Raw genomic sequence first — 144,179 nt, 5'->3', positions numbered from 1 at the left:
ACAGAGATTTTCTTGAGTCCCGGGAGCTACCAAAACCAAACAAACCAATGCAAGAAATACTTTTCACAGTCTTTTCAAATTGCCTTTACTTTGGCCACTGCTCTCTGCCAGCATTCTGGTCCCCTTTCAAGAAGCTAGCCTAAGAGTGCAGTGTTGTCTCTGTCTTTTCTGAGTCTGTGTCTTGTTATGGCTTGTGCTTGTTAGTGGCTGTTCTAGTTTGTAAGCTGCTGCAAGGCAATATACCAGAACTGGAAAAGCTTTTAAAAAGGGGTCTATCTGATGGACATTGGTGCAGAGCTGTGGCGGTGCCCCATGGATGCCAACACACTGATTGGTGAACACAACACAACTATTGTGTGGCTGAAGCCCATAGAGCACTGGAAAAAAGGGGGGGGGGATTTATTAAGTTGTAAGTTTGCAGTTCTAAGGCTATGAAAATGTCCAAATTAAGGCAAGCATATAAAAATGTCCAAATTAACGCATCCAGGGAGAGATACCTTGGTTCAAGAAGGTTGATGATGTTCGGGATATCTCTCTCAGCTGGAAAGGCACATGTACGCTAGCTTTCTCTCCAGGCTTCTTCAACAGCTTCCCTGGGGCTCTATCTGTTCTGTTGGCTCTGTCAGTTCTGGTAGGTCTTGTGGCTCTAAAGCTTTTTCCAAAATGGTTCCCTCTTAAAGAACTCCAGTAAGCAACCCCACCTTGAATGGGTGGAGATACATCTCCATGGAAACCATCTAATCAAAAGTTACCACCCACAGTTGGGTGGGTTATATCTCCATGGAAACAATAAAAAAAAAAAATAGATCCTGCCCAGTACTAGTGAATGAGGATTAAAGGATATGGCTTTTCTGGTATACATAATAGCTTCAAACTGGCACAGTAGCCTCAGGATTCCCCTGTTCCCAGGAATTTGAATATTCTTACTATTCCCTCTGAAATAGACTTTTTTCTTCTCCTGGGTGCTGTATTGTAGGGCTTAATGCTACTAAGCCTTTGTTCCAGACTGTTTGACTTTGTTTCTTACAATGCTTCAGTTGTCCCAAGCTTTTTAATAGTGGGAAAATTCTAGTTGGGGGTAAGATGAGGGCAAGAGGCATTTCCTAGATCAGTCTTTTCCAGCTCATACAAGGTCAGGGACTTTCAATGTAAGGCTGACTCCACATTGCACTGGGAAGAGAGTGAGAAGGTGTCAACAGGGGTTCCAGGAGCTTCTCATATGGCTTTCTATAGCATTTTATTTTTGTCCATCATGTGCCCAATGAACACGTTTTGAGGAAGGGTACTCTCTCAAAGAATGCTCTGCTGCTTTTATCCAATCTAGACTGAAATAGTGGCAGTTCTCAGACCTGGTCCCCCAGGGATCTGATGTAGCTGAGAAAAGCAGTGAGCAGTGATCAGACCACAACACCTCCAGATCTTGGGAAACTAAGTCTTTATATCCCACCCTGGTACCAGCAAATTGCATTGGAAGCTGGGGTTGAAGACCTCACTGCTGTCTGCTACACAACTGAGGAATGGGAGATGCTGACCACTGTACAGAAAGTGAAATTCACTTCTACGTACTGCAGTTTAACAGCATTTTCCTCAGGCTCCTTCCCTGAATTCTGTACAGTTTTCTCCTAGACACCAGAATTTCATATAGCTTCTGCCAGTTCATAGTTCTTCTGGTGGAGATACCAATTCCTGGAGCTTTCTACTCCACCATCTTCACGAATTCCTGTTCTGAGCAACTGCTTTTTATTAGTTTGTTAATTTAATATCATATATCTATATTCATTCCAGAACACCGAAACTGCCATATATTAAATTCTTTCTACACAACTTAACAACATTTATTGATTTGGCTAGTAAATTTTAAAGCTACATGCTGAGTACAATGATTAAGCATCTAAGCCAAGTTGTAACTTACCCTTTCCAGGAAAAAAAAAATCTCTTTTCCTCTAAAATGCTTATACAACAGCTGTTATAATCATACAGCCTGAGTCTTTCATAACCCTTCTTTTTTATGGCATCACATGTTACAATAAGAGAGTCATATTTCCATTTAGGAGGCTACCTAATAATAGTACTTTCCAACAGTAACTCAGTGCAATTCTAGAACCTCGGCTGTATACGCTGAAATTGGGATATTAAAAATGGCTTACAGTGATTTCAACAAAGTGTTTGCTTTTGAAAGATAAAAACCTTATGCAGAGTACTTGAATTATAGAATCAATAGCTTTAGAAGGAAGCTATAAATTTCTACATCCTCATTCAGATTAGAAAGTTGAGGTGCAGAAGAGAGGTTACTTACCTGAAACGCTACAGCTTAAATGCTTATTCGGAATCTAGCCTTAAGTTTATAACTCCAATTCTCTGTTCCCATTGCATTTCTGTGCATTAGCTGATAAATGTTCATTCCAGTGAAAATCAGTGAAGTAAGGATCCATAACATCCTCTTTGAACTTTATTGAGCAGATATTTCACCATGTCTTATTCAAACATTCAGTGCATATTTCCATAGACCTGCAAAAGATAAGAACTTTTGCCTGGAAATTAAAACTAACTGTCAGAAGAGTGTTGGAATTCTGCTCCCAAGACTGGAAGGGCTCATTAGGAGACCACACACCATGAGGAATAGTGACATATTCTCTCTGAAACAGTGGGGCTCAGGCTCGCAGCATTTCAAAACTTGTTTGAGAAAATACTGTAACAAGATCAATCTAGGCTCGACACAAGTAGTTCCAAAAATAGTGGCACAGACATTCATAAGTGATAATCACAGTACTGAAAAGACTAAACATGTTTCCACAAACACTTCATTTTAATACTTTTTAAAAATAGAATTAATAGGTGAATTGTGGTAAAAGAGATATGGCCTAAAGGGATTTGTCAACTTTCACTCCACTACTTGCAAAATTTTGTAAAAACATTCTATACATAATATAGGAATTGCTTTGATATACAAAGCAAATCTGGGGAAGATATTTTCAGAAACACTCTCTGCTCTGTGTATGTACAGATTGGTAAGACAGAAACAGGTGCACACACACCAAAATGGTTCTTAGCATAATAGCATTCATTTTCTTAAGTTTTATTTGTATTGTAGTAGGATTAAAACTCCACTTTATCATAATGACCCTGAGAAACAAAGAAAGTACTATTTTCCATTACAGGGATGGGAAAAATCTGGGTCTTAATGCAAATGACTAGTTCAAGATACTATAGCTAGAAATTGGTGGACATAGGAGCAGAATTCAACCTTTTGGCCTTAATCCGGTACTATTTCCACTAAAGTGTTTTCCTTCTCACAATAGCCAATTTTCACCCAGGTAATTATACTTCAAATTAGAATACATTTTCCTAGCTCGGTTTAGAGAAAAATACTGGACTGAGTTCTCTGTGTGAATTTTTATTTCACCTGTTACTGCACTTGTGTAATTATACATTAGGAGTGATTAAAAATTAAAAGACAAATTTAGTGACATTACGGTCAACAAATGATAAGTGTGAAACTAATCCATAAGACCACTTTCCAAGTGATGGTTTACATTTTGCCTTCTGATATATGTTTTAAGTTCATCCAAACTCATTTTGCACTTTAGTTCTCACTTTTTCAGAAAGAGTATTTAAAATCTACTGTGTAAGTTGTGGCAGTTTTTTTTTTCTCTCTCATTAGTAATTTCCAATGTTCCTAACATAAAATTTTCTATTTAGTCCAAGAATAATAAAGATGAAAAGTTCTGCCTGCTCAAAAGCAGAAAGTGAAAGAAATCAATCCAGAAATCTTGTGCTTCCATATAAATAAGAAATTTAACTTACAGTATTTTTAAATTAGAATTTATTTAATTTTTAATGGCCTGGACCCACATTGTTTGTAGTGCTGTGTAAACACTTACATATTTCTTAAGTCAATATATATTTGAAGTAGAGTTAAGTCTGGATTTGTGCTTCATTTTGTTTCCAAGGCATCAAAGTTCAAGTATGCTGAATGCACATCACATTTCTAGATAGGCTTAAAATAGTGCAAACAGATTAACAAGTTTAAGATAAAAACATGTCTAGAATGAGTTTAACAGAATTTTAGCATGAATCTTTAAAAATTATAAAGATCTCCAAATATAATTATATATGTTAATGAATCTAAATATTTTCCCTTTTTCTAGCATTAGTTCTAGTTCGTGGAATCTTTTCTACAAAGTTAAAAGTGGTATTACTTGTTGGGAAAGACATCAAAATGAAATCTCTATACAAATTTAATTTGATATAAATATTATTAGTGAAATTTTATGAATCAAAAGAAAATATTTGTTAGATATAAATTCTGGTTTAATTTCATTTTTTATGTTCTATATTTAAAGAAAATCATTAAAAATGTTTAAATGAAGCACACTTGCTTTGTTGTGATTCAGATAAAATTGTATCTTACATTTTTGTTTAAGAGAGCCGAAAACCAAATTTGAAAAACCTGGAGTCTAGTGCCTAATAGAAAAAGTTTGACTGAAAGCAAATTTTCCTACTAGGAAAATATCCATATCCCATAAATGTAGGGAAAATATTGTAACATTAGATGGGATCTGCTATCTGTAACTCTCTTTCAATTTCAAGGTAGACAAAACTTTATGAGGAAAGTGTATATTTGGCTCAACAAGACAGAGAAATACTACTGAAAAAATTCCATTGAAGAAGAACTGATCATTTTTCTGATGCTCTTATTGTTGAGAAAATAAAAAATGTTTGTTTTAAGATGAGTATCCTTTCTTTAAAATCCTCTAAGTTTCTTTAGAATAGGAAATGCAAAGAATCTTAGAGTATGACAGTTTCTCAAAGGTCAATGAGTCCAAATTTTTCATAAGGCAGGAAGTTCTACAATCTATCAAACAATAATGTAATTTTTTTTCTTATATTTTACAGTGTTATCATTTTCTCCTACGCATCCCGATTCTCCAGGCCCATTATCTTCATTTCCCTCAGAGGTTTGGAGGTCTTAGCTTTTTCTATGTTATGTTTATCTAATTCCCCAAATGATCTTTATCTAACACCCCACATCACAAGACAGTATCACCGCCTTAAATAAGAATACCATTTTTTTAGAGGGAATCATAGTTGGATTCATTTTTAGCAAATATGTTTTTGGCATCACAATGAGGTTATCTTTGCTTAATTATCTTCATCCTATAACTGGGTTATTAAATTTAAATAGAAGTACAGGATTTTCTATTCATTCTAATTCAAGTTCATGTTTTTGTATATCTGATAAAAATTGTATAAACATATTGTCCTTTTCTGATGCAGATTATGCCACATAAGATAAAAAAAAGGGTACAAAACTAGAGATTTTGCTCAAAATTGACCTTAATCTCATAGACAACAGTTTTGGTATAAATTAACTTCTATGATTGTCTAACTCACATATTTTCTCTTTGATCACAAGGATATTCATTAATTCATTTAAAATATTTACTTTGGATTTCTATTCTGCCAAGAACAGTCACAGTTGTTTATCACAGCAATGTCAAACACAGACTAATCACTTGTGGATTTTACATTCTATTGAAGTTAGCAAATGAATATCTCATTAGCTAAACAAACATACTTCTATAGCACTACCAAATTATTTATCTTACTGAAGGAGAAGGAGATAGTTTAATATGGCTTAATTCTTACTCAATGTTTAGCCAGGTTCATTTCTTTAACTTCCACAAAATTCCCTACTTGATATCATTTTCTGGACTCAAAAAAAAAAAAAAAACACTACAAATTAATACAAATTTCACCAATCTATACATTCTTGGTTGAAATATTAGGTATCTCTTATCATCTCCCATGTATAGCAACTACCGCTAGTCTATTTCTTGGTACTGCTAGATAAAAATTAATAAATTACCACTACAGATCAATATTGCAATATCACTACATAGTCAGTCTGCAACTTCTATTGAACACTCAATGTTGCAATTATCTTAATTTTCGTTAGCCAGCTCTCTCTTATTTTCCATAGCTGCTATTTCAAGCTTTCTCTTTTCATCTTAAGCAGCATATATTCACCACCTACTTGTTCTCTCTCAGCTCCTATTTTATGGGGAAAGTAGAAGCTATGACTTGAGAAAGCCTTGCAACCAAACTTATAAACTTTCTTGTATCTGCAGTCATCCTTTCTTCATTCTCTCTTGTTAAAATGAAAAAGGAGTTTCTTCTGCTATCTTAGGCCAGTTTCCTCACTAAACTCTGGATTTTCTCATCTCTTCCTAAAAGACGTTTTAGTTTACTCTTTGTTTCAACTGTATTTTCAGTCTTCTCCTGTACATTCTTTTTTCAATCAAGCTCAACTATTTCCATGCTGCTTTTTTTTTTCTTAAAAAAAACTACTGACATAGCAGTCTTCTTATCCTTACATTAAATTTGCTTTAACTATTTATTCTTCACCAATGGAAATGTGCCTTCACCCCATGGATGAAGGATGCTGAGCTATGGCCATTTATGACTTCTTGTCATAAAACTAGTAAAGCAATTTCATTCTGTTTTCTACTAAGATGAATTCCATCAGACAATGTTAACACATTTTGAGAACTTTTCCCTTAACATCCAAGCTACTGTGCTTTTTTAAATTTTGCTCTGAAAATCCTGCTCCCTTCTTTCCAGTCTGCTTTGTGGCTGCCTCTTCTTGGCGCCAGTCTTTAAATAATGCTACCTTTAGGGTTTACTTCTCACTTTACATTCTCTCTGGGCTAACTCATTTTCTTGATCTTTTATCCTCTATAGGTTAATGATAAAACATTTAAATCGCTAGCCTAGATATCTTCCCTGTACTTTCAATCGTAGTGCTAATTGTCTGGTTGGAGATTTCCATCTGGATGCCACATAGAAGCCTCAAATTCAACATATTCAATACCAAGCTCATAATCTCATTTCTTCACCCAACACACAGGTACAATTGTTCTACCTCCTATGTTCTATTTTAGTGAAAAAATATTGTCAGTTAATTAGAAATACTGGCATCATTTTTGACTCCTGCGTCATTTCTCATATTCAAACAAGCACTAAATTCCATCAGTTCTACCTCATAGATAGCTTTTGAATTTTGATATTTGGCACTTGTAGGCCATCGAATTTAGTCTATATTGTGACAACCTTTTAATTAGCCTCAGATCCTACAATTTTTTGTCTTCCTTCATTCTCTACAATGATGTCTGGATTTTTGTAAACTGTGAATCTGATTTTGTCACTTCCCTGACTAAACTCCCCATGAATTTCCATTATAAGTAGGACTAAATTCAAATTCTTTACTATGATTTATAAAGAAAAGGTTGGAGAGGAATATGAGACAAGGTAATGGAAACTTTCAGAGTAATCCAAAGTCTAATGAGAATTTCTCTTGCTCTTTTCCTAGTTTTGATACCCTTATACCATCTGATTCCAGTATTGAAATATTCTCAGAAAACAATCTTATAGCAATTATACTATAATTATACTGCAAAGAGGATTTAAATCACTCATATTTTTTCATAAGGATGATTTTCTCCAAGCCATCTCTTTTTATTAACCTGAAGGTAAGTATTTTCTCCTGCACAGAGACCTTCCAACGTTTATAGAATCACATAACTGACTCTGAGTTGCTTTAGGAATAGAAAATGGAGAATATGTGGCCCCCTAAATTATTACTTTATTACGGATCTTTAATCTCAATATCCAAAATCTCTGTATATCATAAAAATCTTAATAAATTTGTGGCAGATTATGGCAGCAAAGCCTGCTTTTGAAAGTGAGGTGTTGCCTCAGGTCATGAAGTATTACTTAATAAATGATATGTGAAAAGTATCACTTTTGTAAAATATGAAAACTTCTGAATTGTAAAGGATATTGGCCTCAAGGGTATTGGATAAAGAATTCTGAGTTTGTCCTTACTTTATTTAGGGAAATAAGATCTGTCAATTTTCAGATTTGCAAGACTTCTTTCTGGAAAAAAAAAAAAAGGAGGGTTCTTCTTGGTTTTATTAATCAAGGAATGCGTTCAAAAGCAATTTGACTTCTAGAGAATATACACATTTTCAAATATCTACTTTACAAACTTAGTGCCTTCCAGAGTCTAACTCTCTCCCAGTTTGTCTTAGCCTCATATTTGTAACTCAGGCAGTAATGTTATAATCATTCTTAGTCAACAAAATTCTTACAGGTCCTTACACACTTTTAAGACCGAATCAGGTAATTGAATAGATTTCTTGACAATGATCTGTCATAGCTGCTGGATTACTAAGGATCAACTTTTCATAGCTTAGGAATTTCAAACTCAATGAGGTAAATTGATAAATGTGAGGGTTAATGCACTGTTCTGGGTTAGCCAGCTGGAATAACAGAGCTTTCTGTGGCGTTCATCAACTCTCCACATGTGTGGCCGTTCGGGTGTCAACAGATTTGCCTTCACGGTGGCTGCACTTCACTCACTACAGGTAAAATTATGTGCCTTAGCTAACTTTACCCAACAAACACCTTATTCTTCCCTAATGCTTATGCAGAAATCAGAAGTCCTCAGAATACATCCTATTCCCTGACCACCACTAACCTCCCTTAATTCCACTTCATACTGGCTTTTATTCAAGGGCACCAAGATGCCCTGGAGAGATTGGCAGCATGTTCTGTTATAAATAAAATAATCTTCAGTAGCTCAGGATCCTCAGAGTTTATGAATATTGATGAAAAAAATCTATGTATATATTCCTGAGAAGTCTTTAAAATCTCCCAATAAAGGCGTTTTTAGGCTTCCATGCTTTAGGGGGTTTCTTTTAAACCTGGAAAGTAGCTGAAGTTATAAAATTAAAGCATGCATAACTTGTTGGATGTTACGAATATGATTTAAAGAGAGAAGTTTTTATGCTGCATATGATCAACCATTTCCCCATAAATGTAAACTAATACTTTAAAGGAAACAGGGAACTGAATTGTATAACTGTTTTATTCCTTAAGTTGAAAAAGTAAAACATTTTCAGCCTGAGAAGAAAATCCACACACAAAAAGTTATACTTTCACACACAGATTCTAGACTTGATTTTAATGACATCTGCATAATTCATTGTCCCCTAAGGGCTTATTAATGGTTAATCATTCATAACATATAAAAATGAATGCCCTTTGTTATTGTTGGAACAATTTGATTGGTGCTGGAGGTTGTGTTTATTTGTGTGGTTTTGTTTTACAAAAGGATCCAAATCCTAAAGAAAGCTGTATTGCTTAATTAACTGCCAGCCCTATGTTTCATGAAATCAGTTTTAAAAACATTACAGAAATATGTCACAAATATCAGAAACTAGAGTTTCTGTTGTTACTAAAACCAAATGCCTTGGCCCAAAGCTACTCTTTCTCTTGCACATATGAATTTTTCCCTTAAAACTTTTAAGAGACCTAAGCACAAACAAACTTTAACAATAAAACACATTCAGTTTTGTTCCACCAAATGAAGTGAGATAGCAGCAGATATTCAGTATACCCGTGCACTGCTCCAAAGACATTGAGTCAATTGTATTGAGGCTCATGTATTTCTACATTTGGAATCAGTTCTTATTCACAATAGAGTACTAATAGTAATTTTTAAACAAAAGAGTAATCATGCAAAGAAACAACAGATTATCTTTTCAGCTTGAAACAGATATAAAAATGTAAATTTAATCACAAGGTAATCTTGTAAATATTGCTAGTAGAAGCAATTTTACAAATTAATGTCAATTAAACATTAACAATAACTAAATGTAAGAAATTAACCCAGTGAAATAGGTAATAAAGATGATACAGGGCACATGTTTGTGGTTATTTTGAAACCAGATTTCACTTTTCTATGACAAGGATTTACCATTAATTGAGGAAACACTAATCAAAGGAACTAAATGTCACAATTAAATTAACATAAAATCTTCAAAAAGTTTGTTCATAATCAGTAAACATCATTCTCAAGGCACTCAGGGCCTACAATACGGAAATTGTAGAATCATTTGTAAAAAGGCCCAAAAATATCTAAATGACATTTAGATCATTTTATTATGAAAAATTTATATTCATTAATTAAGAAAAGCTCGCATTTATTCTTCTCCTATAGAATAGGTTAGCAACACAGATAAAAAAGTGAAAGATAGCTTCTTTTCAAGGAATTATGCCCTTATCTAAAATAGTTGCAGTGGTTATAATAAATCAAGGAAAGATGTTTTGGCATGTTCTTCAATTTAAGATAATGCTTTGGTTTCTTTGAGTAACAGTGGGTGAAAAGCAGTTTAACCTTAAAGCTTGGAAGTGAGTAAATTGTTTACTGTTTATGCATAAAAGATCATAGAAGGAATAAGCACGGATTACATATGTAGTCTTTGCTAAATGAAGTTGAGTAGGAAAAATAATAACAGACAACAATGTTTTATGAAAAATCCTGGATTATGTAAAACGTAGGTGCTTTGTCCTTTAAGGCTTCTGGCTTTCAGAATGCTAGTTTATTGGGTACAGTGTTAAGAGAAGCCATAAAGAGAAATGGTATTCACTGAGAGATTTTTTGGAAAAAATAAATATATGATTTACTAAGCGCACCATTCACCAAGCATTGAAAGCCAATTTCAATGAGAAACAGTTTAAAAAATATATAAGTTATGGGTCACAAAAGAGAAATAGAAGATAAAAAGGCTGGGTTTCCTCCTCCAATTTAGGTAGATTATTTAATCTCTCTGGGCAGCAATTGCCACATCGTAAAATGCAAATAGCCATGAATATTTACTGTACAGAGATTTCTTGAGAAGATGCCTTGATGTCCTCGTCAGCTTTGAGCAATGTAACTTATTTTAGATTTTGTTTTCCTAAACATTCTAACCATGGATGTCGATTCCAAGATGAAATGAGAGTTTGATTAGTGGTGTATAACTGAGTGGTTATTTCTGGCAAAGAAGCAATTAGGATTGTACAGAAGAATTCAGAAAAGGAGCATCTTCAATTAGCTAAACTGAAAGAAAGTTTATTTCTATCAGGCTATTAAAAGAGCTTGTATCCACGATAAAAATTAGGTTTGTCAAAATTGATACTGCTGAGTCCATCATGCGTGACTATTGAAATCTGAGTCATAAACACAAAACTGAACCACAAATAAGAAAAGGAAAAAAAAAGAAAAAGAAAAGGACAGCAGAGATGAATGTATCTTTGGCTGTTAAAATTAATTCAAATGAAATTTTGAATTTTGTTATTACTGAAAAAGGTATACTAAAAATGTGTTTATTAGTACATGCAATAGAAACAGTAGAAATGCTCAGCAACAGGACAATCATTCCATCTATATTCACAGGACTCTGGGCATATATTGGGTGTTATTCTAGGTAATACCTTACAGTCCAATCAGGGACCTTATCGTCCACTCAGGGAGACATACATTTTCTTCGACAATTCAAAAATACACATACTTATAAACTATAACAATTACTTGAAGAAGTATTAAAAAATCAAATGAAAGAGAATATGGCTTAGTTTTAGTCCATTCAAGGTGTATCCTTTATTCTGAAATATAGATTCAGACATGATGGTTGGGATTAGTTTCATGACCAAGAACTACCAGGCAGGCCAGACATGGAGGAGAGCATGGGTTTTGGAAGAATCTAGGAGACTATATAGAGTGAAGGAAGAGTGCCAATAAATGTTAAGAATATTATAGGATAATTATATGCAAAATAGTCCGGAAATTACATTTCAAAAATTGTATACATTTTATATTTACAAAATATGCAAATTAGGCTTTTTACACACAAAGAATAGAAGACTTTATGTAGAAATGAAGAGTTATGTTAGGATCGGAGATTATAAAATTCATGCCCTAGGGTGGGCCGTGGTGGCTCAGCAAGCAGAGTTCTCGCCTGCCATGACAGAGACCCAGGTTGGATTCCTGGTGCCTGCCCACGCAAAAAAACAAACAAACAAAAACCCGTGCCCCTTTTCCCCTATAAAAATGTGTCTCTTGGTGAATATGCTTTGGTGCACATACACTAAAACTGGAACAACACAGAAAAAATTAGCATGAGCCATGCACAGGAATAAAATGCAAATCCCTGATGTTGTTCACAATTTGAATGGATGGTATTCAGCAATTAGATGTGACAACCATCACAGTAAAAACTTTTTCAAGCAAGGATCATCAAAACATGCTGAAAATAGTGAGTGAAGGCTTGAGGGATAAAGATATTTAATCTCTGAGTATCTTCTTATAAGATATTTTTAATAACAAAAGAGAAAAACAGTAAGTTTATAGAGGAGAGATTGACAGAGGTCTACACCTCAGCCAACCAATCAGTTAACATCACAAGTAATGAGACAAATCAACGCCATGTGCCTTTTTGATATGATAACACTGAAAAGAACACAATTTCACCCAGTGATATTCCTGCCCCAAATGCATACCCTAAGTCTAATCATGTGGAAATAGCAAACAAACCCAAATTGAAGGCTGTTCTACAAAATATCTCGACTGTACTTTTAAAATGTCAATGTCATGAAGCACAAAGAAAGTCTGAGGAAGTGTTCTGAATTAAAGCAGATTATAGACAAAAGGCAACATATGACATTTGATTTCATTTCGCCATAAAGGGCATTTTGGGGAACAACTGGAGAAACCAGAATAAGGTCTATAGATTAGATAACACTATTGGATCAATGCTCATTGCTTATTTTGATGATTGTACTATATTATGAAGAGAAAGTCCTTGTTCATAGGAAATACTGAAACATTTCAAGGGTAAGAAAATGCTTCCTTTAACAAATTTTAGTGGATATATGTCAATTTCAACTACATACTTGTTTGAATAATGAAGACAATTCCATTCCAGCTCTCTAGGATTGGTTGTGATGAAAAATAATAAGACAGATGTACTCTCAGGTCTTTTCATTAGAGGCCACTTATAACATTCAATGGAAGAAGAGCCAAAATAGAGTTTGTTAGTATATACCTAGAATAGTTTCTGTCCTGGCACTTGATTACTCTAAAACTCCAAAGTCTGACGTCCAGAAAAACTGGAAAAAAATTTTAACATTATGTTCTTTCTATTATAAAAATCCAGTTAAAGACTATTAAACAGTAGTGAATTTATTGTACAATTGTGGATTTATTATGGGATAAAATAAACGCTTCAAATCTGTTCTAGTGGGCGGGCCATGGTGGCTCAGCAGGCAAGAACGTTTGCCTGGAATGCCAGAGGACCTGGGTTCGGTTCCCGGTGCCTGCCCATGTATAAAAAAAAAAAAGAAAAAAAAAAATCTGTTCTAGTTTGCTATCTCCCAGAACGCAATATACCAGAAATGGAATTGCTTTTAAAAAGGGGAATTTAATAAGCTGCTACTTTACAGTTCTAAGGCCGAGAAAATGTCCCAATTAAAGCAAGTCTATAAAAATGTCCAAAGTAAAACCAACAAGAGATTACCTTCTCTCAAGAAAAGCCAACAAAGCTCAGATTTTCTCTCTCAACTAGAAAGGCATATGGTGAACATAGCAATGTCTGCCAGCTTCCTATCCAGGCCTCTTACATCATGAAACTCCCCCAGAGGTGTTTCCTTCTTCATCTCCAAAGGTCTCTGGCTGCATGTGCTCTCCTTCCTCATCGCTCTTCTCATTTTAAAGGGACTCTCTTCAAAATGCTTCCTCTTTTTAAAAGAAGTCCCACCTGGAATGGGTGGCGTTACCTCTCCCTCTAATCAAAAGTTAATACCCACAATTGGGTGAGCCACATCTTCGTGGAGATCACCTAATCAAGTTTCCAACACACAGTACTGAAAAGGGATTAAAAGTTTAAGCTGCCTCCACAAATGGATCAGGATTAAAACATGGCTTTTGTAGGGTACATGATCCCTTCAAACCAGCACAAAATTCAAACTTCTATATCAGATCCAATTAAACATCAGTACATACTTCTCTGCCATAAAAGTGCCACAAAAGCAGCTGAGAAAAATTATTTTTTTAAATTTTTCTATGTGCCTGCTAAGAATGTGCACATATGTTAATAGCTTAATACTTACTTTTCCCAGTATAGGTACCGGGAATATGGGAGTATATGCGTGTACTTAAGTGTGTGTATGTGGGCATTTTGCAGTGTATGTGTGTGGGGAAGGCTTATTGGTGGGTATTTATCTACAGTTTTCCTCTTTCTGGCATAAATAGTGATTCTTACTATTTTAGGAAAAAAACATTTTGCACAATTAATGGACATAAAAATATTTTTCAATCATTTGTCAAAGTCAACTTTCATGGTGATTTCAACTTTAACGTGTATTTGTATATCGATGCTCAAGTGTTTTAAGGATAGTACTATATTTAGACACTGTGAGAGTTGTGAACTATAGTCTAAAACACAGATTACTCATTTGAAATGTTTAATAAAAATCTTGTTCTTTTCCACCTAAGGTTAACTAACCCACTCACATGCACACACACACTTGAAGCCATCAGAGTGTTGCTGAGGCAACCAGATCATGAGTCCCCCGAGACTTCCAAATATGGTACCTGGAGAACTGCTCCAATACATGGCCAGTCATTTTCCCCTGGAGTATTTGCCAATTCTTGGCATAGAGCATGAATCTGAGAAGCCAGGCAGAGATTTTGACAATCCTATAGGATTGGAAAACAAAAATTTACATTCAGTATTGGAAAATCAGCCAGGACTTGAAGGACTGAGATCCCAGAAAAGGGAAACTCAAAGATGTGAACCTGACTCAGAAGAAGCACCACTATGAGGTACTTACAGGGTTTTTAAGCTCCACAGTGGAAGAGAATCAAAGCAGAAAACCTCGGGAAAGCAGTTTGGGGTTTTATAAGTCTCATGGTGAAGAACATAGCCACAAAAAAGGAGTTCAGTACTGTCAAGGAAGAGGGTCCCTTGTATTCAATGCACATACTCATTTGGGATCCCAGTAGGAGTGCATGCAATGAACAAAGCAAATTAGTAGTAAACAGAAGCATGAAAATGACTGTAATCTATTTTCAGGTTAAGACAGTCTCTGTTTAGACTTACATGATCTCCTCTGACCTAGGTTCCTATCAGAGGATAGAGTAATTCCTCTCTGGAGGAATCTATCTTCATCCAGTGTCTATAATTTTTTTCATACACAGTGTCGAGTATTAAATTATCAGATAGAGGCTTTGAAATGACTGTGGTTAATATGTTCAAAGGAATAAATTATAAGATGACTATATCACTAGAGTACAGGAACCTGTAAAAAAGAATACAATGAAAAATTTATAACAAAAATATAATTATTGACAGTAAGACCTCAGTATGTAAGTTGAATAGCAGAAAAAGAACAGAAAGAAAGAGGATTTATAAACTGAAGGATAAGCCAATTGAAAACATTCAGTATATACTGTGAAGAGCAAAAAGAACGGACAATAATGAAAAAAGCCCAAGATATATAGGGGTATGGTGAAAAGTTTTAGCATACATATGTAATTTGATTCTTAGTAAGACAGGACGTATGGGAAAAGTAAAGGAGAGAAGTGAAGAGCAGAATGAAAATTATATAAACTCAGTGCAAGGCATTAAGCCATAGACTCAAGAAAGGAAAACAAAACTTAGCAGAGCATAGAACTTCTGATAAAAGTGAAAAACAAAGGTAACATTTTTGAAGATCCAGAAAAAAATACTTTCTCTTAGAAAGAGCAGCGAGGGAGATTCAGTGGTAGAAGGCTCGCTTTTCATGCAGGAGAGCCGGGTTCAATTTCCGGACCACACCCCCCCCAAAACAAAACAAAACAAAACAAAACAAAAAATGGTGCGGTTATCTTCTCAACTTAAGGGACAAAAGTGAAAAGACAATTAAATGACATTTTTATAATACTGAATAAAATTACAGAAAACCTAGGATAATATTCACAGCAAAAATATCTTTTGAAGAGAAGAAAAACTAAGGATAATTTTAGTAAATAAATGTTGAAAGAATTCTTTGGCATCAGACCAGTACTAAAATAAATATTAGAGGGAGGGCTTTAGACGCAAGAAAAATAACTACAGATGGAAATAGTAAATTTAGTAAGAAATGGAGAATGTTGGAAAAGGTAAATATGTAGATAAACACAAATTAATAGTTACTTTTCAAAACAATAAAACTAAGGTCTTGTGTGGTCAAAAACATCTGTGGAATAAAATGCAAGGCAACATAAACATAAGACTTTGTAGAAAGATAAACGATCATAAAGATTTATTAGACTGCAATATGCCAATAACATGCTACAATCTTTCTGAGAAACACTAACAATAATAAAATGATGAACTAATAAATGAGCTTATGAGCTAACAGATGTCACAAATAATATTAATAATAAAAACTTGGTTATACAAAATAAGGTGAGAAAAAACAAAAATGCAATTGGGATAAACAGATAAATATTTCAGGATGGTAGATATAAACTACATTTTATAGTAATTATATTAAATTTAATTTGGTTGGGAACTTCCAATTATAGCCTCGATGTAATAACTGAGAAACTATAACTGGACTTGCCTAGTAAACAACTAGAAAATTGGACAAATATGTTTAAAAGCTGTTTCAAACATTGGAAAGCACCTGACTGTGATTCCTGGGAGACAGGAAACAGACGAGCTCTTTCATTGCCCCAGCTTTCTGCACAATCATCTTTGGACCCTAGCACAAGGAGGAGGAGTACACCAAGCAGAAAATAGTGGTCTTCCTGAGTTAGAGAGACAGAAGTGAGAGTTCAGGGAAGGCAAAGCACTTGAAATTAGAGGAGCACAGCACCAGAAAAAAAAGTTGCTACAAAGATTCTTAAGTTTTTGGTTGAATAACAAGTTGCACATGAACAGGATATAAAAAAAGAACCTACTAAAGAATTTTAAACTGAACCATCCACTAGTCCACCCATACAATGCTTAGCAACATTCAAATTTTTACTAACCAGATTGTAGAGACCTCAATGAATAGCCAGAACATTCAATAATGACCTAGAAGTGTTATGTCCTAGAAGGAAGGTCAGACTGTCTCTATATCTCAAAAAACTTAAAAAAAATTTTCTTGAAAAGGATTGACTGATCCACAAATAATTACTGGCTGATACAAACTCAGTAGTCATTAAAGAAAGACGATAAAAACTCAACACCTAAATATGTCACATTACAATTGTCACACCCATTCAAAAATTACTAGATAGCAAGAGAAGAAGAAAAATATGCTCCAAGTATGTAGATGTGTGGGTAGAGGCTGGGGTTGGAGAATCAATCAGTAGTAATAGATTCTGAAATAACAAAGAAGATGAAAACAGCAGGCAAGGGCTTTAAAAAAGCTTGTTTATATTGTCTCAAAACTTCTCCAAATAGTTTCTCAGAAAGAGCTAGTTCAAGTGTTTTTATGGCATGACAACCCCAGGGCAATTAGATAGTTTGCATCATAGGAAAGAGCTAGATAAAAATAAGCTCTTTTTTTTATGAGCTAGCACTTGCAGTTGTGAGATCCCACATCCAACTACTTTATTGGTTGAAAAAAAAATCACAAAACACATTAGCTTCATGGGAAGGAATATAAATTTCACCTCTCCATAGTAGGAGTACCAAGGAATTTGCAAGCATATTTTAATATATTGTCAAAGATACAAAGGAAAACATGAACATACTGAGGAAAAAGAAGACAAAAAATCTAAATATAATTTACAGAGAAAAATGCAGTGTCTCAAATATATTGCATGGGATTAGTAGATCAAACACTGCAGAAAACAAAATCAGGGAAGGAAATCTGAAGCAGTATAATATGCATATAATAGAATCCCTAAAAGTAGAGAGTGAGACAGAAAACATATTGAAAGAATTATTGTTGGAAAAAAATTCATATAAAAAGCTAGTAAACCTTCATTACAAGATAGGAAAACCTAAATAGAATGTTACACCAAGCCACATCATAATGAAATTGCTGCAAATTTAAGATAGAGTAGTACCTTTAAATACCCTGAGGGAAAAAAGTTACATTACATACAGGTGAACAATGATGAAAATAATTGCTGGTTTCTCATTAGAAGCAATGCAAACCGGAAGACAATAAAGCAAACACTTCACAAAACAGAGGTAATCTTGGCCATTAATCACAAGAAAATATCATTATTCATCAGGAACAGGTAAATCAGTGAAATACTACATACTCAAACGATAGTGGCTAACATTTAAAAAGATGAACAATATCATCTGTTTTCAAAATTGAGGAGGAACTAGAATTCTTGTACATTACCTATGTTAGTGTAAAAAATGCATAACCACTTTGGAGAGCTGCTTGGCAGTTTCTTAGAAAGTTATACATAAATTCACCGTATGGGCAACAATTTCCTTCCTAGATATTTATTCAAGGAAAATGAAAGAATACATTTAACAAAAGATTTGTACATAGATATTTTGTGGCAGCTTTATAAATAATAGCCCTAAATTGGAAGCAACACAAATATCCATACCCATAAAAAGGAACACTCTCAGTCAAACAATAAATAAACACTTATTCATACCCACAGCAACACAAGTGAAACATGTAAACCATAAGTGGCTCTTTGAAATGACTAGTAAAATTAATAACTGCTTGGAAAGGTTAATCAAGTAAACAGTAGAGAAAACACAATTTCCTAATATGAGAAATGAAAATGTGCACATATTTATAAGCTTCATGGATATTTAGATAAAAAGATGCTAGGAATATTTTTATGTTCTGAATCTTAAAGTGTAAATGAAATGTCAGTCTTTAAAAAATAAAATCACCAAAACTAATAGAAGAAATAGAAAATATAAATATTCATATATTTATTAAAGAAAATGAAGCTATAGCTAAAAAGTTTCCAACAAATATACTTCCATGACCGCATGATGTTGTACCAATTCTTCAGTGTCTATTCTTTTATAAATACTATTATCTACTAAAAGAAACTTGAGCTTCCTGAAGAAAGGGTTCATTTCAGGGCTAGGGCAAAAAAAGTGAAGTATAAGCTAGGGACATCAAATGTTAGAAGTGCTCAAAAAAGTGAATAGATTAATCTGTTAAAACATGGCCAACCTGGTCAAATCTGGGAAAATCTGAGTATGAAAGCAAATAATAGTTATAGTGGAGTGTAATCAAAATATGAGTCCATAAGTCCACATTGATAGAAAGAAATGAATACAGGACAGAGAAGGGACAACTTTTTCTTACAGAAGAATGCAGACCAACTAATATAGATGAAATTTAGAAAATCACCAACGTATGTGAAAGTAGTAGATGAATATTTGTTGAAAAACAGGACATTTACATGGCATTAGCCCATAATTTAGTTTTTGACTACAAAGCAAAAAACCAGATGTTTTAGTAGAGAAACTGAGAGACAATGTTTTCATCTGTGATCAAAGTTAACATTATCAATGTTAGGGCAAATTGCATGATGTGTCTCCTACATGATGTTCTGAGCACAAAACATTAACTTGTCTGGTTTTCCCAGCCTTCTTACTCTATCCTCTTCCCCCCAAAAGCATAAACTAAAGATGATAATGGGGAAACAAAAAGCAAACAAAAATTGAAAGGCATTCTACCAACAACTGAAATCACTAATCATTATTTTTCAAAAATGTCAAAGTTATGAAAGGCAAAGAAAGGCTGAAGAACTGTGTCAGGTTAAACGAGAAATTAAAATAAAATATGGTACCTGATTCTATTAGATTTTGGACTTGGGAAAAAACAACTATGAAGGACAGTTTTGGAACAATCAACATAATTTGAATATGGATTGCAAAAAGTTTACAGAAAATAAGAGAAAGAGCTTGCAAGAGTGCCAGGTAGTACAAATGTAGTATAAAATAGAGACATCGTGGAAATCTGAGTTGCAGGCATATGGGAGTTTATTTGTACTATTAGCAACTTTTCTGCAAGTTTAAAATGAACAAAATATAACTATACAAAGTATGCTTTAAAATATAAATTTGATGAAGCATCTTAGAGTAAATAGTTAAAAGTCCAAGGTCTCTACACATTATTGAGACACATTCTTAAAAACTTAACTAAAGGGATATACATGGTTCATAGATTAGAAAGTGAAATTGTATGAAGATGTCAACCCACTCAATAGTTTTATAGATTCAATGAATTTCAAATCAAAATAGAAATTTTGTGGAAATGAAACTACTGATTCAAAAATTATATGAAGTAAAAGCTCAGGAAGAGCTAAAAATAATCTTGAAAATAAGAACAAACTTGGAGAAATTATGCATACTTAATAAAATGCTACAGTATTGACCACAGCATAGCATTGATGAAAGAAAAGACAAATAGACTAATGGAACAAAAAGTTGTAGAAATAGACACATATATAGGCTCATCTGATTGATGACATACATACCACTATAACGTAATGAGTACATATGGTCTTTAAAAAATTCCCCTGGACCAATTATATATTCCAATAGGGTAAAAATGAACTTCAACCTCTATTTCACATGATACTGAAAAAACAATTCCACCTGGGTTGTAGATCTAAATGATAGAGGTAAAAAGATAAAACTTTTAGAAGACAGCATAGAAGAATACTTTTATGACTTTGGGGTAGCAAAATGCAATAAACATCTCACAAAATGTATGATCCATCGAAGAAAATTTGTTAAATTGGACTTTGTTAAAATTAAGAGCATAATTATTTTTATCACATGATGTCATTAAGAGATGAAAGACAAGCTACAAAGTGAGAGAAGATATTTGAGGTCCACATTTCTGACAAGAGACTCACATCATGATATAAAAAAAGAACTCCTACAAATTGATTTAAAACAAGACAGTCCAACAGTTAGAATTAGAAAAAGAATTAAATGGGTGTGTTGCAAAAGAACATTCCCTAAAGTCCAGTAAAGTATGAAAAAGTGCTCTACAATATCAATACTCGGTTATATTTAAATTAAATCCTAAACTGAGATATGACTATCTACAGTCAGAAAAGGGAGAAAAATAAATCTTATAATACTAGGAAGTCTTCTCAACCGGAGTTGGAACAGACTCATGGCCAGCACTCCAGAGAGTGCAATGGCGAGCTGAGGTACCCCGTAGGTGGGCCTCATAAGCCAATCAGATTACACTCCCCTGTCTTTAAAAACAAAACAAAACAATAATGCTAGAAAGTATGGGATAAGAAATCTCATTTGCTATTGGTAGAAACTGAAATCAGTAAAAAACAAAAACAAAAACACTTTGGCCCTTTGGATTATTGTCAGTATTATAAAAATTAAAATACACATAGCTTCTAATCACATTGTTTTTAATCCTATGTATCTATTCAACAGAAGTGCATACATATGCATGCAAAAAGATAAATATAAGAATGTCAGTAGTATCATTATTTATGATAGCTCATAAAAAAACTAACAAATATCAAATATCATTAAACATGGGATGGATAAAAAATGGTAGTATATTCATAGAATGAAATATTCTATGTCAATAAAAAGAATGGTTTCCTGATATTCACAGCCACATAGATCAATCTTACAAATATAATTCTGAGCAAACAAATCTAGTCACAAAAACACACTGCATGAATTCATTTATAGGAACTTCAAAACTAGGCAGAATTCCTACTGTGATAGAAGTTAGAGTTGTGGTTACATGTTAGTGGTTATTACTAGAGGTAGCTTTAGGGAAAATTATGAATGTAATTATTAATGTTTAAATCCTGATCTTAGTGATTTTTATGTGCATGTATTCATGTTGTGAACATTAGCTATGTTATACACTTATGATTTGTTCATGTTTCTTTTCTCTCTCTCTCTCTATATATATATACACATATACACATATACACATATATAATATCTTAATAAAACATTGTCCACAAAAAGTGCATCTTGTTTATATACCATGATCTGACTGGGAAGAGACTTTACCTACACAAACATATTTAATTTTATGCCTTCTTTCTACTAGATCATTAGTGCTGTAGGTAGAGGAGACATACTTTTGTTTTTTGACATTAAACCATCTCCTGCTCATAGCAAAATGCCTACCACATAATAAATCAATAACTAAAGTGGCATTTTAAGTCAATAAATCTTTGCTGAAAGAACCAGTAACATCATGATTTAAGTTTATGGGCTCAGGAATTTGACTCCCTGAGTTCAAAGCCCTGTTATACTACTGACTATCTATAGATTTGGGATAATTTTAAAAAATTTTCTAAGTCTTATTTGCATATCATTAAAATGGGTATAGTTATAATAGTAACTATCATAGTGTTTGTTTCAGTTTTTTTTTAATGTTGCCAAAATGATATATACCAGAGATGGGACAACTTTTAAAAAGGGAATTTAAATTACAAGTTTACAGTTCTAAAGCATAAAAATGTCCAAATGAAGGCATCCAGATAAAGACACCTCACGTCAAGAAAAGCCAATACCTGTCACATGGGAAGGCAAGTAGCTGACATCTGCTGGTTCTTGTTTCTGGTTCCATTGCTTCCAGCTTCTAATGCCAGTGGTTTCTTCTCTAAGTATCTGTGAGCCCTCACTTAGCTCCTCTAGGACATAAAACTCTGGGTTCTGGCTTAATGAACATCTGATGGAAAGGCACATGATGATGTCTGTGGGCTCTGAACCTCCAAAGATCCTTGTTTAGACATCTACACTCCATATGTCTGCATCTCTACAAGCTCTGAACCAAATGAATTGTCTCCAAAATGTCTCCCCTTTTAAAGGATTCCAGATTAATAAAGATTAATAAAGATTAATAAAGACCCACCTTGAATGGCGGAGTCAAATCTCCATCTAATCAAAAGGCTACAGCCATAATTGGGTGTGCCACATCTCAATGGAAGTAATCTAATCAAAAGATCACAACCACAATTGAGTGGGTCAATCTCCATGGAAACAATCTAATCAAAGGTTTCCATCCTACAATATTGGATCAGTATTGAAAGAACCATGGCTGCCTTCTCAAGATTGGATCAGGATTAAAACATGGCTTTTCTGGGGTGCATAATAGTTTGAAACTGGCACAGTGCTGTTTTAACAATTAAAAGAAATAATATATGTAAGAACTTGAAATGTGGTGAACATGATAATAAATATTAATTACAATAATTGACAGTATTATAGTTAATATTTTTTTCTGTATTCCAGTACTTAGTAAACAAACTGAAAGATAGATGGTGCAGAATATAAGATTATACATTGCCATTGAACTGAAAACAGCTGGTCACTGATGTCTGATAAGGCAAAAGGAACAAGTATGAAAAATGGAGCCCTGTAGGATAAAATCCCAAGTTGGATAAGAGAGAAGAATCAGTGATCACAGAGAATGAAAAATTATAGAAATAGCAATAACCATGGTATCTGAGATTTTTCAGAAGGGACAGGTGTATAAAATCAAGAAAAATAATATTATAAATGTATGAAACTCTGCTAGTTCTTTATTTGTAGTTATTTGGTAATAAAATTTGATTTTACATTTTAAAAACATATTTTGCTAAAATATTTTATTTCCACACACAATTCTATGATTGGAATGTTCAACTCAGAAATTAACAAGCCTACTCTAATCTTAGGGATGAGATATTAAAAGTAAATTTAAATTACGCAGGAAAAACAATGACCAAAATATTTCTTCTAAAAGAAGTCACCACTTACTATCATATAAGGAATGTAACTCAAATCATGATTTTTAATAGTTTTGGTAGTAAAATTAAAACTGAAGAATTCTTAAACCACTTGCACATCTTAACGTAGTTAATGTTCAACTTTGAGATTCAGGTGGTGAATGTCATGTGGACTGTGGTATTAGATCTGATTAGTTCTACAGACTAAAGCAATGGCAAAGAAATCAACCTGGAATATTTCCCAGTCTGGAACAAAGGGGATTTTAATTCATTCTGTATACTGTTGGCACTTCCCTCAACACTTTATCTACTACATGCTGTTCTCAGAAAACCCCAGTGTTCGAAATTTTGTAACACTCATCCTTTACCTAACCAGCCTCTAGCTGGCCCTCCCATAATTTAGTCTATCAACTTGGAAATATTTTAGTTCACATCGTAATCATGTTTCCTTAAGTTGATTTCTTATGGTTTACTCCTTTACATTGATTTTCATTAGTGATTCTAATACATTAGAGCTCCTAGATTTTCCAGTCTGATTTACTCTACCCAAATTTCTCTCAATCATAGTTAGAATGAATCCACTCTTTTGTTGCCCAATAACAATTCCAAATTTGGAGGGAATGATGAGAAAAATTTTATTGGGAATAAAAAGAACAATTAGCATTTGGGAAGTAAATAAAAAATATAGTTTATTGTTTTGCTAAGTTCAATAGCATGCTTTGGATATTCTGTTTAATGCTGACAGCCATTACTTATATGATGGAATTTATAACACAGTAATGTTGTCTGAATTAAAATTTATTCTACTATTTGTTTATTGGTGGTGGGAGTTATTCTGTTAGTGCATCTAACATGAGATTCATTCGTTTTCCTTATACCTGCAAACAATTACTGCCTTACACTTTTCCAAAAACTAATCTAGGTATTGGGAATATAATGAAAAACAAGACAAACATGATTTCTCTCCTCTTGGAATTTAAAAACTGAGTTGTCTGACAATACATGAAGCAATAATGCTATTTGAGCTGAAACTAAAATGACGAGGCATCCTCTGTGTACATAGCTAGGAAGAAGCAGAAAATCAAGTGAGTGTAAGGCTGTACTTGCTAGTATTATTTAGGGAAACAGAACCAATAATGTAAATATTATGAGATTTTTCGAAAGGAATTGCCTCACACGCCTGTGGCGATGGGCAAGTCCAAATTCCATAGGGCACTATGTAAGGGAATATTGATGAAGGTTTTGATGAATTCCCACAGGAGAAGCAGGTTGGCTGACATAGGAATCGAAACACTTCCTTTTGACTGCTGAAATCATCACTTCTCCCTTTAAAGACTTCAATTGATTGTATAAGACTTCTCTTATTATTGAAGGCAATTTCTTTAGTCCATTATAGATGCAATCAGCCATAGATGCAATCAACTTACTGATGACTTAAATCTATGAAATATCTTCACATTAGCAATCAGGGCAGCATTTGCTTGACCTGACAACTGGGCCTCACAACTAGGTCAAGTTGACACATGGACTTATGACCACAAAGGCCAAAGTGCAAAAAGACAGTAGCATGTTTGAGATAAAAGAAAGAGTAGATGAAAAGTCGAGAGCAAGGATGGCATGATATAAAAAGATATTAGGCAGAAAGCAGGGAAAGCTCATTCTAGCCATTGTGAGGCAAAATAAAGGTTTGGATTTTATTTTAAATGTGATAGAAATTCATTTGAAAGTTTTAGTCAAGGAAGTGACAAGGTTTTATTTATATGTTAAAAACAAGATTACTATGAAGATGAACTGTAAAGGTGCAACGTTTGAAGCAGGAAGGCCAATGGTGGAAACTGTAGAAATCCAGACAAGAAAAGATAGTGTCCTGAATTAGTTTGGTGGCCACCGGGATGGAGAGATATGGAAGGATAAGTTTTGGGGAGAGAATTGACAGGGATGTTTTCGGATTTTTTTTTTTTTTTATGGATGGGAAAAGTATAGAATTAATCAGGATGACTTCGTGAATTTTTGACTTAAGCAAGTGAGTAATGTACTGCTATTGAATAAGATGTGTGGGATGGAAGTATGAATCAAGTTAGGTGTAAATTAGTGCCATATTTGAATTGTTTCATTCGTGATGCCACCTAAACTTCAAGTGAAATGTCAAATAGTTTGATACATGAATTCAGATGTCGTGGGAGAGGCCTTGGTTGAAGGTGTACATTTAAAGCCATAGACATGATGAAATTTCCTGATTGGAGCAGGAGAAAAGAGGAAGGCCTGGGACTAAGCACCTTTAAGAGATGAGAAACAGAGATGTCATTGAAGGAGTAGGAGCTGCCAGTGGCATAGGGAAATGCAGTAGCTCTTAGCTTTGGAGAAGCCAGCAAGATAAGAGTATCTAAAGAAGGAGATGGTTGCATACTGTTGAAGGAAAGATGAAGTAAAATTAGAACAGTAACAGAGGATTCACATAACAAAGAAAGCAATGATGAGTGGTGGAAGCAGATGCCAAACTAAAATAGGTCAAAAAGCAAAAGGGAGGGGAAAAAGCAAAAACGGGAAATACGGATCACATTTTAAGAATTGTAGTTTGGAAAACTATAGAAAAATGGAAGCAGAATCTGTATGGTGAGTTTAGGTACAGGAATATGTATATAGTGGTGATATTCCGGGTTCATAGCAAAGGCAAATTGCTTTACCTGTTTATTAGATAGTGTCCCAGCTTACCTACTCAAAAATATCTAATCATTCTTTCTAAATCTTTCTTCTATTGTCAATTTTCCCCTCTCAATTTCATTTTTCCCACCACCTTTCAATCATATTTCTTTTCTCCCATTTTAAAACCCAAACCCCAAAAAAAGACCTCTTGACCAGGATTTAGTTTTCCCCTCTACTTTGAATATCTTTCCCTAAAATTACCTAAACCAACCCTCCACAATTTCTATACTCCAATTACCTCTGGAATCCACTACATTCTGATTTTTTCCCTCCTACAATTCCAATGAAACTGGCTTTATCAAGGTTGATTCAATAGGCCTTTCTCAGTCTGCAAACTAGGTGGATTGTTAATAACAGTATTTATATAAATTAATCATTTCCTCTTCCTAGAAAGAAATTATTTACTTGATCTAGGTTATGGCACTTGTGTAATTTTCCATCTGTCTCTCTGACTTCTTATTTTCAATCTCTTGTGGTTTTTCCATCTCTCTAAATATTGTAAAGTCACAGAGACTTCATTATGAATTGTTCTTTCTCTAGCGACACTCAATATCTTGCTGATTTCATCCAGTCCGATAGTTGTAAATATTATCTATGTGTGACAGTTATGGATTTATATCTTTATCCCATTCCTCTGTGCATCCTCACTTCCCAGCCACAATGTCCAGGTCTGCACTGAAGGACGAACTGGAAAGGTCCATTTGCATGTCTAAAAGACATCCCAAGGGTGCCAAGTCCACTCAGGGGAAAAGAGAATAGTCTCTCCAACACAAGGTGCTAAGAAAACTGGATCTCGATATGCAAAAGAATTAAGGTGGACCCTTACCTCACACCATATACAAAAATTAACTCAAAATGGATCAAAGACCTAAGTATAAGAATTACAACTATAAAACTCCTAGAAGAAAACATAGGGAAACATCTTCAGGAACTTGTGTTAGGCAATGTTTTCTTAGACTTTTTACCCTAAGCACAAGTGAAAAAGAAAAAGAAAAAAAATTAAAAAAAAAAAAAGACATCCCAAACTGAACCCAAACTCCTACCATCTCCCTGTTCCCCAATCTTCCTTTTGCCACAGACCTCTGCAGCTCAGTTTATATCCATTCAAATTCCTCAGGCTAAAATATCAGAGTCTTTCTTTATTGCACATCTCCCACACAATGCTGCAACAAATCTAGCATCTGGAAATGTCTTTCCTCCTGAATTGGTATTACCATAATCCAAGCAACCACCATCAATCACCTAAATTGTGGCTTTCCAAGAGAAGCTTCATATTTCTACCCTTTATTGTCTTCAATTTCTACTCAGTGGAACAACCAGGACGAGCCTGTTAAAATGTCATTGAGTCACATCACTTCTCTGTTTAAAACCCTTCTAAGATTTTCCATGGTACTCAGAGTTGGAGTTAAAGTCATTACATTCTAACTCATGACCCTATCTGTCCTAGCCCTTGCTATTTCTCCAATTGTATCTAATACATCTCTCTTCCTAATTAATTGTGTGCCAACCAAACCTGGCTTCTTTCTTTTTCTCAAAAAGAGACAATGATTCTTGGCACTTGCTGTTTCCTCTACCTGGTATGTTCTTTCTTTGTATCTCACAGGATTTTCCATAAATAATACCTTGTCAGTGAAGGATTTTCTTTTATCACAGTATTTAAATAATCTTCCCTATCCCAACACTCACTCTCGCTATTGTCTGCTTTAGTTTTTCTTGGTAGCGTGCAATATCATCCAACACAATATATATAATTCTTTTTGTTTGCTCACTGTTGATTTATTTGCTCATTATCTGCATCAACTAACTAGAATGGGAATTTATTTGGGAGAAGGAACTTTCTGTTTAATTTTGAATTGTATTTCAATGCTTTAAGGAGTGTCTGGAAATTGGAAATTATGATAACATGTTTGTTGAAAGAATGGTTGGGAATAAGAATTGCACAGCAAGATGAAAGAGGAATCAATTATTTTTCTCTAATCATTACACTGATGTCCCTTAGAAGAAGATAGGATGGGCAAGAAATTGGAGAGAATGGTTTCTCAGATTAGTACTCTTTTATTTAATAAAAAGAAAGGCAGAAGATATGATTCTAAATGTAGGTAGGATGGTGAATTTATATTTCTTAGAGAAGTACATAGCAAGGATGTCAGCTGAGAGAAATTATTTATAAAGCTAAGAAATTATATATCTGCTATTTTAGAATCAAAAGGCATGAACTAAGAAATTTGAGAAATTAAGATCAACAGGGGAAGTAAGTATTTCCAAGTGATGAGGTAAAATCATGTAATAGCAGCATTAAGGAGAGAAAACTAATACTTCCAAGAAGAATGCAGAATAGAATAAGCAGAGCAAATTCTCCACCATGGAATAATTAGAGAAAAGGCAGAAAATGACTGGGACAGTGGCTCCTGGGTACGAGTGGCCAGAGAAGGACTTCCATATTACGTAGGGAAGACTTGGATGAAAAAAAGAGAAATTACAACTGAAAGGATGGGGTGAATATATTTAAGGGAAACTTCCTTTGGGGCTGGGGGCTACCTGCCAGTCACTGGGAGTGAGTGAGGAACTGTGCCCTCCCATCTCTGCAACCAGCGGAGGAGAACACCCTTCTCATCCCACAATCAGGAGCACCCCTGTGGGGACTCAGGAACAACAGACTTCTTTGAACCACACACAGAGACCTTGTAGTGGGTTGCAGTGCCTACCCCCCAACCCTGAGGAGGACTACTATGAGAACATGGCTTTGGGAAAGAGTGGGGAGGCTTCCCTTGAGAGGAGACGGAATGCAGAGCACAGCTGATTTGACAAGTAGCTGGTGGGAGAGACACTCTCTGTTCTGCAGCTTGCATCCTTTACCCACAGCAGCCTGTGACATTCATGGCATGCACAGGCAGACAGATGGGGACAAGGAAGCCACAGGGGAGCACAAAGAGTTCCTCCTCAACCCCAGAGGCCTGTCTGGGTCTTGAAGGCTGATAAAATCGGGGCATATCTGAGCTCACTGAAGGTTGTGGAAGAAGAATCCTTTGACTCACAGCCCATGGATATTCCCCTGGGAAGTCTGAAAATCACCAGATCCATCAGGCCCTAAAGCACATTCTCCACTGAGTGGTACAATGCTCAATCCCCATTCCCAGGGCTGGTGGTCTCCTGCTCCCTTGTCTGGATTTTCATCTGGTTTGTGTCCCACACAGTGGGTTGTGATAGTCAGGAAAAAAGCAGATTTGAGGGGAAGAGGTGTCCCAAGAGTGTCATCTGCTGGGAAGACACGGAAAGTGTACTCTGGAAAATTGTTTTGCTGCCAAATTCTATGCAGATGTCCAAATAGATGTGCTTCTCCCACAGAGGGCTTTGGCCTTTGTCTGGAAGGGAATTACTGATAAAGCAAGTGCCAAAGGAGACTTTCAGTGCAAACCCAAGAAACTATAAAATCTTAGCTGAGTGAGGGAAATCAACTCACAAAATAATCCTGTCAAGTTAATCAATAGCTGAGAAATCAGCAGAAAGTCATAAAGCAAATGAGGATGCAAGAAGATATGGCCACGCCAAATGATCAAGTGAAAAAGATAGAGGAGACACATAATTTGGCACAACTGGTCAAAGAAGTACACACAAATCTCCAAGATAACTTCAATGGGTTGGTTAAGAACATAAAGGATTTCAAAAACATGAAAGAAGAGCATAATGAATTTGAAAGAAAAAATATAAAAACGGCAGATCTTGCAGAAATAAAAGATAACATAGATCAAATTAAAAATATACTAGAGATACACAACAGCAGATTTGAAGAGGAGAATGAAAGAATAAGTGAACTAGAAGATGGGACAATTGAATGCTAACTCACAAAAGAACAAATGGTGAAAAAGATGGTAAAATCTTAACTGTATCTCAGGGAAACAAAGCACACAAATGTAAGAGTCATTGGTGTCCCAGAAAGAGGAGAGAAGAGCAAAGGGCTAGGAAGAGAATTTCAGGAGATAACTGGGGAAATTTTTCCAATCCTTATAAAAGATACAAATATGCACATAAAAGAAGCCTAAAAGGAACTCTAAGTAGAAAAACTCCGAATAGACCCACTCCAAGACACATACTAAACAGATTGCCAAATGTTGAAGAGGAAAAAGTCCTGAGAGCAGCAGGAGAAAAGCAATAAACCTATAAAAGGGAAACCACATAAGACTACGTACAGACTACATAATGAGCACCATGGAGATGAGGAAGCAGTGGTATGACATATTTGAGATTCTGAAAGAGAAAATTTGCTGACCAAGAATTCTTTGTTCAGCAAAACTGTCCTTCAAAAGTAAGGGACAGTTTTAAATTTTCACATACAAATGCTGAGAGAATTTAATAAGAGACTGTCCTTCAAGAAACAGTAAAGGGAGTTCTGTTGCCTGACAAAAAAGAACAAGAGAGAGAAGTTTGGAGAAGGGCACAGGGTTAAAGAGTATCAGTAAGGGTAACTTAAAGGATAAAAAGAAAGAGAGGGAAAAAATAAATCAGACAAATAAAACTCAAAGGATAAAATTGTTGGTTCATGGACTGCCTTTAAAGTAATACATTTGAATGCAAACAGACTAAACTCACCAATTAAAAGATAAAGATTGGAAGAATGGATTGAAAAGTATGATCCATCTGTATGCTGTTTATAAGAGATTCATGTTAGACCCAAGGATACAAATAGACCAAAGATGAAAGGATGAAAAAAATATCCCATGCAAGCTGTAACCAAAAGAAAGTGGAGGTAGCTCTACTAATATCACAGAAAATGGGTTTTAAATGCAAAAATGTCATCAGAGACAAAGAAGGAGATTATATATTAATAAAAGGGACAATTCACCAAGAAATAATAATCATAAAATCTCATGCACCCAACCAAGGAGCTCCCAAGTTATTGAGGCAAACATTGGCAAAACTGAAGGGAGCAATAGATGTTACTACAATAATAGTGAGGGACTTCAATACACCACTCTCTTCTGAAGATAGAACAACCAGACAGAGGATCAATAAGGAAACAGAGGACCTAATCAAATTTATTTGATAAATAAATGAATTACACCTAACAGACATATGTAGATCATCACATCCCAAAATATAAGGACATACATTCTTCTCTACTGTTCATGGAAAATTCTCTAGGATAGATAACATACTGGGGCACAAAACAGGGCTGAATAAAGTCTAAAAGATTGAAATTATTCCAAGTATTTTCTATGAAGTTAAGGAATGAAGCTATAAATCAATAACCATCAAAGAACCCCAATTTTCAGAAATATATGGAGCTTAAACAACATACTTTTTGTATGCTGTATGGTGGGTGACACATTTCATTCTTTTTCCATGTGACTATTCCATTATTGCAGCACCATTTGTTGAAGATTTTTTTTTGTAGGGAGGAAGTGCATGGGCCTGGAATCAAACACAACACGCTTTTATACAATCAGAGGATCAAAGAAGAAATCGCAAGGGAAATTGGTAAATATTTGGAGATGAATAAAGACAAGGATACAACATATCAAAATATACAGAATGCAGCAAGGTGGTGCTGAGAGAGAAATGTATAGGTCTAAATGCATACATTAAAAAGGAAGAAAGAGCTAAAACCAAAGACCTAACTGAACAACTAAGCTAGAGAAAGAAATTAGAGAAAGAACATCAAATTGACCCTAAAGCAACTAGAAGAAAATAAGTAACAAAGTTTAAAGCAGAAATAAATGTATAAGAGAAAAAAAAATCGATAGAAAGAGCTGATAAGACCAGAAGCTGGTTCTTTGAGAAGATCAATAAGACTGACAAATCCTTAGCTAGACTGACAAAGTCAAGAAAGAAGATGCAAATTAAAAAAAAAATCATAAAGAGAGGGGGCCATTATCATGGATACAATAATAATAATAAAACATAACAGGGTAATATGAACAACTGCATACCAATAAACTAGAAAATTTAGAGGATATGGATAGTTTCCTTGAAACACATGAACGACCCATACTGACTCAAGAAAATATAGAAGACTTTAACAAACCAATCACAAGTAAAGAGATTCAATCAGTCATCAAAAACTTTCCTACAAAGAAAAGCCCAGGGACAGATGGCTTCACAGAAGAACTTTATCAAACATTCCAAAAGCAACTAATACAATTCCTGCTCAAACTCTTTAAAAAAAAATGAAGAAAAGGGAGCACTACCTAACTCATTTTATGAAGATAACATCACCCTAATACCAAAACCAGATAAAGATACTTCAAGAAAGGAAAACTACAGGTCAATCTCCCTAATGAATATAGATGCAAAAACTCTCAACAAAATAATTGCAAATCGAATGCAAAGGCACATTAAAAGAATTATACAACAAGACCAAGTGCAGCTAATTCCAGGCATGCAAGGGTGGTTCAACATAAGAAAATCAATCAATGTGATGCAACACATTAACAAATCAAAAGGGGAAAATCACGCGATCATCACGATTGACACTTAAAAAGCATTTGACAAAATTCAGCATCTTTTACTGATAAAGACAATTCAACAGTAGTAGGAATCAAAGGAAACCTCTTCATACGGTAAAGGACATGTGTAAAAAACTGACAGCCGGCATCATACTTAATAGTGAGAGACCAAAAACCCTCCCCCTAAGATTGGAAATGAGACAAAAACAAATAAAGCACATCCAAATGGAATTGAAAGAAGTAAAACTTTCATTATTTGCAGATGACATGATCTTATATTTGGAAAAACCTGAGAAATCTACAACAAAGCAACTTGAGCCAATAAACAAATTTAGCAAAGTGTCAGGATATAAGACTAATGCACAAAAATCTATAATGTTTATATATGCAGTAATGACCCAACTGAGGAGGAAATTAAGAAAAATATTCCACTCACTATAGCAACTAAAAGAATCATGTATCTAGGAAAAAACTGAACCAAGGATCTAAATGACCTCCACACAGAAAATGACAAAACTTTGCTAAAAGCAATCAAAGAAGACTTCAATAGATGGAAAGATATTCCATGTTTATGGAAAGAAAGGTCGAATGCCATTAAGATGTCAATTCTACCCAAATTGATCTACAGATTCAACAAAATGCCAATCAAAATTCCAACAACCTACTTTACAGACTTGGAAAAGCTAGTTATCAAATTTATTTGGAAGGGAAAAGGGCTTCAAATTGCCAAAAACATCCTAAAAAGAACAAAGTGGGAAGATGTACACTTCCTGACTTTAAAGCATATTATAAAGCCACAGTGGTCAAAGCAGCATTGTATTTGCACAGAGACAGATACATTTATCAATGGAATCAAACTGAGAGTTCAGAAACAGACCTCCAGCTCTATGGTCAATTGTTTTTTTACAACACTCCCAAATCCACAGAACTGGGACAGAACAGTCTCTTTAACAAATGGGGCTGGGAGAACTGAATATCCATATTCAAAAGAATGAAAGAGGACCCCCTACCTCACATGCTACAAAAATTAACTCAGAGTGCATCAAAAACCTAAGTATAAAAGCCAGTATCATAAAACTTCTAGAAGAAAATATAGGGAAACATCTTCAAGACCAAGTAATAGGAGGAAGTATCTTAGACTACATCCAAAGCACACACACCAAAAGAAAAACATAGTTAAATGGCAACTCCTCAAAAACAAATGTTCTGTGCCTCAAAAGACTGTCAAAAAGTGAAGAGGCAGCCAACTCAATGGGAGAAAATATTTGGAAACCGTATTTGTGATAAGGGTCTAATATCCAGCATATATAAAGAAATCCTACAACTGCAACAAGAAAAGAACAAACAATCTAATTATAAAATGGGCAAAAGCTATGACTAGACATTTTCCTGAGGGGGAAATACAAATGCCTAAGAAGTACATGAAAAAATGCTCAACTTCATTAGCTATTTGGGAAATGAAAATTTAAACAACAGTGAAATATCTCACACCTTTAAGAATAGCTCCCAGTAAACAAACAGGAAACTACAAATGTTGGAGAGGATGTGGGGAATTTGGAACACTTATCACTGCTGGTGGGAATGCACAGCTAATGTGGAAGACAGTTTGGCAACTCCTCAGAAACCCAAATAGCGAAATGCCCCATGAACCAGCAATTCACTACTCAGTATATGCCCAGAAGACCTGAAAGCTGTGACACGAACAAACATTTGCATGCTGATGTTCATAGAGGCATTATTCACAATTGTCAAGTGTCCATCAAGAGACCAGCGGACAAACAAAATGTGGTATATCCATAAATAGAATATTATGCAGCAGTAAGAAGTAATGAGGCTCTGTAGCATGTGACAACATGGATGAGCCTTGAGGACATAATGCTGACTGAAATAAGCCAGACATAAAAGGATAGGTATTGTACAATTTCATCAATATGAACACCCTAAAAAATGTAAACCCAGAGTCTTAAAATGTAGAATATAGGAGACCTAGACATAGAAGCAAAAGAAGGGTTGTCATTACATAATATGTACATACTTGTTAATAAAGTTTATCTTAAATGTGTGGGAATGGATAGAGGTGATGGTAATTCATGGGATTATAAGTTATAGTGTCATATTGAAGATGAATTTGACTGAAAGGGGTTGTTTAAAGACATGCAGCTCTGATTAGCACTATACATATAAATAAGTTCTTGCATGAACTACTTCAAAGGTATGAAACTTGTACAAAGAGTTGATAATAGAGATATGGGAAAACTACCTATTGCATGCTATAGATTATATTTAACAGGAATACCTCACTAGTACCACACCAATACTAGGGATAAATAATTGGGCATATAAGAGTTACAGGGTGTTTTAGGTTTTCTTTTAGTAAGTGGCTGTGCTTATCTGTTATTTTTCTCTTTGGAGCAATGAAAATTGTCTAAAGTAGAGAGTAATGATGATTGTATAACTAAGTGAGGATCCTGTAAGATACTGTTTATTTTGGATAGAATATATGCTATGTGAGTGTATCTCAATAAAATCTGCAGATTCAAACTACATAAATATTTAAGTAAAAAACAAGGAGAAAAAAGTAACGCAGATTGCAGTGAGGAAAATTCGTAACAATATGACAGAGAACTTTGCCTTGTGCTACCTCTGTAGAAGTTACAGAAAAGGAAGGACATATAAATTTTCTAGAGTTGGATTATGTAGAAAGAACTTATTAACAATAAATTTATAATGCATGATATGCTACATATTTCTTTTAAAAGCTTGGGGGCAATTTCTACATACAAATATGCTGAAAAACAGAATGATTAGGAAAGCAAAATAGGGGAAAGCGCAGAAAAATTACTGTTACCAGGAACCCTGCATTGAACTGATGACTTCCGGTACAGATGTGGTTCTCATTTTCCTGGAACTTATAACACAGAAAGAAGGAATAGGAGTAGGGAGGTGACAAAGAGGATGAGAAGAAGGAGAAAGAGTTTGAGGAGAGAAGAAGACCAGGGTGAGGAGGATAGCAGAGTTAGAGGTGGGTGTGGAGGAGAAAGAGAAACAATTTCATTCTGAGGAAAGTTTTTTAAACTGCCATTATTGTAAAGGTGCTTACACTTGGGTATCAGGAAAAAATAAGCAATCTTATTTTTTTTCAAAATCTTACAGTACATTTGAGTACAAGCCTTTGTGTGAACCCATTATCTTCATTTCAGTTGGTTAAGGACCTAGGAGAGGATTTCCTGGGTCATACGTAAGACTACAAAATAAATTGTTCAAATAGACCTATCTTATGGCTCCTCTCACTAATACCTGTGTGCTGGTCTCACTCTTAATTCAGAGGAGTAATGCTTTCTGAGCAGCTAAGAGAATATGGTCCAAACAATTTTGTTCTTGACGATTTAACTTAATACAAGCATGTATCTCAGATTCTCAAATATCACGTTTTAAATGGCCTTTGACAGAACTTCTCACATTGTGAAAATTTAAGATCTAGACTTACAGTACTGCCAGAATCAGTCCACTTCTTACTATACATGGCCAAGAAATCAAACCAAAATTTATCATTGAAAGAAAATAGAAAAACAGGGTCAAACCACTGAGGCAAATATTTGCTGTAAAATTCTGGAAAACCTTACCATTTAACATAAAATTGACAGATTTAGTGTAAAACGTTTTTATATGCAATTTTAAGAATGAGCCAAGTGGCTCCTGCAGAACGTTTATTTCTCTATTTTTGAGATGGTGTTTTAATAAGATGCCAGCTACGAAATAAACGTAAAAAGCAACTATTTACTGAATACCTCCCACATGTCAAAATCTGTCTACATATCATTTCATTCTATCATCATGGTCACTTAAGGAAGTCATACTTTTGCCACTCACACTTTACAGATGGGAAAACTAAGTCTTATAAAGGGAAATAGCTTGACTATAGTCATATAATTAATGATGAGGCCAGATTTGGAGCAGTCTTGACTTTTAACACAATAATTTTCTCTCAGATAAATAAAGAAACTTTGAAACAGAGTTATTTAGGATTATTCATATTTCTGTGAAAACAGATTTCCATAAAAACATTTTTATTTCAGTTCAATTGACAAATTATACTTTTGATAGTAGCTAATCAAGTGTTTCATAGATTTTTTATTCTGCTCCCATTTAAAATGTTGACAACATGGAAAAAGATGGTTTTCCTCTTATTTGGTCATACATTGATTACTAGCTGCACTAAGTTGTTTCAAATGAACTTTTTAAAAACTGATCTAGAATATAGTCATTTTCAGTATAACTTTTAGGGTAAGTTTTATTAAAAGTTTTGTCAAATTGGATTCCGGTGTACCTTTATAACACGGGTTTGAAGAACTATTTTAATAAATTTGGGGCTGTACCAAGAATCTAAACTCTACCCTTAAATAACTGATAAAAAGAAATGAATGCTGTGAAAATTCTTCTTTTGATCTTCAGAGAGGATGGTCTTATGACAGTATTTACTTGAAAAGTAAATAATCACATTTTAATTTCTCTCAAAGAAAGTCTTCCTGGAAAAGGCAATTAGTGTAAGAAAAATCCCTATCTCATAAAGATTTAATACACCTTTCACAACGTAGTTGAAAGTATCCAAATGCTTGAAGAGCTACAGAAATTCAGTCGTAATAGGACTGATAATCTTTGAAGGAATAAAATTACTAGATCATATTCAAAGGATCCAGGAATTAAAAACTTCAGAAACTTTTGTAAATCTGTAACATAGCGTGAAATTCTCCATCTAGCTTTTAAAGAAATACCAATTGCGAAAAGATTCCTCTTTCAGAGATAATATTATAGCAACAAGTGCAAGTATTTGATATTTGAACACACACTCTCCCCCTGAGAACTATTAAAATCACACTCATGGTTTTGCTTTTGGTTTTCTGACCTCAGTGTGGTAGATCAAAGACAAGTGCAGGTTCCAATAGCTGGCACTATGGGTCTGAATTTATTTGTAAATGGAATGGATGTTCAAAGATCCTATTAAGTTGAATCAAACCGAAGCAAGGCCCAACTGAACCCAATATGACTGGAGTCATTATAAGCACAGGTATTTTGGACAAAGAAGTAGAAGCAACAGGAGGAGACAAAAGGAGAACCACATGAGAGAGAGACTGATGGTCAACGTGCCACCATCAGAATTCAACAGACTTCAGAGAAAACATGACCTGGTCATAACTTGATTTTGGACTTCAAGCCTCCAAAAGTGTGAAACAACACATTTTTATTAAGAAAACCAGTTTGTGGGTATTTTGCTATACTACCCCTGGCAAACTAAGACACAAAGTATCAATTATTTGAGTTTATTAAGTTGTCAGATGACTGTAAAGGAGTTTTATTTGAAGTGTTGTATCAATAACCTTGCCTTGAAAAGTTTACATTGAAGGCAATATTTATCAGACCATGCCATAGAAAGCCAAATCTTCTGGGAATAGTCAAGCTTGTTTTTAGATTGTCTAAATATTTTCATAGAAAGTTAAAGTAAAAATATCTTCCAGAAAAGACAATGAACAGTGTTGTACATTTTCTAGTCCACAGGAAGTACTATTGGAATTGGTAAATTATTTCCTTTATATAGAAATTATTTTCCCTGTAACTCAATGATTATTTTTAAATATTTTCTGTAGAAAATAGTATGTTGGCTATCAGAATGAAATTTATATGCTTAGTACTGTTTTTTTTAATGAGATATTTTAAACAGAGAAAAGTAGTGACAAGAATAAGACACATGAGGGATGAAGTTTTAACAAATATGAACAGTGCCATATTTACTTCAGGTATTTTTTGTCTCAAAATTTCATATACATTTGGTGTATATTATTTTTTAGAGAAATTATAGGTTCATAGAATAATCATACATAAAATACAGAATTCTTGTAAGTCACCCTACTATTAATACCTTGTATTGCTTGTGGTGTATTTGTTACAACTGATGAAAACATATTTTTACAATTGTACTGTTAACTGTATTCCCTGGTTTTAATTCAGGGTTCATAGTGTTATGGAATTTCATCTTAATTTAAAAATTTTAACTCTACCACCATAACACAACCTAATACTTTTCGTTTTAAGAAATTTCAAATATATAATTCAGTGCTGTTAATTACATTCACAGTATTGTGCTATCATCACCACATTCATTATCAAAATGTTTTCATCATCCCAAATAGAACCTGTACATTTTAAGCCTTAAAACCCTATTCTATACCCCTGCCCTATCCCCTATATATTAACAAGGGTTCTCTACAGAAACAGAATCAGTAGGAGATATCTATAAATATAAAATTTATAATGGTGTCTCACACAACCATAGGATGTAGAGTCTAAGGTCTGTAGGGCAGGCTGCGAGCTGGCAGCTCCAATGAAGCTCCTCAGTGAACTCTCAGGAGAGGTGGCTGGACAACTGTGGGGATGTAAGAATCCAAGGTCTGTAGGGACAAATGCAATCAACTGTGGATGCTGCCAATGTGGTCATGATTTAAGTCCATGAAATATCCTCATAGCAGCAGACAGGTCAGCGCTTGCCGGAACAGCCTGCCAGGTACCACCACCTGGCCAAGTTGACATATGAACTTGACCATGATACCTGAAAAACTATATTCTAAATTCTAACTCTATCAGTTTTCTTATTTTAATTATTTCATATCAATGAGATCATACAATAAATGTTCTTTTGTGTCTGGTTTATTTTTCACTCAAAATGATGTCCTCAAAGTTCATCTATGTTTTTGCATGTATAAAAACTTCATCCCTTTTTACATCTGAATAATCCACAAATGTGTCTATATGCCACATTTTGTTTATCCATTCATTGGGTGATGGATTGCTTCCATCTTCTGGCAACTGGAAATAATGCTGCTATGAACATCAATGTGCAAGTATCTATTTGAGCACCTGCTTTCAATACTTTTGGGTATATACCTAGCAGTGGGACTGTCAGGTTATATGGTAATTCAATACTTAACTTTCTAAGGAACTGCCAAACTGTTTTCCACAGTGGGTTCACCATTTTACACTCCTATCAACAAAGAATGAGTGTTTCTATTTCTCCACATGTCTCCACTAGTAATTTCCCATTTTTAAAAATAGTAGCAGTTCTAGTCGTACAGAATGGTATCTCATTGTGGTTTTGATTTGCATTTCCCTAATAGCTAATAATGCTGAGCATCTTTTCATGTGCTTTTTGACCATTTTAATATTTTTTTGCGAGAAATGTGTATTGAAATCTTTTGTTCATTTTTCAACTGTGTTTTTGTCTTTTAATGTTGCATTGAAGGATTTCTTTATATATTCTGGATATTAACCCCTATCAGATATGCAGTTTACAAACATTTTCTTCCATTGTGTAGGTTGTCATTTTACTTTCTTGAGGTACAAGTTTTAAATTTTGATGAGGCAGCATTTACCTAATTTTCTTCTGTTGCTTGTACTTTGGGTATAAAGTCTAAGAAACCATTGCCTAACACAAAGTCCAAGGTGCTCACTTACATTTTCCTCTATGAGTTTTCTAGCTCTAGCTTATATATGTAGTGCTTAGATACATTTTGAGTTGATTTTTATACATGGTGTCAGGTAGTGGTCCACCTTCATTCTTTTGCATATGGAAATCCAGCTTTTTCAGCATTGTTTGCTAAAGATATTATTCTTTCCCAATTGAATGGTCTTTGCCCTGTTGTCAAAAATCAGTTGGCTCCGTGGATGTGAGGGTTGACTTTTGAGCCCTCAGTTTGATTGTATTAATCTATATGTAGTATTTTGACAGCAACATGCTGTTTTGTTTACTTTGGCTTTGTAACAAGTTTTAAGCTTCAGAAGGGTGAGTCTTTCAATTTTAATCTTCTTTTTCAAGGTAACTTTGACTATCTGGGGACACATACCCTTCTATATATAATTTGATTATTGACTTTTCCAATTCTACAAAGAAAATTGTTGGAATCTTGATTGGGATTACATTGAATCTGTAAATTGCTTGGGTAGAATTGACATTTTAACAATATTGAATCTCCCAAACCACAAGCATGGAATGCTAAACCATTTAATTAGATCTTGACTTCTTTTAGCAATATTTTATAGATTTCTTTATACAAGTCCTTTATATTCTTAGTTAAACTTATTCCTAGATATTTGCTTCTTTTAGTTGCTATTTTCAAATGGAATTTATTTCTCAAAAACTTATTCCAACTGTTCATTGCTAGTGTATAGAAACACTATTGATTTTGGGGTGTTTGCTGAATTCACTGTTTAACTCTTGGAGAGTTGTTAATTTTTCAGGATGTTTTGTATATAGGGTCATGCTATCTGCAAATAGGAAAGCTTGTATGTCTTCTTTTCCAATTTGGATGCTTTTTATTTCTTTTTCTTATCTAATTTCTCTGGCTAGAACTTCCAATTCAATGTTTAAAGAGACAGTTGAACATACTTTTATGCTCCTAAGCTGTATAGGGAAAGCTTCCAGTCTTTCACTATTAAGAATGATATGAGTTGTGGCTTTTTAATATATGTACTTTATCATTTTGCAGAAGTTTCCTTATATTCCTGGTTTTCTAAGTTTTCTCTCTTTTTGTTTTTTTGCATGGGCAGGCTCCAGGAACTGAACCTGGGTCTCTGGCATGGCAGGCGAGAATTCTGCCACTGAGCCACCATTGCCCAGTTTTTTTTTTTCTTTTTTAAGAAGGCATGCTGTCCCTATTGTTGGGTGGGATCCTTTGAGTAGGTTGTTTACATGGATGTGTGTGACCCTGTCCAGGGTGAGTCTTAATCTGCTTGCTGGAGTCCAATAAGAGCGAGACCTTTTGGAAAAAGCACAGATGCTTGGAGACAGAAAATGCCCTGGGAGGTGCTAAGAGATGCAATCTAGAGTTTACCCTGGAAAAGAAAAGAGAGGCCCCAAAGATTCTTAGAGGAGCAGCCCCAGGAGCAGCCAGAAGGAAAGAAGGGCCAGCAGACATCGCCATGTGCCTTCCCACATGACAAGAAAAACTCTGGATGCAATCAATCTTTCTTGATTGAAGGTATCCTCTTGTTCATGCTTTAATTTGGACATTTTCATGGTCTTAGACCTTCAAATTTCTAAACTAATAAATCCCCTTTGTAAAAGCCAATCCATTTCTGGTATATTGCATTCTGGCAGCATTAGCAAACCAAAACACATGCCAAATAATAAAATGCAATAATACCAGTAATTATAACCTCCCAAGTGATTACCTTTACCAGAGCTCTTTATTTCTTTATGCCACTTTGAACCATTGTCTAGTGTCCCTTCCTTTCAATATGAAGAACTCATTTGGAAATGCTCGTAGGGCAGATCTAAGTGTTGATAAACTCCCTTAGCTTTTGTTTTTCTGAGAATACCTTAATTTCTTGCCCGTTTTTGAAAAAACACTTTCACCAACTAAAAAATTCTTCATTGGTAATTGTTTTCCTTCAGAAACTTAAATATTTCATATCATTAAATATTTGTTGCCTCCATGGTTTCTGATGAAAAATCAGCACTTAATCTAATAGAGACTCCCTTGTACAAAAGACTTTTTTTTTGTTCTCTTGCAGCTTTCAGAGCTCTCTCCTTATCCTTTGTATTCAAAATTTGATAAATTTGTGATAGGGTATATTTATTTTCAAGTTTACCCTGTTTGGTGTTCTCTGGGCTTCTTGGACCTGTATATTCAAGGCTTTTTCTGTGTTTGGGAAGTTTACTTTCCTTATTTCTTTTACTATTTCTTCTGCCTTCATCTCTCTTTCCTCCCTCTTAGACTCCCACAATGTATATATTCGTATGCTTGATGGTGTCTGAGACCAACAGTCTTAGGCTGTTTTTCACATTTAATAATTCTTTTTTCTTTCTGCTTCTGAGCTTGACTCATTTCAATTGCCTGTCTTCAAGTTCTCTGGTTCTTTCTTCTTCCAGCAGCAATTTACTGCTGAAATCCTCCCAGGAATTTTTCATGTCAGTTATTGTAGTTTTCAAGCTCATTAAAGGTGCTTGCTTTTTGTAAAATTTCTCTCTTTATTATGAGTATCATATTGATCATTCGTTTTGTTTCTGGTATCTTTTAATTCTTTCTCTATATTTTCCTTTATCTCCTTGAGCAAACTGAAAATAAGTTTTTTAAGTCTTTGTCCAGTGTATCCACAGTCTGGTCTTCTTTGGTGTTTTCTGGATTGCTATCCTCTTCCTTTGGATGGCCTGAGATTCTGCCTTTTGCTTGTTTGTTTTGTTTTGTTTATCTTGTGTGCTTTTGTTATATGCTACCTATTTTAATATTTTAAAATGTTGAATTAGAATTTACTCCCTGGTGTATTAGTAGGGTTCTCTAGAGAAACAGAATCAACAGGGAACACTAGCAAATATAAAGTTTATAAAAGTGTCTCACATGACCACAGGAACACAGAGTCCAAAATCAACAGAGTAGGCTGTGATGCCGAGAATTCCAATGGAGCGTCTGGACAAACTCTACAGGAGAGGCTCACCAGCCAAAACAGGAAGTGCCTGTCTTTTCTGAATTCTCCTTATAAGGCATTCAGTGATTAGATGAAGCACCACTCATTGCAGAAAACACGCCCTTTTTTTGTTTGGTAGCATAACCTGGATAAGGTTTTAGTTGAAAGTGTGTATGAAGATTTTCAGTTGATGCACTGTGAATTTGGCACACCTCCACCTTTGATGTGTAGCAATGATCATTTTTGTAGGGTTTTTCTCGACCATGTTGACAGAGATTCCTGGTACTTCAAACATGTGACTAGAAGTGCCTCGGGTCAGCTAAGGGCCCTCAGAGGGTCAGAGCAATCTCTACTCCAAATCAATCTCTACAGAAATCATGATTCCAAAAAGTACACTGCAAAGGGGCTCAATTTATTTCAGACTGCAGAATAATTTATATCCAGGTCATTATCAAAAACAATAGTGCAATCACACAGAAATTCATGGCCCTTACAGCTGGGTATAATAGCAACAAAAGCTCTTAGCTTAGCAGAGTTAGAGAAAACTATAGTCAAAACAATTCTGTTAAGACTACTATCATCCTAAAGTTTACCTTTAAAGTAAAATAGTTTTTAATGTGGTTCAGTGAAGAATCACTTGAATATATCATTGTGTTAAAATATATCTTCTAAAAGACATCTTGCTTTTCACTACCCCATGAAGGTGTGAGGATCAAATGAATTTAAAAAAAAAATTTAGTCTATGAACAGCTGAGTGGATTCATGAGGGTGCGCTCTTACCAGTGGGGTTCCTCTCTGCTTTTAAGAGTATGTGAAGTCACCCAGTAGATTGTGGATTTTTTGAGGGTGGTAATTTAGAACTTATCATCATTGTATTGGTATCACCAGATATTAGAAAACAATATGTTGTGTTCAGGTGCTGAACTTTTGTGGATTTATTGAAGGTGGTAATTCAGAACTTATCATCATTGTATTGGTATCACCAGATATTAGAAAACAAATGTGTTCAGGTGCTGAACTTGGGTACCCTCATAGCATGTGATCATTCTGGCCCACCTATGCCATGTATACTTACAACATACAATGCATAATTGGGCACCAATATCTCTGAAGGCGCATACAAGGATTTTAAGCAAAAATTTTAAAAATGAATTAGATAACTTTGTTCCAAGGATGTAGAAAATTAATTTTTCCATTTAGTGAACAGTTTTTCTTTTTAGCAATAAATGTATGTCTACAAATTATGAGACAAGTTATTTGTCATATATTGTCACTTTGCATTCTCATTCTTTGATCCTTGGTAGTAAATTATTTCTTTGGAAGATATTATGTTCTCCCTACACATCTAAATTATGACTATTTAAACAGAATTGATTTGAAGTTCTTTTAAATGCCAGCCTTGTGTAGAATCAATTTAATCAAGCTGAGTGAATAGGGCTACTATGCAGGATGTAAATTAAAACCGCGAGACAAAGTGCTCTGCAATTGAGAATGCTCTGTCAGTTTCCCCAAATAATATAGCAAGAAAATTACAAAAGAAAGCAGACTTTTTAAAAAATATCAGGTTGCACATTCATCCTATAAATTAAATATATTCCAAAAGATTTCATGCAATTTTCTAAATTTAATTTTGGATGGCAGACATCTAGTTGCATTGATATATCACTCTAATTATGAGTCCATTCAAGCTACATTTTAAAGAACATGCAATAAATTTCGAAAAACAAGTAAAATATTACATTATGGGAAGAGAACTAGTTAGGAGAATCAGTGTTGACATGTTAATCACTAAGGTACACTCATTTTAGTATCTTTGAGGCTGGTGCAAGAATGACAGTAGTACACAGAAAAAAACATGTTTACTTACTTAAATATTCATTATATTAAGTGATAAAATTTAATTGCCTGTTTTTCCTTGAAATATAAATATTTATGAATAATGAGCTGTAAACAAATTTTATTTTAAGGAACACTAAAAATGAATTATTTACACAAGTAATTTTCTTAGTCTTTAAATATAACTTAAACATTTAAAATAGCTGAAAAGCAACATGTAAATCTCTATATACAGATTATTTTATGTGGACACAGGTAGTTAATATATACTCAGAAATTATCATAAGCTGGATAACTATGATTCAATAAAGTGATCATAATGATGGCTGAAAAACAACAATTTTGGAAAATAGTATCTTATATTAAAAATTTATTAATATTTTAATCTAAAATTTCTTTCCTTTTTTCTCCTCAGGCTCTACTTTCTTTTTAAACTCCATTAAGTGCTAAATTCCTGAAAATGCAAAGGACAGAATGAATTTCCAAAACAGGCTATTTGTCTCTCTCTCTCTCTCTAGAGTAGTGAAAAAAAATCCAAGTAAATGAGCAAGTAAGATTAGATATAGTTTCCTTCTAAAAACACAGATGTTGTTTTAAATGACTTCTAACTATGTAGCTCCAAACTTTACAGTTTTTTGTATATTCATCTACCAAAAGTATAATTATAGAAATTAAACAAACTTCTACTAATGATAAGTGATTTGAATTTTGATGAGGAAAAAAAGTGCTTGATTTGTGGATTTCACATTGAACTAAACTGAAATACACATATAAATGTTATTTTCAATCTTTTTCTTTCTTTTTTTTTTGGTATGGGCAGTCTTTAGGAATCGAACCTGGATCTCTGGCATGGCAGGTAAGAATTCTGTCTGCTGAGCCATCACTGCACCACCCAGATAAATGTCATTTTAACTAAATTAAAAAGCTGCTAAATAAATGTACACTAAATACTACATTGTTATATTCATAGAAAAAATAATATATTGACAAACACTATAAATGATATAGAAAGTGGGTACATTTAACTATAGCAGTTTTGTAATCATGTAAGAAATAGCTCACCCATAATGTTTATGTTGTTGAATGATCTCCCAAGTATAACAGTAGAAGAATATATGACTTGCTATCAAGTATTATTAATAAGTGAAATGGTCATATGATGTCTAAATGAAAGTCAAATTGAAAATTTATTAAAAATTTCAAGATGCTAAAATACAAGGGAATAGCATTTAATATAATGGAAATCTTCTCAGAAAATTTTAAATTATTTAAAATAAAATGGAGTAGGCCACAGTGGTTCAGTGGCAGAGTTTTTGCCTGCCATGCTGGAGACCCGGCTTCGATTTCCGGTGCCTGCTCATGCAAAACAAAAAAACAAAAAACAAAAAAAAAATGATGTTTGATCTAAATGTAGCAGCTTAATACTGAAATGTATTTTAACTTTGAGAAAATAAGTTTTATACTCAGGAAGGTTTCGATTATTAGCCACTACTCTTCCGATTCCTTAAACAGTGGCTGGTACATAACAGACATACTATAAATATTCACTGAATGAAAGAATACATGAGTAGTCAAAATATAATTGAGATATGATGGTACCTGTTTCATTGATTTTTTCAAATGGCTTAAGAATACTTCTTCGATGAAAAATATCATCTTCAAAAGCTATTTTAATTGATGATTTTCTAAAACACGTTACACGTCTTCTTTAACAGAGGGTGTCATGTGGTGTGTGAGTATATGAGAGAGAGAGAGGGAGTAAGAGAAATGTCTTCTTGCATTGGAACATAAGTATTTTACATTTTACTTGTAAAAGAGAGTACATTTGTTTTCATCTCAATTATATTCTTATCTTAAAAATAACTGCAAACAAGCACAGTAAAAATGTTGCCCAGCAAATGAGAAATTTAAAGGCCCATTCAGAAGAAAAGAGAGAGAGCTATGTATACACAAAGCGAGAAATGACAGTGTTCCGAAAGCAAATATTTATGAATGCAGTCACAAGACCTTAAAAAAATAGATGTTTGAATCCATCGAGTATCAAGTCAATAATAACAACAGTAATCATGCACTATACAAACTTGGTGTTAATAAAATATGTATTTGTTTAATGGATTTTGATAACCAAGAGAGACTTCCTACATTCTGAATATCACATTCTTGGCTCTTCCAGATATTAAGGATTTTTGAAAAAGTGAAGATTTCTTGTTGACTGTGAAATTAGGTTAACCTTGTGAAAATAATCTAGATTTAAAAAGGACCTCAAGGGTTATGAAATGACTCTTGATTTTACCCCCTGTAATTTTTTTGTTTGGTGCAGGTAGTGGCTTTGTCAATTGCCAGCATGTGGCACCCTCAACGAGCTGTACAATCATAACAGGAGAAAATAAACTTCAATCTGGGAGGTCAGGGAAGGATTTTATGAGAAGATGACACTTTCTTAAGGCCCTTTAAATTTTCCTGTTAATAAAGAATGTATATTTATTTTTGTGTTTAGTTTAATGATTTAGGGACAGTACAACAACTGAAAGAATTTTGAAAACCGCAATACATAGTTGCTCAATTGGTTACGTTTTCAGCATCATGTCATAAATTATGACTGAAGAGTTTGATCCTACCTCTCTGAGCCTCGGCAGGAAACATTTTAAGAGTTTTCTTTGCTGTTCGTTTTGAATGGATTTATCATTTTTCTCTATTAATGTCAATATGTTTTAAAGCTCCATTTTTGCTGGGAGTAGAGTCTTACTTTGCTTGAGGCTTATTTGATCATTTTTTATTAGCAATAGTTGCTGTATTATCTGTTATTATATTTCTCTGGCACCAATTCATTTCTCTCACCATACACAGTTCAGAATAAGTAAATAAACTTAAAACTAGCCCAAGAGTCAAACCAAGAACATAGAAGATAAAATAAATCCTGCATCTAACTAAGTAATAACCAGCAGCAGATAAAATACTATTTTTATTTCATGGTATTAAATATAAAACACAAGAAAATATGCAAACATATATTTTGGAAAGAATTTTCAGGTTATAAAATTTATAGAAAAAACAGCAAACATGGGCTGCTTATGGAGTAATTAGTATTTTGCAAAGAGGCAATACAACATTGAGAAAAGATTGTAGACTTAGGGTCTTCACTACTTCTTTGTAAATCGAATCTTTCTGAATTTAGATTAGTCATGGTTTTCCTGTAGAAACATAATCACTCATGATAGCTAAATCTATATATCAACACAGAGACATTAATTTAATTCATACTATGACTTTGGGAAAATAGTACTTGAACATCAGTGTTTGCGAAAAAAAATGTCCATTTAAGATAGTTCATTAAAAATAAAAATATAAGAATAACACATGAACAAACAATATACCAAGACAGAGTCAGACCAAAAAAAAAAAAAAAAAAAACAAATAAAAAGCAACCCCTCCCAAACAGAACAAAACAACCTAAAGCAAGAAAGCAAACAAATAGAGGGAATAGCATCTACAAGAACAAGACATAATAAATTAACAATCTGAATAAACTATAACAAAAATGTTTACTTTCAGTCACCTCTTCAAAGCTTTCCTTTCCCTGTCTGAAAATAAATCAGACTCCTCTAGATTGTATTAGTCTCCTATCACCTGGAAGTGGCACATAATCCCATCATCAAATTGATATATGTGCCTTGTGTGTTTCCCCCATTATATTATGAACTAATTGAGAAAAGGGACTATTCTTTCCAATTTCTATTCTAGCATATAGAGAATGCCCAAAATACCCAGAGTAAATGAGTCTTTACTATGTTACAAAATAACAGTCTTACAAGTATTTACAATTCATATATTTCTGATATTATATTTTGGATATATCTGAAGTCTTGCTGAATTTATTTCACGACCAAATTTATTACCATGAGTGGAATTACCTAAATCTTTTCTCTTATCCCCTCACTCCCAACACACACATATACACAAACATACTCACAATTCTTAATTTGGTTCCATATCCTGAGAAAGTCAATGTACATTGGAAAGGATGGAGAAGGTGTGAAGAGTTGGAATGTTCAGGATGTGAGAGAATAGAGAAAAGAATAAAATACTTTTGAGAATACTGCTGTTAGTCATGGTTTTCTAGGAAAAAAGAACCAACAGAATGTGTGTGTGTATGTTTGTGTGTGTAAATACCAAGAGATGTAATACAGGAATCGGCTCATGCAACCATGTGGTTCGGCAAGTCAAATTCCAAAGGCAGCCTACAAGTTAGGAACTTAGGAACTTAGAGGAAGGTTTTGATTAATTCCCCAGAAGAAGCTAACTGGTAGAAATATCAATAAAAATTCTTTTTTGACTGCTGAAATGGTCAGCTCTCCCTGTAAGGTCTTTAATTGATTGGATAAACTTCTCTCAGTGCTGAAGGCAATCTCATTAGTTGATTGTAGACGTATCAGACAGAGATGTGATCAATTGACTAATGATTTAAATCTATGAAGTAACTTCCTAGTAACAATCAGACCAGTGCTTGCTTGACTAAACAACTGGACACCAAAACCTGGCCAGGTCCACACATGACCTTAGCCATCATTGCTGCTGTGGGATTTGACTTAGAACCATTTTTGTTTTTGCACAAGCATGATTACACAAAGGACTTTTTACACCAAGTCCTTTGACTTAGTGATGCTAGCTCCAATTCACAGTTAAGGAGGCTACCGCACAGAGAGGTTAAATAATTGGTCCTTGACCAAACAGCTATCAAGTTTTGGAGCAAGAATTCAAACCTGGCCAGTCTGGCTTCATAGCCCTTAATCTCACTCATTATACCATAATACAATACTTTCTAAGAGATTAGCACCTTTTTGGTAACTAGAAAGGTCCATGTCAGACATGATGAAATTAGTTGATTGTCATTTTCCTGAATGTTTTGAAATATCTTTTAAAACTAGTGTTTGTTTTCTTGATTCTGTTGCTTTACAAACTATTTGCCAGGTCTGGGCCATGGTAAGACCCTGATTTTATTAAGGTTACATTTGGGAGGGAGAGATTTGTGACTTAAGATGCAACATTCAGCTACACACATTAAAAGTTTTGCCTTAAATTGAGCCAAGAACATAATCATGGAATATGCTATCAAAGATAAAAGTTGAATAATTAAAGGCCCTTCTAGACTTTAACATATAACCTCAAAATCAGTGTTAAAATCAGAACTGCAAATTCTGTTGTGAATGCATGGTTTAGAACTGAGCACACACTCAACTGAAGATGTGTAAATGAAACTGCATGGATTTGTAAAACAAAAATCCTTTTAGCTTGGATAGTACTTATTAAATAGCAACTAATACTTATTGAGCATTTTCTTTATTTCAAGCACTACTTTAAGCATTTTATGTACATCAATTCATTTAATCCTCTCATCAATCCTTTGACTTAGTGATACTAGCTCCAATTCACAGTTAAGGAGGCTACCACACAGAGAGGTTAAATAATTGGACCTTGACCAAACAGCTATCAAGTTTTGGAGCAAGAATTCAAACCTGGCCAGTCTGGCTTCACAGCCCTTAATCTTACTCATTATACCATAATATAATACTTTCTAAGAGATTAGCATCTTTTTTTGGTAACTAGAAAGGTCCATGTCAGACCTGATGGAATTAGTTGATTGTCATTTTCCTGAACCTTTATAAAATACAGATTCTTCAAGGGCAATGAATGTTATAGTGGGGCTTGTAAATAAATCATCTTTGGAGCCACTGGTAAAGTTTACTTCTAACTCAAAAATAAAGACATATAAAAGTAGCATGTTCCATGGAGAGGAGTGGTGTTTTTAACTTGTGTTTGGCATGTCAGAGGCTGAGATATTCTGGGGTGCAAATCTTCAGGGTACAGAATTGTATATCATCTATGGACCTTCATCTATTTTGACATTTTTGTAGAGAACTGCTTCATTACTCCTGACTGGGTCAATAGCAGCTGTGCATAGTGTTTGAAACTTATGTCAAGTGTTATTATAGCATGTCAGCAAAAATGGTCATGGGCCCCACTTTTATGTTCTAGTGGGCATTTACACAAGAGTGGGCTTTTTGCCAAAGGACAGAGCAGAGTTTTGGGGAAGTAGAAACGGTTCAACCAGGTTCATTCAGTAGAGAATTATGGCCAAATTCTATTAATGCTGGATTCCTCAAATTCTATTGGTGAAGTTAGTCAGAAAACAGAACTTCGTATCCCATGCTGTGACTAAACCCCTGCTAGGACTGAAATCTGAGCAGTACTTTTTAAATTGATTAAAAATCCACATGTATAAAGAAAAAAAATAACTTGAATATTATCCTAATTTTTTTTTTACAAAATCAGTCAAGTAGCATCTTATTTGCCTTACCATGAGTTTTCCATATAAAGAAACATAGATTTCCAATATTGCATCATTGTGGAAGCCTTTTTTTTTCCAGTTTAGGTTGAAATTTATGTAATTTAGCTGAAACAAATTTTTAGAGTTGGAGTACACAGTGCATGTCTCTGAGGAAATCTAAGCAGCCAGCCTGCCAGTGTTCATATACAGAGATATTCACTCTTCAGTGCAAGACCTTGTCTGATAATGTTATTTTGGTGACGGGTAGCTCTGTAAGGAAATAATGAAAAATGAAAGCTAAAATATATAATAATACAAGCCAGTACTAAAGAAAGTAAACAGCAAAATTTTAAAGAAATGTTATTTAGAAAGTCAGAAACAATCTTATTGTGTCTTTAATATGACAAGTTGATAATGAATAGTATTTCCCCACTGTTCCCAATGACACACAGGCTAAGTAAGGGAGTATGTTGCCACACCAGGAATCTACTAGAGGGAGAACAACTCTTCCGTCTTGTGAGAATGTTCTAAGGACCTACATATTTTGGAAAACTGACACAAATAATATCTCATTCCAGTTATATATGTGTCAGAAAAGCAAAGCTAAAGTAAGATGAAAATTAATGAATAAATGTTGGAAATACAAGTTCTGCAATGCCTATGACACTCATACCACTACCAGTTTAATTTATTAGAACTTGCAACCACTGACAAGTGTAAAGAAAAAGAGTACATTATCTGTACATTATTCTGTACTTCTTGCCCTCAGGAGCAAAATTTTTACTTATTTAGAGATCAGACTAGCATTTTTTATTGCAGACCACAAATTGCTTTACAAACTTGCATGTTGATTTTAACTGGATTGCCAGATTTGCCTCACTAACTGAAGGAAACCACATTCTATAATATCTGATAAACAGATGTTCTTTTAAAATTGTGCATGTTCCATTTAGGCAAAGCAAGTACTTGCCATAGAAACTATATAGACTGGCTGTTAATTAATTGCTTGTCTGAATTTATGAGAAATTCACCTATGGATCACTGTACTTAGAATGCAACACTGCAAACAAATTGTTTGGAGAAAATAGTTCTTCAGCAATGAGCACGTTAGTCTAAGTCATCAAGCTTTACTAAGAAAGAAGCTGAATATGTTTTGAAAAGCTAATCTTACATTTTAGGCCTACTGTTTGCACATTTTCATTTAAAAAATCCTACTTTTTCTTGACAAAAATGAGCGTCTCTTGTCATCTAAATCTAGGGTGCTTTTACCCCTAAAGTAGTAAAATAAAAATAAACTCCATAGTGTTTATTTCTGTAACTTGTAAAATCACACATGTTCTCATGCACACCCAACTTTTTCTGAACATGTTTTTAAAGAAAATGTTTGCATCTGATTTACAGCTCCCTAAAAATAAACTTATTAAGAACAAATGTGTTTACTCTGCCAAATATCCAGAATTAACTGTCCCTGTGAGGGCACAGTGTTGTGGTTATCCAATAAGATCCAGGGCAAAACTGACTCCAACTAGCTTCCTTATATTAGAAAATGGAGAGCCGTTAATTTTTAATTTGTTGCTTACTCAATAAAATAATACTGAAAATTTCTTACGATAAGTTGATATTACACTATCAGAAGAAAAAAGTCCCTAAATGATTTCCATTTTAGGAGAATTTAAAAAGTGGTATGAAATAAAGCACTGAATTTGTTCCGTTCTTAGCTCACTATTTGAAAGAAAACTCACTCTAATTCTTAAGCATTTTTAAATAGATAACAACGTGGGTTTGTGAAAGCACCAAACACTCTATTGAAAGGCCTATTGAGAAATTAGATCTGAGTACATGTTAAGTGTTAAACACCATTCTGGGCACTTTATCTGCAATCATTCTGAGATGTTTCAACATTTTATGGCGAATAAAGCAATAAGTGGCATTTAAATTTAAAAACAAAAAAAGAAAAGAAAAAATAGCCCAATGTGCTTCTTGTCTGACACACAATATAGCTATTATTAATTCTTTTGAATGAAAATGTTATCATCCAACAGTCCTAAAGTAGATTGTACTCTTTTGTGTGTGCTCTGGTTTTCTACTAGAAAAGTACATGTGTTATAAATGTCTGCATTTGGTTAAAGTATACTTCATGAGAGATAGTTTTTATTAGAACCTATTTGGAAATATCACAAACATATTATTGATCCCTTTACCTTCTCATTTTCCCACAAGTCCAGGAAAGACACATGCTGAAACCATAGGATGTGCTCACTGTTTCCAAGAATGGTCCATCACCACATACCCACGTCCTCTCCTGACTTCTGCAGTATCTACTTCCTGGAAGGGAGAGATCCCAAGGCAGGATCTGTGACTCACTCATCTTTGTAGTTCCCACAACGTCAATCCTGGACTGTGTCTGGACTTAAATTTTTCTTGGTTGTTTAGTCTCGTATATATGTTGCGAATTTCCCATTTCCTGTGGGGCTCACTGAGAACTGCATTGTTATAATGAAACCTATGTTTTAAAACTAAGTTTCCGAGTCTGTTTTGGGAAAACTGAGAAAACTTCTAATGTTTCAAGACCCTTTGTTCTAAAGAGAGGTAGAGAAAGACTCAAACAAATCAGCATCACTTTTTCCTTCTTAAACGGTATTTCTTAAAAATGAACACCAAGTCATTTCTTTTAAAACATTGTCTTGATGGAAAATGGACTGGATTTTTCTATTCACATTGAAGGTCAAAACGGGTTATAGTAATTTTAGTATTGATTTCCTTTTGTGCTTTACTGAAGGTAGTTTTTGAGATTTAAGTGTCACAGGACTTAGAACTAAAATCATGCCTGAGCATGGGGTACATGCTGGGACTATGCCTGATAAAACCATCCAAACATCTCTTTTTCAAATTTTGTGTTGGACTCTTCTGAAAGTAAAAGGTCATGTAAATTAGATACCATAATTTTAAAATCTAGAATGCCTTTCCAATTGGTACATTCAGGATATGAAGAAGTAATATAATTCCAAATTGCTCCTGAACAAAATTAAAGCTAAGTTAGTTACATCATAAGTTCAGTTTTAGTTTCATACCCCACAGTATTTTCAGGACCTATGTTTTCAATAGTTAGCATCTCTGCAATCAGTCCCTTCCATTTAGATTCTCAAATAGTGGATGTTTTCAATAGCCAGACTGAAAACTCTTAGTTCCTTCCATTAGATTCTCAAGGTAATTCTTCTTAGGGATTCTAGGAAGGTGCCTGAACACCAGACAAAGTTAAAAGTTGATAGCTCTCCTATGAGTTGACAATTTCCCATCATAATCAGAAAGATTCAAAATCTAACTTCAAAAAAAGGTTCGAGTGGTGCCCAGTTTATGCCCCAGATTTTAGGGCACCTGGTGGTGCTAAAATGAGATTTCCCAACAATCTCCAAGGGCAGGAGATTTTGAATAAATTGCTATTCTACAAAGGGTTTAGTTCAAACTGGAATCTGCTGAGCTGCAAAGCACAGTCACTACATCCAGAGATTCTTGTCTTCATTTTTAAATTGTTTATCTGAATAAAGATGGAGCATTCAACCACTGTTGATAGTCAAGTCTCCTCACATGCAACTGACCAGCAATCGCTCTTCTTTCCCTGAAATCCCACCAATAGGACCTGAGAAAGCATCATTCTCTTATACCCTTCTATAAAAATGAAATAGAAATCTTTCTACCTCATGGTGCAGAAATAAAACAACCACAAATATATTTTCATTTTGTTTAGAAACTATACAGTTTTGAAAACAACATTAACATCGTTAACATCAAATTTCTCTGATAAATTAATGGTTTTTATATGTCTAGTTTACATGAGCTCAATTACCCGTGTGATAGAACTGGGGTCAAATAAATGGCACAGGTTCAGATCTGGTTTTGATTACCAAGGTTTGTAGAATATGTTTTCGTGCTTAACTCTTCCTGTAACTTTGCCAATGAGTGTTTGTCTAACCTGTGCCTCATGAACATCAAGTTTCAATTCCCTAACTTGCTTATATGCTTTTAATTTGTGTCTACCAGTTCCTTGCCAAAGTCCTGCTGTTCTTTAACACACTCCCTAAGGCAGCATGCCTGCACCTCTAGCTTCCATATGGATATTGTGGCCATATACAGGCAAGAATCTTTTTAGATCTTCTCAATTAGAGCAAAGTTTCCAGGATTTAACTTCGAATTTTACAAGTCATAGGGTCTTGTAGATAGTAAAAGACTTCAAGATGACCTTGCGACCAGTATTAAAAATATTATTCATTTATTCCAATTTATAATTAATTTACAAAATTTATTTAGATGCTAATTACAGGGCATTTTTATATTTTAGAGCCAGAATTAGTACCTTTACGAACACATTCTTTCCTCTGAAAGAGAACTCTCACTGTTTTCACCAGAAATGCATTTGCAAGTTGGTACTTTGTACTTATGGAACTAGATTAAATAATCTCCTGTTGAGTGAACGATATTTGGAGATTACAATCCTAATTGCTTACTACTGCTTTCTATATGTGCACCTATTCTACAGCATGATATTTAAAAATATAAGTATTGAAAGTAGTCTAAGTATAAACAATGAAAATTTATACTCGTTGACTCTGAATGATATAAAAGCACAAATTTCAACTAAGTGACATATTCATAAAATTGCCTTTTGGGGTGATTTTCAAGTATTATAAAATGCTTTTAAAAACATAACACTGATATTAGCATCTGTGAAAAAAACGAGACAATCACTTATGTAAGAAATGCAGAGCTAATTATTTCCTGTCCTAAGGGATGATAATGCAAGCAGGCAACCTATGAAAAAATGGTGCTCTTGTTACTCAAGTTGGTACTTTGAAAAAGGTAACAGCATTTTATCCTTGTGAGCAAATAATTTATTCTCTTCTTCAAACTCAAAGGTATGGTTTTGACATATAAGAATCTTAAATATGAGTTTAAAGGGCTGAGTTTTTTTGTACTCAGTATGGCGAGGGTCACATTTCGTTCTTTTTTCCATGTGAGTATCCCATCATTGCAGCACCATTTGTTGAATTTTTGTTTGTTTGTCTTGGGAAATGCACGGCTTGGGGATCAAACTAAGGTCTCTCGCATGGCAGGCGAGAACTCTACCACAGAACTGCCCTTGCACCCTGAAGGATTTGTTTTTGTAGTGGTTGTACAAATACCTAGATCGTAAGCAGCAAAAATGAGAAAGCCAGTTTTTTCTGCCCTACCTTTTGAAGGTCCATAGGCAATTTCTCTTAAGTGCCTGGATGGTCAGCCTTGGAAGGACTAACTTTCAGGCACAGTGAGACGTAAGGCCGATTCATTAATACAGTGAGAACAGTCATTCTGAAACAAAGCATTGTCAACGAGTATCTTCATCAATCTTAGCCTTTTCTTTGACAATGAAGATATCTCAAATCCCAGTAACCAAAACATCTACTCAGAATTATACCTGGATGCTCATTACCTGTGTTTGTGTCTGTTTTTCCCAGCATGTGTGGAAACACACACCTGCTTTTACTGAAGACGGTTTATTCTGTTCACTATCAGGCACAGAGGATGAGAGGAAGAAGCTTGGAAAGGTTAGATAAAGATGACCTACACCTACCAGTAAAATCTCTACACTTTGGTAGAAGTCAAAGGTTTCTTACAACAACCCCTTCAAAAACTGTTAGGGTGGAAAGAATTGCAGAATATATTTGGCAAAATGGACAAAACTCTTAGACTAACTAAAATCTGGTCGCTTGCACATCTACCCACAATTTATGGATGTTTTCGTACCTTTCTCTTCCTTGTTCATTTCTGTCACCTTCACTACATTTTGGGTTGTACTGGGGAGAGACTTTTTTATTGAGAGGGGAAAAAGAAGATTGTTTGCAGTTATTGCATGGAAATCTTGAATTTCTGGATGCCTAAATATATTTTGTGTGTGGAATGGGAGAGGGAGAAATGGATAAAATGAGAGAGGAAGATATGAATCTGTAAAAATTTACAAATAAATAGTGCTTGAACATCTGTTTTACTTAAAATAGTAACCATATGATTTAAAGATTTATGAAATAATGAGGGACTCAAATAGAACTCGTGGTTATGTATTGCTGTATTCTAAAAAAATTATCTTCTTTAAAACTAGATGAAAATATTTTCATAATAGTGAAAAGATGCTGAAGAGATGCAATAAGAAATTCACAGATCTACAGGAACAAAAGAAGGGTTTGTAGTTCATAGTCACATAAAACAGTAAAGGGTGTTAAAAAGAAAAAAATAAACCATCAAAGTAAGTCAGGAAGCAAAAACCTCCCGAGATGAGAAGCTATTTGTAGCTCCGAGGGAGTTATAACACATAATCAGCAGAAAGCAATTTATGTTACAAACTCCTTAGACATAACTTATTTGGTAGTGCTTTACTGATGTATTTTTTGGGGGGTCATTTGTTCTGTTTTTTATATCTTCTTAATAAATAGTAACCTCACTATTTTAAAGTGATATAATTTATAGTGATAAATGTCATCTAATAGTTTCTTTTCCAAATATCCTGTTAAAACATCTATTTTCCTTTAAGGTGTACCAACAACTAATAACCATTTTATCTGTACACTGCTATAAAAAGTCAAGCTGAAAGGAATCTCAATTTTTTTTCTTGAGACATAGTTCTCAATATTTGATCCATTTGAATTATAATTTTAGAATTTTACCTCTAGACTAAAAAAGGAAAAAAAAATCTCATATTATTTCCATAGCGCAACACTTTATACAATAAAGTGATTTATTTTTTAATTAAGTTATCCATTTTCAAAGTTCATCAAGTACCATATTATTTCTCTTCTATAAAAGCCTATAAATTATTCTCTACCAATACCTATGCATCTTCCCTCCTCTATAGATGGATGGCAACTGTAAAATTCTTAAAAATTGTCTGCAATGCTGAATTAGCTTTCTATTACTACTACAACAAATCATCACACACTTAGTGGCTCAAAACAGCACAAATTGTATTCTCTTACATTTCTGGATGTCAGCTGTCTAAAAATGGGTCTGTTGAGCCAAGTCCTTCAGGAGCTATAAGGGAAAATCCATTTCTGGTCCTTCCAGCTTCTAGAGGTTGCCACAGTCCTCGGTTAATAGCCCAGCACCACTCCGACCTCTGACATCCCTTCCTCCTTTTCCTTACAAGGACCCTTATGAAAACATTGAGCCCACTCAGATAAATCCAGAAGAATCTCTCTATCTCTAGATCCTAAACTAAATCACATCTAAAAGCCCATTTTGCCACATAATTCTGGGGAATGGGACTGGGCACCACTGGGGGTGGGCGTTATTCTACCTACCACAACAGTAGGCTTAGTCCTCACTGTCCACTTTAAGGAAAGAGAAAGAGAGAGAGAGAGAGAGAGAGAGAGAGAGAGAGAGAGAGAGAGAGAGAGAGAGAGAGAGATTCAGAGCAAAATGGGGAATACTTATAAATTACTTTTAAGAGGTCTGTTCCAAAAAAATCCGAAGAAACCATCTTGAATACAGAACATCATTTTCATACTCTCTGGATAGCAATTGCCTATTTTTTCCACATCTTAATTAATATGCCTCAATTAATGCGGTGCATAAAGAGACATTCACAGAGCACAATAGGACTTAATGTGCCACCAAGAGGCTATTCCTGCATGATGATAAAAGTTGTTCAATTTTTCTTAATTGAAAAATTAATGATCAGAATTCCCCAGAAATGTGTGTTTCTCACCCCAGATGGTGATCACATTTATGACCCTCAAATCCTTGAACATCTCTAGTAGGCACCTAGTAACCACTCAAGCATTAGTTGAATAAATTTATTTCTGACTCTTCTTCACCCCCCACCCCTCACCAATTAGTTTATCCTCGTAAAACTATATTAACAAAGAGGCATGAACTTCCAACTTGATTAAGGCTCTCATCCTTTTGCAATTATAGTCATTATAGTCAGCTGATTTAACTTTCACTATTTTTAAGATTAATTTACCATAAATTAGCTTCATTTACATATAATGCACCCTGCCACACACACACACACTCACTCAAAATAAGTCCCAACGTTGTGTACATAAACGGAAAGACTTTACGCTACCATCTTCAGAAATAAAGAATGGGAACACAGAGATAAATTTTCTTTTCCTGCAGATTCTTTCAAAGCAGTCATGTGCCCTTATTTTTTTTTATTTCTGATCTGGCTCCTGAAGTTCCTTTAAAAATAGAATGTATAATATAAAAGATTATTGGCTACATATGTATTATGTCTCTCCTTTTGGAAGCCTAGAGTGCCAGAGGAATTTAAAAACTATCTTTAATCTGCTAGATAAAATTGAGTTTTATTTCCCTAAAGCCAAAATAACTTTACTGGCTTCCCAGTAAAGTCACTTCATCATCAGAACATTTCACCAATCTCTGTAGATCCTAACTATTATCACTTTTATTAAGAATATTCTCTTTTAGTCTCCCTTTGTGTAACTTCCTTGTCACTTCTCCTTTAAGAATATGAGGTTTTCTGCATCTACTCATATCAATGGGCTGTTTTGGATATAGGATTAAATGCAACATTTTCTATTTTTCCGGTTGAAAAAGTGTTACTTATCACTGCATTAAGTCTGTGCTAAATTTTTGAAACCCGAGAGTATCCTGTGTCAATATTTTATAAGATTGACGATATTCACCCCCAATTCAGAGTTCAGGTAAAATTATAGCTCCACATTATTAAATGATATAAAAACAGAATGTTGGGGTGCACGTGTGGTTCAGTAGTAGAATGCTCGCCTTCCATGCGGGAGACCCGGGTTCGAGTCCCAGACCATACACCTAAAAAAAAAAAAAAAATCATTCAAGCATAGGGCCAGTTTCATTTAAAAATAAAGTATGTATTAAAGAAGCTGATGCAGATTTATTATTAATCTTGTTGTATTTATTGACGTTGACTACAATCAGTGGTTGTGGTATGTGGGTGGCTTACAGCCTGCATGAGTGGTTGTTTCCTTAGGCCACTGACAGCACGGGGATAGGGTAGGGCGTGGGGAGTAGAGAAACAAGCTTTAACCCTGTGCCTTGCTTTATTGTGCAATAAGGTCTTCCCTAGTGTTGTTCTGTGACCTGATGTGATAATGAAGTAATAATTCATATTATCTAAATTAAATTATGTATTAAAACATTTTAAGGAATTGATGAGCCTAACATTATGTCCAATGTGCTGAAGTTTACCACCATTTCAATAATCATCTTCCTTTCCATTACACTCTAAATAGTTTGTAGAGACATGAGGGGGTTTCTAGAAAAAGAGGTAACATCTTTTAAATCCTATCTTGAAAATACCATTTAAGAAATTTTACTCAAATATTTCTTAGCCTGTTCTGACTTAATGACACATTTTTTCCCAGAAATATCACTGATATTTCATCATAAATTTTCCAGTAATTCGCACAATGGCAAATCTTTTTTTTTTTTTTTGGTGGGGGGTTACCTGCTTTAGAAGATTTCTCACTGGCACAAATAGCTTAAAATAAAGAAACAAAATCATGCAAAAAGTTTTCAGCTTAAGCATTTTGAAATTTTTATTGATCCTAAATCACTAAAAAAAAATTTGCTTGTTTTCTCTTTACACAACATGTTTAACATTAACATCTTCTGTATATTTCATTTATGCTATTTAATACAATATTACAAATATTTATTGCGTTTGTCACCCACATGCGTTGGTGAGTTCCATGAAGGCAAAGACCATGTCTTATTCATTCATTTCCTGACAAATCACCTAGTATTTGATGTAAAATAGATGTTCAATAAGAACCTCTTGAAAAGTAAGTAAAATATCCTTACTAGACAAAAGATTCTATACGAGAAATAGCACAATAATTTCAATATAAATTAACAAGCTATTTAAGCCATAAATGCCCACTTCATTATTTTATAAAATACTCAAACATTTGCATACGCTGGTATGTAAATACATAGATAAGTGAAAATAAAAATAGAAGAAAGTTTATGGTTAAAGCTATAATTTATGAAGTTACATGGTATGCATTCAGTAGGATGCCATGAAATTTTAAAGACAAGACTGACAACTGTAAAATTTTGCAAGGGTTAGAAATGAGACAGTTAAATCAGGCAGGGGATAGAGGATATAGATAGTTATATCTATTCTTTGGAGGTAGCTGGAGCTAATTGAATACAAATATTCAAGGAAATCTTTGAGAACTTAAAAATAAGAGTTGTTTTAAACCAAGGAGATTTTGTCCCTGAGGGGACATTATAAATATCTGGAGATATTTTTTCTTCTTACAGAGGGGAAGGGTTACTACTGGAATCTAGTGGCCAGGGATAATGCTAAATATCCTACAATGCACAGGAAATTCCCCAAAATAAATAATTATGTGGTTCAAAATTTCAATAGTGCACTCTTTGGCTCATAATCCCTCACTACTCAGAGATTAAGAAACCTTGAACTAGAGGTTAGCAATCCATAGTAAATACAGTTCTTCTCTTTGTGCCCTCTCTATAAAAATAAAAGACTATTCTAGAGGAACAGAATACATGGGTATAAATGCAATTTTAACAGTGGATCAATGCATTCTTCTAAATAAGTTACTAATGGCTATTAATATTATTGGACTGTTTATTAAATTATTTCTGAATGTTAGAATCTAGTGGTTTTGCAGATATTAAAGTGAATATTCATTGTTTTTCAATCTGGTATGCTTTATACATATTCTTTTACATAACTACTATATATTTGAATTGGATGCTTGCTAATGGAATGAAGGGGCTCTATATTAACTGATTTTGTATATTATCTAGTAGAAAAAGGAAATCACAAAGTAGAATACATCAGATTTTCCAAATGCAAGAGGAATTTCATACTAGTTTCCTCTATCAAATATTAAAAATTTTGGTACAGTTTCTGGCATAGACCTGCTGTAGAATATTTTGTGAAAAAGAATCTGAGAATAGGATGGTGTCTTTATATTATGCTTATGAATAAATCTAAAACTGAAATTTTCCCACTGAGTTAGGTATATTGTCGCTTAGCAGTCAGTATAGTAAAAAAGGCAGTCAAGAAATAGATATGCCAGAACTAAGCTGCAAGCCTGCAAAGAAGCTCCAAATTATATTTAAAAAGAAAGAAAGATAAGAGGAATCTGCAAGAACCAGATGAAACCTGTAGAAATGAAAGTGGTCTAAAACGCAGAAACAAACAAAGGAAGAACCCAGAAGCTGCTCCTTGTCAAGAGTGGCCTAATATGATTTCATGAAAGTTTAGATCTGTCTTCTCCAAATATATAGAGGCAAATTCTGTCCACTTTTAGTAAGACTCCAGTTCCTTTGGCAGGAGTTTGGTAGACTAACATAAGCTGGTCTACCAAACTCATGAAGAAATTGTTACATCTTTAGGAAAGAGGGTCTGACTGCCCCAAAGGTTGGTGGTGGGAAACACCTGGGAAACATGGGAGTCATTTTCGATCCAGAGGTACTAGCACAAATTGCAAAACAGCTGGTCAACTCAAATAAACACGTTGTACTCATTTATTGGTCTTAAATGGAGAAGAGTATTTCCCCTAGGTTATATCATAGTCTGCTTTTGAAAAATGCAGAATAGGCTACTAATCATAGAATATATTTTCCAAAGAACATTGATGTCATATGGGAAAGTATCAGTAATTAGAGAAAAGTGACACCTCCCATTAATACCTAATGAGGATCTAGGAAACTCCTTCTCATGGAATAAATGAAGAACAGAGCTAAAGATTATATATTGGAGATTTGCCATACATTTATTTTTTTAATTAAACTGCAGCATCTATTGGTCCTTTCTTGATTTTCCCTAGACCTATTTGTTCCTTATAACATTTTTTTTTTTGGAAAAAAATATTTTTATGAAATTCTCTTATGAGAACTGACCATGTAGAATTCTCACAGGGTGAATGGTTTCTCCAAAGATAGGTTTTATTTCACTTTAAATTTCTGGCTTCTGGTTCAAAATACAAGCTGATTTTAGCACATTTTTAGTGAATTTTGCTTTGCTTAAAACTATTAATTGAAATTATATATGAACAAATATTTATGCATTAGATTTTAACCTGTAGAGAGAAGTGAACACTATTGTGAAATAATAATAAGTTACAAACTGAAATACCCCCCCAGAGCACTCTAACATCCAATTCAAACTTCATTAAATCTATTAACAATTACTTAGAATTCATTGGATGAAACATTTGCTACAAATCATCGCTAATGTAGCATCTTAAGTAACTTCAAGAATGAGTTGGTACATTTCTATTAAACAGCTTAATGAACAATTTCAGAAAGTAAACACACCAGCACTTCATATTGCCTATTTTTGCCTTTCTCAGCTCTTCTTTCCATGGCTTATTATTGTTAAATTACTAATTTTCCCAAGGGAGGGGGAATTGGTGCTAATAGAATAATTTCTCAAAGGAATTTTGTTCACCCAGAGGTCCCCCTGGTCATTTCTTGGGGAAAGTAGCCTTTGCAATGCAGGCTTTTATCAACGTTTCCTATAGTGAACGTTCCTTTCCCACGCCAAATCTCCTCAGCAACTTTGGGGAGATTGCAGGGGGGTGGGCAGGGTGTGCTGATTACTGTTTACTCAAATATAGTACAGATGTTGATTCCATTCACAATATCCAGTCACCTAAAGAAAGGTGAAAAAAAAACCAAACACCTTTTAACCGCAAATTATATTTCTACTTTTCAGAACGCCAAATTTATTGCATTTTGTGTACAAATAAAAACCATGTGCCACATAGGTATTCTGAAGACCAACTCACCACCATCTATACAGAACAAATGAAGTTTCATTAATTCACTTTCACTGATTTAGTTTTCAAATATTCCAATGTCTGAACAGGAGCAAAAAAGCTTGATGGTATTATGGGGTTCCGTTGGTTTGTTTTCAACATTATGTGCCCTTTAATGATCTTCAAACACTTTGGAGAAAGAGTAATAACAGGCTTCTTGCTTGGGTTTAGCAGAAGCTTATCTAGGTATTTATGCATAGTTCCTGGGCAGAGGAAGCCCATTGGTGTAAGGAACCAAATAGCTTTCTAGGAAACCCTGTTAGTATGGGGTAGAATGAGAAAATCTTACTGGAAACTGAACAAGATAGTTCTGTCTAGGCATTATGGACGATAAAGGCAAAGGAGACCCTCAAACAGAACTGCAATGAAAGTTGAAAGACACAAGGGGAATGGGCCAATGAGGAGATGAATCATTGTACAAGAGTGCAAAGGGTCACCCGTCATGGGTGGAGGTGGTAGAGGGGAAATGAAGAAGAAATGGAGTGGCTCAGGATTAGGGCAGCTGCTTATGCCACAAACTAATGTGGATGAACCCTCCTGGGTGTACAATTGTACTCAGAAAGTAGCTATTTCAGTGAACCAAAAGAAATTGAACCTCAATTGTCTTCCCAAGTTGATGTGGAATTTTCTTGGTTCCAATAATTCCCTTAATGTTGCAATTTGATGTCTATGAAGACCTGTTCTAGTTTGCTAGCTGCCAGAATGCAACACATCAGAGACGGATTGGGTTTTAATAAAAGGGGATTTATTTTGTTAGTTCTTCAGAGGAAAGGCAGCTAACTTTCATCTGAGGTTCTTTCTTATGTGGGAAGGCACCAGATGGTCTCTGCTGGCCTTCTCTCCAGGCCTCTGGGTTCCAATAACTTTCCCCAGGGTGACTTCTTTCTGCATCTCCAAGGGCCTGGGCTGAGCTGCGAGTGCTGAGATGAGGAATGCTGAGTTGCTTGGGCTGTGCTATGTTGCACTCTCTCATTTAAGCACCAGCCAATTCAGTCAAACATCATTCACTGCAGCAGGCCCACCTCCTAGCCGACTGCAGATGTAAATCAGCAACAGATGATGTTAACGTACCATTGGTTCATGTCCACAGCAACAGAACTAGGTGCCTTCACCTGGCCAAGTTGACAACTGAATCCAACTACCACAAGACCCTAGCAGGAACTTCATTGAGGATGCCATTTGTGGAGAGCCAAATTGATTCTAAATGAAGCTGGGTGCGAAAACAACTTAGCTTATGCCCAGAGTCTTACAAAATCTCTCATGAAAAGAGTTACATGCAAAATTGGTTCTCAAATAAAACTCCAGTGAAAGTTTAAAAAGATGAGACTAGATGAGTGGGTCAACCTGGGAGATGAGTCATTCTGTGGGTGTGGAGAGGAGCATTGTCGGGATGCTCCAAAAAGAGTTCCATTAATCTTGTCCTCATCTAGGAAACAATGATGCCCAAATCAAGGGGCCAGTCAGCCTTTGCCTACCCTGCAGGACATATCTCATCTTCCCCTCCAAACCCAAAATGCAACTTTTATTTTAGTTATTAAGAGCAATAAATTTCTAGTATCTTATTTTGAGAAAAGTCTTTGCTTAATGCTGTGTATCAAAAAATTCCAGTTAAATTGTTTTTCTTTGAAAAGAACCTATTACATATTTGAATTTAGGTTCCACACTCTAGAATAAATTTTAAAAATCACCTTAGATGTTTTAATGCTAGGGTGTACTTTGTGGAATTATTTTTGTTATATTCTTTGCTTATCATGTCCATTATATGGAGAATGGTTTGTTTATTTATAAATTTGAAGTGAGTAAAAGCACTCTGGTTGGATCTCCATTTGAGGAGTAATTTGGAAAGCCATTTCAAGCCTGTTCTAGTGAACATGATAACAATTTGAGTTTGAATGGATCTGATGTGTAGAAATTAGAATCTGGCATAGTCTTCATTTCCATGAGGAAAGAAATAAACCTCACAATTGTGAGTGCATTTGGGCTTAGAACAAGTAAGTCTTAAATTGTGGTTGGGATTCTGCAAAATCAAAACAAGAAGCTTATCCAAATCAACCAAGACAGAATGTGAGCTTAGTATCATATTTTTCCCAGAGCAGATGTTTTTATATTGTATAATTTGCTTCAATTTCTTTATTTCAACAGGTTATACTTTGCTTTCAACCACTGGTGGGCAGTGATAAAGTCTCTATAGACTTCATACAAATTCATATTGCACATCTGGGAGCAAGAATTGGTTGAATATTATTTTTAGGAAAAATACTAGTGAAGAAATGTAAGCACATGTTTAAAAACTTTAAACACACATTTCAGTTTATAGCTGTTGCATCACAGCAAAGAAAATGTGTTTGCTAATTATCTTCCCAGATTAGGAGAACTGTTCTTAATAAACTACTCACTTACATCCAAATTGGCAATTCCAATGAATACATCCCTTCCTGGCACATTTAACCCCGATGACTAGTGTCATGTCTTTCAACTTTTTCAAAGATAATCTGTAACTCCTTCTTATATCTCTGGTCTTCACAACTATTCCTTTAAATATCAGTGTTTACTGCAGCTCAATCTTTAGCTTTGTGATGCTTTCTCTTGGTTGCAACCATTGCTTAACTGCTTAGGATTCCTAAACCTATGTCTCTAGCCTAGTATATACACTTGCTCCTGGTTATATTCACTGGCATATCCTTCATGTTTCTCATGTTCAGTATTTCAATATTTCAAGTCCATCCTTGACTCCATCACAACATCTTCCCATCAATACATTCCATTTATATTAATAACTTTCACCAAGTTCTCTCTGTGTTACCATAATATTAAGTATTCACCTAAACAATTGCCAGATCCCATTAACCAGTTCTCTGTATCCAGTGTGACCACTTTCTCTCTTTCATTATTGCCAACAGATCGACTATTTAAAAATACCAAAATGAATCAATTTTCTGATTTACAAGCACCCACTTCTTTCACAAAATTTGCCCATACTTTTCTAGTACTGTCTCCTTTCACTCTTCCCACAGAAACCCTTTCTCCAATACAGCAGATCTTCCTGTAACTCTCCAATTTGGGCATGATTTTTTTTTGCCTCTAGTAGTTCATAGATACTGTTCCTTTGATCCACTGGTACCCATTCTCCAATTGCTTCATTTAACTGGCACTTATCTTCACTCTAAACTCAGCTCCTGTGCCAAATCCACTAAGAGATTTCCTGTTTTATAGCATGTATTTGGTTATTCTTTTTCCGGATTTTTCCCTTGTACCCTGTGCAAGTAGCACAGATTTTTACTCACATTTTACACTGTGATTCAGAGATCAGGGCTTTATCACAACGATGCTACATAGCATTTATATATATATTTAATCCTCACCACAAATCCATGAAGAGGTTAGCTCTTATAATTATATTCCTTTCACGGATAACTTTATCTTCAAAAAATTAAAAACACAGTGAGTAAATTAAGTCACACAGTGAGTAAATAAGAGGGAAGGTTTAAACATAAGAAGACTGGCTCTAAAATATCCACTCAGTCGCTGAACTATTTCTTGTTGCATTCATGCTACATAAACTGTTGCACAGTACTCATTCTATCTTATTGTTCAAAGAAGGAAAACATTTCAACAGTGTGCTTCATGCCAAACTGATATTACAGTAAAGATATTATTCGAGCACTACAACGGCTAGAACTCAAAGCCCCAAAACATTTCCTGCCTCAAAATTGCTGTTTTATACATATTTGTTAAATTAATTCATTAAATGCCTAGCATATCCTGCCTTTGTTTTGTTGCTTATATAAAAAGCACTCAATAATCTTGGGCATCGAGGTTACTCAAATCATCTACAGAACACTATCCTCCCCAGAAAACAAATCTTTCTTGATAGTTCTGTCCAGTAAGAAAACACCCAACAGCCAGTCTTCCCCTTATTTTCCTCCTCTGAATAGCCTAACAGGGCCATTATACTTTCATAAGAACCTACTTCTGCAGAAAATGAGAATGGTTCCAGAAAAGTCGCTTCTTATTATTGTGTCCTAGCTTTTCCACTTTGAAAATGAAGAAAGATTTAAGAGAGAAACATTAGCCTAACACTTTAGAAGAGCTTTACGATAGTAAATGAAATAATGATTTCGAAGACACCAGCAGATTTGCAGACAAAAGTTGCTGCACGATGCAAAGACGGTAAGAATTTTAGAGAAATAGCCTATTTCAAAGCTATTCACAAGAAAGGTTTAATTCTAAGAAGTGCTTAAAGAACTGCTTCAATTTAGCTCTTAAAGTCTAAGTGATTACTTCAGAACCTTAAAAAATGCCAACTTGAGTAGAAAACAAATAAACAAGTCATAAATATGTCACCTTAGCTAAAAATCAAATTCTGCTTCCTAAGTTTAAAATGTGGTAAGACTGGTTACTCTGAAGGAAATAAACAACAACAACAACAAAATACCAAAGAGAGCAGAAATAAGCATGTTTTGTAACAACTCAAATTTTAGTTATGGAAAGAATCATGAAATAAGATCATTAAGCATAGTTCATTTCCCAAATGCTTCCATACAGTTTTAGGTAGTAAATAACTTGGAAGATACCTGTTTCTATGTTAAATATTAGAAAAGAGAATATGAACATTGTAAGAATTGATAAAAATAGTATTCTTTTGTTTTCATCATGTTAGTAAAATATTGCATCAATCTAAATTGTTCTGTGCAGAGCTGTATCGCTTTTTAACAACTAATAACGATTTCCATACAATTATTTAAGAACTTTATTTAGCTTTAAGAAAGATATGTCAATAAACTAATTTTTTTCTGAAAAAAATAACACTTTACTTAAAACCTCCTCAATTACCACAGATTATCCAAATAAATACCTCCTTATTTTCATTTTTTTTCAAAAGCACTTTGGCTGCCCAAATCTATATTTAGCAAAGGCAAACATTTTTATTTTTTAAGTATACTTTTTTATTTTAAAATAGTTTAAAGCAATAAATTGCAAGAAACAGTATAGCACACACTCTTATACCATTCACCCATCTTCCTGCACTGATGATAACTTGTGTTATAAAAAAACCGGGAAATGAACATCATAATTCTATTAACTCAGGTAAAAACAAAGGTAAACTTTTAAGTTTATTAGATGTGGCTTCTTCCTTGAAACAGAGGTGGAAAAATCAGTAAGAAATGACAAGTTCACATGAAAATGAGGCAAACTGGATTTTTATTTTGCTATACAGGCTCCTTAAGTTCTCGCTATGCATTTTACTTACTACCTCAGGATACCTTAGAAAGCCCCATCCCCACCCCTTCCCTTCAAGTCTTTGCTTACTATCTACAAACTCCTCTCTGATAATTCATAGTCAGCATTACTCAATAACAAGCTCAGAATCCTTTGCCCAAGACTAATTCATTCCTGCCCTCATGCTATACAAACTAGTCTTTTGGTTTTGTATTTTATAGCACTAATGCATAGATAATACATTTTCTTTTATTACTGGAAATGCCCCCTAGGAATTTTTTGTATATTTGACTGACTTCTTGAAATAGATTATAAATTACAAAACTGCAGGGACAATTGTTTCCATCACTTTTGAATTCCCTTAAGTGCACAGCCAATTATACATATGGTGAAATCTAGAAATGATTGCCAAATGAAGGACTACCCTCAGCAGTTAATGCAAACAGAGAAGTGATAAAAGAACCTTCTCTGTTTATTAACTCATTTCATGAAACACACCATTAATGGCAGAATTTCAGGGACAACCCATATTTATTTACTAAATGTGTCTCTTTGGCATAGCTAGATTTGTGAGTAAAAGAAATAAGAAGTAGAAAATAAAGAAGAAATAGTATACAGTTATAATTGAAGTTATCATTGGAAAAACTGGATCTAAGTCTTAATACAAAAATGCTAAAGAAAATTAAAATCTAAATCACATGCATTATGAGATATAATAGGCAAAAATCAAAAATATATTTGTAAAAAAGAGCAAAACAAAACAGAACACAAGGAACAAAAAAAACTCTTGGGATACCCTCCCTGGTGACTCTGAACAGCCATGTGAGAAGTCCAATTACCTGAAAATGCTATTTGGAAAAATCATATGTAGATGCTTTGGTTAAGTGACCCAGCTGAGCCCGGCCTTCCAACCTCTCTGCCAAGGCAGAAGACAAGTGAGTGAAATGATACAAGGTCCTCTAGAAGGGTCCATGCCCCAGCTGAATACAGGGCAATATCACAGATACCTTCTCACAAGTTACAGGGATAAAATGCTTATTGTTTTAAGCCACCCAAATACATTAAAACAATAAATATCCATTTTACAATAAGAAAGCAACGCAACACTTACATTAACAACAAACCATTTTAAAAATGTTTAATGCTGCATTACAGTACAGATAGCAATATATATTTATTTCATTTTCAAAAATAATGAAAATAGTGCACACAGTCCGAAATCCTTGGTTTGAGAATTTAATGTTCACTGTATTAAAATCTAGCAGAGGTTATAACAGTGAAACACTAATTAAAAGATAAAATCTATGGATTGAGACTAGAAAAAAAATCAGGAAAGCAAACTAAGGTTTATCAGTGTTGACAAAGAGACATTGTGTGAAGGGACTTGGCTTTAGACTAAGGCCACAAATATGCATCGTTGCTGTACAGAAGGGACTGATTATTTCAATGATTTTATATCCACATAATACACCATACATATATTTGGGCTGATTGAAAGTATATTTTATCTAATATTATATATACATACACACACAAACACACATGGAACCCAACATTCTTTGATCCTCTTTTGTCATTGAGGCCTCAGTGTGTTCAAGGGTCCATTTTTTACTGAAATGGTCAACTAAGAATACTGGTTTTCTATTAGCTGCATCTGACATGCATTAAATTTGCCCAAACTTAATGTCACTTGTCATTGCTGTTAAGATCTTTTGTCTTCATTCTGAAGGAGTCATCATTGAATGTGATTTTTTTTTTTGGATGGCTGAGTTTTTTAATTCACCTCTTAGTTGGCTTGCATGATAAAAGCTCTATTTTCCTCTCTTCACAAAAGGATAAACATGTTTATTACAATCAACGTATATATTTAATACATTTTATTCTACGTCAGATTATCAGTCACTTGAATCTAAATGTCACAGTTTGTAAGATACTATACAGAACATCAATTCATATAGAAAACAAAGGTCTGGAAAGGTTATATGACTTATCAAAGAACCAACAGTTACAATACTAAAAGCCATGTTCTAATTTTTTATTTAATTAAAAAAAGTCAATTGTAAAATACTTCATCCATACGTAAAATTAAAGGCAATGATATAAAAAACAGCTATTTACCAGTCACCAGGTTGTTTACCACATAATAAGATTTTGTCATATTTGTTTCAATTCTCTCTTTAAGAAGAAAAGAGAAAGAATATTGATTTTCCAGATCAATATTATTTTCTCAACAGACTGCTGCCTCTCAGCTTGGAAATGTTGCTGACTTTTTTTTTTTTGTAAAAGGTTAATAGTTTACTTTTCAAAAGTCTTTCACCTATTAGCACTTTTGATTTTCCCCACCCTATTGGGAGACAAGGCACATAATAAAATATCTGAATTTTATAAATGAGGCAAATGAAGCATAGAAATGTTAAATAATTGGCTTAAAATATCAAAGTGATTCAAAAAAGACAGGACCAACCCCTGACAGTCAGCTCTGCATGTGCCTCCGCTATTCCATGCTGCATAAATCATAAAGCAACAACTCACTATGGCAATATGAGACCAAGAGAAAGAAGAGACATCTGAAAGCATAGTGAGAATTCTAACTTTTTAAAAGGATCTGAATCTATCAGTGCTTGGGTATGAGTAGAGTTTCAAACTTATCTAGGAAACCATAATAATCCTCTTTGATTCCCAAAAGCTATTAATTGACTCTTTTCCTTTAAATAGGACTTTGCTGCTTTCCAAAAGGCTTCCACATAGTATCTTTATTTAATCATCCCAACAACCCTACAAGGTAGGAACTTGCTAAGTCATCCATTTCACATACAAGAATGTAGAATGATAGAAAATTCACATATTAATGGTGGTTTAGATGAATAATGCCCAACCTTTGGGGTACATTAGAATCATCTGAGGAGCTTCTAAAATTCTCATTGGCCAAGTAGCAACCTATATTAATGAAATGAGATATCAGAATGGGTGAGGGTGGAATCTAGGAATCAGTATCTTTTTAAAACTATTTTTTATTATGTAACATAACATATATAGAAAACAAAGGAAAAAAAACAGTAATTTTCAAAGCCCTTTTCAAGAAGTAGTTACAGGACAGCTCCTAGAGTTTATCATGGGCTACCATATCATCATCTTAGATTTTTCCTTGTAGCTGGTCCAGAACAATGGAAGCCAGAGGGAATTTTTTTTTTTATCATCACAATAGACTTTTCTTTTTTGTGAAAAAACACCAAACATATAAAAAAGCAATAAATTTCAAAGCACAACAACTGGTTGTAGAACAGATTTCAGAGTTTGGTATGGGTTACAATTCCACAATTTTAGGCTACTTGATGCTCCTAGTCTAGTGTTTCCTCTGAAGAGTATGAAAATGAACTCTCAGATAATCTTGCTTTCTTTTCTTAGGAGATCAGCTACCAGCAGCATTAAGAAACACTCCCGGTTTTGATTATTCATTCCATGTGTAGTTAGAAACAGCCCTTTATATAATATCCAGTTGTCACAGCATTGTTGGACCTACATCAAGCTGCAGATGAAGGTACTGAAGTTGCCACATCTAAGGCGCTGGCCTTGAATAACTTTAATTCTATTTTTATCTCACTGTCTATGGCCCGTGAAGCTATTTTTGTTATGCCAAGGAACAGAAACCTCTCTTTCATTTGGATTTAAAATCAAATGGACAAAATATGCACAACATCTTTGGAAATGGAGGCAAGAAGTTTGCAAATTAAAATAATAAACCTTTCTTTCTATATCAGCTACACTTACTGATAGAGTCTTGGATGAATTCAGAAGGCATGTCACCTTTGGATGTTTTAATAACGATGCATTCTCCAAGTTCCATCTCTTGACTGCTTCTAGCAGTTCTCTAAGAAACCTCAGCCCGCAGGTTGCCCTCTCTTTCTTGGATCAAGAAGAAGAGTTGGGAACCATATAACCAGTACTTCATGTTCAAGACACATTATTATCACCAAATATTCCTACACTAGAAATTCTTTAAAAGGGTTCCAGAAACATGGCCACACCCAAGCACCCTTAATCTCAAACAAGAAAGAATGGCTATGAAGATCTATACTCTAGTCCTTCACTTCCTAGATGACATGGATGGGTGCGGAAATGAGGAAACAGACAACTTCTGCACCTTTATTGACTGTCTACTACTACTCAGTGTCTCTATAGTAAACATGGAAGTTCTGAATCTAAATTATGCAGGATTCAACTGCTCAAGAAGTTTCTAAGTTTGTATTGGCCTGATAGGGAAGGCCAGGCATTACATCAGAATGAATAAAGGGATCATTTCACTAGTAGCAATGTCTGTATAATTTGCTGCACTCTGTCATTTGACGATCTTTTGGCTGCAATATACTAGCAGGTTTTCTTTCTTCTCATAGTGCAAAAGTCATCCTTAAAACCAGAACAAACCTCACAGATATTTTATTTCTACATTGAAGAAGCCAGTCTTCAGGTCTAACTAGCACTGAATTAATCTACTACTTGGATTAACAGTAAAATTATTGAAAAGTGCTTTGAATAGTTTAATATTGCAGACCAATGTATCCCTTTAATTTTAACACTATAAAGTTTTATATATTTTAATAAATGTAACAGTTTCATAACTCAGATACCCCTTTCAGTATGAGAAAATTTTAAATTGCAATATCATTTCTTTGTTATTATCTAATGAAACTACTTACAATGCCCTCCTATAAAAAAGCCTATTTCTTAAAGACTAGAATATGGACAAATGGTTGTGCATCAGTAGTAATTAAAATAAATTTAAAATAAAGTCAATGCTTGGTGTTCAACATTTAAATCCTATTACACTGGATCTATTTTGTGAATTGGACCTCAAATGCCCTATAGTAAGCAGACCGCACAACACTCAAAAATCTTTGATCTTTCCCTTATTTTAGTAGTAATGATAAATTCATGGCTCATTGTTTGACTACAGAATCATTTTAGAAGAATTCTATATTAAGCTAGCATATCAAGATTATAACTTCAATTAGCTAGTTTATGAAACAATTTATATACTGTGTTATTCAAATAGGGCATAAATCCCCTTTGTCCATATTACAAAAAAGTCATATATGTTAATAGCATACACTACACAATAGTGTACCTGGAGCATAAAAATGTTCTAGGATTCTTGAAAGGTGGAAAATACACAGTGATCAAATTCATGTATAGATAAAATCAGAAAGAATATCTAAAACAAGTACTAGAGGAGATTGTTTCAAAAGTAGGAACATATGGCAGCTTGAGATCTACATATAATCACTGAATGAGAGAATTGGGAAGGGCCCTGGGCATTCATTATGATTAACTGGGAGCTAAATTAAAAGAATCAAGGCTATTTGCCACCCATGGAAAATGACATGTGGAGACACTTGCAGAAATATTTGTTCTAAGCCGTAAAAGGTGCAATTACTACTAGGTTATATTGTAAATGAAAGAACTGGACCAGAGTTTCAGGACAATTTCCAGGTGATTGCTGATTCCCAGAAAGGAATCACCCATACATAAAAGAGCCAAGTCCACCCCTCACTCTGGTCACATTATTCCTAGGTAAACAAAGCATGCAGATGAACAGGAATTCTTACAAAAAAGAACTGACCACTTCAAATTTGCAAAATTGGAAGAAAATAAACACCATGTAAAGAAGACACTAAAGTCATCAGAAGAACTAATGCCCATTAAAATAAACAGAGCCAACAGAGACTTTAGAATAAGTGAACCAAATCTTCAGAGATACATGACAGGATGTTTTTTTTTTCTATAATAAGGAATCAAGAAGACAAGTCTTGGGAATTGAAATTTTCATTTTCTTTTCCAAATAGATGCTCAGAATGGGCAATCCTGAGGAGAAAATTAGTCAACTAGAATGATCAAACATAGGAATTTTCTCAAAATGTCAGGCAAAAGGTTATGAATAAGTGATAGGATAAGAGGCATGGAGGCTATATTCAAAAGTCCAACAAATCTTTTTGACTGAGGTTTGAGAAGGGAAAATAGAAAGTCTGAGGTGGGGGAAGCCTAAATGAAATAAGAGAAGAAAACACGCAATCCAAGTCTTTTGCGTCTCCATGTTAGTTCATTTAAAAATTATCTTCTCCATATTTGCATCTTTTGTACAATGTGAAAAAATCGAATAATACTTCATTATTTTCCTCATTATTTAATAACAATAAGATATAATAATGAACATAATGATAAAGCTAATATTTAATTAAATCTCAGCATTTTCATTTGTCTTCAGTAGACATTCTACTCCTAATCAAAGATGTTCAGATATTTAAGGTACATATTTAGCCAACATAGACCTTTCCATAAATCCTCTGCAAACATTATCACAAACCTAAAAATGATGATGGAAGGAGTAGAATGACCGACATTTCACCAAACAAACATAACATAAGCAATTGTGCTGAATATTCTCTATGCTGGAAACAGAAAGTTAAAAAAATACGAACAATGAAGAATTTCATATCTTGACACATTCTTCTCTTCTTTCATTATATAATTTTATATTCTCATAACATTAACAAATTATTTTTCCCAACATAGACAAGCAAGTTTATGACTCAAACCTGTTTTAAATATCTATAGAAAATAAGCACCTGATTTATTTTTTCCCCTATGGCAACAATAAATAACTTGTAGTGATTTTTTTCATTACTGAAACTATGTCTAATATTTCATGAACACCATGGCAAATTCTCCATATGGCAGAGGAGACCCGTTCCTGCATTTATGTTTGTTAGGACTGGAAATGCCATTTCAAGCATGTGAACTAATGTTTATGGCACAATCAAGATTTATTAAAATTGCTCTATAGGGTAACATTGTACAGATTTATGAACTGTAAAACTGTTATAAAGGTCATTTGAGATGCAAAAGTTTAATTTGGAATATCATGTTATGGTACAGAACTGTAATATTCAATGCTTGTTAAAATAAATGGTTTAAGGATATTTGTCTCAGTCTGTAGAGTTTACGAACTCCAACAAAAATAATTTCTTATTATCTAATATTTTATATAGCTTTGGTTTAAGGTTTGTTCACAGATCCATAACTCATCTCATGTGTAAAATAGTAAAGAAACCAAATACAAATTAGATATCACTTTCTAAATGCACCATTGTTTCATAGAGCCCATTACATAAAATTCCGTAACTCAACTCCCAACTTTTACTATTTCATGTAACTATCCATTCCTCTTCTGATACCAAGATCTGAAGAAATGACTAGCTACTCAAGACATACAAAGTGAAAAAGACATTAAATAATTGTAACAGGAGCACTTGGGAAAGTAGATTAAGCAAATTATGGATACAAAGATCTTAATTTTTCTATTATTTTAATATACATAAAGATGTATAAAATAATAAAACAATTCAAACAAGTAACATGTAAGGAAAAGTAAATTATAAAGACATCATTATTTAGTATGATAAATATATTTTACAATAAAAAAACATAAAACAAAAAAGGGAAAATAAACTACAGTGAGGCATTTTCAATATTTTTCCATATACTAAATTCTTTTAATGATGAAAATAATATACCATGATTTTTATTCAATTATACATCAAAAGCATTATTTGTTATCAAGAATACAAATGCAAAATCAGAATATTATTAAATATCTGTGAGACTTCTGGATAGCAGAGTTACAAGGCATAGCTGTTGTGATGTTTAAATCATCATAAATCTTATAAAATACTACTCGATTTTACATCAATTTATAACTGTGAATCATAGTTTCACTGAATTGTAAACACAAAGGGGTCATGATATCATATCATTCAGTTACCTCATTTCTAAGATAAAGAGTCAATGATATGCCTCCAAAATAACCAGGAATAGAATTTTCTTCCTGCTATAAAAAAAAAGTACACTTAAGATGTTTTGTATTCATACAATTTTTTCATAACTATGTGTTGGAATTATTTTATTTGTCTCTAAAGACACTATGTCAAAGATACTGTTATTATCCATATTTAAAGATAGGAAAGCTAAAGCTTGGTGGCTTTAAATAATATGCTGCTAACAAAGAACAGTGAAGCCGACACTTAAACTTGGTGGGCAAATTGCAGTCTATCTTCTTAACAGTATCTTGCAACCTATTGTACTTTGCTTTTTTTTTAAAGAAAATATTTTATTAAGAGGAATTGTAGGTACAGAAAAATTTTGTAAAACAAAAAGGTTCCCATATACCTCCCCCCATATTATTAACCCTTTGCATTAGTGTGTTATTTTATTACAATTGATGAAAGAAGTTTACAACTGGAGTAACTATAACCTATAGTTTGCACTAGGGTGATCTTTTCGCACTATACCACCTATTATTAACACCTACCGTTAATATGGTACACATCATAATTCATGACAGAACATTTTTATAGTTGTACTATTAGTGATACCCCATCATTTACAATAGGGTTCACACTTCACGGTGTGCAGTCCCATGTTTTACCTTTTAATTTTTGTTTTTGTAACAGATACGTGAACTAAAAATTCCCCTTTTAACCACATCCACATATATAATATGTTGCATTGTTATAATACTCTTTTTAGGCTAAGTAGAGTGGACCATGACGATACATCCAATTAGCAGAATCAGAGGCTACTATGGAAGAGATAACCGTCAGTCCGAAGGATTGTCTGGTCCCAAATATTTGGGGACACATCTCTTCCTGAAGTTGTGGAAAAGGTATAAAAAAGCGAGGCAGAGGCCTGATTTTCGGTTAATGACTCCAGGCCTGATGTGCTATGCCCACTTCTCTATCTGCCACACAGACACTGTGTTCTCTGCTTCTGCAGACCGAGCTATCTATCCGTCTCTGGCTCTCTATCAAGGATCATGTTTTTCCATCACACACCACTAACCCAATACCCACCCTTTTGGATTTTACAATTTGTGATGAAATGGGCATTTTCTCGGCTAAAAGGTCCCTTACTCATAAGGGACATAAACCCATCAGATTGTACTTTGCCTTTAGAATTTGCTCAGTGGGCTCCACATTCCGTAATTATGGGTATCGATCTGCAGCCACCCATATCAGGGGATCATTCTCTTTGTGATCTGATTCTTCTCAATAATACTTTAACAAATTTCTGTAATATACTCTTTCTTCTTCCTTTATAAAACTTCTCTCACTATGCTTAAAATGATATTCACTGCCATGCGCAAGCAGAGCACGAATTTAAGTCCCCTTAATATGTCCACTCATGACATTTCTCACCTTACATCAAGTTGGGTAATGGCAGATGAGCATGGATCTCTTGAGATAAATCACCTCCATAATTTAAATAATGAGCTTTAGAGGATTTTAGAGAGAAATACAGGATAGTTACTCATTAGTATGCTTGTTTAGATTCAAGGAAATAATCTTAGCACAAAATGTTCATGAATCAGGGTAGAGTCTAGAGATTGTGGTATAAAAGTAGAACGATTGTAAGATTAATCCCACCACAACCAGGACAGATGCTCTTCTCTACCTACTACCAAGTAACATTTCACCAGTACCTTGGTGAAACTAGTTTCTGGATTCTGCTAGTTATGTTGCTCTTACTGTGTAGAATTTATAGTGTGTATATGACTATAATATATACTTATTCTCTGAGTATGAATCCAGGTGTTTAGAACTAGACCTTGGACTGTATTTTAAAGTCTGGATTTTCAAAAAAAACTTAAAATATATTACAATATGGTGCCAAATCTTTGGAAACTAATTCATGATTTTGATAAACAGCTGAACTTGATCTAGAAGGCAGCAGCACTCTGAAATTTGGTGGGTTTGTAGAGAAATTTCAACTTGGGCCAAAAAATGTGATCAGAAATATATCAGCTGTAGAGACAGCATGTGTCTCAGAATATCCCCAGCATATCAGCTATTTAGTCCTGCTGTTGGTTTTCATGATAGAATAGATGATAGAATTCTGTCAAGCAAATTATAAATCTACGTCTATATTTTATCTGTGGGTCTCTTATAGATATAAATATGTCATTACCCAAATACATCTCTCATGCAGTCTCAGGCTTTCGTTTAAGTTCAGTAACTAATTTGTTTATTTTATAGACTCTGGTCAGCTATTATTAATTGTGACACAGGCAAAAGCTCTTCTGAATAAAAAAAAATAAAAATCTGAAAGGAACATTCTTTTACAAATTATTCATTTCAGATGAAACTCTTAATTTGTCATTTAATTACAGAAATAGTTTAGTAGGTTTAAGAAGAAAGATACTGAAGGGTAATCTTCTTTAAGAACTATGGAAAACACAATTTATAACCATTGCTTCGAAAGCACAGAGAGATTTCTGATGACTAATTTGATTTAATATAAAATACTGTAACATTCCTGCTAGCATATATTCCCTTCTGCTTTGAGAACAACATACCATGGTTTCTCCAATATGTTTTTCCAACTGGCAAATTGCATGTGTTTGTATGTAGTTTTTTAAGTGAAGTTTCCCTATAAGGACAATAATTTAGTCTAAATCATGTAAATATTGGTTTCACTCTCATTAAAAAGCTTTAGGAAAAGAGAGTATACAAGTTTGACCTTAGAATGACTACATTTTCTCACATTTTAAAAAATTCTTAATATGGCTTGCAACTTTCTGCCTTTTTCTCCAACCAAACCTCCTCCAATTCATTCTCCTTCTCCCTCAGTACATTCTCGCCCGCCAGGCCTGCTTTCAGTTCTTTGGAACATGCCAGACTCTTTCATGTATTGAAGATGGTCCACAGAATTATTTTCTTTTCTGTTCAGTACAATCTTCAAATATTTTTCTCTTGAAATTCGTGGTTATCATTTGGGCCTCATATATATTGTCATTTTCTCAGGTAAGGTTTCTCAGACTATCTTTCTAAATCAGATTTTCAAATTATTTCTTTTATAGTATTTTTCATAACATATGGTATATATTTTCAACTGTTTATATTCTCTTTCACTCATTAGACCTATACTTTAGAAAGGCAGGCATGGTGTCTAATCTGTGTACCTAATTGTCAAATTGTAGGCACCTAAACAGTTTTTTGAGAGAATCTGAAAGTAATTATATTTGATAGCCCTAATTTCCTATGAAAATTCAAACATTTTCATATAAGAATAAGTTACCTACATATTTAAATAGATGTCTCCAATGTGAACTTCTTAAAAAATAGAAAATATATAAGAAATCTAAAAATAATGTATTTTGTCCTGTAAAAAGAAAAAGACACATTTTATATTCACACGGTACAAATGAAATGAATGGAAAAATGTGTACTTCATATTCATATGATACTTATGCAGTGAATGGAGCTATATATTCTTTAATTATTCCTGGCTAAATCATTTGCATCTAGGATAACTCTGGTGCACATTTCTGACTGGGTAATTTTTCTGTCAGTAAAACATACATTCTTTTGTTAAAGTTATCCAGATATTGTCTGCATTTCATCATTTTGTTTTTATTTTTGTTTTCATACATACCACTGAAATTGGATCCTAGGAATTTTTAAAATGGGTATCAATCATCTGAAGAAGTCTAGCACTGACCTATGAGTTTCCAAGGAATCATTTGATAAACATTTTTAAGTATAAATAATATCATTCAGAAGTCTGACTAATTTCCTACTAATGCTTCTAAAATTTCTAAATGTAAATAAAGTCATTCAGAAGTATGACAAAGTAATGCTTCTATGCCCACTGGGAATTTCTTTATATACAAATAATTCTGATGAAACCATCAAATTATGTAAACTATACTTGGCAGCTGAGCACTACAGAAGAATTACATGAAATTACGATATTCTTCATTTTATGTAGAATATTAGAAATAACAGAAAATTAAAACAATATTTGGAGAACTTATGTTAAACAATAACAAAAAACTTAATTCACCCCAAGCACTCTGGAAAAAGAAAGAAAGAAAGAGAGAAACAAAGAAAAAGTCCTATCTTAAACATTGCTACTAAATGGAGAGATGTATCTATGTAGAAGGGTGGGTATTCCAGTTGAGATTTTAAACTCCAAAACTGGGTTTGCCTGAAATCACAATACCTGGATATTCTAAAAATGCTCGAGATGGAAATTTAATTAATGCTTATCCAAGACTTATAACAAACATGCTAGATAACAGAAGGAAACAAACAGATCCTCATTGGAGAAGTCAGATTTTACCACTTAGTTTAAATATTTGCACAAATGAAATTCCTATAAAATGAGCATCTAAAAACAGGAGGAAAAAGGGAATCAGCACAGATAACCGAGAACAGAAAAATATTGGCAAAGTCTTTGAATAATTGAATGATTATACATAAGCTTCATAACTGTTTTAACCTATAACATAATAAAGCCAAGTTTGATAATGCATAAGGGTATAAGTTACAATAAAGGGAAACCAAGCAGATTTATAAAATAACCAACATGACTATTAGGAATTAAATATATAAATGAAATTAAAAAAAGGATTTAATAGCAAATGAGACATAATTGAAAAGAAATTTAATGAATTAGGATACAAATATGGAGAAATTATACCGAATAAGTCAATGAGTTGAAAGATGAAACATGGAGGTACAAGTGAGAAGATCTAGAATACACAGAATTGAGGTTCTTAATAGAAAAGAGAGAGAAAACAATTGGGGAAAAGGATACATATTGAAAAATAGTTACAGCAGATTTCCAGAAATAATGAAAACCATGATGAGAGAGTTTCAAGGTTCCTAATATATACTCAGCATAACTTTAAAAAAATCTTTATGAAAATCGATCATAGCCAAACTGCAATAGGGAAAAAAGGAGAGATTCAAATTAGCCAAAACTAGGAGTCTGCCTTCAAAGGAGAGAGTGAGTTAGACTGAATGAGACAGATTATAACCCAAAGCAATATCTTCAGTGGTTTGAAAACATAACCATTTACCTAGAATTCCTTACGCAACAAAAGCGTATTTCAAAATTGAGGTCAAGTTAAAGTCATTTTCAGGAAAGCAACCAAGAGCGATAATTTATCTCCCATAGAAATTTTCCAAGATGTACTAAAGATGGAAGGAAAGTTATTCTAGAAAGAAGAACAGAGGATGACTATATATGTGAAAATTTCAGACTAAAAGCAACAACAACAATACATTTTGTGAGAATTAGGAAAAACATTTAAATTACATGTTAACAATAGTATATGAATTGGAAGAGGGTTGAATGCATTCAAAACAGTCAAAAAATTTATAGTTCAAGAGAACAGTAAAGATGTTGATTAAATTTACATTTTGTTATGGGGTAATTTATGATTGTTAGCATAACACTAAGAGTCTGAAAATTGGAACAATCAACTTATAAACTTATAGAGGGGAAAACTGTGATTGGAAGTTAAAATATACAATAATAATAGCAATATTAAAAGAAAACACTTATTTTTTGTCAGCTAATGCTCTGAGTGCTTTCCCTATGTTAACTAATTTACCCTCTCCATCCAAAATAACATCTTAGGAATCAACCTAAAAATCAAGAACAGGATAAGAAACAGACTAAATATGGAAAATATAAACCAAAAAATGGTAGAAACATCTTAGGAAAAAACAGCTTGTGTACTCTTCTTATATCTAAGTAATGTGGATTCAATTAGGAAGTTGCCATCTAGACCTGTGGTCAAGGAAGCTTCATCTAAGGGCAGCAGAGAGGGGAGCTGGAAGGAATCTGGGTCACCTAGAAAATTCTTACAGCCACCATAGCCTGGGTGGTCAAAACTGTACTTAGTGCAAGAGAAAAAAAAAATACGAGCAAATATCAACTGGGTTTGACTGTACTTTTCAGAAAAAAAGAAAAATTAAATTATCACTGGCAAAAAGTACAGTCAAACCCAATTGATATTTGCTCTGTATTTTACATGTTATTTCATTTAATCCTTATACAACCTTATAGTATAGGGATTATTACTTTCATTTTATGAATTATGAATCTGGGACTTGAATTTTGTCTTGCCCCGGTTTCTCAGAGTTAATAGTAAGTGGAAGAATTGAGTTTTGAACCAAGGTCAGCCTATCGCCAATGTTATATTTTCAGAGATTAACCCTGCCACCTCATTTTATAATAACTTCTGAGGACACTATCAGTGTCTAACACATTGATTAGCTCTCTGCATATCACCTTAAACATGATGGTATTTAATAGATATTTGTTGCTCAAATCATCTATTACCATGCGTTTATGGGGCTAAGAATGATATGAGAAGGAGAAGCTCAGGGTAAAAGGCAGATGTGAGAAGAGGCAGATATTGTTGCCTCTTATAACGAAAGGAATCCAAAAAGTTGTTTGACATCAATTCACATATGTACAAAATTATGGAAAAATTATGAAGATAATGGTGGTATAAGGAAACATCTCTGTAAAGTGAAAAATTTTTGAAAACCATTAAAAATGCTAAGTTATTGAGGTATCATTAGAATAGTTGTTATTTTAGGAAAATTTTAACTCTTCTGGCTTATTTTTATCTTCTTAAAAATTAAATTATATATACTTTTCCTTAGCATATTATATACACTTAGAACTTTAAAAGGACGTTCCACACAAACACACTTTTATAGCCTAAATCTCCAAAAACCCCATGAAAAAGACAGCAAAGGGAGAAAACAGAGGTTAGAAGAAAAAATGTTACTAAGCCACACAATAAGAAATACCACTAAAATGGCAGGGCAGGAAAAGCAGACTTGAAAATGGTTCCTAGTTAGCAGAGCAGAGGAAGTTGCAAATTCATCCTGGAACCAGGGTAGTGGCAATGAGTGAGACCTTCCACTCTGCAAAATCCCTGGGATGCTCAGAACTGTAGATGACAGGGACAGTGCAAATTAGTAACACAGACAGACAAGGGAAAAGACACAGAAAGGGAAGCTGAAGAAAACACCAGAACAAAAGAAGAACTGAGACATAAAAAAGAGTCAATTGCAGAACAAGAGAAATTTCCAAAAAATTAAAATATGGCAATTTTAATTAAAAATTGATATTCAAGACGTGCAATATCTGTCCAATATGCATTGCAGAGAAAAAGAACTGAAGAACTGGGTTGTAAGATTATCTGAGACATCACGTAATTACATTTCCCATTAACGTAAGTCTTCATTAAGAGGGTTGAAAGAGTACCCAAGGCAATAGAAGAAAAAGACTGTTTCATGAGGAGGAACTGTGAAATGATGGCAGAATAGGAAGCTCCAGGAATCAGTGATTCCAACAGAGCAATCATTAGGCAGGAACTGTCTGAATCAAATATTTCAAAACTATGGAGTCCAGAAGAACCCTGTGCAGCATCCAGAGAGAACAGGAGGAAGAGGCTGGTAAATTGCAGAAAATACCCATGAACTGCTCACTCCACATAATGGTCACAGTCATACATCTGCCGCTCTCGCACCAGGTAGCAGTGGGTTTGGCCCATGAAATACATTGCTTGGGCCACAGAGAGACATGAGTCTAGTTCCCCAATGTTGAGGGGGAGGGGGAGCAGGTAGGAGGGCACAGCCTGATCACTGATCACTGTCTTTGATTACCTATTCCATATCATTAGGGGCCCAGCTCTGAGGGTAGCTACCGCTCCAACCTGCCCAAGATAAAGGTAGCAAAGGAGATTTAATAAACATATGCTTGGAGCTGCAGGAGACAGCAGAAGAGCTGCATTTGCAGTGCAGATGCCAAGCCATGAGAGCATAGATTTGGGGGAGCTTTGGAAGAGGCTCCCAAGCACCATTCCTGGCCCCTCCCTAATCCCATCTTCAGGGCAGTTCAGAGGCAGGTTTTTTTCCTTGTGAGCCCCTGGACTTTCTCCTGCTTAAACAGACTGATGGGAAATGTGTTCTGAGTGCATCCCCTCCCAGAATTTGCACTCTAGGCAAAAGCAGCTTGAAACAAGGAAAGCAGTGAGAGAAACAATTGAGGTATGAGGCCTGGGTAAAGGTTTACCTGCTTTTATAGTGGCAGAACAATGAAAAGGAGAAGGTATGTTTCTTGGGATGCAGAAAGGGCATTCAAACTCTTATAAAGGAGAAACTATAAGCCACAGCAAGCATAAGACTAGGACAAGACATATGCAAGGAAGAGAAGACAACTGAAATGAGTCAGGCAAGGAGCAGAAAGAAAGAAAAATCATTATAAAAAGTAAAAATAGCCTAATAAATCTGTGAGATACCAACATGCATTATGTGAGTCACAGAAGAAGAAAGAGAGAAAGGGGGAGAAGGAATATTAAAAGAAATAATGACAGACAATTTTACAAATTAGCAAAATACATGCCTACGTATGTCCAAGAATCTCAGAGAACACAAAACAGAATAAACATGAAGAAAAATATACCCCATAATATATTGATCATATATTTCAGCTCAAAAAGCTGAATATAGAATTGCCATAGGACCCAGCAATACTACTGCTAGGTATCTACTCAGAGGACATAAGCGCAAAGACACAAATGGACACTTGCACACCAATGTTTATAGCAACATTATTTACAATTGCAAAGAGATGGAAACAGCCAAAATGTCCATCAACAGACAAGTGGCTAAACAAACTGTGGTATATACATATGATGGAATATTATGCAGCTTTAAGACAGAATAAACTTATGAAGTATGTAACAACATGGACGGACCTTGAGAACATTATACTGAGTGAGACTAGTCAAAAATTAAAGGACAAATACTGTATGGTCTCACTGATATGAACTGACATTAGTGAATGAACTTGGAATATTTCTTTGATAACAGAGACCATCAGGAGATACAAATTGGGTAATTGGAGCTGAAGGTATACAGACTGTGCAACAGGACTGGATACAAAAACTCAGAAATGGACAGCACAATACTACTTAACTGTAATATAATTATGTTAAAACACTGAATGAAGCTGCATCTGAGAATGACAGAGGAAGGAGGGCTGGGGACATAAATGAAATCAGAAAGAAAGATAGATGTTAAAGATTGAGATGGTACAATCTAAGAATGCCTAGAGTGTATAATAATAGTGAAATATACAATGTACAAATTTTGAAAATGTTTTTGCATGAAGAAGAAAAAAGGAATGTCATTATTGCAGGGTGCTGAAAATAGATGGTAATAAAATATATATTGATCATATTATTGAATTCAGAGGACAAGGAGAGAGTTCTAAAGCTGCAGGAGAAAAGCAACACTTTATGTACAAGGGAGCTTCAATTAGATTATGCATCAATTTCTCATCAGAAACCATGGAGGCAAGAAGGCAGCACTTAAGGTGTCAAAAAAACTGCCAACCAATAATTATATATCCTGTCGAGACTTTCTCTCAAAAATAAGGGCGTGATTAAGACATTCCCAGATCAGTGAAGGCTGAGGAATTTCATTATCACTAGACCTGCACTATAATCAATGTTAAAGAGAGTTCCTCAGATAGAAAGGAAAGAACACTGGATAATGGTTCAAAGCGGCATAAAGAAATAAAGACCTGTGGTAAAAGTAAACATTTGGGTAGTTATAAACATCAATATTGTGATAGCTTATTGTTTGGTATGTAACTCCACTTCTAACTTCCTACAGATAGATGAAAAACACAAATGCATGAAATATCATGATAAATCTGTGGTTTGGGACATAACATGTACAAAGACATAAGCAGTAACAAGTTAAAAAAAGTGGGAGGATGGAGGGATAAAGGAAAAGCATATGTGTATGCTTTGAAGTTAATTAGGTATCAAACAAAATATGATTGTTATATATTTAGTATGTTAACATTTAACCTCATGGAAACCACTAGGAAAATAGATGAAAATATATCCAGATAGAAAAAAGAAAACAATATGGTACAACACAAAAATTACATAAATATAGAATAGACATTAATGGAAGAATTTAGGGACAAAAAAGTACAAAACATAGAAAGGTTAAGTAGCAAAATGCAGAAGACCTGTATTATCTCTAGTGACTTTAAATGTAAAAGGACTAAACTCTCCAGTAAAAGGCAGAGATTGGCAGAATGGATAAAATAAACTATGTCTCAACCAAATGCTCTCTGCAAGAGACTGAACTTAAAGTAAAAAGTATAAGTAAGTTCAAAATGAAAGGATGGAAAAATATATCCTGAGAGTAATAACCAAAGGAAAGCTGGAGTAGTTTTGTAATATCAGATAAAACAGACTTTAAGTAGAAAATAGTTATGAGGGATAATGATGGACTTCATACACTACAAAGGGGAAAATCTAACAAGAAGATGTAACAATTATAAATATACATACAAACAACATCAGAGTCCCCAAATATAAGAAGAAACTTTGATAAATTTGAAGTGAGAAATTGATAGTTTCACATTAATATTAGGAGTGTTTAATATAGCACTTTCAATAATGGATAGAACATCTAGTCAGAAAAATCAAAATGGTAATATAAGACTTGAATGATATTCTAAACCATGTGCCTTCCCATGAGATGCTAAGCAAACCAGAACCCAGTGAACCTAAGTGAATTCCCACAGATGTTTAGAGATAAAACCATTAGCATCAGAAGCTAGAAGCAACAGCACCAGAAACAAGGACCAGCAGCTACTAATTACATGCCTCCCCATGTGACAGACATTGGTCTCTCTTGAGTCACCGTGTATTTTCCTGGGTGCCTTAGTTTGGATAGTTTTCTGGCCTTAGAACTGCAAACTTGTAACATAATAAATTCCCTTTTTAAAAGCCATTCCATTTCTGGTATACTGCATTCCAGCAGTTTTAGCAAGCTAAAACAACACCCCAAAACAAAAAACATTAAAAGGATTATAAGAATACAGTGAGAGCAACTATATACCTATAAAGTGGTAACCTAGATGAAATTGACAAATTCTTACAAACACATCAACTACCTACATTGACTCAAAAAAAATAGAAAATCTCATCAAACAAATTGGAAGAGATGGTAACTCTAACAAATTCATTCATAAGGGCTAGCATCACCCTTATAGCAAAGCCAGATAAAAATAAAAAAGAAAAGAAATCTACAGATCAATATCTCATATGAATATAAATGCAAAATTCCTCATCAGAATAGTAGCAAACTGAATCTAAACGCATATTAAAAGAATTATACACGATGTCAAGTGGGATTTATCCCTAGAGGGCAAGATTCCTTCAATATGAGAAAACAATTTAATGTGATAGGCCACATTCATGCTATGAAAGGAAAAAAACACATTATCATCTCAATTGACCCAGAAAAGGCATTTGACAAAATCCAGCACCACTTCTGGATAAAATGACTTAGAACAAAAGGAATAGAAAGTAAAACTTCCTCAACATGATAAAGGACACCTATGAAAAAACCCACAACTAACAGCCTACTTAATGGTGAAAGATTGAATGTTTTGCCTCTAGATCAGGAACAAAACAAGGATGCAGACTGTCATTACTGTTATTCAACCTTGTACTGGAATCTCCTGCCACAGTAGTTATGCATGAAAAATAAATAAAAGGCATCCAAATTGGAAGGGAAGAAGTAAAGCTTTCCCTATTTGAAGATGACATGACCTATGGAGATGACATGATTTATATCCTAAAATACCCACAACACAGATCCTCGACCTAATAAATGAATTCAGCAAAAGTGGTGGGGTACAAGATCAGTGTAGGGGCAAGGGTTAAAACAAGACCCGCAGAATTTGTTGGGAGCAGCTGGGGTGAGGGTGGTGGCAGTAAGCTGTGGAGATTGTTATGTAGAGCTGTCTGGGAGGAAGAGAATGTTTACCCCAAATGGTTACGTTAAGCATGAAGGAAGAGAGCACTGAAAAACAAGTACTCTGATTCCTCAGGAGATGCACGCATGCCTTTTGCCACCCTGAAATATATAGGCTGGATCTGGTGAAGAATAAAGTTGTCTGTTGTCTGTTATTGCTGATCTTCAGACCCCCTGATCCCATCTGTCTGTCTTTCTCGTCCGTCATTCCTTAATATCCTTCGAGCTCCATTCCATAGGAAGCAACATCTGGCGCCCAATGTGGGGTACAATGATGAAGAAGAAGACTCTGAAACAATATTGATGAACCAAGGAAAGTCTCTGTTAGAGGGACGTTTGTCCAGCCAAGGACAAGGACTAGACATATAGACAAGGACTCAAGTCATATTGGTAAAGTAAGCCATATTGGTAAAAGTAAGCATTTTCCTGTAGCATCAGGGTAACAGGTAATCATAATAGATGGCTGGAGGAGTATGTTTGTGTGTTAAAAACTACAGGGGTCTCAATGAAGACTTCAGAGTCACTGGGGCTCTTTTCTTTGGTACAGAAGCATTGTTATTGGTTTCAGCCTTAAGGCCGTAATGTTTTAAATCTTAAGCAACGGAAATTGGTTATGAAGGCTTTGCAGCGAGCATAACAAAATGGGGAAGATATTCCTGTTTCTACTTGGTCATTGTGTTCAGTCAGGCAATGAACCACCTAGACCCCACTTTCTCTTAACTCTGTGTTGTGTTTTTTCTCAATCTCCCACTGCCCTTTCTGACCCTGTTTGGACAGTTGCTTGAGCTGGACTCGGCAATTGGTGCCCAGACAGGGATCTGCTAGGGGAACTCTTCAAGCATAAAGTGAGGAGACACTCCAGGGACATCCACTACAAATACTACAAAGAGCTAATAAGAGCTACAAAAGGGTAAGGAGTGAATTGGAGATATTTTCAGCTAGGTGTAAAACATGGGGTATTCAGGTTCAGCAGAAAGGAATCTCTATAAATCTATGCCATCCACTAGAGGCACAAAATTTTCTCAGTCTCAATTAGAAACTTTTCTTTGTCATGTACAGGATTGTTGCCCATGGTTTCCAGAAGAAAATAAAGTTAATCCTCAAACTTGGGCAAAAGTAAGAAAACAATTAAGAAACAGATATGAGACACTTATCTTAAACATACTCCAGTATGTACTTTTTCTCAGCTATCCAAATATATAATTGAGCTCAGTGCTGACATAACACTCCAACCCATATCTTTAACTTGGCAAATAAATGAGCCTCTGTGGGTTGAGCAGTGGTCCTTATCTATAGAAAAGTTAGAAGCTTTAACTCAGTTAGTTCAAGAACAGTTTAAAGTGTAACATATAGAAGAATCTCATAGTCCCTGGAATTCTCCAGTATTTATTATAAAAAAGAAATCAGGAAAATGGAGAATGTTAACTGATTTGATAAAAGTTAATGCTGTAATTCAACCTGTGGAGTCATTACAACCTGGCTTGCCCACACCATTATAATTCCTAAAAACTGCTCTATTATTAAAAAAGATTTTAAAAATTGCTTCTTTACCATACTTTTAGCAGAGCAAGATAAAGAAAAATTAATTTCTGAGCTTTTTCTTAATGAGCTGCCTTTATGTAAAAATTCATATACATCTGAGTCAGAAACTATTCAATAGGAACAATGCCATGCCAAACAAAAGTCAGTACTCATTAATGGTGCCTATGGAATTGTAAGAGGTTGGTCCCCTAAGGGATGCGCAATTCAGGATTTGACTCAAAGTGTTCTGTTAAATTACTTTGGTTTAATCTAAATAATTATTCTACTGAAATTTATACCAATGCTACAAATAAAATCTTGTGACAAGAAATGGAAACGGCAGCCCCATCTCCTTTTGTAAATTTAGATCCTCAACAAACAGCAATTTGGAAACTGGCCATGAGTTTAGCTCCTATTCATATTTGAAAAAGAAATATATTTTAAACACTTTAAAACTGAACATTCTTGTTAAAAACTATATATTGATGTTTCAAATAACTAAAGTATTTTAAGTTACTTTGGTTTAATCTAAGTAATTATTCTACTGAAATTTATACCAATGTTACAAATAAAATCTTGTGACAAGGAATGCGAATGGTAGCCCCATCTCCTTTTGTAAACTTAGATCCTCGACAAACAGCAATTTGGAAACTGGCCATGAGTTTAGCTCCTATTCATATTTGAAAAAAATATATATTTTAAGTACTTTAAAACTGAAAATTCTTGTTAAAAACTATACATCGATTTTTCAAATACACATTAACTAAAGTATTTTAAGTATTTAACATTATTCTAACAAATTTAATTTTGATGGTAATTATATGTGGTAAAATATTTGTTTAAAATAATGACAAGTATGAAAAATATAAAAGATGTATTTTTATTAATAGGAAAAAAAGAATAAGTTTTAACCTAAGATGAAGCGAATAACTTTTACAAAATGAGAAAAATGTAGGACAAAGCCTGAACTAATAATTGCTGAGGGTTTGTAAAAATGGAAATTATGGTCAAAATCAAGAAAGACTTAACGAGTCTAAAATGACAACGTTTCCTTGGACTCTTAGCCTGTTCTAATGAAAAGACATAATTTTTTTTTTTTTTTAGATAATCAGTGTAAAAAGCAGAGAGTCTGTTGTTTGTTATTGTTGATCTTCAGACCCCCTGATTCCATCTGTCTCTTTCTCGTCATCCCTTAATATCCTCCGAGCTTCCGTCCGTAGGAAGCAACAGCTCAACACCAAAAATTCCACGGAGTTTAAATATGTAAGCAATGAATAATCAGAAGATGAAATCAAGGAAAAACATTCCATTCATAATAGAACTAAAAGGATCAAATACTTAGAAATAAATCTAACCAATGAAATAAAGGGCTTATACACAGAAAGCTATGAAACACTGCTAAAAGAAATTCAAAAGAAAGTAAATAACTGGACGGACAATCTTTGCTCACAGATTGTGAAGACTAAATATCATTAAGATGTCAATCCTACCAAAAGCAATTTATAGATTCAAAGCAATCCCAATCAAAATATCAAACTCTTTTTTTAAAGAAATAGAATGGCAATTAGACATCTTGAAGCAGAAGAAATTAATTTTAAAATTAATTTCAAAGCCACAGTAGCCAAAATAGCCTGGTAATGGGACAGGGACAGAAGGAGTAGAATTCTGAGCTAAGTAATCAACCCCTCACATCCATGACCAATTGATTTTTGATAAGGGGGCAAAGATCACTCAATTGGGAAAGAACAGTATCTTCAACAAATGGTGCTGGGAAAACTTGATCTTCATTTGCCCAAAAAAGAAGGAAGACCCCTACTTCACATCTTACACAAAATCAACTCAAAATGGATCAAAGACCTAGAAAGAAGAGCCAGAACTACCAAACTCATAAAAGAAAATGCAGGGAAGCATTTTCAGGACCCTGTGTTAGGCAATGGCTTCTTAGATTTTACACCCAAAGCAAAAACAATAAAAGAAAAAAAGCTGAGAAATGGGACCTCACCAAAATTAAAAACAAAATTTTTAATTTTAAAACCAAAAGTCCTCAAAGGACTTTATCATGAAATTAAAATGCAACCTACACATGGGTGAATGTATTAGTTAGGGTTCTCTAGAGAAACAGAATCAACAGGGAACACTTGCAAATATAAAATTTATAAAAGTGTCTCACGTGACCGCAGGAATACAGAGTCCAAAATCCACAGGGCAGGCTGCAAAGCCGATGACTCTGATGGATGGCCTGGATGAACTCCACAGGAGAGGCTCACCAGCCAAAGCAGGAATGGAACCTGTCTCCTCTGAGTCCTCCTTAAAAGGCTTCCCATGATTACATTTAGCATCACTAATTGCAGAAGACACTCCCCTTTGGCTGATTACAAATGGAATCAGCTGTGGATGTAGCTGACGTGATCATGACCTAATCCTATGAAATGTCCTCATTGCAACAGACAGGCCAGCGTTTCACCAATCAGATAAACAGGTACCACAACTTGGCCAAGTTGACACCTGTCCCTAACCATGACAGTGAAAATATTTGGAAACCGTATATCCAAGATAAAGGTTTAACATCCAGCATACATAAAGAAATCCCTCAACTTAACCACATTAAGATAAACAAAATTAAAAATGGGAAAAAAAGTTGAATGGATATTTCTCCAAAAAAGATTTATATATATATCATATATATATGGCTAGAAGTCATATAAAAAAGATGCTCAACATTATTAGCTATCAAAACCATATGAGACAACATTTCTCACCAATTAAAATGGAGTCTTTTAAAAATGCTAAATAACAAGTTTTGGAAAGAATGCAGAGAAATAGAAACAATCATTAATTGCCAATGGGAATGTATAATGGTGCAGCCACTGTGCAAGCAAGTTTAGAAGTTCCTCAGAAAGCTAAGTATAGAACTATTACCATATGACCTGGTAATCCCACTTCTAAGTATATAACCAAAAGAATTGAAAGCAGGAATTTGAACAGATATTTGCAAACTGATGTTAATAGTAGCACTGCTTACAACTGCAAAACCATGGAAGCCACCTAAATGTCCATCAACTGATGAACAGATAAACAAAATGTGGTATATACACATAAGGAGAAATTATTCAGCCATAAAAATTAAATTCCGATTCATGTGGCAACCTAGATAAACCTTGAAGGACTGTTGAGTGAAATAAACCAGACATGAAAGGACAAATACTGTGTGATCTCACTGATAAGAAACAATTAGTATAAGTAAACTCATAGAGTCCGAACTTAGAATATAGGTTACCAGTGGACAGAGGCAAAGTACAGGGTTTCTATATGATAGGAAGGAAAAATTTTGTTAATAGATGATGGCAGTGGTAGCACAAAATTGTGAATATAATTAATTGCATGGAATTGTATATCTGCATGTGTTAAAAAGGAACTTTCAGGTTTTATAATGTTACTGGAATAAAATAAAAAAATTCCATGGAACTTACACAGTTCACTTCAACACAGTGAACCCCGAGTTAAACCATGGACTACAGTAAGTTGTACAATTATAAAAAAAAGTACTTTCACCAATTGTAGCAAATGTAATACACCAATGCAAGTTATTAATAATAAGGTAGTATATAGTAACCCTTTATTTTATGCATCATATTTCTGTAAACTCACAGCTCTTCTAACAAAAATAAATAAGTAGAACAAAACAACAAAATAAAAGAAGACCTCCTCAGGACAAAGTCATGAGATAGATATGAGTTAACAATATAATGGTTTGAGAAGTTGTGGAGCAGCATTAATGACAGAAAAATCCTCAAAATAAAACCAATAGATAATATTTAAAATTGATAAATAATTGTTGACATAAACACATTATTTAAAAATATGGAGTTACTATAACTTGAATATCTGAAATCTTTTAAACGACTTTTGAAGACTTACAAGGCTTACTGGAATACAGCTCAGAATGGTAAATGGTTTGTAAAATGGGTCAATTCTGATTCATTTTTCCATTTATATAAGAGCCAACACATTTTCATTTTCCTCTTGAATCACCATTGATACAGTTGACTTTCAGAGAAAAGCATTGCATGAAATTTTTCATCTGCTCAATTCTTTGCTAATAATGACTGAACATATGATCTGCAAACAGCTGCACTAGTTCATGCTTTGCCAAAATACTTCCCTCCATCATGTAGTTCCTAAAATGAACTTCTATTACAGTTCAATAATTTCATTCTACTGAGTCATCTCTTCTCTCAATAATCAAAGTACACAGTTTTCACTCTTCTATTCACAAAGACAGATACTTACCAAAAATGACTAAGTATTTTTCCCCCAGTGTTTGACTAGTGTGATGTAATTTATTTAATTATGACTGTTTAGAATTTAGGCATTGCCTGTAAAAGAGTGATTGGCTAAGTAAAGTTCAGAGACATTATATTTGTCAATATCTGAAAATGCATTCTGTAAGAATAAACTTTACGGTTAATGCAGCGAACCAGTAACCAAATTTCCCTCATTTGGCATGCTTCAGCAATAATTTTTCCTAAAACTGAGAGATCAAAATTCAAAGAAATATGATTTTAAAAGTATATTTCTTAGAGTGTCTTTTCAATGCTGTTCTAATTTAATTTTTACCAACATAATAAGTGGTGGAAAGAGGAAGTAATAAACTCTGTATTCTTTTCCTAAGCTATTTCCTATCATTTATTAAGTGATGAAGTCAGAAAAAGAAAGTGCTTTGATAAGCAATATAGTTTGTCCTATTTTTTGGAGCCAAATCTTGAAGAAAAATTTTGCTTATATATTAAATAGAATTTATTTTTATTTAAATACATTCATGATATCTTTCTCTTTTCCTACAGAGCATGAAAACCTCCCCTGGGAAGACTTTCCTTCATATGCCTGAAATGTAACTCTGCTTTATAAAGTTAAGCAAACACAGCTACGTGGTTGAATTTAAATGTACAGGTATATGGCTAGAAACAAACACAGGAAAGATGAAAGAATTGCCAATTACTTTATTCTTCATTTTAATTGTAATGTAACAACGAAAGGACTTGTTTGAATCATTGGTTAAAGCTTCTGCCCATTGAAGGTGATGATCTATACTGACAATGAAGATAAATGGCATAAACCAAGGATATCTGAGAAATATTAATACAGTTTCTTTCAGCAATAAAAGTGCCATTGTTTAGAGCAGTGCTGCCCAGAGTTCCTAGTTCACTGTGCTTACAGAGTACATGAAATGTGGACAGCCTGGATTGAGATGTGCTCTAGACGTCAAATACACACCAGATTTCAAATCTTTCATGGATTATTTCTTTAAATTGATTGTATATTAAAGTTATAATACTTAGGATATTTTGAGTTAAATGCAGTGTATTAAAATTAAGTTCGTCTGTTTCCCTTTACTTTGTAATATAACTACTAGTAAACCTAAAATTACATATGTGACTTGCATTATACCCATCGGAAAACTCTGGTCTAAAGGAAGGTAATCAGAAGCTGAATGTGTTTGGAATGTATAGCTTACAAAAATGTCTTCCCACTTTCATGACAGGGAAACTTCACATCCCCTCAAAGCTCTCTCCAAATATTTTTGGTTGCTCTTCTGAGCCATAGATGGCCCTCATTACCGATGATGTCAAGGTTTGTGGAAAAATGAGGGACAGACTGACTAACTCCAAAACTTAGGACAATTGTTATCTGTATCTTACAGCAGCATTATTTCTGTCAAAGTGTCACAAGAGTGTTCGTAAAAGTTGTACTGCAAGATACAGTCATAATTATTCTTGCTATTGGAGCTCAAAGTTTGTACATTAAGACAGGCAGGGCAAAAGATGCATTACTATCCTGAGTTCTACTTTATCCATGGCTTCAAGGGTCCCTGAACAGAATAATTCCCCTCTGTTCTTTCAGTCCCATTTTCACATATATCATGAATGTAACATCCTCACCCCCTCAGTATACAGTTAAAGGATGTTTGTCCTAAAGAGATCTTCCCTCCTCTGTTGTCCTGTATTCCAAGAATATGAACTCTAAGTCAAGTAGAACTGTGCTTGTAGCGTAAGATTGAGGCTGAGAAATTTGGGAAGCTATTCTAAATGCTTCCAACAACAAATCCAAGGCTCAAAAATCTATAGGCATCTTCCACAAAGACAATTAGGTAATTCTATTTGGGTGTGTTTATATATTATCTCTATTTCCATTTTGTTAACAACAGCAAAAGTATCCTTGACTACAGAGAGTGATTTATAGTATAACAGTATGTGATGCAAAATATATGAGGTATATTTCCATTCATGCATCTTGAACTTTAAATAAAGCAAATGTGCTGTAATTGAAGCTCTGATTTAGATTCCTTGTCAATTCTGATTGAGGGAGCCTGCCAACTTTGGGTTAGCATGGAAATTAACTTATCTTGCAGCTATTTTCCACTATAAGGAGTTAGAATGCAAACAGCAGGCTATATATTTAGTTTATCACGAGAAATATTGTTTCAAATACATACTATTTAGTTTTTATGATATCTAGGCTTATTTAAAATATAGTTTAAGGTAAATTGACAAAATATTTTAATTTTTTCAGTTCACTTATTCATATTAATCTTACAACAAACCCCTTGATTTTAGATGCCATTATTTTCTCATTAGGAATATTTGAACAGGTGTTAGTTTACAAGTGATGCTTAATTTTCCTATCAAACTTGCTTTCTGAAGCATAAATTTACAGTAAAGAGATTTTGGAATCATTACCTCTCTTTATATATTGTCAGACAGTTAAAAGTTATCACATGTACTAAAATCAATGACATTGTTAAAATGTCATAATTTATTTAATAAAGCATAATCTCTAAATCTATTAAAGTACAATCTCTTATTGTAGTTTAATGGTACATCCATGCAAGAAAATAGTAATAATTTCATTTGTTTCAGAGAAGATTTGGCTATTTAGCAAATTCATTAATACAGACAATCCTATGCCTCAACATATTAAAATTTACGATTAACATTTACTAATTATGCATACATATGGCATTAAGATTTGGCAGTTCCCTATTTAAGAAAAAGACTATTTTCTTTAAATAACAAGAATGGCTGTAGAGCAAAATTTACAAATACATGAACTGTTTTTAATTTGAACCAAGTTGGTAAACTATCTCGATTTCCAGTCCCAATACAGATATTTTATAAGGACATTCCTATGATAACTGATCTCTACTACAATTCCTATTTTAGCCATATATTTTATTTTCCAACTGGAAAGAGTAATCTTGGAAATCTCACACCAGTGTCCATGGGATAATAGGATATCTCTACCTCACAGTTTGATGATCCAAATACATTATCTTTTATTTTTCTTTGATTTCATAATAAATTTCAGCCTAGAAGCTAATGTATTGAAATCTATAAGCAACCAGAATTCTCAACTTCACATCTTTAAACAATATATTGTAATTAATTGTATCCAAACTAATAAAAGGCACATGAAAGATTCTGGAGATAATTTTTCCAGCTAGTACAACTCCCCACAACTCAACTGAAAAACCAAGAAGCTGAGAGTGAAAGAGTGAAAAAACTATTACATGCAACTAATAACTAAAAGAGAGCTGGGGTAGCTGCATTAATATTAGACAAAACAGACTTTAAGTAAAAAACTATTACAAGAGACAAGGGCATTATCTATTGAGAAAAGGGTCAAATTAACAAGACAATTTAGCAATTATAAATATATAGACATCTAACAATAGAGTTCCAAAATATGGGAAGCAAACATTGATAGAAGTGAAGGGAGAAACAGAAAATTCTACAATAATAATTGGAGATTTCAATATATCACTCTCAATATTCGATAGAACATCTAGACAGAAGATCAACAAGGAAACAAAGGACCTGAACAATCCTATAAACCAACTAGATCTAACAGACATAAGGAGAACATTTCATCAAACAGTAGCAGAAAACATAGTCTTTTCAACTGCACATGGATCATTCTCCAGAATAGATCACACTTTAGGACACAAGCAAAATCTCAATACATTTTAAAATATTGGAACCATACAAAGTAACATTTCTGACTACAATGGAAATCAATAACAGATGGACAACTGGAAAATTTACAAATATGTGGAAATTAAATATCAGACTCTTAAACAAGAGTTTAAGAGTAAATTTGAATTTAAAGAAGAAATTCAAGGGGAAATTAGAAAATACTTAGTAGGTAAATGAAACCAAGGACACCACATATCAGCACTTATGACATGAAGCAAAGGTGTTGCTTAGAGGAAAATTCATATCTATGAATGTATATATTAGGAGAGAAGAAAGATCTAAAATTAATTAACCTGACTTCACATTTTGAAGAGAAGAGCAAATAAAATCCAAACAGAAGAGCAAACAAATCCAAAGTCAGTAAAAGGCCAATAAGTAACCCAGAGAAATGAAGACTAGAAAATAATTAAGAAAATAAATAAAACAAAAAGTTGGTTCTTTGAAAATAACCAATAAAATTGACAAACTTTCAGCTAGACTGAGAAAGAAAAAAATGATAATGGTGCAAATAACTTAAATAAAAAATTGAAATGGTGACAACAGAAATTAAAAGGATTCTAAAAGAATACTATGATCAATTATACACCAACAAATCAGATAATGCAAATAAATGGAAAAATTCCAAGAAATATGCAAATTACCTAAAGTGACTCAAGAAGTAATAGAAAACCTCAATAAAACCTATGACAAGTACAGAGATTGACTCAATAATCAAAACCCTTCCAACAAATAAAAAAGTCTAGGAACAGATGGTTTCACTGGTGAATTCTACATGAATTTAAATAAGAATTAACATCAATCCTTTTCAAACTCTTCCAAAGAATTCAGAAACAGGGAACGCTTCCTAATTCATTGTATGAAGCCAGCATTATCCTGATACCAGTCTGGTAAAGACATCACAAGGAAAGAAAATGAAAGACCCATTTCCCTTATGAATACAGATGCAACAAATCCTCAACAAAATATGAGCAAACTGAATCCAACAGCATATTCAAGGTATTGTACATTGACCACATGGGATTTATGTCAGCAATGGTCCAACATTGGGTGGTCCAACATACAAAAATCAATCGAAATAAAACATGCTATAGTAGAATGAAGGACCAAAAAAATCACAATTATTTCAATAGCTATTCAAAGTGATACACTGAAAAAACAGCATAGATAAATTCAAATGGAATTCCAAAAATTAAAAAAAGCAATGTTCAAATAACCTATAGAAAGCAAACCCAAAGAAAACAAAGAAAAAACAAAAATAAAGACAGAAGCATCAATCATAAAGCAAAAAGAAGTCCTAATATTTCAATAATCATGCTCAGTATAAATGGTCTCTAAATAAACCAATTAAATAACAGATTCCCAGCATGGATTCAGAAATATGATGCAACTATATATTATCTACAAAAAATTACTTCATATATAATATCAATAGATTAAAAGTAGAAGGATGGGAAATTATATGCATGAAAAAATCGCTCAAAAGATAGGAGGGCTGGCTTTATTAATATCAGATAAAGTAGACTTCAGAGCATAGAAAATGCTACAGATGGAGATGGATATTCTACAACAATAAAAGAATCAAACCACTCACTAGACATAGGAATCTTAAGTGTGTGTACATCAATCAACAGAGCTTCAAAATACATGGCACAATAACTGATGGAAACGGAAAAAGAAATACAGAAATTATTGGAGATTTCAACATTCCTATCTCAACAATGGATAGAATAAGTACACGGAAAATCAGCAATGATGAAAAGTAATCAAAAACACTATTAACCAACAGGATCAAATCAACATTTATAAAATATGCTTCCAAACAGTATAGCAGAGTGTATATTCTTTTCAAGTGCCCAGGGATCACAGGCAAGAGAGGGTACATCCTGGACCACAAAACAAGCTAAGCAAATTTGAATGAATTGAATTAATAAACATTATGTTCTCTGACCACAACAAAATCAACCAGAAGTTAAAGAAACAAAGTTAACAGGAAAAACCTCCAAACACTTGGAAACTATAAACAGCACATTTAATAGTCCTATAACAATTAAAAAATGAATTTGTAATTTTTTATAAACTGCCAAAAATGCATTCCCCAGGCCTAGATGGTTTCACTGGAAAATTCTAACAGGTGTTTAAAGAATAACTAGCACCAATTCTACACAATCTCTTAGAGAAAACAGAAAAGGTACTAGTGCCCAATTAAATTCATTTTATGAAGTTAGTATTATCTGGCAACCAAAACCAGGCAAAGACATTACCAAAGAAATGCATTCCTTCACAAAGCCAAAAATGTTTAATATTAGTAAACAGAATACACCTTGGCCATGTGGTTTTTATTCCAGGGATGTAAGGCTGAATCAATATTTGAAAATCAAAGAGTGTAACCTATCATATTAACAGGCCGTTTTAGTTTGCTAACATTGCCAAAATGCAATATTTCAGAAATGGTTTAGTTTTCACAATGGGGGTCTATTAACTTACTAGCTTATAGTTCTAAGGCTGCCCAAATCAAGGCAGCAGCAAGTGAAGCTTTCTCCCTGGAGACAGGCTACTGGCAATCCTACAATCACATTGCAATGCCTGCTGGTCTCTCCCGTCCCTCCTGGGTTTCAGTGCTTCCAGCTTCGGGCTTCAGTGGCTTCCTCTCTGTTTCTGTGGTTTCTCTCTGCTTCTCAGCTTTTCTGTCTTTCTCTCTTTTAGCTTCTCTGTGGGCTTTTCTGAATTTCATCTCTTATAAAGGACTCCAGTAAGAGGATTAAGGCTCACCTAGTACACACCTCAACTGAAATAACCTAATCAAGAGGTCCCAACCGCAACAGGTCCACACCCACACAAATGGATTAGCTTTAAGAACACGATCTTTTCTGGGGTCCATACAACTTCAAACCATCACACAGGTTAAAGAAAACAACCTACATAATAATATCAATTGATATACAAAAGCATTTTGCAGAATTCAATGCCCATTCATGATTAAAAACTCTCAGACCATAGAGTAGAAGCACCTCAACTTGACAAGAAGAATCTATAAAAACCTATAGTAACGTTATACTAAATAGCGAAACACGGAATGTCTTCTCCCTAAGGACAAGAACAAGGCAAGGATGTGCATTCTCCCAAACACCCATTAAGCACAGTGTAGGAAATTCAAGTACATGTAGTAAGACATGAATATACAATAAAAGATATACAGATTATAGTAGAAAAAAAAAAAAACTATCCCCACTTGCAGATGACATGATTTTGCTATGAAGCAAATCAAGAAACCTACCCAAAACACCCTCCTAGAGCTAATAAGTGGCTTTAGTCGAATTGAAGAATACAAGATAAGCATACAAAAATCAGTTGGATTTCTAGATACTAACAATGAACACATGGACACCACACTTTAAAATCCATTACCATTCATAGAGCTGAACAAAATATACTTAGAAAAAACCTAACAACACATAATATACTCCTATACTCAAACTACAAAGTGCTGCAGATAGAAATCAAAGATCTAAATAAATGAAGAGACATACTACATTCATGCATTGGAAGATTCAACATAGTAGAAGCCAATTATCCCCAAATTGATATCAGGTTTAACACAATTCCTATCAAAATCCTTGCAATATTCATTTTGTATATATAGACAAGATAATCCACAACGTATATGAAGAGACAAAAGAAGTATACTAGCTGAAACAATTTTGAACAATAAGAGTAAAATGAGAGGAATCAGTTTGCTTGATCTTAAGATTTATTATATAGGTACAGTAAAGAAGACTTTGTGGTGTTTGGGGAGGGATAGGAATACAGAACAACGTCACAGAATAGAGAATCCAGATTAAAACCCCCCAAATATGCCCACACCTTAACTTTTGAGAAAGACACAAAAGCAATTCAATGGAGGAAAGACAGACTTTTTAACAAATGGTGAATGGTGCTGGAACAATTTGACATCCACAAAGCAAAAGAAGAAGCTCAACCCATTTTTAGTTAAAAATGGGTTAAAATCGTAATTATAAATTATAGAACTGTAAAACTTCTTTGAAAAAAAATCGTAGGAGGAAACCCTTTGGGATCAGAAACTAGACAAAGCGTTCTCAGACTTCATACCAAAAGCACACCCCATAATGGAAAAATTCATAAATCTAACTTAAAAAATTAAACCCTTTGCTCTGCATAGGACCCTATTAGGGAGATGAAAAAACAAGTTTGAGACTAGAAGAAAATATCTGCAAGTCACATATTCAGCAAATGAGTAGTATCTAGAATATATAAAAAAAACTCTTAAAAAACAGTAAAATGGAAAAATCCATTAGAAAATAGGCAAATGTCATAAGAGATTTCACTGAAGGTGATACACAGATAACAAATAAGCATATGAAAAGATGTTCAACACCATTAGCCGTCAGTGAAATGCAAATTACAAACCATTTTTTGTTGTGAGAAGCTGAGTAAAGTATACTGGATCTCTGTATTACTTCTTACAAATTCATGTGAATCCACAATGATCTCAAAATAAAATGATTATTTTTGTAACGGAGGTAAAATATTTGCAGGGATTTTTAAAGAAAAAAATTAGATTTAGAGTAAACAAGAACAAAGGATATGAAAAGTTTCTTGAGAATAGTTTGTAACTTTCATATCCTCAGCACCTTGCATATTACAGCCGCTCAATAAACGAAAATATATAGTACATTTTTACATCTATTAAATATGAAAACATTAAAAGTATCATTGAAGATGTGTGATAAAACTTAAAATTTAGAACCAATGGCAAAGCAAAATTGTAGAGTCCCATAAATTGGTAATGTGGCAGTAGGGGAAATAAGATTTTGGGTAATAGTTTTGCCTTCATTTCCTTAATTTCCATTAATGGCATTATACCCACTGATAATTACACATAATTTTTCAAATTATTTTTAATCACTCATCACATTTTTTTTCTTCAGTCAAATTTAGCAGTGGGCATTCATCACATATTAATTTGAATAAAACTTACTATTCTGGCCTAATTTTAATGAAATTAATTGTGAAGTACATTGACATTACCAGAGAGCCTATTTATCAGTTAAATTCTTAAAATGTTCTTTTCTACACATCATTATCCAAACCCTTGAGAAAACACGACATGAATCTGGAAAATATTATTTCGATTGCCTATTCGATAAGGATAATTTTCTGGGAAAGAAACTTTTTTGAGCCTTAAAAAGAAACCTACCGAGCCCGCCGATAGCACGGGAAAAGTGGGGCGCAGCCTGTGTTTCCCTCGGTGGCCTCGCCCTGGGCGGGCGGCTGAGCCGGGGGCCGGGGGCAGTCTGTAGTCCTGCCCTGCGGAGACCCAGAGTCCTGGCCACTACCACCCACTGGCCGGGTCAGGCCCCGGGGGGCAACGGAACCCTGCCCCTCCCCCCACGATGCCCTGATGTCGGTGGGGCCCTCTGCAAGCCTGGACGCCAGGCTCCGCATGGCCGCTTCCCACACGCAGCAGCGGAGGGAACTCGAGGGTCCAGAATGCCCGTCTCCGTGGAGAGCTCGGCTATTCCTTTCAGGCCGCGGAGCGGTGCAGACCTGGGGCCTGGGGTGACTGCTCTGTCCCAACCCCAGGAAATGCCACCTCGTCTGAAAACGACAGACGAAGGTCTTAAGGGGCTGGACGGCGAGCGGAGTCCTGGTCTGATGAAACACCTAGGGGGCCACTGGGCTATTAGTCTTCCTTCTACCAGATCCTGCTTGATACTGGAAGAGAGAAGCAGAAGAAATAACTTGTGGAATAAGAAATGCTCACCACCCTTTGGGAAGACTTACTGGCCGATTTTAGAAGGCCTGTGTATATAAAAGAAAAAGCTGCTCTCAACTCCCTCCCTCCCTCCAGCCTTTTAAGAGAAAACTTTTGCTTTATCTAGGCTTTCTGTATGTGAAGAGGTTGCTTGAGATATAAGAAAGTAGAGTTTAAAAAATCACATGACTTGTAATGCCCATTTGTTAAAAAATGTGTGTGTATACTAAATGTATCTATCTCATAGACATGTCTTATGAAAAAGCTTTGAATTGAAATTCGTACTGCCTTTAGAAACTTCTCTGGGAGTGACACACATCCACCTTGGTCTGTGGGTTAGAGGACGTGGAGCAGATGGCTGAGAAAAGGAAGAGAAGAAGGTTCTGTGCCAGACTGGTCATGTTTAGGAGACATTTTCATATTAAAACCATTGTTCGTGTGGACATTTTATTCTTCACTGCTCTCTATGAAGTTAACATGCTAAGTATTTTTTTGAAATATCTCCTCTTCCTTCATGTTCTGAAGAACCTAGCTTGTGTTAAAAGTAGATGTAGTAAAATAACACATTTTCTTAAAGGTGTATTTTTTGTTAAAATTCATATGAAACATTGTGGGGTTTTTGGAAAGGCCAGACCACCTCTCTGAGTTGTAAACATTTTGTGCACTGGTTTAGGGCAGGAGGGAGAAGGAAGTGAAAAGGGCTCTGTGCCGGTTTGAAACTGTCATGTACCCCAGACAAACCATGCCCTTTAATCCTTATTCAATATTGCTGGGTAGGATATTTTTGATGTTTCCATGAAGATGTGACTCACCCAATTGCAAGTGGTAACTTTTGATTATGTGGTTTCCGTGGAGATCTGTCTTCCTACCCATTCAACTTCGGGTTGCTTACGTTAAGAGGAAACTGTTTTGGAAAAAGCTTTAGAACCAACAGAGCCCACACAGTCAGAGACTTCTGAGATGCAGAGGCGAAACACCCCCAGGGAAGCCTTATGAAATGAAAAGAGAAAGCTAGTAGACATCACCGCGTGTATTCCCAGTTGACAGAGGTGTCCTGGACCCATTGGCCTTTCTTGAAATCAAGGTATCTTTCCCTGGATGCCTTAGTTTGGACATTTTAATGGCCTTAGAACTGTAAACTTGCAACTTAATAAATTCCTTTTTTTAAAAGCCATTTCATTTCTGGTATATTGCATACCAGCAGCTTTTACAAACTGAAACAGGCACTATACCCCATGTATTCATGATAAGGCAAAATTAACCATCATCCCTGTGTTCATGCAATTGATTTTACTTTGCTGTGCATATAATGGACAAACACATCCTAGTTTACATCTAGATGTTAAAGAGGTTGCAAGTGTGTGACAAAAATAGAGTTAGTAAACTAACACATTTCATGTTAAAATTCTTAGGAAAGATTGTTTTCTGAAATTTTGAGCATTATAGCCCTCAGGATTGGTGGAGAGAAGGTTAGGGAAGAGTTTGAGAACAGAATGTTCATATTTAGAAGACACTTTGAGATTCTAAATATTGTTACATGTGCACAGTTTATTCAAGACTGATCTGTATATAGTGGACAAAATAAATCCTAATTTGAAACATCTCGTCTGCCTAGATGTTTACAAGTCCCAAATGTATGTTAAAAATAGAAGTAGTAAAATATTACTTTGTAAATATCATTTTACTCAAATTCATAAGAAAGAGTATCTTTTGGAAATGGATCGTTAAACCATATCTGTGAGAGCCTACTATTTATGTGTTCATTCAGTAATTCAGTAGTTTGGAGGAGGTGGGAAGTAAGTAATGGCAAAAGATAATAAGGTAAAGTGTTCAGTCAAAGCTTTTCTGTATTCTGTGCATTTTGTTTGGCTGTATTTAATGGGAAAATGAGTCCTAATTTTGCAACATCTCGTTTCTAGTCATTAAAAAGATTGCCAGTATATGACAAACTAGACTTAGTAAAATTAGCATGTTTTGTATATCTTGTGTGGAAAGCTTGTATTCTGTAAATGACTTTCAGGTATGAATTTGTTCACCTCTAAGCATTATACTCACCTGTACTTGTCCATTGGACTGTTGGTGGAGAAAAGGAAATGAGGAGGAAATGGTTCAAGGCCAAGTTGGTCACATTTAGGGGATTCCTCAGATTATAACCATTGTTAAGTGTGTGCAATTTTATTTAACAAAACTTTATATGCAGAGGACAAGTAACTTTTCATTTGAAATATCTAATCTTTTAGAAGTGCTTGATGTGTTTAAAAATAGAGATAGCAGGATAAAACTGCAAATAGTTTTTAAAAAATGGTGGGAAATATTGTCTTTGGGAGTGGAAGTTTACTCTGAACATTGCAGCTTTTGTACTTGTTCATTGGCTTGAGAGGGGTGGAGGGAAGAAATTGCAAGAGGTGTTTTGCTAGTGTGTACTAGCAAATTTGTGATCATCCATTTCCATGTATGTTTATGCATTCATTTAACTTTGCTGTACTGTGCAAAGTTACTGTGTAACTCCATCCACTGGGTTTGCGATGAAGAAAAGGAATTGAGAAAAATGGGGACTCTAGACCAGCATGTTTCTATTTAGAAAACATTTATAGACATAATCATGGTTGCATGTGTGTAGTTTTTTCTACACTACTGTGTATAGAGTGGGCAAATGTAAGTCCTTATTTGAAAAATCTAGTCTTTCTAGATACTTAGAAGTGTACAAAGCATGCTAAAACTAGAGATAGTAAATATCACATTTCATAGATATTGTTTTGTTAAAATTCATGTGAAAGCTCTTTTGGAAATGGAATGGCCAAACCACCTCCAAAACAGTACATTTTATGTTTTTGCTGTTTCAGGGAGTGGGGAGAAGGAAGTGCCAATAGCTCTATGCAGTAAGTTTATAGTTGGACAACATAAACCACCACCCTATATTTTCTGTGCATATGTTTTACTTTGCTGTGTATACCGTGTATATAATGGGCAAAAGAGTCCTAATTTTATATCATCTAGTCTTTCTAGATGTTAGAGAAGTTGCCAGTGTACGACAGAAGTAGAGTTAATAAACGAATACATTTTATATATTTTGTGTTAAAAATGTGTAGGGAAGACTTGGTTCTGAAAATGATGGAATTTTACTTGTTGAATCAAAATTGCTAAAATCCCCTCTCAGTGTTGCACATGCAACCACTGAGTTGATAAAGGTGAGAAGGGGATGGATTCTAAGCCAGAAGGTGCCTACTTAGAAGATACTTCCAGATTATATATTACGTACATATGTGCTACTGTGTGTATTGTCAACAAACTTAAATCCTTATGTGAGACAATTAGTCTTTCTAGATGCTCAGAAGCGTACAACATAGTGTTAAAAGTAGAAAGTATAAAATAACACTTTAAAATATTTTCTGCTAATACTTTGGAATGGCTTTATTGGGGAATAGCATTGTTAAACTAGATTTCTTGGAGCAGTATGCTGACAAGGAGGTGGTGTGGCCAGGGAAGGAGTACAGAGAGAAGGGTTTTTTGCCCATAAGTTGTTAGAGAAGTTCAGATTGTCTGAACATTGTCTATCAAAGCATTTTAGTTTTTGCTGTGTATTAAAGCGTAAGTCCTGATGCCTTGAGTATATGAGAAAGGGGTATATAAAATACTCCTTATATAAATTACCTTGTGTTAGTTTATAGGAAGGAGTGCTCTTTAGAAACGGTTTAACAATTCCATGTCTTCAGGCAGTGACCTTTATTAATCTATCTCTTGGAGGCAGACATATTTCTGTACTTAATTATTGAAGTGGTAGAAGAAGAAGAAAAGAAAGGGCAAAGGGAAGGGTTCTTTGCTAGTATCTCTGTATCTAGAAGCCAATTTTAGATTATAACCATAGTACTGTGTGCACTTTTTTGTAAAATACGTGTGTTCATTGAGGATAAGTTTCATTCTTTCTTTTTTTTTTAACAACATCTAAACTCTCTAGATATCTTGAGGTGACAATATATGATAAAAAGTAGAGCTAATGAATTTATAAATATCTTTTTTAAAATTAATAGAAAATTCAATTTGACACGGAACTGTTTAACTACCTCTGAACAGTATGCATCAAGATATGTTCATTAAGTTTGCTTCAGAGGACAGAAGGCAATGCAGGGAGAAGATGTAAGCAGATGTGCTCATATTTCCATTTTGATGTAACCATTGTATGTGCCATAGGAAAACATTGCTAAATAAGTCAGTGGAACCATTCCTTCTAACTAATATTTCAATATAGATCTGGTAATGAATTCTCTTAGACACCTTATACTTATCTATACTCTTGCTTTATGATTCATTTTAAATTGAGCATTGAGGGAATGCAGATTTGTAACTGCCAATATCTATAGAAGCTGTTGCCATTTTCATCTTTTATGAAATACTGTCCCCAAGAAAGGCAGGAATACATTTTGTCCCTGATTGAGTTAGTGTCATGTATTCTTGGTTATCACAATATGATAGCTTTGGGACTTTGAATTGGTAAATATTCATGAAAAAGCATGATACGTTCATTCTGTGTTATCTCAACCATTTAAAATTGTATGCTCAGTTGTGTGTAGGGACATAAAGGACCTAGAAGGATATTTCAAACTGTAAACTGCTTGTGATTCTGGATGACTTTTATGTTCTTTACTTCTTGTGTTTTTCAGTTTTCTATATGGTACGATGAACTTAAAAGTTTGAAAAAAATGGATGGTCTTTTAGAAACCTTTAATCAAACAAAAAAATCCCACCTCACTAGTCATGTATCCTCCATAGAAAGACCTCACATTTTTTAACTTAAAATTCAAAAAGATAAATTTAATAAACTTATTTTTCAACTCTAATGGATGATTTCTAGCTTTTTATAAAATGAATGCCTTTAATACTGCCATACTTTGATTACCCAGTTGAAGCTGTAGCTAAATGAACACTAATGCAGGCAGAGAACAGAACTACATTAAGTCTTCTTTCATTCCATGATGTTTTAAACTTAATAACTATATAGGTATTTCTGAATTTCCAGTGGAATAAAGCCTTGCTCATATTGGATCACTTCTATTGAAAAACCAATGTTTTAAATATATACTGCATCATCAAAAATTGAGTTACCATCATTAAAAGGATATTATCTCTCATTCATCACATATGTACTTTAGTAGTAGTATAAATAGGAAGAGCTCTGCTCTCAGATCAAACACAGCACTTAAAACCTGGAGGGACATGAGAAAGGTCTTTAGGAATTGTTCCTGTTTTTTTTTAAATCATGATTGATGCTTTATGCCATAGCATAATTCATTCTAAATGGTACTCTTGCCTAATAAATAATCAAAAGAAAAGAATAACTACATATATTCAGAATGTTCTGCAAGAATTGCTTTCCTATTTCATAAATAGCCAGAGGAACTGAATTTACAATACATCAAATTTGATATTAATGTAACTGTGACCAAAAAAGCCCTTGACTTTAAGAATAATTCTAAACTATGGTAAATAATTGTACAGAACTTCTTGTATCACAAATAATTCACAGGTAAGCTCTCTAGTTTTTTTTTCTGATCAGTGATTACAAACTTCAAATCTCATGAGCATAAAAAGGAACATCTGATTTGACTATGAACACGCACTTCAGGGAAGTATGGAATAAAATAGGCAATTTTTCTAAAAAATCCAAGGCAAAATACATTAGTGATTTATATATTCAACTATTCTTAAACTCAACAATGAATTTTTAAAGTATTGTTTCATTTTTTCCAGTATAAAAAAAGACATATTTATGAGTTAAGACTCAGAAACAACACATTTCATAGTTTTTTTCTGAATTTTTACTTTCAAAAGTAGCATTTTGTTTTATTTTTGTATTTAAGAAATTGAAGGTTTGCAGAAAAATCAGGCAAAACATACAGAGTACCCATATATACCCACAATGCAATTTTCCCTATCATTAAAAAGTTTATTAATGTAGTACTTTTGTTACAATTGAAAAAATATAATATTATAATTATATTATTAAATTTAGCCCATAGTATATATTAGGATTCAGTGTTGATGTTGTATAGTTCAATGTTTTTTTTAAAAAAGTTATACTAATAACATGCACAACCTAAAATGTCTCCTTTTAACTACATTCAAATATGTACTAATTACATTTATAATGTTTTGTTACTGTCACCACCATCCATTACCAAAACTTTTCCATCACCCTAAGCATAATCTCTGGACCAACTAAGGATTTTCTCCCCATCACCTTAGGCCCTGGTAACCTGTATTATAGTTTCTGACTATGAATATACCTATTATTTCATATTACTGAGTTCATACAATGTCATTTTGCATCAGGCTTATTTCCCTCAACATTATGTCTTCACAGTTCATCCATGTTATCACATGAATCAGAATTTTGTTCCTTTTTATAGTCGAATAGAATTCCATTGTCAGTATATACCATATATTTTTTATCCATTTTCTTTTTTATATTTTTATATTTTATATGGAAATTCTATACTTAAATTTCTGAAGAACTTTCAGACTGTAGTCCACAAGTGCTGCACCATTTTACATTCCCACCAGCAATGAATGAATGTTTCTATTTCTTCACATCCTCTCCAAGACTTGTACTTTTAATTGTATTAAAGAGTAGCCTTTCTAGTGGATATGAAATGGAGTCACGTTGAGTTTTTCCCCCTTTCTATCTGCTCACTTTTTTGCTAACATTGAGGTTTTGATTTGCAGTTCCCCAGTAGCTAATGATGTTGAGCATCTTTTCATGTACTTTGTAGTCACCCGTATATCTTCTTTTGATAAAGGTCTATTCAAATCTTTTATCCAAAGTCGAATTTGGTTGTTTGCATTTTTATTGTTGAGTTGCATGATTTCTTATATATTCTAAATATAAAACACTTAGCAGATAAGTGGTTTTCAAATATTTACTTCTATTATGTAGCTTGTCACTTTATTTTCATAATGAAGTCCATTGATGCACAAAATTTTTAAGTTTTAGTAAATTCTCATTTATCCACATTTTTTTGACGCTTGTGCCTTTGGTATAAAGTCTAAGAAGCCATTGCTTGTTAAAAGTTCCTGAAGATGCCTACTTAGGTTTTTTCTAGGAGTTTTATTGTTTTGGTTCTTATTTTTAGGTCTCTGTTCCATTTTGAGTTGATTTATGTAGAGAGTGTGGGAGGTAGGATTCCATCATATATAGATCCAGTTTTCCTAGTACCATTTGTTGAAGAGATGATTTCTTTTGCCATTGAGTGGACTTGATACCCTTATCAAAAATCAATTGGCCGTGGATGCGAGGGTACATCTCTGAACTCTCAGTTTGATCCCATTGGTCTGTATACATGTCTTTGTGCAGTACCATCCTGTTTTGATAACTGTTGCTTGATAATTTTTTGAATCAGGAAGAATAAGTCCTCCATCTTCATTAATCTTTTTCAAGATAGCCTTTGCTATTGTGGGCACCTTACAATTCCATATAAATGTGATGATATGCTTTTCCATTTCAGCAAAGAAGGCTATTGGGATATTGATTTGGATTGTGTTGGGAATCTATAAATGGCTGGGAATAGAAATGACAATTTAATGATAATTAGATTTCCAAACCATAAACACAAAATGCCCTTCCACTTATTTAGGTTTTCTTTGATTACTTTTAGGAATGTTGTATAATTTACTATGTACAAATACTTTGCATCCTTAGTTAAGTTTACTCCTACATGCTTGCTTATTTAAGTTGCTGTTGTAAAATAATTTTTCTTGGTTTCATTTTCAATTTTACTGGTATTTAGAAACACTACTGATTTTTGAAGTACTGATCTTGTATTCTACAATGTAACAATTATTTTATTAGCTCTAGTAGCTTTGTTATGGATTATTGGATTTACTGCAGATAGGGAAAGTTCTACTTCTTTTACAATTTAGTTGCCTTTTATTTCATTTTCCTGCCTTGTTTCTCTGGCTAGAAGTTCCAGATGGTATCAAAGTACATAATTATTTCTTTCTAAGATCAGGAACAAGATACAGATTCTCACTATCACCCACCACTTTCATAATAGATGGGACATTTACACAGCACAATAAAGAGGTGGAAGATTTTAATGATAATATAAAATAACTAGACCAAACAGTCATATATACTACATTTTACCTAAGGGCATCAAAATGCAAATTCGTATTTAGTGTACATGGGTCATTATTGAAAATATACCAAGATTTATTGAAATAATAAATACAATGGGTCTTCTCTGATTATGATGGAATGTGATTGTGGGCATCCTTGTCTCATTCTTGATCTTAGAAAGAAATTTTTCATTCTTTTACCATTGAATATGATACTGGATATGAGTTTTTTTGGTATACTTTTATCATGTTGAGGACATCTATTCTATTACTAATTTTCTAAGTTTTTTTTTTTCAAGAAATTGTGCTGAATTTTTGTCAGTTGTCTTTTATGCATCAATTGATATGTTAATGTGTTTTTGCCTTCATTCTATTAATGTGATGTATTACCTAAATTGATTTTCTTATGTTGAACCACCTTTACATAACTGGAATAATCCCCACTTGATCATGATGTATAATTCTTTTAATGTGCCATTGGGTTTGTTATGCTTACATTTTCTTGAGGATTTTTGCATCTATATTCATAAGGGTTATTAGATGGTACTTTTCTTTTCTTGTGGTGTATGTGTCTTCCTTTGGTATTAGAGTGATGTTGTCCTCATAGAATTATTTAGGAAGTGTTCCCTTTTAATTTTTGTGGAGAGTTTGAACAGGACTAGTGTTAATTCTTGGAATGTTTGTTGAAATTGACTAGTGATGCCAACTGGTCCTGGGCTTTTCTTTTTTGGGAGGTTTATGATTAATGATTCAGTCTCTTTACTTGTTATTGTTCTTTGAGATTTTTCTTTTTCTTTTTTTTTACATGGGCAGGCACCGGGAAACGAACCCGGGTCCTCTGGCATGGCAGGCGAGCACTCTGCCGGCTGAGCCACCATGGCCCGCCCCTTTGAGATTTTTCTTGATTCAGTGTGTTAAGTTGTTTCTAGGAATTTGTCCATTTATTCTAGGTTATCTAATTTGCCAGCATACACATGTTCATACTTGTGCCAGTCTGAATCTGTGGTGGATCCCAGAAAAGCCATGCCCTTTAATCCTCATTCAATATTGCTGGGAGCATTTTGATTGTTTCCATGAAGATGTGACCCACCCAATTTTGGGTGGTAACTTTTGATTAGATGATTTACATGGAGGTGTGTCTCCACCCACTGAAGGTGGAGTTGCTTTCTGGAATCCTTTAAAAGAGGAAACATTTTGGAAAGAGTCCATTTTGGTAAAGCCACGAGAAAGCCAGCAGATGCCGGCCGCCATGTTCACCATGTGCCCTTCCAGCTGAGAGGAACGTTGGAAGTTGTCGGCCTTCTTGAACCAAAGTATCTTTCCCTGGATACCTTAAATTGGACATTTCTATAGACTTGTTTTAACTGGGACATTTTCTCAGCCTTAGAACTGTAAACTAGCAACTTATTAAATTCCCCTTTTTAAAAGTCATTCTGCTTCTGGTATATTGCATTCTGGCAGCTAGCAAACTAGAACAATACTATACTTTTATAATCCCTTTTATTTCTGTGAGGTGTTGATGCCCCTCTTTCATTGTTTATTTTAGTTATGTTCATCCTTTCTCTTTTTGCTGTGTCAGTCTAACTAAAGGTTTATTGATGTTATTGATCTTATCAAAGAACCAACTTTTGGTTTTGTTGATTCTCTCCAGTGTCTTTTTACTTTTGTATTTCATTTATTTCTCTTCTAATCTTTGATATTCTCTTCACTTTGAGTTGAGTTTGCTCTTCTTGTTCTAGATCCTGCAGTTCTGAGGTCTCTGATTTGAAATATTTCTTCTTTTTAATGTAAGCATTTAGAGCTATAAAATTCCCTCTTTGCACTCACTTTGCTGCATCCAATAAACTCTGGTAGTTGTACTTTCATTTTTATTCACCTAAAGGTATTTCATAATTTTCCTCATGATTTCCTCTTTGACCCACTGGTTGTTTAAAATTGCAGTGTTTAATTTCAACATATTTGTGATTTTTCCAGTTCTTGATATTTAATGTCATTCCATCATGGTCAGAAAAGACACATTGCACTTAATTATTTAAATATATTTTATTTTATTGAGACTTGTTTTGTGATCTGATATATGGGTATGTTGAATAATGATCCATATACGCTAGAGAAGAATTTGTATTTTAATGCCATTAGGTAAAATGTTCTATATATAACTGTTAGGTCTAGTTGGTTTATAGTATCATTAAAGTCTTCCCTTTGCTTGTTGATCTGTGTAGATGGTCTATCTATTATTGAAAGTGCTATATTGAATTCTCCCACTATTAATTTGGAACTGTATGTCTCCCTTCAAATTTGTCAGTATATACTTCATATATTTTGAAGTTCTGCCATTAGATACAAAGATACTTAAAGTTTTTATATCTTATTGTTGAATTCACTCCTTTATCAGTTGCCCTTTATCTGAAGGATTATTTATTTGTCCCTCAGATTAGTTTTTGACTTAAAGTCAATTTTCTCTGATATTAGTATAGCTACCCAGCTTGCTTTTGTTTACTATAGCCTAGTGTATATTTTTCCATTCTATCACTTTACCTAATTATCTTTGATTTTAAAGTGTGTCTCTTATGACAGCATATAGTTGGGTCATTTTTTATTCATTCTGTCAATCTTGACCTTTTGACTGGGGAGTTTAATCCATTTACATTAAAATAACTACCGATAATGCAGGACTTTCTTCTACCATTTTTTTTTTGTCTTTGTTAAATCTTTACTTTTTTTGTCCCTAAATTCTTCCATTAATGCTGACCTCCATACTTATTTTGTATTATATCATGTTGTGTCTCTTCTCATTTTTTTTCCAAATGTATTTTTCATACATCTTCAGTTTGATTACCATGGGACTTAAATTTAACATCTTAAATATGTAACAATCATGCTTGATTTGATACATCACAACTTCAATAGCATGCATATATGCTGCTCATACTCCTCTGACCCTCTACCTTTTAATTGTACTCATTAATCATTATATTCTTATCATTGCATTTCCAAAACTGTAGATTTATCATTTCTGTTTATCTCTTTGCATTTTGGTACCTGCAAGAAGTAATAAGTGCAGTTACATACAAAAAGTACATTAGTACTGGCATTTATAATTTCAATACGGTTGCCTTTATGGGAGATCCTGTTTCATTGTGCTGCTTTGATCCACTGCCTGATATCCTTTCCTTTCACCCTGAAGACCTCCTTTAGCATTGCTTGTAGTTCAGGTCTGGTGGTGACAAACTCCCTCAGCTTTTGCTTTTCTGGGGAATGGTTTTTGTCTCTCTCATTTTTTTTTTTTAAAAGGCTTTACTGAGGTATAACTCACATAGCATATGCTCACCCATCGAAAGTGTACAAATGGTTTTTAGAATAGTCACTGAGTTGTGCAACCACCACCACAATCAATTTTAGATGTCTCCCTCATTTTTGAAGGACAGTCTCACCAGATAGAAATTTCTTAACTCGCAATTATTTTCTTTCAGTATATTTTATCTCACTGCGCTCTTGTCCCATGATTTCTTATGCGAAATCCATAGTTAATCACATTGGGCCTCCCAGGTGCATAACATGCTGATTTTTTCTGGCAACTTCCATAGCTTGTCTTTGGCATTCAAAAGTTTGACTACTATGTGCCCGGTCATATGTCTCTTCAAGTTTATCCTGTCTGGCATTCATTGGGCTTCTTAAATGTGTATATCCATATCTTTTGTTAAATTTGGGAAGTTTTCTGTCATTTTCTTCCATTATTTTTTTGAGTAATCCTTCCGCCCATTTCTTCTGGAACTCCCATAGTGTGCATATTGACATGCTTGACAGGTCTCTTAGGCTCTGTTCACTTTTTCATTCTTTTTTCTTTCTGCTCCTCACCTTAATAATTTTGATTGTCTTGTATCTGATTTCACTGATTCTCGCTTCTACCATTCCAGCTGTTGAAACCCTCTCAGGAATTTTTCATTTCAGTTTTTGGGTTGTCAACTGAAATATTTGTTTGGTTCCTTTGTGAAATTTCTTTATCTTTATTGAGATTCTCTTATTTTTCATTAAACATTTTCCTGCTATTGATTATTTTTTCTTTATGTTTTCCTATATTTTCTTGAGCATTTTGAAGATCATTTTTTAAGTCTTTTTTTTTGGTATGTCTAAGATCTGGTCTTCTTCATTGATGGTTTCTGAATTTTTATCTTGTTCCTTTGGATAAGCTATCATTTCCTATTTGTTTGTCTTGCAATCTTTTGTTTCACACTGTATTTTTTAATGCATTAATTATTGGATTTGGTCCTGAGTTCACATAAGTTTATATCCAGATAGCTTTATAAGAATTTTTTTTGACAGCCAGGAGCTAACAGAAATGAATGGAAAAAATACAAAAATACCTTTCATAATATTTGCAAATTCTCTCAATGTTAGCTGGTGCTTTCCTTCAGAGTTTAAACCTCCTATTAAGAAGAACAGCCTGAAGTGAATGTGGAGGTCAGTGTTTTCTCTCTCTTTTCTGATCCTGCATCTTCTCCTGGCCTTTTGCTTGCTCATGGCCTTAGGGATTCCCCCATTTGTAGGGATTTGAATGCTCCATCTTCTTCAAATGAAATAGACTTTCTCCCCCTCCAGGATTCTCTATTGTATGACTTAAGGCAGGTAATATTTTATCCTAGGCTGCTTTGACTAAATTGTTTATATACCACTTTTAGTGTCCACAAACTGATCTGCCTACAGGTCAGTTTCTATGAGGGTCAATCAGAGAAGAGTTTCTTTGCTCAGTTTTTAGGTTGCCACCTAATAGGTCAGTACTAACATAAAATCACCAGAGTTTTTTCATAGGGTTTATTCTATTTCCACTGGAACTGAACCAGTGACCCACAATGAGAGAGCTCATGGCTTGGTTCCACATTGTCTTGGGAAGAATTCAAGAAGGGGCCAGTAAGTTAGACTTATGCTTCTACGTCCATCTTTAAACCTCGTTTTCTTGATTCTGCATTCAAACAGCTATAATCGCAACTCTTTATCCCTTTTCCTGGGTTTTGAGGAAGTTGGCTCTACCAGGTTTTGCCAATCATTCAAAGGTTCTGTGAGGAAACAGAAAGCAGGGGTATCATATGCCACCATCTTAGTTGACTGGAAATCCTTACATATTATTTATATTATTTTTTAAAAGATAATAGAAAGTTCAAATGTATTATAACAACTCATGAAAAATCAAAGATAAAAGTATGTAGTGCAATCTTAAAAGAAAGAAATAGCTCAAATGTGAGTAAAATAGAGGAAAGATTCTTATTTCATTTAAAACTGTTGAAGATATTCATAAAAGTTCTGAAATAATGACAAGCCAGAAAGGTGTGGAAAGTACTTTTTTTCTCTATATAAAGTTGTTTAATTGTAAAGACTAAAATGCTTATTTTGAAAGTAAACATAGCTGAAGGCAGACACCCTGGTTTATATATCTTTGGTTCAAGAAAAAAGTAGTTTTCTTTCAGCCCATTCCCTTGTTTAAAAATAAGGTATGACCATGAAAATTGTAAGGCTCATATTTCTGTCTGTTTTATTGCAAGGAGAAAATAATGTATAGGTGCTGGGGATTCATGGCCACAACTAGCAGCCGTCTTCACTTATACCTCCCTCCTTTTCTATTGTGTGAAGATAGTCCAATATTTCCATTCAAAGCCTAAGCGAGATGTTAGTTCTAACGGGGCTTCGTGACTGAACCTCAAACCTGGACAAAATTACCTGTAGCTTAATAAGGAACTCTAGTAGAAGGAGCAGTATTGTATAAAACAGTTTTTTGAAGGACAGATCATTTGTCAACTCTGACATGAAGTGGGGTGTGCAGAGCCACTGTCCACCAACTTCCCTGAGCAACTGGCTTCTTCAAAGGAGTGGTCACAATGGAATATCTTCCCCTGCTCTTTTGGACCCTTTGTGCTGCTTAAGTAACAGAATGGTCTTCTGTTGAAATTTTTTGTTGAGCCTGAGCCTGTGCTCCAATGAAGCACAATTAAGCAACTCACTCCGCAGAATTTTGGTGTGGCAAGGAGGGTGTACGAGGAAGTATGAAGTGGGTTAACTCTTTTCACTGCTTTTGCATTAATTTTATAATTGAGCGTATTGGGCAACACAGAATTCATGGCTCTGTGGGCTAAACTGATGTGTTTCCCTTGCCCTACCAACCCAGGTGGAGATATTGACTTATGACTGAAGGACCAAAGCATATTGTCTCTGTCTTTTGGGGTCAAGGTAGCAATAATGGGTCTTCTAAAAATCCCTACCCCCAATGAATGCCAAGGATTTGGGTAGCTGGTTCCATACTGAAATCCTTCCACCACCTGTCCTACATTTCCCTGACTCATGTCCTTTTATACCTGTTCTCATTCTGAAACCAGGCATACCCACATTACAGCCACCCAGACTAACCTTGAGGTTAATGTGAGGTTATTCCTTATTCAGGAGACTACTAGAACTGAAGATAAGGACCTGGAAGTGAAACATGTGAGCTTTCACTGTCAAGGAGATATAGGATATGAAAGAAGTATGGTCGAAGAGGATCTCTTCTTATAGCTGCTCAATTTTATGATGAGGGAGTCCTACCTCTTCATTCAACCATCTAAACTGAGGTGTCTTGGATGCCTCATGTCCAGTCCAATCCCCCAGCAAACTTTTAGTCAGTTAGAGTTAAGGGAGGAAGAAGGGGAAGTGAGGAAGTAGTGACTGATGCTACAGACCCTTCCACTCGGTGGCTGCATGCCTCTACTTGACTGGATCCTTTAGGGAGTTGAATGAGCATATCCTACACTGGGTGACCTCCCCTAAATTCCAACTAAGGTTTTGAGTAATGAGGAGGAAGCTCTTGTTCATGCTGTGACAATTGGGTGTTGGCACATGGATATTCAACCCCCACTGGAGGAATGTAGCCCCTCACAGATTCCCCTTTCAAGGCAAGACATTGATGACTATGTGGGTTTGAAATTGTTGTATATCTCAGAAAAACTATATTTTTAATCCTCATTCAAAAAAGCTGGGTGGGACTGTTTTTATTGTTTCCATGGAGATGTGAATCACCCACTTGTGGGTGGTAACATTTGATTAGATGATTCCATGGAGATTTGTCTCCACCCATTCAAGGTGGGGTTGCTTACTGATGCCCTTTAAGGGGGAACCATTTTGGAAAAAGCTCAATGCTGATAGAACCCACACAGCCAGAGAACTTTAGAGATGCAGAAGAAAACACCCCATGGGAGGCCTTATGAAATAAGGAGATACAGCTAGCTGATATCACCATCCCCTCAACTGAGAGAGAAACCCAGAACTTCATAGGTCCTTTCTTTGGAGTTAAGGTATCTTTCTCTGGATGCTTTGATTTGGACATTTTCATGTCCTTAGAACTATAAACTTGCAACTTAATGAATTACCATTTTAAAAACCATTCTGTTTCTGCTATATTGCATTCTGGCAGTTTACAAACTAGAACAATGACTTTGTTAGAAAGGGGTACCCTGAATGGGGCAAATGCTAGTTCTTCTTACCCCAAGATGCAATTGAGTGGGTTTATCATACCCTCCTGCTTGAGGAAAAGGCTCTGTTCTAGTTTGCTGGCTGCCAGAATGCAATATACCAGCAACAAAATGGTTTTTGTAAAGGGAAATTTAATAAGTTGCTAGTTTACAGTTCTAAGGCTGTCAAATTGTCCAAATTAAAACAAGTCTTTAGAAATGTCCAATATAAGGCATCCAGGGAAAGATACCTTGGTTCAAGAAGGCCTCAGCTTTTCTCTCTCAGCTGGAAGGGCACATGGCAAACATGGTGGCATCTGCTAGCTTTCTCTCCAGATCTCTTGCTTCATGAAGCTCTCTGAAAGGCATTTTTCTTCTTCATCTCAAAATGTCACTGGCTGGTGGACTCTGTGGTTCTTTCATCCTCTGTCGTGGTGCTGTGGCCCTCTCCTCATTCTCAAAAAGAACTCTCTCTGAAATGTCTCCTCTTTTATAGGATTCCAGTAAACTAATCAAGATCCATGTAGAATGGGTGGAGACATGTCTCCATCTAATCAAGTTTAATACCCACAATTGATTGAGTCACACATCCCTGGAGATAACCTAATCAAGTTCCCAACCAATGGTACTGAATAGGAATTAGAAGAAACCATTGATCTTACAAGATTGATCAGGATTAAAACATGGCTTTTCTAGGATACATAAATCCTTTCAAGCTGGCACAGATATCCATATTAGAAGGATGACCATGATGGTAACTGACCAAGGAACAGAGTGGTGGGCGGTAGGCTTTACTGGTTAAGCCAACAAATCCTGAGACTGCAAGTAGTTGAGTCAATAACCATCTCTTCTTCTCAGAGACCTCACTTGCCAAGCTATTTTCTTGTGACCACTAGAGCAAGGGATCCTGAAGGACACCATGGATGAGATCTCCAACAGAGAGCTTTTGGGGAAATAAAAGTGAGAAGAAGGGCCATGAGCTCAACAGAAATAATATTCCCTTGCCCTACCCCCTCCAAATAATCTTCTGATATAAGTGCTAGAAGAGAGGAGGTTCTTGAATATCTCCTACTTTATCTCTAGCTTTGGCCACCTTGAGAGTCTTCTTCTGAGAAGGACTACTTTATCCAGTCTTAACAAATGGGAAAATGACCTGGCCCTGTCCACTGCCAGGATGAAAGGCCATATGCACTAGTGCATGTATAATATGGGGCCAGTGAAAAAACTTTTTTGGATATAGGCACCCAGGTCACCATCATTATGAAATATACAAACAGGAATTGGTGACAAATAGTTTTGGGAGGGTTTGGGTATTGCACAAGAGTATGAGGATGGAAGGTCATGATTACTCTGTGTGTTGGTACATTTGGCCTCTTAGAGGGGCCTGATGTCATGTTTCCTGCAAGGAAATGCATTTTAGGCATTGACATCCTGCCTCATTCCACATCCCAGTGACAGCTATAAGGATATGCTCCCATATGTCAATTAATTCTGACCATCATGGTTGGGTGAGTGATGGACCACAAACTCTGGTGCTCCATTCTCCTTTCTGTACTGCCTCATAGTAGCAAAACCACTTCCTGGTCAGGAAAAGGACATTACTGAGCACATAAAGGATCTTCTATCTGTGGATGTCCTCTCTGCTTATCTTAGCTCAGTGTAGCCAGTGAAAAAGGTTAGTGGAGCATGGTAAATGACAATAGACTAAAAGTGCTAGAATGTAGAAGTGTCCTCTTTGGTACCCACAGTATCAGATATTATAACTCTCATGGAAACCATTATGACCCCCAGAATTTGGTATGCAGTTGCTGACATGGTGATTGCCTTTTCTGCATCCTACTCTGCAAAGAGGACCGAGATCAATTTGCTTTCCAGTGGCAGGGACTAGAGTATACCTTTTTCTATACTGTCACAGATTTATTTGAACTCCTGCACTATCTGCCACCATTGGGTAGGCTAGATTTTGCAACTAGCACTGACTAAAAGACCATAAGTATGCCATTATATTGATGACATTATGTTGGTGGGTCAGTTTGGGAAGCAAATCACTCAGGGATTACATGAATTGCTACCTTGGCTTTGACAGTCTGTGTGCTGGTTTGAAAGGATGTATGGACCCTAGAAAAGCCATGGTTTAATCTAATCAATTTCTTGGGAGCAACTGCTTCTTTTAATCCCTATTCAATAACGTAGGTTGGAAACCTGATTAGGTTATCTCCATGGAGATGTGATCACCCACTTGTGGGTATTAACCTTTCATTAAAGGGAGATGTGACTCCATCCATTCCAGGTGGGTCTTAACTAGTTTACCAGAATCCTTTAAAAAGAGAAGTATTTTGGAGAATGATGAGAGCAGCAGAGACATGAGAACTACAGAATTCACCAGTCAGCAACCTTTGGAGATGAAGGAGAATGCCCCTGGGGGAGCTTAATGAAGCAAGAGGTTTGGAGAGAAAGGTAGAAGATGTTGCCATGTTCTGTGTGCCTTTCCAGTTGAGAGAGAAATCCTGAACTTCATCAGTCTTTCTTGAGTGAAAATAACCACTTGTTGGTGCCTTAATTTGGACACTTTTATAGACTTGCTTTAATTGGGACATTTTCTCAGCCTTAGAACTGTAAACTAGCAAGTTATTAAATTCCCCCTTTTTAAAGGCCATTCCGTTTCTGGTGTATCACATTCTGAGCTAGCAAACCAGAACAGTCTGTCTGTTTCCTAAATCCTGACATGATATAAGGCCCAGCCCAGAGGTCATCTTATGGCAGTCTATGGGCCAGAGTCCAATACTGAATTCCTGACCTAGTATGAGAACAATTTTGACCCTAAACTCATCTGCCTCCAAAAAGAAGGCCCAGCAGTTGATTGGGCTGTGTACATGTTGGTGCCAGTATATTCTTTATCTTGGTATCCTCCTAGAATACCTATATCGGGTGTCATGAAAAATAGGTATTTTCCTCTGAGGAATGAAGGAGGACCAAGCTCCGCAAGAGGTAAAAGCAGCTGTTTCAGGTGCCTGCCTCTAGGGCCATTAGGCCTGGATCTCTGTTTGAGCTAAAAATCTCTGGCAATGTATGCCCAAACTCTCTGACCCCTCTGGCAGAAAGAGGGAGCAACAGGAAATCACAGACTTTTTGAACTTGGCTCTTTGACTTGGTTTTTTGAACCAAGAAGTTCCCAGGTGAGGCTCAGTGCCACTCCCCTGTCAAGGGACAAACTCTGGTGTATTATTGGGCTTTGGTGGAAACATAAAGGATCACTGAGCACTTCCAGGTCTTCCTGAGGTCAGCAATCCCCATCATGTCCTGTGTCCTGGGTAGTCAGAACACTTACGCAGGTAGCATCCAACAACGAAGTATAATCAAATGGAAGTGGTATATTAAGGATTGTGCTTGCCCAGGCCCCCCAACCCCCACATTGATCCTATTGTAACACCAGATGAGGGCCTTTCCCGTCCTGCAGTTGCCATCTTGGGGAACCTGACTCAAGGATGCCCCATCAGATGCTCAGCACTGGTTCAATGTTGGATCAGTCATGCTGAAGCCATCTGGTGTCAATTGGACAGCTGCTGCTGCTTCTCTTGTCAAGGGAAGACTATATATTACCTCTGGCACTGGAAAAAGTGCCCAGTGAACCAAAATGTGGGCAGACCTCTTAGCCCTGAAAAACTCAGACCCAAGAACCCTCATATACTTGTTTACTGACTCATGGGCCATTGCCAACAGCTTAGCAGTCTGGTCATATAGTGTCACTATATGTCACACTACATATGCAGAGTACCTTGGAAAAGTAACTGCCACTTCTTTGGGTATCCAGATGACATCAGTTCTGACCAAGTATCCCACTTTAATGAAAGGCCAATCAATGATGGGCTCAAACTCACAGTATTCGATGAACCATCCACATTTTCCACTACTCACATGTGGCTGGCATTGTGGAGAACTTAATGGCCACTTAAAAACAGAGCTTTGGCATCTACACCTTAACAACTCTCACAGGATGGACTGTATACATTATTCCAACCCTCTGAAAGCTGAGCTCAACAGTTCTTCAGAAGGGAAACATGGTCTTATCCCACTTCCTAGCACAGGCAAAGGACATTGCTGCATGTCTTCTTCACACTTATTATGTGTTTTAAGCTGTATATACCCCAGAAAGCCATGCTCTTAAATCTAATCCATTCTTGTGGGTGTAAAGCCATTGTAACTAGGACCATTTGATGAGGCTATTCAATTAAGGTGTGATCCCCCCCCTCAATCAGAACGAGACTTAATCCTGTTTTTGGAGTCCTTTATAAATGGAATAAATACAGAGGGAGACAGAGAGAAAGCCATGGAGGCAAGAAGCTGAAAGCAAGGAAACCCAGAAGAGAAACTAGAGACCAACAGATGCTACCGCTTGCCTTGCCATGTGGCAAAGTTGCCAAGGATCACAGGCAGCCAGTCTTTGGGAAGAAAGTATTGCTTTGATGATGCCTGTATTTGGACATTTTCTTGGCCTCAAACTGTTAACTAATAAACCCCCGTTGTGGAAGCCAACCTATTTCAAGGTATCTGCTTTGAGCAGCCTAGGAAACTAAAACAAATTTTGGTACCAGCAGAGTGGAATGCTGCTATTGCAAATACCAAAAATGTGTAATGGCTTTGGAATTGGGTAATAGGTAGAAGCTGGAAGAATTGTGAGCTGCTTGATAAGAAAGACCTAGATTGCTTTGAAGAGAACATTTGTAGAAATATAAATGCTAAAAGTATTTTCGATGAGGCATTAGAAGAAAATGATGAGTGTGCTGTTGGAAACTGAAGGAAAGGCTACCCTTCTTTTAAAGTGGCAGATAATTTGGCAAAATTAAGTTATGATGTCAGATGGAAGCAAAATTTTAAAATGATGAGTTTGGATATTTAGCTGAGGAGATTTCCAGGCTAAGTGTGGAAAATGCAGCCTGGTTTCTCCTTGCAGCTTATAATAAAATGAGAGAGTAAAGGGACACACTGAGTGCTGAACTCCTGGGCACAGAGAAACCATAAAATGATGGTTTTGAAAATTCTGAGCTTCCAGAAAGTGAGTCTCCAGAGAATAGTGCTCCATGTTCAGCGTTCAATTGAACAGGGATCCAGTCAGCCATTTTAGTGCAAGTCAGGACTGGAGGTGCAATTATCCAAGAAGGATCTGTAGAAAACCCTCCTGTCTGATGGTTGGATCACTATATATTAAATACAAAACCAACAAGCTTTTATCAACATCTGTGAGAACACAACCACTTCCAGCCCAGACCAAAAGGGACAGAAAAGGGACAGATGAAAGGAAAATCACTTCAAGGGTGGGGCAACGGAAGCTAAAGGTTAAACAAAGACATTTACAGACCCACCCATGTATGTGGAAAGTGTGAATATGACCCTGCACTTGGAGAGGGCAAGCCATCTGCTCCATTGTTCAGGAAGAGTGACACCCCAGTCTTCAGGGCATATTCCCCAGGGATTGCAGAGAGGTCTGTCCACCACTCTGATGCTTGAAGAAATTGGAACCTTAACCCAATTTGGGGAGTGCATAGCCCCTGGGCAAGCAACTGAAAGGGGTGAGACTGCTACATCATCACACCCAGAAGACAAAACATTGTCCCACAGATGACTCTCAGACCTTGAAATCTAATGGAGTATGCCCTGTAGGGTTTCAGAATTGTTTGGGACCCTTAACTCCTGTTTTCATTCCAATTCCTTCCACTGGGAAAGGGAATGTTTATCATATGACAGTCCCTCCTTTGTATATTGGAAGCAGAAAACATTCTTTAGGTTTCACATGCCCATAGATGGAGGGTAATTGTGCGCCATGAGAGACTACACCTATAACCAATTTTGATGAGATTTTTTACTATGCATTGTATCTGAAATGACTTAAGGCCTTTGGGTTATTGTAATGGAATGAATATATTTTGCATATAGAAAGAAGATGTCTTTGGGGGGGTTCATAGGATGGAGAGTGATGATTTGAAGCTGCTATATATGTAGAAAAAATTCTTAAATTTAATCCATTCCTGTGGGTGTAAACTCATTGTAAGTTGGACATTTGATGACCAACTTCTTTCAGAATGGGACTTAGTCACATTACTGAAATCCTTTATGAGAGAGAGAGAGAGGAGAAAGCCCCAGAAGGAAAGGAAACCCAGAAAAGAAGGAAGAGACCAGCAGACACTATCATGTGCCTTACCATATGGCGAAGGACCCAAGGATCACAGGCAGCTGGTCTCTAGGAAGAAAGCATCATGCTCTGATAATGCCTTGATTTGGACATTTTCTCAGACTCATAATGTATGCAAATAAATTCCCATTTCTAAGCCAACAAGTTATATGCTATATGCAACATAGGAAACTAAAATGCTCATCAAGATGAGGATTGGTCCTGAAAGGGGGATCAGAGGCACACCATTGGGGTGACTCCTTTTCAGTCACCATCAGGAGATCATCCTGCTGTTTGCCCCATGATAACCTTCCCACGATCCCAGGATGGTGGAAGATTAGGGTAGCCAGGCGGAGAGGTGGGATCATGGAGTCAGTCTTAGAAGAGTCACAGGAGATCTTTGAGGAGTCCTGAAAAGTCTCATCTATTAAAAAGGAGTAGAAGTGGGCTAGAAGACACAAGTAAGACACTCAAATCAATAAGAAAGGGGAGAGGTTATATCTCAAGGCTAGGGACAGACAGACTGAGTGGTTTGCGGGGAAAAGATGCATTACTGCAATAGGCCAAGAAAAGTGTCTCTCATGGAAAGTGCTTGTACAACCACCCTGTGAGGACTAGTTGCTTCTTCTCTCTCTGTTTTCTGCAAATTTGGTCTGGTAGAAACCTGGAAGAAAATCTTTCATTCAGGAAACCTGACTGACTGCTGGATCTGCCATTTGGCCCTTGGACAACCTGTCTTGATGCAACAATTCCCTATATAAAGAAACATGGCAAATGACTCACCATATTTCCTGTTTATTTTCCCTAGCAAATGCATCAATTATTTGGGGGGGTTTTAATAACTTTGGATTCACCTCTTTCAGGGATCACTGTTTCCCTGCTTGGGAGTAAGCACCAATGAAGACATGACCCTACAGACTTCCTCCTAGCCTAACAAGGAGGCTTACATGCTATTGCTGAATCCTGTACCATATATCTGTTAGTACAGGGGAAGTAGAGCAGGAGGTGATTAAATCCAATGACAAACCCATTGGCTGCAAAGCCTATAAATAGATTCCATGTGGGACTTCTTCATCTGACTCATTGGGCATTGGGGGGCATGGATGCAACTATTGCTTCATACAGGTCTGATAACCTTGCTTGGAGTATTAGATGCATAAATGAAGCCCTGCTAATGAGCTGCTGCCACTTTTGTCTCCAAACCTTTGCTGTCAACATTTCTGAAAGCCATGGGCATTAGGCCTGACCTATCTCTGCCTTTGTATCTAAAGTGGGAATTGGGGTCACTTTATGAAAGTTAATGTGGAGGCCTAAGCTAGTTCTGCCCAAGAAGGCAAGGGATGAACTGCTGGAGAAGTCAGGAGCACACCTAGCAGCCATCTCCCAGTCCTCGTGTAACACCCTCCTTTTCTACTGGGCAGAGCTATTTCATTATGTTTCTACTCTGCAGCCTGGGATAGACATTAAGTCTAATGAAACAACCTGACTGTACCTCGAGCCCGTAACTAAGAACAAACTTTTCTAGCTACTTATCAGGGTGGGAACTCTCAGTAGTAAAGCCTCTTCTTCTGGAGTGTATAAAACTCAGGTGTCAGGGAGCGCAGATCATTTCTCATCCCTGACATAAACCAGGCCATGTGGAACTCCCATCCACTGACCCTGGCCTGAGTTGGCCTTCCTGGGGGAGGGGCCATGATGGGATATCTTCTACCCTGTCTTTTGGACCCTTTGTCCTGTATAATAATAAAATGTTCATCTGCTGAAAGTTTTGGTTGTTCCTGAGCCTGTGTTCCCATGAAGTACCAAATAGCAACCTACTCCACAAGACGGTAAGTTGTTCCCAAACTTTTCCTGGTACCTCCCACCTTAGTGCCATTTGAAAGTGTCAGAATGACTTTAACCATACTGTTTGTTATGATTATTTGGAGATGAAATCATTTTGCCTGCAATCATTTTCCTAATAGATGATGGTGTCAGATGGGTCATGACCAAGTTTTCTGAGCGAGTTCTCAGTACAGTTGTGCAGCAGTAAATACATCTTGAAAATAGGAAGTCCACCTACCTGCTCTTTGGTAAATTTATTTTAATAAATACCAAAATGAGCAAATCAAGCCATCTGTGTTCTTTCTGCTGGTAATAAAAAAAGGCATTCATTTGACTATGACATATTTTTCAGAGTGCACCAAGTGCTTTATTTTATGATGGTATTTATGCAGCCTCCTTTAAATGAAACAATGCAAGATGTTTATTATTTCAGCATCTGCTCCCATATTCTCTTAGCCACTTCAACAGTGACATTTTTTTGAAAAAAATAACACAAAATCCAATGTGTGTTCCTTTTTTGCACACATTGCACTCTCCATCCAACTAGTGATACATGAGAGAAATGCATACTTTATGAATTAAGAGGAAAATGTGAAATGTTTAGTAATAAAAAGTATGTATAAATAAGTTTGGACCTATTGTTTTTATTGACACTGATTTATTTAGTAAGACCCAATTTCATTTTGAAAGTATTTAATGTGGTTGCATATATTATATTATGCAACTTCTTTCATGTAATCAAAAATAGAATAAAGAAAGCCACTGTTCAGTTATTGTTATAGCTTTTGTTGTTGTTTCTGTTGTTGTTTTACTTGCAGACTAAAGAAATGCCAGTTGCTTTGCTTGTCTTTATCTACTAGAGAAGCACATAATGGCAATTATTATGAATATTTACTAAACAATCCTACCCCAAAAGATTTCCTCTGTTGATATATCAACATACTGAATTCATTATTTCCTTTGTACAGAAATAATATCTCAACGGTCAATACTGTGGATTCAGTAAATGAATTTAATGAATAAATAACTGAATAAGTTCTACTAGATATGGACAGTAAAGTATTAGAACATTAATATTAGTATGGATTTATTTGTCAAGTTACATATTTACTAAGCAAAGGGAGGAGGAAACATGCCCACACCCTATATTCTCCTCTCCAGAACAGTCTAATACACTGTTCTGGTTTGCTAGCTGCCAGAATGCAATATATCAGAAATGGAGTAGCTTTTAAAAAGGGGAATTTAATAAGTTACTAGTGTATAGTTCTAAGGCTGAGAAAATGTTCCAGTTAAAGCAAGTCTATAGAAATGTCCAATCTAAGGCATCCAGGGAAAGACACCTTGGTTCAAGAAGGCCGATGAAGTTCAGGGTCTCTCTCACTCTCTCAAGTGAGAAGGATCATAGTGAAGACAGTCAGGGTTTTTCTCTCATGTGGAAAGGCACATGGCGAACACAGCATCATCTGCTAGCTTTCTCTCCTGGCTTCCTGTTTCATGAAGCTCCCTGGGAGGCATTTTCCTTCTTTATCTCCAAAGGTCGCTGGCTGGTGGACTCTGCTTCGTGATGCCACAGCATTCTCTGCTCTCTCCGAATCTCTTTCATTCTCCAAAATGTTTTCTCTTTTATAGGACTCCAGAAACTTATCAAGACCCACCTAAATGGGTGGAGACATGTCGTCACCTAATCCAGTTTAACAACCACTCATGATTAAATCATACCTCCAGGGAGATGATCTGATTACAGTTTCAAACATACAGTACTAAATAGGGATTATTCTGCCTTTATGAAATGCGATTTAGATTAAAACATGACTTTTCTAGGGGACATACATCCTTTTAAACCAGCACAGACACCATCTTGAGATCCCCCATTGCTTCAAAATAAAGTCAGAGTCTTTAGTATGACATTCAAAATCACTTATGATTTAACCACAAAATGTATTTCTCCTTTCAGTTCACACTGAATTTCTTTAAACATCTTTTCTTATAGACACACTATTCTCTCTTTTATTTCTTTAACTTAACCACTTTTCTTGCCCCAGTCATCCATGCTACCTTCTTCACCTAATGAAATACCCATGATTAAAACCCATATCAAACCCTGTGCAAAACCTTTCCTCATGTTCTTTGTGAGAATCTCCTTTCTCTCCCAAGCATTTCTTCTTCATATAATGCTTATTTATACATTGTTATAGATAGCTATACCACAGAATCTTTAAAAGGATCATACATTTCTCAAGATCAAGGACATTCCCTTTTTCTTCTATTTCCTTCATTCATAAGTGGTAATTAGATCCAAGGCTGTGGAAAAATAAGTGATTTAGTTAAATTAGTTGGTAATAGTAAGAGTAGTTAGGATGTCAGCATTAAGTAGCCCACTTGAACAGACAAAAACAAAACAGAAAACCCACCTCATTTGAGAGCATGATATGTTATTTAAGCCATAACTTGGAACGAAACGCAGCTGAAATGCATGTTGTAAACACATCAGTGGTTTATGGCCCATATTCATTCTGATTTCTTGACATCCTTGTTGCACTAGTTGATTGGGAAAATTTTGGATACTTCTTTAAGTTTTCACTTCTTGGAGGAAAAAAAAAGGAAACTTTAACACATTAACCAAATACTGCTTTGTACCCTGAAGAGTTTCCTTTCTTTTTTCATGATTATCGACATTTCCATGTTAATAGGATATTCATATTTTTAAATGATATATGTACCTAGAACACAATTTTACTAAGGAAGATCAGCTAGGACTTGGTGTTTCACTGGGAAAGGGTAATATGAAGGGTTGATATTTCCAGCATTAGAAGAGATTTAACTTAGGACAAGCAGGAATTAAAGCTGGTTTTTATGTATTGAGATTCGGGTAATGACGATGTTAGTTTCTGTTATAGATTAAATCAATGAATTGCACTCACATGCATGTAAAATATTCTCATCTATATGACTGGGTTTTCATTTGATCAGAAAACACTTCTAGTTTTTATTAATTCAAACATAAATCTAATTTTAGCTTCTTTATATGTGTAAGAAAGAAGGAGAATGACAGAACTTCCAACCTCTTAGTCTGCTTATCACAGTGGCATAACTGCCATATGTTGCCCAAATCAAGCACCAAACTCGCATAGTTGGATGTAAAATAGTGGCTCAGATAAATGAACTCCAATCATCTTTAGAGTCTATGAAACAACCCAGAGTGGGATTTGAATCAGAGCAAGCCAAAATTTGAAGCCAGACTTTAAAAAGCTCCCTAATTCAGAGAAAATCATTCCGATTTACGATTTACTTTGCTAATTCCCGAAGGTCCCTAAAATGAGATAGCTTGCTGTTTTTCTCCTAAGGAAGAGAATATGAGCAAATACTTAAGAAGAACACATTAAAATGAAGAAGATGGAGCTTCCAGTGGCCTTTGGAGCTAATCTAAAATATGAAATTTAAGGTGTAAAGAAAAGTGATTTGGGTAATGGAGCAAGTCCACCCAAACATACCAGCTGTGTTCTTGTGTGCTTATTCCACTTGCTTCAGTAATAGGATAAAAGGCTTGGGGCAAATACACAAGGCTAATAGATATGTTGCCTTCTATTAGATGAGGGCTATCCTTATTTAACCCCGCTACTAAAATCAAGCTCAACCTAAACTTTTAAAATGTATCATTTTACTTTGAGGAAAAAAAAAATCACCATTATACTCAACCCATTATGTTCATTAATCATCTAAACAGCAAACTAAGAAAACTATAATCTAAAACTTTAATTCAAAAATCTTCTCTGAAATAAATGAAGCCACATTCCTTCAGTGTAAACGGAGGTCTGATTCTAAGATATCACCTTGCCCATTTACTGAGAAAGTCTTTACAGTTGCAATATACTTTGTGCTCTGAATATTTATTAGAAAAAAATCAGGGGTGGAGGAGTCGAAGAAAGGGATAAGTATAACATTTTTTGCCTATTTTGCATCTTTTTTTCAAAATACGTACTTGACAGTTTGGGAAGCAGAAAGAAAAATCTTTTATGCACATCAGCACTGGCTATATAATAAAAGGCCATTATTAGTGACAAGTGAAAAATTGAATACAACCTGTCATTATTATTTCAGTATGAAGATCTGTACTGCTGATGTCTACACACTAAAAATCTTAAGTCACAACAAAAGCTGTTATTTCAAGTAAATTACCTACCATTTCTCATAATAAGGTGAAAAAAGAAAAATTGTTTTGATTCCCCAGCATTTTGAAAGTGTGAGTTTTTTACACCTCTTTGAGATGGTAATGTAATTCAGTTTTTAAACTTTAATAATTAAGAGGAACTTTCTCAGAAATTCATATTAAATATTTCCAGAGATAAAAAGCTAACATACCCTAATTCTATTATGTCTACCGACAGATAAGGAGAAGTGGTCCATCATATTTCTAATTAACATGCTCCAATAGAGAGAGACACTTTCTCCATTATAAGGATGCTTCCCACGGCTGATTTGACACTAATGTATGTTTACTGACATGAATTATAATGTTCAGACAAATTTAACTGGGAGTGCCTAGGTTAGCTATCAGAATAATGTGCTATGTGTATTAATGACCATTTTTCATGATCATTAATGGAAATTACCTTTTAATTGCTTCCATAACAAAATCATCCCCTTACTCTTCTAGTAAATATCTATTTCCAGACCTCTGTCACTGTATTTCTGATGGTTATTTAAGTATGAAGCTACAGTACTCTATCACTACATAAGTATTAAAGTTTTCATTATGTTTACCAGAGTCAATCCACACAAGATTTTTTCATGTTTAATAATGATCTTTTCTACAAGAAAAAAAATAGTCAATGGTGATATTTTATGAGGATAGGTCAAAAATCCCTAAGAAAAATTTCAAATTAATTAGTCAGTTCCCAAACACATTGGATGAATAATAATTTGATTACTTTTCTTAGTTTACATTATTTATACATGTTCTTAGAATACATTATTTATACATATGATGTCTATTTCAAGGCTATGTGTTCAGTTGTGCTCATTATTGCTTGTTTGCTCTCGTAGATAAACTTTGGAATCATTTGTAATTTTTTTTTTTTTTTTTGCGTGGGCAGGCACCGGAAATCAAACGTGGGTCTCCGGTATGATAGGTGAGAATTCTGCCACTGAGCCAGTGTCACACCTCCCTGGAATCGCTTTGCAATTTTTAAGTACTGAGTGAGATGCAATTTTATTTGTAATATATTTAAATGTTAATCTGAGGCAAATGGAAGTCTTCTCAATGATTATTATTTGCATTGAGAATGATATGTGCTTGTGTTTTTAAAATTTATTTAGTAAAAGCTACAAATTTACAAATATTTCAAAAATAAAATTAGTAGAGAGAATATTTGTACAATCTTTATCAAGAATCAAATATTATTAATATTTTATACCATTTGTTTTATCATTTGCTAATGCTTCCTCTCTACTTATTTTCCATGTGAATTATTTGAGTGTCACACACCATAGCCCTTTACCACTAAATCCTAGTCTGTTTTGCTGAAGAAGAGGGATAATCTCTAGCATAATCACAGGGCAATTATAAAGTTCATAAATTTATATCGATACAACACTTTTAATTTAAGCTGTCATCCATATTCCATTTTTGGCAGTTGACCTAAAATGTACTTTATAGGCTTTTTTCCCTCAGGATCCATTTGGAACCAGGAATGCATTTATTTGTCATGTCTCTCTAACCTCCTTTAATCTAGAACACACCCATGCCTTACTTTGCCTTCATGGCACTCACATTCTTGAAGAATAAAGTCATCCTCTCCCCATTTTTAATAAAATGCTCCTCATTTTGAGTTTTCCTGATTTTTTTTCCATATTGGATTGAAGTTATTTATTCTTGGTCCAAATACTGAATAATTAGTGTTGCATTTTTTCTCAGTGTATCACATCTGGAGGTCCATTATTTCCATCTGTCTTTCATTGCTTATGTTAATTTTACCACCTAGTCAAAGGGTTGTCGTATTTCTCCAGTGAATAGATACTATATGGTTTTTCTTCCTTACAAATAGTAGACAGACTGAGGGGAGATACTTTAAAGCAATGCGAATATCCTGATCCTTGTCAAAAATTTTCCCTAAATTTAGCTTCCATCAATGGCTTGCTTAATCCAATCTTTGCCTTGACGGTTTCAAAATGGTTAGTTTTCACCTCAGCCCTTTTTCCACACTTACCAGTCACCTCACAGCAATCTAGTGAAAGCAAAAGCCTGCACATCTCCCTCATTTATTTATTTATCTACTATTATTTGTATTGACCTATGAGTGCTTTTTCTCAAAGGTTATGATTCATGTGTACTGCTTTTGATGCTCAAATTGCCTCAGATTTGGCCAGCAGGAGCCTCATCAATCTGGCTTCTGGGATAAACTCTTTTTTTTTTTTTTAACACTTTCTTACTTGTTGACAGGACTAGCTTTCTCAGTCTCATCTTATACCTATCCTTTCCAAGCTCTGGCATCAGTCATTTTTTCCTGAGGAACTGTTACGTCTTTTACTAAGGATTCAAGGTCAAGATCTGGACACAAATTGTGTTCATTAACACTGGACTATATTTGCATGAGAAGGCCTGCATAGGATAATAAGCATGCACACCTAGAAATGCACACAAATATACATACGTGCGTATATACATATATAAACATAAACACACAATCTGACTCCAATCCAGCCCAATAGGATTTTTCATGCCTTCCTCCATTCCATATTTACATGTTCCTCAAGAAGAGAGAGAAAATCTGAGTAAACCTATAACAATTTAGTACATTTAATTAGTAATTTTAAAACTTCCCACAAAAAGTCGAGGCCCAGATGGACTCTCTGGCAAATTGTACCAAATATTTTTTAAAGTACTAAGACCAGTTTTTGGAGATTGAATCTTGCACCCCCAAAAAGTCTTAATACAGATTCCTATGGGTGTGAATCATTTGTGAACAAGCACTTTAAAGATAATATTAGTTAAGATGTAATCAAACTGAATCAGGGTGTGTCTTAATCAATATGGCTGGAGGCCTTAAGAAGAGAGAAATTCAGATACACTCTGTCAGTAGAACCCAGAAGTCAGAAGAAGCCAACAGGGAGGTGTGCTTGTTTGAAAGGATGTTTATACCCTGGAAAAGCCATGTTTCAATCCTAATCCCATTTTGTAAAGGCAGCCATTTCTTCTAATTCCTATTCAGTACTGCATGCTGGAAACTTTCATTAGATTATCTCCATGGAGATGTGACTCACACAAGAGCGGGTGCTAAACTGGATTAGGTGAAGATATGTCTCCACCCATTCCAGATGGGTCTTGATTAGTTTACTGGAATGCTATAAAAGAAGAAGGGTTTTGGAGAAAGTTTCAGAACAGAGAACACAAGAGAGAAATCCAAGAGAATCAGAGAGCAGAGAACACTACAGCACCATGAAGCAGAGAGTCCACCAGCCAGCGATTTTTGAAGATGAAGAAGGAAAATGCCTCCTGGGAGCTGGGGAGGAAGTTGGAGATGACACCGTGTTCACCATGTGTCCTTCCAGGAGAGAAAGAAACCCTGACCATGTTCACCATGTGCCCTTCCACTTGAGAGAGAAATTCTGAACTTCATTGGCCTTCTTGAATCAAGATATCTTTCCCTGGATGCTTTAGATTGGACATTTCTATAGATTTGCTTTAGTTCGGACATTTCCACGCCCTAAGTTAAGTTGCAACTTATTAAATTCCCTTTTTTAAAAGCCTTCCATTTCTGGTATATTGCATTCCTACAGTTAGCAAACTAGAACAAAAGAGATGACCATGTGATGGGGAGCGTCCATCACCAGGATGCTACCATCTCCAGAAGAAAGAATGGCCTTAGCCAGGATCTTCATTTTGCACTTCTACCCTTCAAAACTGTGAGGAAGCAAAGTTTTTTGTTTAAGCCAGTCCATTGTGTGTTATTTATCATAGCAGCCTGGCAAACCAAGATGACAATTCTTCATAAACCCTTCCCCAAATAAAAGACAAGAAGATAAAACTTTGTAACTCATGTGGTGTTTTAGTTTGCTAGCTGCTGGAATGCAACACACCAGAGATGGATTGGATTTTAATAAAAGGGGATTTATTTCATTAGTGCTTCAGAGGAAAGGCAGCTAACTTGCAAATGAGGTTCTTTCTTACGTGGGAAGGCCACAGGGTGATCTCTGCTGGCCTTCTCTCCAGTCCTCTAGATTCCAACAACTTTCCGGGGCGATTCCTTTCTGAACCTCCAAAGGCCTGGGCTGAGCTGCGAGTGCTGAGATGAGGTATGCTGAGCTGTTTGGGCTGTGCTACGTTGCGCTCTCTCATTTAAGCACCATCCAGTTAAGTCAAACATCATTCATTGCAGCAGGCACGCCTCCTAGCCGACTGCAGATGTAATGAGCAACAGATGAGGTTCACGTACCATTGGCTCATGTCTGCAGCAACAGAACTAGGCACGTTCACCTGGCCCAGTTGACAACTGAATCTAACTACCACATGCTGTCAGGGCAGCATTATCCCAAATCCAACACCAAACAAAGACAACACAAGAAAAACACAACACTAAAAGCCAATATCTCTTGTGAATAAAGATGAAAAAAATCCTCAAAAAAATACTAATACAGTCCAGCATCATATGAAGATTACTATATATTGTGACCAAGTAGAATTTATCCTTGGAACGGAAGTTTAGTTTAACACCCACAAATCAATTAATACAATACACCATGTTAATAGAATAAACCAGGAGCCATTTTCTCTTTCTCTTTGCTGGCTCCCCAGGCAAGAGCCATTTTCAGGCTCCCACCTGCATTCTCCCTTTCACTCTCCCAACTATGCTTCCTTACTTCAATAAATCTGTTAAGCTTTGAAAAAAAAATAGAATAAACCATAAATCATCCTAATAGATGCGGAAAAAGTATTTGGCAAAATCCACCTCTTCAATTAATAAAAATGCCAAAAAAAAAAAAGGTTGGTATAGGAGGGAACTTATGAACCTGATAGAGAACATTTACAAAAAACACACAGCTAAAATTATAGTTAATGGTGAAAGACTGAATGCTTTATACCAAAGATCAGTAAAAAGACAAGGATGTCTTCTCACCATTTCTAGTATTGAAGGTACTAGCCAGGGTAATTAGGCAAGAAAATGAAGGAAAAAGTATCCAGATTCAAAAGGAAGCAATAGAACTATCTGTATTTTTAGATAACATGATACTGTATATATAAAACCCTAAGAAATCTACTAAAAAACTAAGAACTCATAAACAAGCTCACTAAATGTTACAAAATACAAGATACCTGTACAAAAACCAACTGCGTTTCTATTTACCTGCAATGACAAATATGAAAATGAAATTAAGAAAGCAGTTTAATTTGCAATAGCATCAAACATAATAAAATACTAAGAATAAATTAACAAAGGAGAGCTTGTATACTGATAATTTTAGGCAATGAAAGAAATTAAAGATATAAATACATGGAGAGATCCAATTTTTATGAATTGGAAGGCAATAGTTTTAAGAGGGCAATATTCTCAAAATTGAGTTACATATTTAATGCAACCAACATAAAAATACCAGCTATCTTTTTTGTGCACAAATTGACAAACTGATCTAAAGGTCATTTGGAAATGCAAAGGATCCGGTAAGTTAACAATCTTGAAAAAGAGTAAAGTGAGTGGACTCAGGCTCCTTGATTTCCTAAATTACTACAAAGCTATAATAATCAAGAGGGTAGAACTAGCATAAGAATAAATATATCAAGTAATGGGATAGAATTGTGAGTTCATAAACAGACCACCACATTTATGGGTCAATTAACTTTTAGTATATTTACCCAAATATATTTGGTATATTTTCCAGAAGAATTCAATAGAGAAGGAATAGTCTTTGTAATAGATGGTATTGGAAAACCTAAATATCCCCACGAAAAATAATAAGGCTGGACTTCCTCACACACTGCATAAAAATTAACTCAATATTGATCATGTAATTAAATATAAGAGCTCAAACTATAAAAGTCATAGAAGAAAATAAACATAAATCTTCAAGACTTTGGATTAGGAAATGCTTTCTTACATATTGACAGCAGAAGCACAAGTGACAAAATAAAAATTAGATAATTTTGGCTTCCCTTTGGTGTCTGCAGGTTCTGGCTTGCTGAACATCTCATGGAAATGTCTGCTGGGCTCCAAGCTTCTCCAAACTTCCGTATTTCTGTTCTCCAAGTGTTGGCATCTGTGTCAGCTCTGCTGTGAAGTTTCTGTTGGCTCTGTCATTTCTGACTCTCCCCAAAATGTTTCCTCTTTTAATCTAGACACGCCTGGAATTGGTGGAGTCACATCTACACATCGTGTCACATCTCCATGAAGATAATCCAATAAAAAATTCCTGGCCCATGGTCTTGGATCAGGATTCAGAGAAACAGCTGCCCCCCACAAGATTGTATCAGAATTAAAACATGGCTTTTCTTGGGTTCATAATACTTTCAAACTGACACAGCATCTGAGTAGACATTTCTCCAAAGAAGATATATAAATAGACAACAAGCACATGAAAGGATGCTTACCATCAATAGTCATTAGAGAAATTAAAATAAAAACTATAATGGGAGACCACCTCCCATCTACTAAAATTTCTATAATAAAAAGATAGACAATAAAAAGTGTTAGCAATACTTTCTTGGCAGGGGAGAAACCATGATCACATAGGTGGTTTTCCCAGGACAAGGTTTATCCATTGCACTCCAGATGTGCTGACCCCTGCAATTTCCCCAAATGTGGAAAACTCGACTGCATGATGTGTGGTGGTGGAGGGCTGTATTCGTGCTCTCCCCTGGCATTTCACAGGCTGTTGAAAGCTGATACCATGAAATTAGTTGGCTTAAATTAGTTGGTAATTAATTAGCTCACAGTTTGATGAAGAGAAAATGTCCAAATACAGTCATCATGATGGCAATGCTCTCTTCCCAAAGACCAGCTGCTGGTGATCCTTGGCTCCTCTGCCTTATGAAAAGGCACATGGCGGCACCTACTGGTGTTTCCCTTTTTCTTCCAGGTTTCCTTGATTTCACCTCCTTCTTTCCATTTCTTTCGCTCTGTCTCTCTCTCTGTATTCATACCATTTATAAAGACCTCCAGTAATAGGATTATTTCCCATCCTGAATGAGGTGGGTCTCATTGAAGCAGCCTCATCAGAAGTACTATTTATAATGAGTCTACATCCACAGGAATGTATTAATTTAAGAGGATACACAGGAAGTTATAAATTTAAGAACATATATACAGCTTCAAACCACCACAGCATGGCTCCATTTTTATGACATTCCTGCAAAAGCAAAATTATAGAGAAGGAAATGAGGTCACTGGTTCTCAGGGGGCTAAAAATGAAGGAAAGTGCTTGATTACAAGGGTGTATTTCAAGAGAAATCTTTGAAGACAATGGAATTATTAAGAATATCTTTAGTAATAGTTGATGCATAAATCCTTGCATTTGTAAAACTCATAAAATCATGCATACAAAATTTTAATGTATGAAAACTTGTTTTCAATGTATTTTTAAAGTAAGAAAAGCTGTATTAAGAACCTGACACAATCTCTTTACGGGCTGGAAAGCAACTATCTTTAATAGTAGGGGAGTAGACTCTCTCCCTCTCTCATGAGATGAGGATTTCCAAAATGTTGAAAGGAACTCAGAGATTAGGTGATGACAAAGAAAGGAAGACAGATGTCCCCTAACACTTGAGTAAGGAATATTCTTCAATAAACAAAAAAGGATAAGATCCACAAATGGACATAGACTTAAGCAGAAAGAGAATCACTTTTTTCTTCTGTAAGAGGGAGCATGAATGAGTAGGTTGAGGAAGTGGAGTTGAGAAGTCTGTTTCTTCACTGAAGGACCACATTGTGTCATTAAGCTTTAGTGGTTCAACCCCATCCTCAAACTCACAAGGAGTTAGGAGAAATGTCCCAATATCCAACCATTTTTGATGTATCAAAGTGGCAATTTCATTTAGTTCAATCTAATATTTTGATTAAGGTTACATTATAATCCCATTAACATAAGCGCTGATATTGATCTTTCAAATTTACAAGAAGCATAAATTGTGTACTGAAATGACTTTTAGGTAATATCTGTCATTTCCAGGATCTGTGACCTGTAAATCAGAGTTATAGCCTTCCAGGCCTGTATTCTCTTCTCTTTATCCCCAACTACCATGAAATAGATTCTATTCAAGGTTGTTTTTCTATGAACTAATGTGTTCACCAAACCATACTCTTTTCTATTCCTCCATAAAGCTGAAAAAATTCATCGAGTTGCCTGCAGTCCAACATAAATAAGTTGGTCACCTCAAGGAGTAGTCTCATGCTGAAATAGACACAATATATCATCCTATGTTTTACAATTTGGAGCAATATACTTTATACTAATTATTTTCACTGTATTTTTTGTCATTCTTGTTGCTGTTAGAGAAGTTGTAGGTTTCAGAATAATCCTGCATAAAATATAGGATTTGTATATACCACTCACTATTAACACCTTGCATTGGTGTGGGATGTTTGTCACAATTTATGAAAGTACATTTTACAATTGTATTATGAATAATAGTCCATGGTTTCTGTGCTGGTTTGAAAGGAAGTATGCCCCCTAAGAAAAGCCATGTTTTAATATAAATCTCATTTCTTAAAGGTAGAATAATCCCTATTCAGTACTGTATATTTGAAACTGTAATGAGATCATCTCCCTGGTTGATGTGATTTAGTTAAGAATGGTTGTTAAACTGGATTAGGGGATGACATGTCTCCACTCATTTGAGTGGGTCTTGATTAGTTTCTGAAGTCCTATAAAAGAGGAAACATTTTAGACATTCAGAGAGACTCAGAGAGAGAGCAGAGAATGCTGCAGCACCATGAAGCAGAGAGGCCACCAGCCAGCACCTTTGGAGATGAAGAAGGAAAACGCCTCCCGGGGAGCTTCATGAAACAGGAAGCCAGGAGACAAAGCTAGCAGATCACACCGTATTCGCCATGTGCCCTTCCAGCCGAGAGAGAAGCCCTGACTGTGTTCGCCATGTGCCATCTCACTTGAGAGAGAGAGCCTGAACTTCATCGGCCTTCTTGAACCAAGGTATCTTTCCCTGGATGCCTTTGATTGGACATTTCTATAGACTTGTTTTAATTGGGACATTTTCTCGGCCTTAGAACTGTAAACTTGCAACTTATTAAATTCCCCTTGTTAAAAGCCATTCCGTTTCTGGTATATTGCATTCCAGCAGCTAGCGAACTAGAACAGTTTCCCTTATAAAGTTCACTGCATTATGCGGTTCATGAATTTTTTAAAAATTTTAATTCTGGTAACATACATACAACCTAGCATTTCTAATTTTCATATTTATGTATAACTATATATTTAATAAGGATATAATTAATATAGATATTATATAATGTGGATATACATTTAAGATAGGTATTTCAGTGTTACTAATTACATTCAGAGTGTTGTACTACCATCAACATCAATCTTTAGCAAAACATTTACATGGTCCCAAATAGAAACTCTCTATATTTTAAGCATTACCTCCTTGTTTCCTACACCCACTCCATCCCCTGGTAACTCTAGATTCTGACTCTAAGTTTACTTATTCTAATAATTTCCTATCAGTGAGATCATACAATATTTGATCTTTTGTGACTGGCTTATTTCACTCAACATGCTATCTCCAAGGATTTAATAATTTAAATTATTTACACAAATGAAATACTCTTACTATTTTACTGTTGTCAATCTGCACTCTGGCTGATCTGCCTTTAGATGATCACACTGACTATAATTTATTTCAATGAATATGAAATTGTCATAAAATGTTTAAAATTCTTGACTTTTACTCAAGAGACAATTATGCTATATAAAATGGTATTTGCATTACCACGACCATTTACTCTTTCATCACAGCTACAAACCTCCATTATGGTGTGCATTGCAGTATAAAGCCAGTCAAAGGATCTGCATATGTGAGTAACTGGCAAGTTTTTTGTCATATTTTCAAAGACAAGACAAAGGTAACTGCTATGAAGAATAAGAACTCAAGGCAGTTTCGTATTAGAGACTCTGGTGTGCCTGTTTTTTTTTTTCCTAAGCAGTTTCATTGAGGTAAAACTGACATACAATAAACCATACATATTTACAGTGTACAGTCTGAAATGCTTTGAAAAAACATGAAACCATTACCATATAAGATAGCGAACATGTGCTTTTGTTTTTTAATCTTATTTGCCTCCAAAGAAAACCATAGCAGTATTTTCAAAATTTTCATTTTTTCTTAAATCTGCAGGTTTTATGTTTCCATTCAGTTTGAAATTAGGTCATTTTTCAAAAGCGATCGTGTATACAGATTTATTACGGCAACTACCACCGCCAGCACAGCAGCAACAGTAACCACAAAAACTCGGGCAGTTAAATAGATGCTTTCGCTCACTGAAATGGAACAGAGATATCTACAGCACTGGTTACAACATGTTGGTCCTTGGCGCTTAATATAATCTTATCGCTGTAAAATTATCTCAACTGAAATTTCTTGGTGTTTACTTAAAGGCAGATGTGTTTTCGCTTCTCAGAATTCGTACCTACTCTGTTCTGCTCTCCAAGGTTCTACTTTTCATGTTTTCTCATTTATACTCATTTATCTTTTTTGGGTAATTTTGGTATTAAAACATGTCTAAACTGCTAAATTAGTCCCTGGTAGTTCTGTAAATAGGAGCCTGGGAGAAAGGAATTTCTGGTAAGCTTAAGAGTCACTGGAATAAATGTCCCTCATCAGAAAATTCTAATTTATTGAGTTTATTGATTGCTGAAAATTAATTGTTTATGTTAAGAAAATGGAAGTTTGAGTTAGGGAAATTGATAAACAAAACACAAGATATGCAATTTTAACCAAAAGTTCTCAATGAAAAATGAAAGCAATTAAAACAACATAGAGGAGCTCAAGCATTCTCTTTGTAGATTTATATTAATCAGTGTCAACACATATTTGTCCTTTTAAAATATTCTAATAATGGAGTTGTGGTAGTTAGATTCAGGTGTCAACTTGGCCAGGGGGAGGTGCTTAGTTCTGTTGCTGTGGACATGAGCCAACCGCATGTGAACCTCACCTGTTGTTGATTACATCTGCAGTGGGCTAGGAATTTGCCTCCTGCAAGGAATGATGTTTGATTTAATTGGCTGGTGTTTAAATGAGAGACTCAACTTAGTACCGCTCAACCAGCTCAGCACACCTTATCTCAGCACTTGCAGCTTAGCCCAGGCCTTTGGAGATACAGAAAGGAATCACCCCAGGGAAAGTTCTTGGAACCCAGGGGCCTGGAGAGAAGGCCAGCAGAGATCACCCTGTGCTTTTCCACATAAGGAAGAACCTCAGTTGAAAGTTAGCTGCCTTTCCTCTGAAGAACTAACAAAATAAATCCCTTTTATTAAAAGTTAATCCGTCTCTGGTGGGTTGCATTCCAGCAGCTAGCAAACTAGAACAGTAGTCAATTTCCATTTTGATGTTAGGAAACCCATGGAGTAAGTATGACTGTCTCCTTAATCCATGATTTTGAGATATGTATATGCAAGTATGTTATATAAAAAGGGTAATATAATAGCTGTTGAGATTTTTTGAAAAATATATTAATTTCTAGATCTAAAAAGACATTTATTGCACTAAATAATGTAAAATTTTCCAAGAATACTAAAATACAGTAGATGAGAGTGCAATAAAATCAAATATTATTTGACAATTAGATAATTAGTTTATTAGCATAAACTAAACTAAAAATTAAAAAGAAAAAATATTTTACATCAGTTGTCTCTAGGACTATTATAGGTAATGAACATATAATTCAGGACTTGTGCAGTACATTTTTTAAATAACAATCTTTTACTAAAAAAGTTGTAGGTTTACAGAAAAATCATACAGAAAATACAAAGTTCCCATATACTCTCCCTATTATTAACACCTTGCATTATAGTAATACAATTGATGAATGAATAGTACTGTAATTTTAGTACTATCGACTAAGTCTATAGTTCACAGTAGGGTCCACTGTTTGTGTTGTACAGTCCCATGTTTTGTTTTGTTTTCTTTTAGTTTTTATTCTAGTAACATATATACAACCTAAATTTCCCCCATTTCACCACAAAGACAAATTCAGT

The 144,179-nt window shown here is 34.9% G+C and overlaps 1 long non-coding RNA gene and 2 other non-coding genes across 3 annotated transcripts; 2 read left to right on the top strand and 1 right to left on the bottom strand.

The window, feature by feature from the left end:
• The first annotated feature begins 11,950 nt into the window (after positions 1 to 11,950).
• Positions 11,951 to 12,058, top strand: LOC143670099 (U6 spliceosomal RNA). The gene has a single exon (XR_013169276.1). It is a non-coding gene; the product is annotated as a U6 spliceosomal RNA (small nuclear RNA).
• Positions 12,059 to 51,353: 39,295 nt separating this feature from the next.
• LOC143669977 (uncharacterized) lies at positions 51,354 to 103,993 on the bottom strand. Its single transcript, XR_013169172.1, has 3 exons — positions 103,848 to 103,993; positions 53,518 to 53,641; positions 51,354 to 51,586 (listed from the first exon to the last, which is right to left on the bottom strand). It is a non-coding gene; the product is annotated as an uncharacterized LOC143669977 (long non-coding RNA).
• A 34,670-nt stretch (positions 103,994 to 138,663) lies between these two features.
• LOC143670082 (U1 spliceosomal RNA) lies at positions 138,664 to 138,827 on the top strand. The gene has a single exon (XR_013169263.1). It is a non-coding gene; the product is annotated as a U1 spliceosomal RNA (small nuclear RNA).
• Positions 138,828 to 144,179: the final 5,352 nt, after the last annotated feature.

The sequence above is a fragment of the Tamandua tetradactyla genome, chromosome 26 (genome assembly GCF_023851605.1).
Source record: "Tamandua tetradactyla isolate mTamTet1 chromosome 26, mTamTet1.pri, whole genome shotgun sequence".
In the NCBI taxonomy this organism is placed as follows: Eukaryota; Metazoa; Chordata; class Mammalia; order Pilosa; family Myrmecophagidae; genus Tamandua; species Tamandua tetradactyla.
Note: the sequence above shows the minus strand (reverse complement) of the source record. Positions and strands in the feature narration are given on the sequence as shown.